The sequence below is a fragment of the Amia ocellicauda genome, chromosome 3 (assembly GCF_036373705.1).
Source record: "Amia ocellicauda isolate fAmiCal2 chromosome 3, fAmiCal2.hap1, whole genome shotgun sequence".
NCBI lineage: Eukaryota > Metazoa > Chordata > Actinopteri > Amiiformes > Amiidae > Amia > Amia ocellicauda.
The window spans coordinates 38868911-39012325 of NC_089852.1; the positions used below are offsets into that span (position 1 = coordinate 38868911).

At 38.0% G+C, this 143415-nt stretch overlaps 13 protein-coding genes and 1 non-coding gene across 18 annotated transcripts; 6 read left to right on the plus strand and 8 right to left on the minus strand.

The window, feature by feature from the left end:
• The first annotated feature begins 22157 nt into the window (after positions 1-22157).
• On the plus strand, positions 22158-26681 carry LOC136747134 (collagen alpha-1(I) chain). Its single transcript, XM_066700087.1, has 16 exons — positions 22158-22356; positions 22661-22780; positions 22908-23027; positions 23152-23271; positions 23397-23516; positions 23642-23761; positions 23919-24038; positions 24166-24285; positions 24443-24562; positions 24688-24807; positions 24965-25084; positions 25212-25331; positions 25474-25593; positions 25679-25815; positions 26011-26077; positions 26285-26681. The coding sequence occupies exons 1-16, from the start codon at positions 22158-22160 to the stop codon at positions 26341-26343; spliced, it is 1902 nt and encodes a 633-aa protein (XP_066556184.1). The 3' UTR covers positions 26344-26681.
• Positions 26682-34175: 7494 nt separating this feature from the next.
• On the minus strand, positions 34176-35129 carry LOC136747135 (odorant receptor 131-2-like). Its single transcript, XM_066700088.1, has one exon. It carries the CDS (start codon positions 35127-35129, stop codon positions 34176-34178), a length of 954 nt encoding a protein of 317 aa, XP_066556185.1.
• A 10674-nt stretch (positions 35130-45803) lies between these two features.
• On the plus strand, positions 45804-46707 carry thrsp (thyroid hormone responsive). The gene has a single exon (XM_066699384.1). It carries the CDS (start codon positions 45900-45902, stop codon positions 46317-46319), a length of 420 nt encoding a protein of 139 aa, XP_066555481.1. The 5' UTR covers positions 45804-45899; the 3' UTR covers positions 46320-46707.
• Positions 46708-47178: 471 nt separating this feature from the next.
• On the minus strand, positions 47179-48429 carry ndufc2 (NADH:ubiquinone oxidoreductase subunit C2). Its single transcript, XM_066699385.1, has 3 exons — positions 48147-48429; positions 47722-47865; positions 47179-47336 (listed from the first exon to the last, which is right to left on the minus strand). Exons 1-3 carry the CDS (start codon positions 48283-48285, stop codon positions 47287-47289), a joined length of 333 nt encoding a protein of 110 aa, XP_066555482.1. The 5' UTR covers positions 48286-48429; the 3' UTR covers positions 47179-47286.
• A 577-nt stretch (positions 48430-49006) lies between these two features.
• Positions 49007-54066, minus strand: alg8 (ALG8 alpha-1,3-glucosyltransferase). Of its 2 annotated transcripts, XM_066699373.1 has the most exons (13): positions 53948-54066; positions 53524-53602; positions 53010-53203; positions 52770-52879; positions 52469-52536; positions 52145-52271; positions 51731-51834; positions 51088-51208; positions 50862-51001; positions 50528-50667; positions 50335-50432; positions 49968-50040; positions 49007-49405 (listed from the first exon to the last, which is right to left on the minus strand). In XM_066699373.1, the coding sequence occupies exons 1-13, from the start codon at positions 54034-54036 to the stop codon at positions 49171-49173; spliced, it is 1578 nt and encodes a 525-aa protein (XP_066555470.1). In that variant the 5' UTR covers positions 54037-54066; the 3' UTR covers positions 49007-49170. The 2 variants fall into 2 exon arrangements, with proteins under 2 accessions (XP_066555470.1, XP_066555471.1); XM_066699374.1 differs by lacking the exon at positions 53524-53602 and having other exon boundaries at positions 53948-54050.
• Positions 54067-56322: 2256 nt separating this feature from the next.
• On the minus strand, positions 56323-56464 carry LOC136747386 (U4 spliceosomal RNA). Its single transcript, XR_010816487.1, has one exon. It is a non-coding gene; the product is annotated as a U4 spliceosomal RNA (small nuclear RNA).
• Positions 56465-58017: 1553 nt separating this feature from the next.
• On the plus strand, positions 58018-62018 carry ccdc90b (coiled-coil domain containing 90B). 3 transcript variants are annotated; one of them, XM_066699379.1, is made up of 9 exons: positions 58019-58322; positions 58845-58964; positions 59147-59250; positions 59795-59896; positions 60164-60205; positions 60374-60445; positions 60789-60842; positions 61115-61229; positions 61462-62018. In XM_066699379.1, the coding sequence occupies exons 1-9, from the start codon at positions 58208-58210 to the stop codon at positions 61515-61517; spliced, it is 780 nt and encodes a 259-aa protein (XP_066555476.1). In that variant the 5' UTR covers positions 58019-58207; the 3' UTR covers positions 61518-62018. The 3 variants fall into 3 exon arrangements, with proteins under 3 accessions (XP_066555477.1, XP_066555476.1, XP_066555478.1); XM_066699380.1 differs by lacking the exon at positions 60789-60842 and having other exon boundaries at positions 58018-58322; XM_066699381.1 differs by lacking the exons at positions 60374-60445; positions 60789-60842.
• On the minus strand, positions 62017-67843 carry LOC136746710 (ankyrin repeat domain-containing protein 42-like). Its single transcript, XM_066699375.1, has 12 exons — positions 67712-67843; positions 67169-67329; positions 66755-66862; positions 66537-66656; positions 65827-65962; positions 65368-65568; positions 65091-65216; positions 64166-64271; positions 63712-63884; positions 63437-63563; positions 62454-62586; positions 62017-62135 (listed from the first exon to the last, which is right to left on the minus strand). Exons 1-12 carry the CDS (start codon positions 67734-67736, stop codon positions 62034-62036), a joined length of 1518 nt encoding a protein of 505 aa, XP_066555472.1. The 5' UTR covers positions 67737-67843; the 3' UTR covers positions 62017-62033.
• Positions 67844-71968: 4125 nt separating this feature from the next.
• On the minus strand, positions 71969-86795 carry pcf11 (PCF11 cleavage and polyadenylation factor subunit). 2 transcript variants are annotated; one of them, XM_066699369.1, is made up of 16 exons: positions 86428-86795; positions 83479-83604; positions 82269-82454; positions 81792-81977; positions 80433-81427; positions 80144-80330; positions 79520-79778; positions 77348-79047; positions 77075-77180; positions 76656-76772; positions 76137-76251; positions 74235-74418; positions 73828-73983; positions 73441-73533; positions 73079-73114; positions 71969-72925 (listed from the first exon to the last, which is right to left on the minus strand). In XM_066699369.1, the coding sequence occupies exons 1-16, from the start codon at positions 86593-86595 to the stop codon at positions 72707-72709; spliced, it is 4833 nt and encodes a 1610-aa protein (XP_066555466.1). In that variant the 5' UTR covers positions 86596-86795; the 3' UTR covers positions 71969-72706. The 2 variants fall into 2 exon arrangements, with proteins under 2 accessions (XP_066555466.1, XP_066555465.1); XM_066699368.1 differs by having other exon boundaries at positions 79136-79778.
• A 1183-nt stretch (positions 86796-87978) lies between these two features.
• On the plus strand, positions 87979-98018 carry rab30 (RAB30, member RAS oncogene family). Its single transcript, XM_066699382.1, has 5 exons — positions 87979-88155; positions 91873-91973; positions 93107-93190; positions 93810-93993; positions 94457-98018. The coding sequence occupies exons 2-5, from the start codon at positions 91881-91883 to the stop codon at positions 94705-94707; spliced, it is 612 nt and encodes a 203-aa protein (XP_066555479.1). The 5' UTR covers positions 87979-88155; positions 91873-91880; the 3' UTR covers positions 94708-98018.
• Positions 98019-98112: 94 nt separating this feature from the next.
• Positions 98113-103478, minus strand: ddias (DNA damage-induced apoptosis suppressor). Its single transcript, XM_066699370.1, has 4 exons — positions 102931-103478; positions 102465-102626; positions 102073-102178; positions 98113-101488 (listed from the first exon to the last, which is right to left on the minus strand). The coding sequence occupies exons 1-4, from the start codon at positions 103041-103043 to the stop codon at positions 99089-99091; spliced, it is 2781 nt and encodes a 926-aa protein (XP_066555467.1). The 5' UTR covers positions 103044-103478; the 3' UTR covers positions 98113-99088.
• A 320-nt stretch (positions 103479-103798) lies between these two features.
• prcp (prolylcarboxypeptidase (angiotensinase C)) lies at positions 103799-115354 on the plus strand. Its single transcript, XM_066699376.1, has 9 exons — positions 103799-104166; positions 107847-107987; positions 108251-108352; positions 108866-109047; positions 109284-109441; positions 109881-110053; positions 111301-111465; positions 111879-112066; positions 113402-115354. The coding sequence occupies exons 1-9, from the start codon at positions 103999-104001 to the stop codon at positions 113628-113630; spliced, it is 1506 nt and encodes a 501-aa protein (XP_066555473.1). The 5' UTR covers positions 103799-103998; the 3' UTR covers positions 113631-115354.
• Positions 115355-123997: 8643 nt separating this feature from the next.
• fam181b (family with sequence similarity 181 member B) lies at positions 123998-127717 on the plus strand. The gene has a single exon (XM_066699377.1). It carries the CDS (start codon positions 124166-124168, stop codon positions 125150-125152), a length of 987 nt encoding a protein of 328 aa, XP_066555474.1. The 5' UTR covers positions 123998-124165; the 3' UTR covers positions 125153-127717.
• An 844-nt stretch (positions 127718-128561) lies between these two features.
• Positions 128562-139239, minus strand: cmah (cytidine monophospho-N-acetylneuraminic acid hydroxylase). Its single transcript, XM_066699372.1, has 13 exons — positions 138968-139239; positions 138232-138323; positions 137426-137535; positions 136488-136678; positions 135945-136092; positions 134190-134271; positions 133721-133858; positions 132967-133102; positions 132726-132869; positions 132280-132454; positions 131758-131874; positions 130497-130612; positions 128562-129749 (listed from the first exon to the last, which is right to left on the minus strand). The coding sequence occupies exons 1-13, from the start codon at positions 139168-139170 to the stop codon at positions 129659-129661; spliced, it is 1743 nt and encodes a 580-aa protein (XP_066555469.1). The 5' UTR covers positions 139171-139239; the 3' UTR covers positions 128562-129658.
• Between the last annotated feature and the right edge of the window lie 4176 nt (positions 139240-143415).

The following is a 143415-nucleotide window of genomic DNA, read 5'->3' on the forward strand; positions in this document are numbered from 1 at the left end:
GAATATATCCGGTCCACCAAAAGACTGAACCCAGGATAGGCATGATGGTCATTATTCTTCACCAGGTTTCAGTTCGCCATTACTTAAATACAGCTCCAACAAAATGTCCAACATCCCGGACCTTTGTTCATAACTCTGTGTGTCCCCAGCTTCTCAGGTGGATACACTCTATCCCTGCTTCTGGATATTCAGGTAACCAACGGACATTGTCCCTGGAAAATGTGGTGGCCTACATTTGCTTCAGACGACACTAGGTTCGTCAATGCATGCCACTCCTGTACCCAGACCAAACCTTCAAAGCAGATCCCAGCAGGTCTCTTAGAAATTCTTCCCATCCTACACTGACCCTGGTCACACACGTTCATAGATTTCATCACAGATCTTCAAAAGATGCAAACAAAACATGCAATCCTTTTGTAAGAGAATCATGTGAAATAATGTTTCAACACATCATACATATCGTATGATAAAACTAAGATTTTAAAATAACAGGAACAACTTTAAAGTGGATTCAGCTCAATGGAGTTCATTCAGTGTTTTCATTTTTGTTTTATTCTTGGTGAATATAATACAGCCATTTTGAGTCACATTTGATTGTGCTTGCATGATCACACTATTAATGTTTTAAAATCATCAAAATTAATGTTTCCAATATCCATTCAAACTATGTAATTTAAAGGGGAACTCCATGTTTTCTCTGGTTATTCTGTAAATAGAAACATATTCTGTGGAGTGAGTTTTTCATGTACAGCTCATTCAATGTACCAGAATCAAACATTGTAAAATATGCCATGATGTCACTGGGGTGCTAACTCTGGAGCTGCTTTGCTGGAAGTCATAAAAAATCATTAAATCACAAAAATCATTAAAAAAATTACATATGGTAGCGAACCTGGCAGGTGTCTGCAGGGCGAGTGTGTGTGTGTGTGTGTGTGTGTGTGTGTGTGTGTCTATGCCGGTAGGGCAACCCAAAGATGGGGGGGAGGTGTAAAAGTGTGTATGCAGGGTGAGTGGGTCAGTTCAGGGACCCTGTCTATCTGTATGTGTGTGCATAAGTGTGAATGTGTGTTATATGTTGGGTGTTATTGTGTTGGGTTGGGATGTTTTTTGGTTAATGTGTCTGTGTGGCTCCCCCAGTCTACAGCCAGAGGTCGGTGATTGGGTGGGAGGGAGTCACCAGATGGGGGGATATATAAAGGCATGGTGATGCGTCTGTGTGCTGAAATTGAGAACCAGCATGACAAAGGTAGAAAGTGGATATACCTCTTGTGCTGATCAATAAAGCCCAAGTTTTGTTTTGGAAATCCTTGTTTATTTTTGTATTATTTCAACCACAACCTCAACAGTAGAGGTCATTACATTTGGTGTCCAACATGGGATCCGAACTACACGTGTGGGAGAAAAGAAGAATGGCTGCGCCATTGACCAGGAAGGAGCAGTTGCTAGGAGTCACACTGAGAAGGCGCACACAGGGTGATAGCATGAGGAGAATATTGGAGGAGATCCAACGAGAAGAGGGGAAGAAAAGAGAGGTGCAGCGACACACAGTGCAACATTGGAGAGAGGAGACTGACCAGGAGGCGCAGAATAGGCCTGGGCCAACCACATTGCTGCCAGTGGAAGTGGTAGACCTGAAGGCCAGCCATCTTGGGCCACAGCATGAGCAGCAAGACAACGTGGTCTGCGCGGAGGATGTGTCAGCCGGTAAGCCCATGTGGGAATGCTTTTTGGCAGAAGCAAAACAGAGCGCATGGACTGCCGATATACAGCGCTTACAATTGGTCAAGAGACTAAGCCTAACTGAGTTTGCGTTGATACAACCGCTGTTAGAAACCGAGCCTGTGAGCAGTTTAACTGTACAGCAATGTTTATGTGTGTTAGCAGGGGGGTAGATAAGCCTCGACATAGACAACACTCCGATAGAGGCAGGGAAACCACCCAGGCCCCGGGTGCAAGAGACACTGCTGAAACTCCGGCACTGCGGCCTACACTGCAGGCCCCATCCACGGGTTACACTACACTGGCTGGAAGGAGCTGAAAGCAGGGTGTTATGATGGGAAAGTCTCCTGGGAGGCCTACAATGTCAAATTTGAAATGGTGGCGTGGGCCAATGGCTGGAGTCCGGCAGAAATATCTGTAGAAATATCCGTGGCATACAGATGGCAACATAGCGTTCCAGACACATTGCAGATATTACTGGACATTGGCAATGACGAACACCTTGACTATGAGACAGTCAGTCAGGCTTTAACTTACCGCTTTGGGGGGAGGCTGATCCCGCTGTTCTCCTGCACCAACGCCTGTCTACATGCTCATGCAGCCAATACACCACCGACATCCTCCATTTAACCCACCGGGGATACAAGTTCCCTCCGGCAGTCGCCCCACACCACTGCTGCTGTGCCACCTATCCGCCACAACGCTCACCGCATCCAGGCCCCCGCAACCCGGCAACCACCGCCAGTGATGGAGGACACCACACCACTGAAGAAACCCGACACATGCATCTGTTGGCAGTGCGGACGGTGAGGACACATCCTCCATGACTGCTGCACAGCCCCACCTGCGCTGCCGCACCCAGCTGGGAAACGTGCTGGGGCCGGTGTAAGAAGGAAGCCACCAGCCCAGAAGTACATCTCAAATCTTCTTCTTCCTTTCCGATCGACTTTTCTCATCCTCGCAATGTCCAGTCACACCCTGAGATAACAATCTCTGCCCCCCGGAAAGGCCCTGCTCAGCTGCCTGGTGAGTCACTTGGATGTAATGATTGTTATGTCATGCTTCATGTCAACGGTGTCCCCTGCTGCGCTCTGATGCGCCCTGCTGGACAGTGGTTCCACTGTCACCCTCATCAACCCAGGCCTACTGAGAGAAAGTAAGCGACCACAACCAATGTGGGCTGCCCTCACCACTGCCAGCGGCGAACAGCCCATCAATCATGGTTAGGCCCGGATGTGCCCAGACATAGTGGGCCGCACCTTTCACCATGTATCAGGGGTCACCGCCATCCAAAAGTCTTTTATTCTGGGGTTGAATTTTCTGCAGCTAGCTGGAAGCCTGCTTGATCTCTGGGCCTGCACCGTCCGCTTTGGAGAGGGACTGGTCCTCCCTCTCCAGGCTGGGGGCCTGCACCTCGAGCACGCCGGGATGCACGCCCAGAGGGTTCAGGCCGCCGCCATGATGCCCCTTCCGGGACTCCCACCTATGGACAAAGTCATTGCCACTGTGGTCACGAGACAGGCGTGGTCCACAAACCAAGCAGGCCTGCAGGCGGGGCAAAGTGAACAGTTGTGGGCCCTGCTGCATGAGTTTCACCACAGTTTTGACCCTTGCCCATTGATACAGGGGATGCCCGCCCCATCAAGTAACGGCCCCGCCGGATCCCCGCCGCCCATCAAGCCACCGATGACCAGGCCCTAGAGGAGATGGAGGCCACCGGCAACATTGAGCCCTCGGACAGCATCTGGACCTCCCAAGTAGTCCTGGTCCCAAAGAAGGACGGAACCTGGAGGTTCTGTGTCAATTATCAACAGCTGAATGAGCCGATCCTGGCGGGTGTCTGCAGGGTGAGAGTGTGTGTGTGTCTATGGGTTATTGTGTCTGTGTGGCTCTTCCCGTTTCAGCGTGGTACAGCCGGACAGTGGTAATTGGGTGGGAGGGAGTCACCAGATGGGGGGATATATAAGGGCATGGTATGTGCTCAGGGGATAGGCATAGGAACAGGAGTAGTAACAGTAAAATGTTAAAAGTGCAGGGAAAAAAGTAATCAGGAGCTTAGTTAGTGAAACAGAAGCATAGTTTAATCACTTTAAAAAATGCATACAAGCAAGAGTGCTGAGCAGCCCAGGAGATTAGGCTGCTGTGTTACAGGTGCCGTCTGAACTGGTGTGTCTTGAGCAGATGCCAGAGGTTTGTCAAGGACTGTGCAGTCCAGACTTTGGTGGGTTTATTTTAGTTACAGGCCTTATATCATTATTACAGCAGGTTTTACATGTTGAGCTTTTAAGTAGTTGACAATGTACTTTACAGTATTTCACCATACAATCTGAAACCTCTCACAGGATCACTTTCTGTTTCACAGAGACTGTATTTAAAAGTTCAACCAGCTGTCTTGTTGAGTATACACTCACATGTAAAACAGGAATGTGACGCATATCAGATTAAAGAGGAATTAATTGCTTTAATTGCCTTACATACTATACTCCAGCAACGACAACAATGAAATATGAAAGTTGTCCCAGATGGTTCATAAAGAATTATATTCAAAATTCTAAAAATAACTTTGTTGCAAAATATATCCCACAATTCAGTGTTTGTCAATTTGATGTTCGATTTTAAACTGAATTACATTTGCTAGTGAATCATTCTTATAATTTGTAATAATAAACACTTAATAGTTTATATCCCTAATCTTACATTTCATCTACACTTTGGAGAGAATGTTTTATTTAATATTACTAAAACTTCATAATATTTAAATGTAAGGCTTCCAGTGCATCAGTATATTATATCTGAGGGTTCAGACAAACTATATATTTTAAATTGTGATATGAAGATGCAGATGGAGTTCCTGAATACATTGTTTCAATGTGTAAATACTTTTATATTCTTGATAAAATCATTTTCAAAAGCTTTATATTTTAGGAATTAGAGATGATTTACATAATAATGTAATTAGAGCCAATTTACAGAAACTATTATACACTAGATTTGCTGTACATACATTTTTTTATGAGAAGTATCCCTGTGACCCTGCCACTAGGTTTCCACACAGACTGGGGAGATGGGTTTATTTAGTTGAAAACTGGCATAATATTTCAGAGCAACTGAGAATTTTCCATCCCTTAAACCATAAACAAGTGGACTTAGACACCTGGAAGCTAATGTAAAAGCAATGAAATTGAAATATCTTACAGATATGAACATTTGCAAGTTTATGTGCAGAACAGACATTTCTATAAATGGGCACCACAATTCAATTAAACAGAGGAGCAACTGCAGTGAATGTAAAAGCAATGTTTTGGTGCCTTTGGATGACGATTTCTTGTTATCCACTGAAGCAGATTTAGCTGCTTTCATTATTTGTATATAACAGAATACAAGGATCACCCCCATGATCAGGAAATCCACCTGGCAATGTATTATCCTCATTTGGGTTTGCCATTCCTTCTGAAGTATTATATCATAACTGCACTTAGTTTTTTCTGTATAAAAACTTGCAGATGTAAATGCAACAAGAATGCAGAGATCGATAAAGGCATAAAAGGAACCCAGAGCCCAAATAATAAGAATTCCTTTTATCAGCCTGCTTGTTGTAGAAATATCTGCGTGTCTCAGTGGCATACAGATGGCAATGTAGCGTTCCAGACACATTGCAGTGATGCTCATTGGTGTGGTATTTGTAAGAATTTCTATAAACACGCACAATAAAATGCAAAGTCCTACAGGAACTAGGTCATAGAAATAAGTCAACAGAATGACAATATCTATCAGCACAAGAAAGAAAGAGTCCACAAGTAGTGTTTGTGCAAACAAAATGTACCGCGTGGTTGTCCGGAAAGCTTCCTTCTTGAAGAAGGTGAATAGCATGAGACAGTTCACATAGAGGAAAAACACAACCAGTACCTGTACAATCCACATCTTCACATTCAACACTGGTAGAGTGGAAGTCACAATGCTGACATTGTTATTGTCCGTGGTGTTTTGAATCATATCTCATGACTTGCACAAAGAAAAGATGGAAGGATTACACCAACTGTAGATATAATGCTGAGAAACGTGCTGCATCTGAATAAAGGTGCAGCAAAAAGGTGCTGCTGGACGGACAAGTGTTTCTTGTTTCTTGTTTCTTGTTTCTTGTTTCTTGTTTCTTGATTTCTTGTTTTAAACAGTTATTTCCCCTTCGAAGAAAACAGCATGATAAGGAATGCAAATCTATTATGTTTAACAAGTGAGATACACAGATTTTTGCCTTCTCATTTTCCATATACAGTTATATATATAATTAGTTAATATTACCTTAAGTAAATCTTCTGATCATTTTCACAAAATATTAGCAAAAGCTGAATATGTTGTTCTTATATACTGTATCAAGCTTATTTGCATAGTGATTTCTCAAAGGGATGTTACTTTTAATATTAGTGAATACTGACGTAACTGAGCTTTGGAAACACACCTTGAGGCCATCTTGTAAAGCCAGCCATATGGCACAGTTTTAATCAGGCTACAGAAGTCTGTTTAGGCTAATGCAGGAAACTGTTTGGTTGGGAAAGTGATCTACAAGATGCCTGGCTTTTTCAATTCATATTCAATTCAGTGTATGTAATTCCTTTTCTCTCTACATTGCAGTATGTGGCACTCTGTTTCTCTAATGAGAGTGTATTTTACTTTTGTTTAAAGCAAACATGGCTTCCTTTTTTGTTTGTTTTGGCCTGTCCCATTTACATCTTTGAAGCTTACTATGTTGTTTCTTTTGGGACCAAACCATGAAACAAGATCTACATTACTATCACAGGTTCACAGGTTCTGTTCCGTTTCACAGAATTTATTTGATGACCCAAACACTTCAGAGAGAGAGACACTTGGATTAATAAATCCTGTTGTATCCCTGGAAAAATCCAAAAGACAAACCTGAAAATGGCTGTTTTTTTATATGTAATTGTTTTTCATTAATTTCTTATACCATTTTTAAAGTATTGATTTATTAAAAGATCACACTTTAACCAGTGCTTTTTAGAACTATGCTACCACTTTCTCTGAAAAATGTGGAGTTGCATTGCAAAAAAAAAAAAAAACCTTCAGTAACTTGGTAGCTGAAGAGTAATAATACAGTTGCATTTAAGGTGATACTTGTGTTTTAACAAACTGTATATACGTTTGTGTATTAAAAGACAGGAATCCAGACACACTGTGGTTCAGTAAGAGCAGACTGTAGGAGGTGAGGGGCTAGTGGCACAATACTGCTCTATTGTTCACATCTCTGCTTTAGAGAGGAGGTCTGAATACTGAACACAAGTGTATGCTTAATACATGATAGAAATATATGATCATTAAATTTCTCATGTGCCAATATTGCTGATTCTTGCAATGTTTTAAATATACTGAAAGTAATCTGAAACCCATATATATATTTATTATGTTGAAAAAGATTTTTTTTTAATTATCCTCAGCATTTGTTATCAACCTCTAAAATATATATATGGATATACTTAAATATATTTTAAATGTATCCCATATAATATATATATACACCGATCAGCCATAACATTATGACCACCTGTCTAATATTGTGTAGGTCCCCCTTTAGCCACCAAAACAGCCCTGACCCGTCGAGGCATGGACTCCACTAGACCTCTGAAGGTGTGCTGTGGTATCTGGCACCAAGACTTTAGCAGCAGATCCTTTAAGTCCTGTAAGTTGTGAGGTGGGGCCTCCATGGATCGGACTTGTTTGTCCAGCACATCCCACAGATGCTCGATTGGATTGAGATCTGGGGAATTTGGAGGCCAAGTCAACACCTTGAACTCGTGATTCTTCAGACCAGGTCACCTTCTTCCATTGCTCTGTGGTCCAGTTCTGATGCTCACGTGCCCATTGTAGGCGCTTTCGGCAGTGGACAGGGGTCAGCATGGGCACCCTGACTGGTCTGCAGCTACGCAGCCCCATAAGCAACAAACTGCTCCCCACATGCATCAGTGAGCGTTGGCTGCCGGTTCACTGCTTTTCCTTCCTTGGACCACTTTTGATAGGTACCGACCACTGCAGACCGGGAACACCCCACAAGAGCTGCAGTTTTGGAGATGCTCTGACCCAGTCGTCCATCCATCACAATTTGGCCCTTGTCAAAGTCGCTCAGATCCTTACGCTTGCCCATTTTTCCTGCTTCTAACACATCAACTTTGAGGACAAAATGTTCACTCACCCACTGACAGGTGCCATGATATCGAGATTATCAGTGTTATTCACTTCACCTGTCAGTGGTCATAATGTTATGGCTGATATATATATATATATATATATATATATATATATATATATATATATAACAGTTAACACATCTAAAACATATTTAACAGTTTTTAACACTTAATTAGAATAATTATGGCTAGATAGCAGTGTTAAGAAGACCAGTTTTGTAAACAACACAAGAGAGTAGACTACAATTGTAAAGAACTGTTCTATGCTGCCAGTTTTACCAATAGTTATTTTATTTATTTCTTAGGTTACATTATATTTTAAATTTACTTTTAGTCTTTTTTTTTATCAGACTTGTTGAGTAGCACACTGGTATTTGTGGAGTTGTTACTGGACTCTAATCCTTCAGTCTCATGGTTGAAAGTTTAACACACTCTGACATCTCTATTGGTGCAGGTGTAACCATTCTTCTCAGTTCATTGGAAAATAATGCAGCAGACACGGCCTCGCTTGAGCTCAAAGGTTTACTGGGTAAAAGACACAATAATAAACCATCAGAGGGATGTGATGACTTCAGTCATCTCCATATACAAAACTCTCTCTTCTGTTCATATAATGGGACTCAAGTTACAAATGTTTAACTCCAGTATGTTAAAATAATAAGTACAAAATGTTAAACAAAAACACAGTATAAAATAATAGTGATTGTATAGTGAAATGTACTTTGTTTCCTGTAAACATCCACAAAATGAGCTCAATTATTATACATACAAAACATAAAATTACGAACATACATCTATAAAATACACTTCACATACCTGGAGACACAATAATAAACCATCATCAGAGGGATACCATGACTTCCATCCAACTCCATATACAAAACTATAATTTAAAATATGAAAATAAACTATTTTTGGAGAGACTGTTTTATGTAATCGAAGGAAAGTGGCATAATGTTTAGAGCACTAAAGAATTTTTCATCTCTTAAACCATAAATAAGTGGACTTAGACACCCGGAGGCTATTGTAAATGTAATGAAGTTGAAATATCTTAGACTTAGATATATCTCAAAATCTAATTTCATAATAACACTCTCCAGATATGGACACACTTTTTCACTTAAGCAGAGGCCCAGCTGTGCTGAATGTAGCCGCAATGTCTTGATACCTTTGGATGAGGATTCCTTATTATGTCCTGAAGCTGCTCTGGCTGCAGCCATTATTTTAATGTAACAAAATAAAAGGACGATGGCTATAGCCAGGAAATGGAACAGGATATGGAACACTGACCTCATTAATGAGTTAATTCTGATATTAAAATGAATTCATAATAGCAAAATATCTTTTTTGTATAATACCCTGGAGGTGATAATGCAATAACAATGAAGAGATCAACAAATATATTGATTGAACTAAGAGCCCAAATTATGACAATTCCGATTAGCGACCTTCTTATTGTTGAAACGTCTGCGTGTCTCAGTGGCATACAGATGGCCACATAGCGCTCCAGACACATCGCTGTGATTGTAAATGGAGTGGTGTTACTGAGAAGTTCCATCATCAGACACAGCAAAATGCAAATTTCAATAGGAAGAAAGATATATAAGTAGGTAATGAAAACAACTAAGTCTGTCAATACCAGCAAAGTTGTGTCAACAAGCAGTGACTGTGCAAACAAAATGTAGCGAGTACTTGTGCGAAAAGCTTCTTTTTTGAAGAATGTGAAGATCATGAGACAGTTCACATAGAGGAAAACTGCAACCAAGACTTGAACAATTGCAATTCTAAATTTGAACTAAGTTCAAATTTTGCAGAGCTGCTGGCATTTATTTATCTTTATTATCATTATTTATTTATGACTATAAATAATAGGGGTTGGAGACAGGGCTTTTATACACCATACTGCTAATTTGCCACGTGCTTCCTACAACAAATGTTGTTTTGAGTATCTGTGTTTGTGTAGCTGAGAGCAGTAGTTACTACCCAATAAAATAATATGCTGTACCTTTAATGAGGAAGCTGCTTGTTTATACTTGACACCATTACATTTTAAGTGCAAGTAAAACCTACTGGCAGCAAACTATATATTAAATATATATATTAAAAAATATATATATATATATTAAATTGCATTTTCTATTTTCTGTATTCCCCTTGAGACTTAACATGTCAGTTGCCTTTACTGGTTTTGGCTTGTGCTGTCAGGGACCAATCAGAGAGTCATAATTTGCAGGTATCTATCTAAACAATCAGTCAGTATGTAAGCTTATCTTTGTTGAAATCACTTATGTCACTCACTGGAACGTGGAGATTAGACACGTTTCTATTCTGTCACTATTCACTTTCTATCAAACATGATGGCAGTCTGGATCCAGTCCTCATCTCTACAAGGAAGGGCTGAGATTCTGGGGAGTCTCCTAGAATAAATGAAGTATGAAATGCAATGTGCTGGGTGGAGCAGGTCCAGTCTTCATGACCTAGTGCAGCTTAATTATGTTGATCAACAATCTTCTGTCTCCTGAAAATTAATTCTGTATAGGCTACCTTGGGTCCTTGGCATTCTATTCAAAATATTAATCTGAGTAATGCCAATGCATTTATCTTGAAAACCTTTGAGTTTTAATCCACCAGTAGTAGACAGAAGCGTTGTGTCCAGTCCAACATGGAGGATGTCAGTGGAAATACCTCTGTGTTGGGGTGGGTTACTAACTGAACTTGGTGTTTTTACCAGCGGGTCTCTGAATTGTAGGTCTCTCTAACACTAGAAACAGGGTAAGACATATTATGTTAGCAATTGCTGTAAATTAATATATAGATATCAATTTGGCCTCACAGCCCTAGAATATGTCTGTGATATCAGTCCATGTGATTTCCAGAAAACAGGTCATGACTCAAGAACAGATTCAGCTGTCCTCCTGGTCTGAGCACATCCTTCCTCTTACACAGTGTTGTGGCACATTAGCAGGGCCTCAGAGAAACTCAGAGAAACTCAAAGAATCACATTCTTTATATCCTTCACAGATCCAGTTTTCTTTCCATTATTATTAATGGAATACATACAATATTACATTTGTTTAGTGGAAAATAGTATGCATTTATTTTTTTCACTGAATATGACCTGAATGTTGAATAAAATGTATGTCCACTAAATATACAGAATTTCAGCTTGTTAAACTTCCATGATTGTAAGACCCTGCTGTGACTCTCAAGTGTTTAATTTACTCTAATGGAAAGACAGTCAAATGCTCATTAATTATTAACCACAGACCTGACTCAGCACAAGTCTTTTGGATGTTTTGCTAACAAGCGTCTCTGCTGAGACTCATTACCATTGAATATGATATCATTAGCAGTTAGTGGAAATCAACCCCCACAAAGAAAACACTTGTGTACAGAGAAGTTTCTTTAAACCAGAAAGGCCCTGAACTCAAACATAAGTAAAATACAAACAAGTATTAATATGTATCTAAATAGATCTCTGCTATTGTTTTATGAATACACTGAATGTAAGTTAATTTTTTATTAATGAGTTTACTTCATTCACTGTTACTTATACTTTGATGAGTCCACATACTGATTTGATCACGTCAAAACACAAAGCATATTTAAGTGTCTGATATTTCCAGCCCACGACTTACAGAAAATGTTTATTTATAGTTTTTAATTTGATAAATAAACTACTGACACATTTAAGCAATTTTAAATGGTTTATTTATGTATGTACTGTTGGCTGTAAATACATTTGACAATCCATGGATGATACCATATTTTCTGCCTTACAATTCTTTTTTGTTCACTTGAATTTGAATTAGATACCCTATTACTTATTTGCCAACAGACATCCTCAGCAGACACTGTGTTGTGTAGAAAAATAGAAAGCAATCCATAAAATCCATACAGAATCCATAAATGTATCAGGTGATCGACTGAAAGATATAGGTGAATAACCTCAGAGCTGCAGACACAGCACAGTGTCTCTGGGAACACAGAGCATGTGAGGGGCTAGTGGGCCGAATTGCTTTATGATTTGCACGTGTGGTTTATTATTTTCCTTATTACCCAGCCAATCACTTGCCCTCCATTGGGACATACCACACACTTTTCCTGGAACTCTACACGCCCCGACCCCTAGGTAGATAAAGGCTGGTTGGCCCAGCAGGGTGGTAGCTCTCTCTGGGCAATAGATGGAGCTGGGCAGTGCATGAGGAGAGGAGAGGAGAGGAGAGGAGAGGAGAGGAGAGGAGAGGAGAGGAGAGGGACCAGGTGCCCCGCCCGGGGGCCGAGTAGATGGAAGACGGGAGAGCAAAGGTGGGTGCCTGTCCTGACCGCCCGCATTGGAGCTTACGCAGCACGGGGCGGAAGATGGGCAGCCCCAGGGCTCGGGAATCCCTGACCATCCAATTGGGGGGGCCCCGGGACAGGCAGGGGAAGTGGTCACAGACCCCGGGGTCGCATTGCCTCTGCCCTCTGCGTTTGTAGACCCCCAGCCGAGAGAGCGCCACCTCCAAAGGGCAGCAAGGTTGCGCCAAAGATCAAACTGAGCCAGGGGAGGGCAGCGGAGCACAGGGTACAGAACTTGGAAGGGACAGGATGTGACGGTGGTGGCAGAGATGGCTCTCGAAAACATATATTTTTTCACAACCGAAGCATTGAAAATAAAAATACAATTATATATTTTTGCTAACATAAAATAACATGCTATTTGTGTTAGTTTAACAATATTTTATTTATAAGCAGTAGGGGAGTGTGCTCTTATCTGCTCCACTGATGTGAAGGCTGTTTGTCTGCCCCCCATCTAAAACACGCCGCCGCAGTGCATGCCAGAACTTGAGCCCGAGCGTTTACACTGCCAGGATCAAGTGCTACTGATGTATTTGATTCGGATCTTTAGCATCTCCCTGAGAGGTACATTTGATCTGATCACCAAGTGTTTACACTGCCATTTCTGATCCTGATCAAATGCTACCGATGCATTTAATCCGGATCAGAAATGGTATTGTAGATGCACCTAATGGTCACCTCTCACCAGGCCCGCCGTCAGGGGGGGTCAAAGGGTACAGATGACCCTTGGCCCAAGGCCCAGGGGGGCCCATGCAAAGGTCTATGGTTGACCCTTAAATGGGATCAAGTACGACAATTTACTTATTGACTTATATCACTGAAAATACACTCACCTAAAGGATTATTAGGAACACCTGTTCAATTTCTCATTAATGCAATTATCTAATCAACAAATCACATGCCAGTTGCTTCAATGCATTTAGGGGTGTGGTCCTGGTCAAGACAATCTCCTGAACTCCAAACTGAATGTCTGAATGGGAAAGAAAGGTGATTTAAGCAATTTTGAGCGTGGCATGGTTGTTGGTGCCAGACGGGCCGGTCTGAGTATTTCACAATCTGCTCAATTACTGGGATTTTCACACACAACCATTTCTAGGGTTTACAAAGAATGGTGTGAAAAGGGAAAAACATCCAGTATGCGGCAGTCCTGTGGGCGAAAATGCCTTGTTGATGCTAGAGGTCAGAGGAGAATGGGCCGAATGATTCAAGCTGATAGAAGAGCAACTTTGACTGAAATAACCACTCGTTACAACCGAGGTATACAGCAAAGCATTTGTGAAGCCACAACACGTACAACCTTGAGGCGGATGGGCTACAACAGCAGAAGACCCCACCGGGTACCACTCATCTCCACTACAAATAGGAAAAAGAGGCTACAATTTGCACAAGCTCACCAAAATTGGACAGTTGAAGACTGGAAAAATGTTGCCTGGTCTGATGAGTCTCAATTTCTGTTGAGACATTCAGATGGTAGAGTCAGAATTTGGCGTAAACAGAATGAGAACATGGATCCATCATGCCTTGTTACCACTGTGCAGGCTGGTGGTGGTGGTGTAATGGTGTGGGGGATGTTTTTCTTGGCACACTTTAGGCCCCTTAGTGCCAATTGGGCATCGTTTAAATGCCACGGCCTACCTGAGCATTGTTTCTGACCATGTCCATCCCTTTATGACCACCATGTACCCATCCACTGATGGCTACTTCCAGCAGGATAATGCACCATGTCACAAAGGTCGAATCATTTCAAATTGGTTTCTTGAACATGACAATGAGTTCACTGTACTAAACTGGCCCCCACAGTCAACAGATCTCAACCCAATAGAGCATCTTTGGGATGTGGTGGAACGGGAGCTTCGTGCCCTGGATGTGCATCCCACAAATCTCCATCAACTGCAAGATGCTATCCTATCAATATGGGCCAACATTTCTAAAGAATGCTTTCAGCACCTTGTTGAATCAATGCCACGTAGAATTAAGGCAGTTCTGAAGGCGAAAGGGGGTCAAACACAGTATTAGTATGGTGTTCCTAATAATCCTTTAGGTGAGTGTATAATGTATATGTATTTACATGATAAATAAATGTATTGTTTTCATTAAAAAACATTTCAACTTGTCATCTGATACCCCATCCCCCCGCTGTTATTGTGAAAATGGTGCAGTCGAAACACTTGGCCAGTCAGATGTGCGGAATACATGCGATGTGCATCGTGCAGCTCATGTGAAGCGGGAACTGACTAGCGAGTCAAAATGCCTCACCAAAGGCAAAAATCAGGGGCTCAAAAAAGAAAAGCCAGGGGACAGAGAGGAAAAGTAAACAAAAGAAGCACAGAGGCAATGGATACATTTCTTGCCAAGCATGAAGCACCAGGTATGACAGGCGAAGCTGAATGTGGCAAATGTGAGGAGCTAGGTAGACCAGCAAATAAAACTTCAGCTCACTAGCTTAACCTTAAAGTAACATTAGCACATACACTTAGCTAGATAAAAAAAAAAACACTGCTTCACTGTCCTTAGAAGTAGGGATGGGTACCAAAATATGGGCTCAAATTAGTGCCATAAGTAACGAATTCAAAAAAAATATATATTGTAAACAACAACAAAAGTTGAGAAAAAATAGATGTTGAGATCAAAAGTAAAACAATCGAAAGCAAAATGTATAGAATTGTAAACAAAACAAAAATTATATTGAAAGCAAAAAAAAAAACAAAAAAAAAACTTTGAGAGCAAAACTCTGCCGCGCTCGCCTGCAGTCCCTGTCTGTGGCTGCGGTGTCAGAACACACAGTGCATCGTAGTTTGTCTCGTATGGGGCTGCATAGCTGCAGACCAGTCAGGGTGCCCATGCTGACCCCTGTCCACTGCCGAAAGCGCCTACAATGGGCACGTGAGCATCAGAACTGGACCACGGAGCAATGGAAGAAGGTGGTCTGGTCTGATGAATCACGAGTTCAAGGTGTTGACTTGGCCTCCAAATTCTCCAGATCTCAATCCAATCGAGCATCTGTGGGATGTGCTGGAGAAACAAGTCAGATCCATGGACGCCCCACCTCGCAAACTTACAGGACATAAATAAAGGATCTGCTGCTAATGTCTTGGTGCCAGATACCACAGCACACCTTCAGAGGTCCACAGAATAAGTGCATCATACAATGACTACATCATTTAAATGTTGCAGTATTGCTACAGTGCAGTCAAATGCATGAATCACATTTCATCATGCATTAAATTTGAGGATTATAATGTTAAAGTACATTTAAAAACCCAATTAAAACGACAATCTACCCCCTGCCGTTACAAGAAGTAGAAGTTTGTTCATTTGGCTGCATTAGTAACCTTTCCATATTGTTTTGTTTGCACTTGCACTCAATCATTACCAATGCAGCTTATATTTACTGATTTTACATTTTGTAAAATAACTAAAACTGGTAGATTAATATACATTATGTGGCACAAAAATAATGCAGTGCTATCAATTTACCCTGAGTATGAGTGTGCACAAATGTATTCTACACATCAAACGCATAATTTACTTATTTTTGAGAATTGACACCTTTCTTTTGACAACTTTATTAAGTTTTTTAAATATGAATGACTGTGGCCATATCTCCGTGTGATACAGGAAATACCGGAAAACAAAATGCTCTCCCCCCGCGTGTTCAACAGACACGTCCATTGCGGAGCACAATTCATCACAGCAGCATATGGTTACAGTTTCTGTTATCTTCCTCCTGCTCCTAGAGCATCCTCAACAACACCATAACATTAACATCTCGTTTGTGAAGTGCAGCTTTTCGCAGTTTCTGCGTGGATCTGCGCAGCTGCACCAATGGGAGCGGAGGATTCTACAGTTCTGCGCATAACTGCGAAAATCTACGCACAAGAACCCGACCTAAAATATGAATATTGAGAAAATAACGTGAGCGCTGCTCAATTACTTGAGGCCGGTGCCGTCACTGCCGACTGGTTTTCTGAAGTGCCAATCTGTTTAGACAATTGAGGGGCGGGCTGGCAAAAACAAACCAACAAAACAAAACGCAGATAGTCGCTCACTTGGCGCAGCACAGGTTCGCCCTCCCCGCACCAGAGCCCAACAAACCAAATGTGGGACAAAGAGTATGTTTGTGTGTAGTCTAAAATTTTGAGATGACGTTTATCTAACTTAAAAAATAAACATCGCAATTTTCCCTGGCGCTGCGTAGGCAGCAAAGACGGTGACAGGCAAGGAAATCTGCATCGTGCAGAGTTTAAGCTCAGTTCACAATTATTGTTGATTACTTGTGGCTTTTTTTACTTCACTTATTTAGTAGCATAAAACAAACCAAAGACTTAACCGGATGCAACACGATATTGTCTAGACTGCTAGTGTTTCTCATAGTCACCCAATCACTCACGTATATACATTTCAATTTACCTCCAAAGTCATGTAAAGCATCACCTAGATCAAAATCTGAAAAAAGGAGAGTAAAATCATGATGTGTTTATATTATTCAAGAAAACAATCCACACCCCGGATGTGTGACGGTGAGAAACTCTAATGGATTTCACATTACAGTTTGAATCTTGGACCATCCTCTCTCTACAGCCTGAATATCTGGATTCTTCGCATCATAATCTGGCCCACGTTTCAGAAAACATACGCAAGTTTCTTCGATGTCACGTTCCCTAGGAAAATTTGCTTTAATCTGCTTTATGCAAGAAGACCTAATTGTCAAATCTCTCTGAACACATGTTGTGGCAGTTTCCAAATCTATTTCACCTCATATTTTTTAAATCTATTAATAAATTATGAAAGTGTATACAGTTAGGTCGATAAATATTTGGACAGTGACACAACTGTCATCAGTTTGGCTCTGTACGCCCCCACAATGGATTTGAAAGGAAACAATGGAGTGGAAGAAGTGGACTGTTCTGCAATGGCCAAGTCAATCACTGACCTCAATCCAATTGAGCAGCATTTCACTTGCTGAAGGCAAACCTGAAGGCAAAACGCCCCAAGAACAAGCAGGAACTAAGGACAGCTGCAGTCCAGGCCTGGCAGAGCATCACCAGGGAAGAAACCCAGCATCTGGTGATGTCTATGGGTTCCAGACTTCAGGCAGTCATTGTGTTGAAACTCACAATTTAATTCATAATTATGCTAGTGTAACCCCTATTTGAGTGTATAATATATTCAGGGTATCTTAGGTTAGATAGGAGACTGGTTGTGCAAGGTGTGGCATAGGGCAACAGTAACTCCTGAATAAAAAGATACCAGTGTTATTACTTTCCTGAAGGGTACTTGGCTTTGTTGTTTTTTTTTTTTTTTTAGAAATGATTTGCAATCAGCTAATTCCCATACCAATAAAAAATGAACAAAGAGAAAGACAAAACAGCAGATAGACTAAATGCACACCACAGATCTGTGTCACTGGGTTCTCTGTCAGTGTGTATGTGCTGCTGCTCTTGCAGGTCAGAGGCAGCGCACATGCGCAGTGTGGATACACGCAGAGCGGCGCAGCGTGTCCTAATGGCTGCGAGTTCAATTCCAGCTGTAACGAGCTTTCCACAAGACAACAAAACAGCACACAAAACAACAACCTGCACACAGGAATCACTATCACAATGCAGTCTAAATAACTTACATTACAATTTAACATTTGCTTTCCCTATTCCTTTTCAATTTTACATTTTAACACGTTGCACAGCGATTGACATTGCTTTTTACAGATCTATCCACCCCTTTGCAAAACCATAAAACACTGCACCTTGTCTCCCTTTCAGAACATAAAATAAACGTCTGTTAATCTAATTACCTGTAATCAAAAACTATTTTCCTTTCTCCCATTCAAAAGATCCCTCTTAACTCTAGACTCGCTTGTCAACATCTGTATATACAGAGATCATAGCATGGGTTTTCTTCACACACATTGAATCACCACAAAATGGCGGATTCTCTACCTTTGTTCAAAGCACATGCAAACTTAACCAAACGATGAATCAAATCTTCTACAATTTCTGTCTGCTTCTATAATAACTCAATCCTCAATACTTTTAATTAATTCTGGTTGTCTTTTTACAACAGTAAACACATATTACAACTGATTTAGTTTCAATATTATTCCTTTAAACAACAACAAAAAATAACATACCTCGCCAGGAAATCGTTTCACAGGATCAATCGCCTCGTTCCCCAGTTGCTTCAAAATGATCTGTAACTTTATTTATAGTTATTTATATATTTCTTTAAAGCTAAGTATTTTAGCTCTAGTTTCTGCATCTTACTCTCTTCTGTGCTAGGTGTGCTCTGGAAGCTTCTCTTGTTTTTCTGTTTTTAATAAAAAGATTTGTGTGCTGGGCACAACTGTTTTACACATTAGTATTATTATTATTATTAGCTTATTTAAAACAAGTTCTACATTAGTTTGTCCAAATACTATTGAGACCCTAAAATTGGGGGGACCACCTATAAAAATGGGTGTAATTCCTACAACGTTCACCCAATTTGGATGTAACTACCCTCAAATTAAAGATGAAACTCTACACTTTAAGCACACATTTATTTTCCTTTCAAATCCATTGTGGAGGCATACAGAGACAAATTGATGACAATTGTGTCACTGACAGTTGAGTCCAAGTTTAAGCTAGATTGAAATTCGCTCACCTTTTTTCAAAGTAATTGGAAAGTCTTTGTCGTTGTTTTAATGAACTGTTCTAAAGTATCCTTCTGCATTTCTCTTTTCTGCCAGAGCCAAGTGTGTTTTGCAAATTAAACCTTAATCGTCTGGTGTGATTTAATCCATACAATTTATATATAACATACAATACAATATATTGCTTGTGAAGAATGAGACTCTCTGGCAAAAAGCAAGATTTTCTCCTTTATTTTCCACATTTATTATGGAAGTTCAGCCTGTGTACTGGCTCCGTTTAAACTGAATGAGGTAAAACTCCAATTTGAGTTGTTTTCTGAAACATACAGCCAAAACGATGTTCCCATTTTCTTTTAAACCGGCAGGAAGGGCCCACAGCATTCCTGAGCAGCCACTGTAGCGTCCTGAACAGCTGCCCGGCAGCCCTGCATGGTACTGCTGTGAGCATTTAAACAGCTCTCACGTTACACCGGATATCTCTGTCACACAAACAGATAGTCTTTTTATGCTGGAACAGAGAAGATTACATGGAAACTTGATTCAGGTCTTCAAAATCAAGACAGGCCTTGACCATACTGTCCAGGATGTTTTATATAAATTGAATTTGTAATGTTTGATGCCTTTACTTAACTGTATTTTTCACTTTGTATTGCACTTATGTTGTAAGTCACCCTGGATAAGGGCATCTGCCAAGAAATAATAATAATAATAATAATAATAATAATAATAATAATAATAATAATAATAATAATAATAATAATAAGAGTTCAGAGCATCACTTCAACGTGAACAGTGGCACGAGGACAGAGGAACGTAAGGAGAGACCGGGTTTCAAGGAAGTGAGGACAGGAAACAGGAAGCACTTATTCACACAGATTGAGGTGGACTGACACAGACTGGCCAAGCACCATGCTGAAGACGACTCCTTGGGGTCATTTAAACACGGACTGGCCATGATTCTAGAACGATTTAGTTACTGCAGCTTCCAAGACGAGTAAAACGGGTCAAATGCCTTCCTTCCTCTCGTTTCTAGTGCTAGTCTAGCTGTTTGCAGTTTTTAAAAGTCATACCAGTTCAAGCCAGTCTTAAACTTTACAATCTAATTCTGTATTATTTTCAAATTCCATCCAAATACGCTATTAAAAATGAACAAACTGAAACCATTTTAAGTGTTTTTCACAGAATGTGTTTGAGATTCAGGTGATCTGAAACACATGTTTGTGGTGTGACAGTTTGAAGTTGATATTGTAGCAGCAATTAAGACAACTGAAGTTTTGTTGATGGGGTCTTTACCAATAAACTAAATTATTCAAAGTGACACATGTGACACCTACTATAAAATATAACCAACTGCAAAATTAATTTGTGAATCAATTGCTTTCATTGTCCTTGCATAATACTGACAATTAGAAAACAAACAATGGCTAAACTTGAAGTCTAAAAGTAAAAAAAAATCACGTATATTTTTAAATACCTTAACACACTGCAGAACCCTGAATGCTTCATACAGGACATGAATATATATATATATATATAAATATATATATATATATATATATATATATATATATATATATATATATATAAATCATATCTTGTTCAAAAGTTTAACCCACAAAGATTCTGTTCCATTACTGGGATGTAATTTGAGTTCTTCTGCCTCAATGTCGTTTCTGACATATAATGCTACCGCACCACCTCTTCGATTTTGCCTGTCTCTCCTATGTGTACCTGTGTGTATCTTTTCAACTTGTATGCATCCCCATCATTTTCTGTAAGCCATGTTTCTGTCACTCCCACAACATCATAGCCACCCGCCAGCACTGTGGCTTCTAGGTCTAACATCTTGTTCCTTATACTCCTGGCACTGAGGTAAAAACATTTCAGGACTTTCTTGCTAGCAGTTTCCCTTTGTTTTCTTTCCTTAGAGGAACATCTCCCATTGTCAGAGCTCCCTGCCCCCCTGGTCCCTAGATTAAAAGATTCTTAATTACTATGCACATACGCTCTCCCAGTCAGACTGAATGTGTGTCTTAACAGATACCACACTGTAATAAAGAAATTAATAGATCAGTGGTTCTCAACCCAGGTCCTGGGGGACCCCCTACCCTGCTCTTTGAACTGAGCTCTCAATTACTAAATTGAATGCTTAATTGAACTAACAATTTCCTAAATCAGAGCCTTTTATTTATTTGTAACAGTAGGGGGTTTACGTTAAGTTCAAGGAAATTATTATCTTATTAAGGAACTATTTACACAATGTAAAGATTCAAATTTAATCAAATTAATTAAATTAAGGGTTCAATTAAGTAATTGAGAGCTCAGTTGGAACAAAACCCAGCAGGGTAGGGGATCTCCAGGACCAGGGTTGGGAACCCCTGAAACAGATCAATCACACACAGAGAAAGCCAAAGGACATTTGTGTGATTTGGTATTTCAATCAATCAATGAATCAAGCGATGTTTATCGTATAGCGCCCTTCAGATTAGTCACGTGTTCCGACACGTGTTGTGACGGTTGCCAGGGCGGTGACGTCGGTCACTACGGACGCTGCCGCGTTCTATGTGGCTACGTCACAATGGAGCGCAGTTCGCTCGCCCGGGCGTCACCGCCGCCGCCTCATTCGGCCAGAGCTTTGAGTATATCATGTAGGATAAAAACCGCTAGAGAATTCTGGAAAGCTAAAGATATCGTAAGTAACCGTTTCCCTTCATCGATGTATTGAAAACGAGGTTCAAAAGTATTAAACCCGCAGCACTGAGATCTAGTCAACTCTGGACTGCAGTGTTGTAGCGATTTCTAACACGGATTGTCACCCTGTTGTATATTTGCATGTATTTATCCAAAATAATATAAAAACCTCATTGTACGTTTTGGTTTGATAAAGCAAATTGGCAACACGTTGTAATACGTGTCTGTCATATAACAGTGACTAGTAATCTGTTCATGCTGAAGAACAGATTACTAAAGTCCGTAACTAATGCATCAACAATGACTGGGAAGTATGTGTTAATGTTAGCTAATTAACTAAAAGAAAAAAGAGGCTTAATCAATGCACGAATTAGCTTGCTGTAAATTGTGAGATAAGCGATATCATTATTATTTAGTTTTTTATTATTTTTCCATCTCTCTACCTGAATAGTTTAAGCTCACTGGCTTTTTACGGGACTGGAGAAACGTTACAAACGTATTTCTGTACAGAGCCCCTACCCTGCTGGTACCAACCGGGATCTCAGTTACTTAATTGAATTGAATTGAGAAGAGATGGGGGGATGGGAGGGGGGGACAGGAGAGAAGGGGAGAGGAGAGAGGATGGGAAGGAGGGAGAGAGAGGGGCGACAGGAGAGAGGGGGGAGAGGAGAGAGGGCGCCACAGAGGCAGTGACCCCAGCCCCCCGGGGGCCTGTGAGAGTCCCCCCTGCAGTCCCCCAGAAGCCAAGAGAGGGAGAGAGAAGGAGAGAGGGGGAGGAGAGTAGGGGAGAGGAGAGCTGTGTACTGAGTGCTCATTTGCTTTGTGTTTGTGTTTTTATCCGCTGTGGCAGGAGACTGGAGAAACGTCTGTGGCCGGAGTTTCAGGCCAGGTGATCAAGCTGATCCTGGCTGCAGAGGCAAGGATTCATGACACCGCAGAGGCAGTGACCCCAGCAGTCCACCTGAAGCCGGTGAGAGGGGAAGGGGAGAGAGAAGGAGAGAGGGGGAGAGGAGAGAAGGGGAGAGGATTGCTGTGTACTGAGTGCTCATTTGCTTTGTGTTTGTGTTTTTATCCACTGTGCCAGGACACTGTGAAGTCGGCTGTTGCCGCAGTTTCGGGCCAGGTGGCAAAGCTGATCCTGGCTGCAGAGGCAAGGGATCAGGAGGCCGCAGAGGCAGTGACCCCAGCAGTCCACCTGAAGCCGGTGAGAGAGGAAGGGGAAAGAGAAGGAGAGAGGGGGAGGAGAAAGGGGAAGAGGAGAGAAGGGGAGAGGATAGCTGTGTACTGAGTGCTCATTTGCTTTGTGTTTGTGTTTTTATCCACTGTGGCAGGACACTGTGAAGTCAGCTGTGGCCGCAGTTTCGGGCCAGGTGGCAAAGCTGATCCTGGCTGCAGAGGCAAGGGATCAGGAGGCCGCAGAGGCATTGACCCCAGCAGTCCACCTGAAGCCGGTGAGAGGGAAGGGGGAGAGAGGGAAAGAGAGGGGGAGAAGGGGCGAGAGGAGAGAAGGGGAGAGGATAGCTGTGTACTGAGTGCTCATTTGCTTTGTGTTTGTGTTTTTATCCACTGTGGCAGGACACTGTGAAGTCGGCTATGACCACAGTTTCGGGCCGGGTGGCAAAGCTGATCCTGGCTGCAGAGGCAAGGGATCAGGAGGCCGCAGAGGCAGTGACCCCAGCATTCCACCTGAAGCCGGTGAGAGGGGAGGGGGAGAGAGGGAAAGAGAGGGAGAGGAGAGGGGGAGAGGAGAGAAGGGGAGAGGATAGCTGTGTACTGAGTGCTCATTTGCTTTGTGTTTGTGTTTTTATCCACTGTGGCAGGACACTGTGAAGTCGGCTATGACCACAGTTTCGGGCCGGGTGGCAAAGCTGATCCTGGCTGCAGAGGCAAGGGATCAGGAGGCCGCAGAGGCAGTGACCCCAGCATTCCACCTGAAGCCGGTGAGAGGGGAGGGGGAGAGAGGGAAAGAGAGGGAGAGGAGAGGGGGAGAGGAGAGAAGGGGAGAGGATAGCTGTGTACTGAGTGCTCATTTGCTTTGTGTTTGTGTTTTTATCCACTGTGCCAGGACACTGTGAAGTCGGCTGTGGCCGCAGTTTCGGGCCGGGTGGCAAAGCTGATCCTGGCTGCAGAGGCAAGGGATCAGGAGGCCGCAGAGGCAATGACCCCAGCATTCCACCTGAAGCCGGTGAGAGTGACCCCAGCAGTCCCCCAGAAGCTGAGAGAGGGGAAGGGGAGAGAGGGAAAGAGAGGGAGAGGAGAGGGGGAGAGGAGAGAAGGGGAGAGGATAGCTGTGTACTGAGTGCTTATTTGCTTTGTGTTTGTGTTTTTATCCACTGTGGCAGGACACTGTGAAGTCGGCTGTGGCCGCAGTTTCGGGCCGGGTGGCAAAGCTGATCCTGGCTGCAGAGGCAAGGGATCAGGAGGCCGCAGAGGCAATGACCCCAGCAGTCCACCTGAAGCCGGTGAGAGAGGAAGGGGAAAGAGAAGGAGAGAGGGGGAGGAGAAAGGGGGAGAGGAGAGAAGGGGAGAGGATAGCTGTGTACTGAGTGCTCATTTGCTTTGTGTTTGTGTTTTTATCCACTGTGCCAGGACACTGTGAAGTCGGCTGTGGCCGCAGTTTCGGGCCGGGTGGCAAAGCTGATCCTGGCTGCAGAGGCAAGGGATCAGGAGGCCGCAGAGGCAGTGACCCCAGCAGTCCACCTGAAGCCGGTGAGAGTGACCCCAGCAGTCCCCCAGAAGCTGAGAGAGGGGAAGGGGAGAGAGGGAAAGAGAGGGAGAGGAGAGGGGGAGAGGAGAGAAGGGGAGAGGATAGCTGTGTACTGAGTGCTCATTTGCTTTGTGTTTGTGTTTTTATCCACTGTGGCAGGACACTGTGAAGTCGGCTATGACCACAGTTTCGGGCCGGGTGGCAAAGCTGATCCTGGCTGCAGAGGCAAGGGATCAGGAGGCCGCAGAGGCAGTGACCCCAGCATTCCACCTGAAGCCGGTGAGAGGGGAGGGGGAGAGAGGGAAAGAGAGGGAGAGGAGAGGGGGAGAGGAGAGAAGGGGAGAGGATAGCTGTGTACTGAGTGCTCATTTGCTTTGTGTTTGTGTTTTTATCCACTGTGGCAGGACACTGGGAAGTCGGCTGTTGCCGCAGTTTCGGGCCGGGTGGCAAAGCTGATCCTGGCTGCAGAGGCAAGGGATCAGGAGGCCGCAGAGGCAATGACCCCAGCATTCCACCTGAAGCCGGTGAGAGTGACCCCAGCAGTCCCCCAGAAGCTGAGAGAGGGGAAGGGGAGAGAGGGAAAGAGAGGGAGAGGAGAGGGGGAGAGGAGAGAAGGGGAGAGGATAGCTGTGTACTGAGTGCTTATTTGCTTTGTGTTTGTGTTTTTATCCACTGTGGCAGGACACTGTGAAGTCGGCTGTGGCCGCAGTTTCGGGCCGGGTGGCAAAGCTGATCCTGGCTGCAGAGGCAAGGGATCAGGAGGCCGCAGAGGCAATGACCCCAGCAGTCCACCTGAAGCCGGTGAGAGAGGAAGGGGAAAGAGAAGGAGAGAGGGGGAGGAGAAAGGGGGAGAGGAGAGAAGGGGAGAGGATAGCTGTGTACTGAGTGCTCATTTGCTTTGTGTTTGTGTTTTTATCCACTGTGGCAGGACACTGTGAAGTCGGCTGTGGCCGCAGTTTCGGGCCGGGTGGCAAAGCTGATCCTGGCTGCAGAGGCAAGGGATCAGGAGGCCGCAGAGGCAGTGACCCCAGCAGTCCACCTGAAGCCGGTGAGAGTGACCCCAGCAGTCCCCCAGAAGCTGAGAGAGGGGAAGGGGAGAGAGGGAAAGAGGGGGAGAGGAGAGAAGGGGAGAGGATAGCTGTGTACTGAGTGCTCATTTGCTTTGTGTTTGTTTTTATCCACTCTGGCAGGACACTGGGAAGTCGGCTGTGGCCGCAGTTTCGGGCCGGGTGGCAAAGCTGATCCTGGCTGCAGAGGCAAGGGATCAGGAGGCCACAGAGGCAGTGACCCCAGCAGTCCACCTGAAGCCGGTGAGAGGGGAGGGGGAGAGAGGGGGAGAGGATAGCTGTGTACTGAGTGCTAATTTGCTTTGTGTTTGTGTTTTTATCCACTAAGCCTCAGCCTCATGGAAGCACTCTGCAGTGACTGCCGCCACCTGGAAGCCTTTTGAGGTGTTGGCGGGCCCGCCATCCCAAGTGTCCCCGGACGAGGACCATCCATCCCAGCGGCAGAACCAGTCTGATGCTGCTGCGGTGAGTACAATGTGGGCTAAACAACTGATCGATTTCTGTCTTGCTGTGAGCGTTGTGTGTCAGTACTGCTGCAGCCCTGTGTTTAAGCCTCTCGTGCTGAGTGTCACATGGCCACACGTGACTCTGACCTCATCAGTGGAGCTGTGTGTGTCTGTCCGTTTGTACTGAGAGATGCTTTGCCCTATCTGCACACAGGAGCCTGAGACAGAGACCGGAGAAGCAACCCAGGCCGGAGACGAGGACCCTGAGGTTGCCCCAGCAGGTATGTTGCGGTGAGACGAGCCTCTCGGTGGGAAGTCTGACGTTTCTCTCCAGTGAGTCATGTGACTTTACATCAGGGCCGCTTGAAAGTGTGTTTCACGGCTGTAGAAATTGTCGTTCCCTGCCACAATCTGACCCAAACCCAGAATCCAAGGCGGCAGGACGGTTACGCGACTCTCTCTCTCTCTGCGTTTCAAACACTGCCGAGGTGCCAGAGCAGGCCAGACTGTCCGTGTGGAAGCACTTCTGCTAGACGTGCAGGAGTAATCCTAGAGGTGGCCAGAGGATCAACTGAGCGACATCTCACAGTACCGGTAATCTCAGCGGATGCTCTATAGTGCATAGACACACAGAGTATATATACAGACGCTATGAACTGAAACACACACAGTATATATATATATATATATATATGCACACACTATATACTGAGACACACACAGGATATTTACACACACTATATACTGAGACGCTATAGTGAGACGCACAGTATATATATACACACACTATATACTGAGACACAGTATATACACACACGCTATATACTGAGACACACTATATATACACACACTATATACTGAGACACACAGTGTGTATGTGTGTATATATATATATATATATATATATATATATATATATACACACACTCACCTAAAGGATTATTAGGAACACCATACTAATACTGTGTTTGACCCCCTTTCACCTTCAGAACTGCCTTAATTCTACGTGGCATTGATTCAACAAGGTGCTGAAAGCATTCTTTAGAAATGTTGGCCCATATTGATAGGATAGCATCTTGCAGTTGATGGAGATTTGTGGGATGCACATCCAGGGCACGAAGCTCCCGTTCCACCACATCCCAAAGATGCTCTATTGGGTTGAGATCTGGTGACTGTGGGGGCCAGTTTAGTACAGTGAACTCATTGTCATGTTCAAGAAACCAATTTGAAATGATTCGACCTTTGTGACATGGTGCATTATCCTGCTGGAAGTAGCCATCAGAGGATGGGTACATGGTGGTCATAAAGGGATGGACATGGTCAGAAACAATGCTCAGGTAGGCCGTGGCATTTAAACGATGCCCAGTTGGCACTAAGGGGCCTAAAGTGTGCCAAGAAAACATCCCCTACACCATTACACCACCACCACCAGCCTGCACAGTGGTAACAAGGCATGATGGATCCATGTTCTCATTCTGTTTACGCCAAATTCTGACTCTACCATCTGAATGTCTCAACAGAAATTGAGACTCATCAGACCAGGCAACATTTTTCCAGTCTTCAACTGTCCAATTTTGGTGAGCTTGTGCAAATTGTAGCCTCTTTTTCCTATTTGTAGTGGAGATGAGTGGTACCCGGTGGGGTCTTCTGCTGTTGTAGCCCATCCGCCTCAAGGTTGTACGTGTTGTGGCTTCACAAATGCTTTGCTGCATACCTCGGTTGTAACGAGTGGTTATTTCAGTCAAAGTTGCTCTTCTATCAGCTTGAATCAGTCGGCCCATTCTCCTCTGACCTCTAGCATCAACAAGGCATTTTCGCCCACAGGACTGCCGCATACTGGATGTTTTTCCCTTTTCACACCATTCTTTGTAAACCCTAGAAATGGTTGTGCGTGAAAATCCCAGTAACTGAGCAGATTGTGAAATACTCAGACCGGCCCGTCTGGCACCAACAACCATGCCACGCTCAAAATTGCTTAAATCACCTTTCTTTCCCATTCAGACATTCAGTTTGGAGTTCAGGAGATTGTCTTGACCAGGACCACACCCCTAAATGCATTGAAGCAACTGCCATGTGATTGGTTGGTTAGATAATTGCATTAATGAGAAATTGAACAGGTGTTCCTAATAATCCTTTAGGTGAGTGTGTATATATATATATATATATATATATATATATATATATATATATATATATATATATATATATATATATATATATATATATAATGTGTGTGTGCATCTCAGTATATAGCGTCTCAGCATATAGTGTGTCTCAGTATATAGAGTCTCAGCATATAGTGTGTCAGTACATAGTGTGTGTGTGTATATATACACTCACCTAAAGGATTATTAGGAACACCTGTTCAATTTCTCATTAATGCAATTATCTAACCAACCAATCACATGGCAGTTGCTTCAATGCATTTAGGGGTGTGGTCCTGGTCAAGACAATCTCCTGAACTCCAAACTGAATGTCTGAATGGGAAAGAAAGGTGATTTAAGCAATTTTGAGCGTGGCATGGTTGTTGGTGCCAGACGGGCCGGTCTGAGTATTTCACAATCTGCTCAGTTACTGGGATTTTCACGCACAACCATTTCTAGGGTTTACAAAGAATGGTGTGAAAAGGGAAAAACATCCAGTATGCAGCAGTCCTGTGGGCAAAAATGCCTTATTGATGCTAGAGGTCAGAGGAGAATGGGCCGACTGATTCAAGCTGATAGAAGAGCAACTTTGACTGAAATAACCACTCGTTACAACCGAGGTATACAGCAAAGCATTTGTGAAGCCACAACACGTACAACCTTGAGGCGGATGGGCTACAACAGCAGAAGACCCCACCGGGTACCACTCATCTCCACTACAAATAGGAAAAAGAGGCTACAATTTGCACAAGCTCACCAAAATTGGACAGTTGAAGACTGGAAAAATGTTGCCTGGTCTGATGAGTCTCGATTTCTGTTGAGACATTCAGATGGTAGAGTCAGAATTTGGCGTAAACAGAATGAGAACATGGATCCATCATGCCTTGTTACCACTGTGCAGGCTGGTGGTGGTGGTGTAATGGTGTAGGGGATGTTTTCTTGGCACACTTTAGGCCCCTTAGTGCCAACTGGGCATCGTTTAAATGCCACGGCATACCTGAGCATTGTTTCTGACCATGTCCATCCCTTTATGACCACCATGTACCCATCCTCTGATGGCTACTTCCAGCAGGATAATGCACCATGTCACAAAGGTCGAATCATTTCAAATTGGTTTCTTGAACATGACAATGAGTTCACTGTACTAAACTGGCCCCCACAGTCACCAGATCTCAACCCAATAGAGCATCTTTGGGATGTGGTGGAACGGGAGCTTCGTGCCCTGGATGTGCATCCCACAAATCTCCATCAACTGCAAGATGCTATCCTATCAATATGGGCCAACATTTCTAAAGAATGCTTTCAGCACCTTGTTGAATCAATGCCACGTAGAATTAAGGCAGTTCTGAAGGCGAAAGGGGGTCAAACACAGTATTAGTATGGTGTTCCTAATAATCCTTTAGGTGAGTGTGTATATACACACACACTATGTACTGAGACACTATATATAAACACACCATATACCGAGATGCTATATACTGAGACGCACACAGTATATACTGAGACACGCAATACACTGAGACACACACACTATATACTGAGATGCTATACTGTGTGTCTCAGTTTGTACTGTGTCTCAGTGTATTGTATGTATTGTCTCAGTATATACTGTATGTGTCTCAGTTTATTGTGTGTCTCAGTATGTATTGTGTGTCACTATATAGTGTATCATTGTGCGTCTCAGTACAGATTATGAATGTGTCCCATTTGAAGTGCATCAGTAAAGTGTGTAGACAGTGAGAGCTGGTCTAGGTGCTTTTGAGATGTTGCTCAGTTGTTGCTCGCCGTGTGAGATTGTCGCCGTCCTGAGCTGATCCTCTGCTGCTGACGGAGGGAGACGCGGAGCCACACCGGCCGAGAGGCGCCAGGCGGAGACGGAGGTCACCCAAGCGGCTGGAACCAGTGTTTCTCAAGTGAAATGATTAATAAATGTTTCAAATCTATCCTTGTTTTCACTAATTTCAACACTTGCGTGTGGCAGGTAATTCTGTCAATCTTACCAGACACTTTGGCGGGTGGCCAACAAGTGTACAGGAACTCAACTTTTAGTTTCTAATAGAGTATTCGTCGGTATGTTTCAAAATACGAATACATTTGGTGACGTACTGTTGGTATGTTAAGTTGATTTGGCAAACCGCAATATCATGTTTTTTTTTAATATATGGCATCTGAAAAGGAAAAGGAAAGAGAAGCAACAAACGCATGAATACACACACAGCCAGCTATTGCTATTTATTTTGTATTCGCTGGAGCTCAAACCCACAGTTATGTTTCCGAACGCAGAGCGGCAGCCTGCGTGGTTTGGAGAGGAAAAGTAAAACGTTTAGTCAAGTAGATTGTATAAATTAGATTGCTACATAGGTCTATTTCGCTGTTGTGAACAGAAAACATTGCCACAAGGACGCTAATGTTAAGACATTTTCATTGCAGCTCACATTGCTAAACTGGCAATTGAATGAAAAAATGAAAAAGAAAAACATATTGGTCAGTCAATTATAGCTGTAATTGTAAAATATTCCTTTATAAAACAAACAGTCACAACCTTTATAGTTAATTTGAAATTGTGACATTAAAAAGTTGTGCTAATGTCGGGACAATAATACAAGAGTCTGACACAAGATGCGTGAGAGTTGACAGGTCTGCTGCCATTTCCATACGTCTTCTAATGTATTATTACATAGATATTTAATTAACAAAGTTGTTGTGTTAGATAAGTATTCATCAATTGCATCAATTACAATGTATTAATTTATGTTGAAATGATTTGTGATAGAGACGTGCGGTTTGTTTACATTGCGTCTTTGCTGGCGTGCGGTATTGACCAATGGAAACAACGTCACTGTCTGTCATCATTCCTAGTGACTCTATGAATATCTAGCCAATCCAATGAAATCCTTTTAATGACGTGCAGAGACCCAGAGAAGGGAGTAGCAGTGAAGAGGAAGAGGAGTATGAAGAGCAATAATGTGTCACCATATAACACCCCTTCTCATGTGTTAGTTTAGTGTGTTTATACAGATCCCCATTAGCTGCCATGTTATTGCATATGTGATTGATTAATTTGATAAAGATGCTCCCACACTGTCTCTATTAGCAAGTGTTATAATTCAATAGAATGCAATGTTTTGATCAAAGACCTTATAACACTTGCAAGTAGAAAGTGTGTGGGAGCATGTTTTTTCAATCCAGATCCTTTTCACTCATACACACCTGTCTAGTCTATACAGGTGTGCAATTAGCTTTTGTTATGGTGATTAATTACCTGAATAAATGCCACGTTTTAACATGTTCACCACACATTTACACACCCTCGTGTATTTTTGGCGATGTTTGCCTTTTTACCAAGTGGCTGGTAAGTTTTTTCCTTCTACCAGACACTGTGGCTAGTGGCCAAAAAAGTAAATTTTATCCCGATTGGCTTGGCATCATCGCATAAACTTCTGTCTCCCCCTCTTCCAAATCGCCGTCATAACTGTGTACAATACTAATCAATATGCCAAATTAAAAGTTTACAATACTAAAAAGTTTATTGTATTTAGTTTTACCAGTCTCAGACGCTGTAAAATGTTCAAAACATCCCCCATTTGACAGCAATTTCAGGGCGCCGCCATCTTTTCCCATCTTCTCTAAGAGATGTTTTTTTTTAACCAATACAAAACCTCTTTGTTTTAAAAGCTTTTTGAATGGTTCATTCTCTCAATAAACATATCTGCTATTGGTTTAAACAATTTGTTGCTATGCAAATTTGTCCAATAAAAATAATTTTCAGACAGTACCTGTAATATTATTCCTTTAATCCCCTGTAAGATAGCAATTCACAACATTTTACCATGCTGCTTGCGTTACTAATACTTGTATTATTAATTTCCCCCTTACTCCCTGTCCCGTAGCCCTTGACTGTCACCGAACATCTTGACAGCACTTAGCTTTTACTGTCCAGGATGTATGACCTCATTTACTGTACTTACCTGTGTAAATTGGAATTCATAAAATGTTTTATGCTTTGAATTGCTCTGTTTAATGTAAACTTGAATTTCTAATGTTTGATGCCTTGTACTTAACTGTATTCTTGCACTTTGTATCGCACTTATGTTGTAAGTCGCCCTGGATAAGGGCATATGCCAAGAAATAATAATAATTATAATAATATAATAATAATCATAATAATAATAATAATAATAATAAAAAGGGGGCGGAATTTTGGGCCGAAGATCGGCCACCTCGTCCTCTAGCTACACCCCTGGGTGGGCCGAAACTGAGGGATACACCTGCACTTGACCCAGGTGTGCGCAGTTTGATTGATGACAGCCTTCCCTGCTTTCTTCACAGCCATTGGATACCATTATTTTATTGACATTTTAGATTTGTTCCAGTGAGATATTATTGAGTTTATATAGTGACTTTGCTTTTGTAAACATTACTGTTGCTGCTCTAGAAACATGCTTTAAAAAAATTATATATATTTTTTAAAGCAATTATTTAGTAATTGATAAAAAAACAAACCGATAGGGAGTATCGATAAGAATAATAGTATTGATAAAATCCTAACGATACCCATCCCTACTTATAAGGCAATTATATTGCAACCTGCTGGTATTACTAAAGCTTGCAATTAGCGAATTGTTAGGCCTAAAGTCAGCAAGAAAATAATCAGACTCTTCCAATGATATCACCCTCATTCGGAAACTGAGGGAGAGACGAGCATTCCCACTGCTGGAGTGGGTGTGGATAAGGACAGTGCCATGGGAAGTAGGAGTTGCTGTTTTTTTTTGGCCAAAAATAAATAAATAAATAAATAAATAAATAAAATAAAAATCATTAAGAATAAGACAATGATCTTTATTAGAATATTAGTTTCTTTTAAGTTTTTTTATATACAGGTTTGCAATGAGTACCACAGACAGTATGCAAGCACTCCACATAGTCAAAGTCTGTTGCATATATATACATATATATAGTGCGTTTCAGCTATTAATACATATCTTGTGATACAAATTTAAGCAAACAGCAATTTAACAATTTAACAATTGCATTCAGCTCAATTGAGTTCAGTTCCAATAGGTAGAAGGTTGTGTGTTTTCCTTTTTGCATAAGTCTTAGTGAATATAATATAGGCCCTAACCACATGGGGTCACATTTGATTGTGTTTGCATAATCACACTATGTTAATGATATTAATGTATTGTCAAAATGTATTAATTTCACCCAGTATTGTTTCAAATTAATAAACTGTCATTTCTTTAATCACACCATGAAGGTCAAATGTAAATTTCAGAAAATGAATGCTTCTGTTCTGAAACATTAGAGATTACAGCCTCAGTTCTAACAAGGACACCTGGACTAGAGGATGAGAAACACATCCAAAGCAAATTGGATCCACCTCCGTGTTTCAGAGTGGGGATGACTTTATTCATGACATAAACTTCACTAATTATGCCGCTGGTCTGCTTGTCCAAAAAGTTAGATTTTTATCTCACCTGACCAAACTTTTCTCTTTTGACATCATAATAATTCAGATGTTTTTGACAAATTCTAACCTCCTTTTATGGACACAGTGTCCACTTATATACATGGCAGAAAAAAAGGGAAATACAGAAAACAGTGTAAAATTGGCCTAAAGCAGAAATGTTGAATACACTGTATATATTATATATTTGTTATGCACCTCAACTCGTTTATTGCCCCCACATTGGACTCTAATTATGTACTGGGGCCCATGAGCAAAAGTATGTCTGGGGTCTGTTTGCTGACATTGACATTGTTTTTCTGTACATGTTTGTGATCTATAAACTTCCAGTAGAGTGTTTATACTCTGGCATGTTTGACTGCATTATTGATCTATTTTCACCATAGTAATACGTATTCATATTTCTGTTTTGCTCTGTATAATATTCTGGTCACCTTTAAGTAATATTGAAACCCATTTAGAGAAAAATAAAACATGAAAGACAGAGGTGTAAATACTTCAGAAACTGAAAACTCCAAACAGTCTAAAATTGATGATATGTTGGATCTTACAGTAAATATATTTTTAATAATCTCACAAATGTTTGACAACTGATAATGTGCAAGCCTAATTTCTTCTTGTATTATAAATTATAATGTTATTCCTTGCACATCTAAAGTGCTCTATTTTACAATTTGTAATTGTGTGTAAAATGTTATTAAGCAAAACATTTAGCTTAATTTAAACATTTCTTTCAAAAAATTACAAAAAAATCTGATACAAAATGTCTTATACAATTGGAGAGATTTTTTTATTTAATCCACAAATGGCATAGTATTTTAATACAAGGAAGAATTTCTCATCCCGTAAACCATAAATAAGGGGACTAAGACATCGAGGAGCTATAGTAAAGGCAACAAAATCTAAATACCTTAGGTTTATATAGGCTCTCAAGTCAATTTCGAAGATAGAATTCTCTACAAAGGGGCAAATTAATGGAATTAAGGAGAGCAGCAGCTGACACGCATGCAGAATGATTGTTTTTCGAGCTTTATATGTGGAGGATTTATTATTTGCTGAAGCAGCTGTAGCTGCAGACACGATTTGAATGTAGACAAACCCAATGATGAAGGCGATCACAAGAAAGTAGAACTGGGACAGGGCAGATCTCAGATAGCTTTGCCACTGTTTCTGGAATAGCATCTCATAACTGCACATTTGCTTTTCTGTATAAAAACGTTGTGCTTTTGATGAAAGGAGAATAAAGAAATCAATCAAAGGAGGGATGGATCCCAGGGCCCAGATAATAAGAATTACACCCAGCCTGGTCCTAGCTGTGGAAATGTCTGCGTGTCTCAGTGGCATACATATGGCAACATAACGCTCCAGGCACATTGCAGTGAGAGTCAGTGGAGTGGTGTAGGTGAGGATTTCCATGAGCATGCACAGTACAATACACGCTGCTGCAGGCAGGGGGATATAGAAATAGAAGAGAAGAAAGGCAAAGTCAGTCAACACCAGCATGACGGAGTCCATGCAGAGAGCCTGAGCGAACAGAATGTATCGTGTGTTGGTCCGAAAAGCCTCTTTCCTGAAGAACGTGAAGACTAGCAGACAGTTCACAGAGAGGCAAACCCCAGCCATGACCTGCACAGTCACCATCATTATATTGATCTCAGCTACACTGACTCGCACTACTTCAGTGTTGTCGCTGACATTTCCTTGTGTAACATTTGTCAACATTTTTCGAAACCTAGAATAAGCACAAGAAAAGAAGATTAGAGAGGCCAGCCTAGTTTTAAACAATTAAAATAAATGAATACATTCAAAAGAGTTATGAAAATAGGAACACTTTAACTTATAAAATAAAATATAAACTACAGATTTCAAGAACATTTTTCAAAGCAGAGGCAGAGGCATAAACATTGAAAAATAAAAATATGAACATCATCATAATATATATTGCAATGATCATATGATTTGTAAGTTGTAAAAGCATATTACTTTTCAAATTGATTTAAATGTTTCTACATTATTATTTTCTCTTCCTCTTATTTTTTCTCCTTATTTTTGTACTATTGAAATCAATCAATATTGCAATAATCTTTAATCACTGTATGTAATCTTACCTTTAATAGATCTTTTGTGACCTGAAGAACAGATGAACCTGGTGTGTATATAGATTTGTAGCCCAGTCTCACTAGGGAATACAGCTTCAAAGATTTAAGAACCGTTTGAGTTCTGGGAATAAATTAAGCTAGAGTCTCTTATGTTTGAAACAGGTAGGGCTCACTGCACACCTGGTCCAAAGGAAGAGGCACAGACAACAAATGCCTTGTGGAATTGTAAAAATGTACTTGAACATACTCTTGAAAGCTCATACTCAATAAAAAAAGTCAATCTTTCTTTAACTTTAAATATTCAGTTGAATATCAGACTTGTTGAGTATGCTTGTTTGTCTTCTAATTATACCTGTATGTTGACTTCTTCAAAATAGGAAAGGAAATTTGATCTTATAGCAAATACAAAATAAGTATTCTAAAGCAATGTAAACTAGTAGAAGTAGTAGTGGTAATAACAACCATAACAACAATGCAAAAAAAAAAACGTTCTAATCTAACTAAATAACCCTGATAAAGTGAATGTTACACTCTTAGAACAAATGTGTTAAAAACAACACATGATGTGTTAACACATTATTGAGTGTGATTAAGGACAACACATTTTGTGTTCAACTTTACACAGGTTGTGTGTAGGAATATTAGCACAAATAATGTTTTCTTTCATTAACACAATTAAGGGTTCATGTTACTCAGAACATGTGTTGGAATATTAGCACAAATAAAGTGTTGTTTCAGGAACACTGTAATGTGTTAGTTTTACTAAACATGTTGGCCTATTAAAGCTAAACAACATATTAATTTAACAAAGGGAAAAAAAGGCTACATGTTAGTTGTTCAGTGTAATCAGAGAAACCTTAATATACATTTAAAATAAATTATTACTATTGCAAACATGTAGCAGATGCCCTAATCCAATTAACTAAGTACACAACAAAATTACAGTATATAAAAAATGCAATCATTTGAATTAACTTTACTTATTCACCCTTTCTGATTTTTATCTCTTTTTTTTACAATATCTTGAGCATTTTATACATTAAACATCTGTGGAATAATCCACTTTAAAAAATTAAGTTAAAATCTGTTAACATCTAAATCTGATCATTTTAAATATGTAATTTACATAGGAATAGTTACAAATAATAATACAAAAACACTAATTATGTTATACAATACATGTTGGCAAGTTGAACAACTCCACATACATTCTCAATATAGTGCAGGCAAGACTCAATGCCATAGCTGTGTGATGAATTCTATGTTGTGGGCCTTGGGCTAGCTGGCCAGCCATCAGGAGTTGCTACAGGCTGATGTGTGGCGACAATATTTCCTTGCGCAATAAACCTTTAGGTGAAATCAGCGATGGAAACACTCAACATTTCCCATATTTTATTCGACAATACAGAATGCAAGCTACAAAGTGCTTTTGCAGGCAATGATGTCAAAATGTCCATATTTTTACATATTTTCAGGGGTGTAAAGTAATTAAAGAAATAAATTAGTTTGGAATATCACTATAATCCAGTTATTTCATATCTTTTCTAAGGGGTACCAACAAATGTGTCCAGGTCATTTTAGAATATCTTTGTAGAATGAACAATAATTAATCTCTTTTCACAGCTCACAGCTTCTTTGCTTTATTCTATGACATACGAAAGGCATCCAAGTATACATGATGCAATAGCTTTTAATTTAATCACTTTTCAGGAGGAATTAAGCATTATTTCATTGAGCTGTAAGGGTACCAACAAATTTGAGCACGTCTGTATATATTACAAGTTACTGCCTCTTTTTTTTAATCTCCAAAAGTGTACATGTAAATGAACATGAACATAAAAATGATTATGAACATGATTATGTCCATTAGATTAGCCAATAAATGCACTGGATAATGCCCACTAGCTGTAATTGACAGAAGGGGTTTTGTCACATTGAAAAAGAAAAAGAAATACAATAGACGCTATGAAATTTACAAGCGTACTGAGAAATGCAAATAGTAAAGAGGTAAACAGGAAATAAATATATTGTAGCAATCTTAAGCCTCACTAACAAGATCTCTGCATTGTGGCGCAGGAGACCGGGGTCCGAGTCCCCATCCTGCCGTGGCCCGAAAACCCCCAAAGTGTTCAATATATTATATATGTTGAAATGAATAAATGAATAAATAGATTAATAAATAAATGTTGAATTAAAAATAAAGGCCTAAATATCCATGTATTTATTTATTTCATAATGTATTTATTTATTTATTTTTTATTTTCTCTGTGTATTTATTTTTAATTTTAGTATGGATAGTACCCTGAAACCATTTAACTCCAGGAAATTATATATATATATGTAAAATATATATACACAAAAAAAACATCATCCATAAAACAGGATTCAAACTCACAATGCCATGATCACAGTTACACACCACAACCACTATGTAAGCTGAGATATAATCTTTATATGAGGTCTGTTTAACAGACAATACAGTTGTGACTCTTCTCCACTTAAATGTATGTTGGCAATTTCTTACTGGAATTCACAAAATAAATGTAACATAGACAAACAATACCCATTAATACAAATAAAAAACTTGACAATTGTATTAAAGTTGATAGTCTGAACAAGCTGAACCTGGTTTTATTATTATTATTGCTTTGATTTCTCCACCAGGACAGTGCCTGCCAGCATGTTGAGGTCACTGTCAGTGGTGTTTGTCCCTCGCTGGGTGCAGCTTGTGGGCGTTTACCCAGCATTGTAATGGGTATATGTGCAGGCCCAGGGGGAGAACATTCAAGGTGGCCACCATCAGCCCCAACAGTTTTTTAAATTTGACCAGTTGGAGAGTCGATGCCCTTCTGAACGATGCAAGGCATTTCTCCAATGACTCAATTCTGTCTCTGGACAGGTAGGCAAACATGTCCCGAGAGTCCAGCTTCATTCCCAAGAAGCCCATTGTCTTTGCAGGTTCGAAGGAGCTTTTCTCTATGTCAACTGCGAGACCCAGTGCAGTCACGTGACGTATGACCTCTGCTGTATGTTCCTCCGCCTGAAGCCTGGAGTCTGCGCACACCAGCCAGTTATCCAGGTAATTTAGGATCCTTATCCCCTTCATCCTGAGGGGGAGCCAAGGCTGTGTCCATGCATTTTGAGAACATGCGGGGTGCCAGTGAGAGGTCAAACGGCAGCACATTGAACTCATATGCCTGGCCCAGGAAGGCAAAGCTCAGGTATTTCCTGTGTGCCGGGAGGATGGGGACGTAGAAGTAAGCGTCCCAGAGGTCTATTGATGTGAACCAGTCACCTGGCTGGATGGACTGGAGGATACGCTGCACAGTCAAGATATGGAAGTTTATTTTCTTCAGAATCATGTTAAGGCACCTCAGATCAAGAATGGGTCTGAAGCCTCTGTCCATCTTCGGCACCAGGAAGTATCCCAAGTAGAAACCTGTTCGAGAGTCCTCCTCGGCCAGTAGTCATATCGTGGTGTCTGAAACAATTATAGGGTAGTGTCACTGAAAAGCAATGCACAGTACAGCCCTAGAGACATTAAAATGTGTTCTTATGAGTTACAGTGTCAATTAACATAAAAAAAAGCTTTTCAACCATCTTATAAATCTGAATCATGAATCAAGTCTAAATTCTCTAACAACAAAATCCCATAAACTTTAATTTCCCAAAAGACACAACGTAGCAATTACAGAGATGGAGGCTAGGCTGCAGGCTTAGCAGAGCCCAGAAAATTGTGTTTTTCTAAGAATCTCAAATAACATAATTTTAGGCAGAACTGAGACATTCTTTGAGAATGTTTGGTTAAACTATTAGATGTTAATCCTCAAGAACAAACATATTAATTATAATCTATATACACCAATCAGCCATAACATTATGACCACTGATAATCTTGTTATCATGGCACCTGTCAGTGGGTGGGATATATTAGGCAGCAAGTGAACATTTTGTCCTCAAAGTTGATGTGTTAAAAGCAGGAAAAATGGGCAAGCGTAAGGATCTGAGCGACTTTGACAAGGGCCAGATTGTGATGGCTAGACGACTGGGTCAGAGCATCTCCAAAACTGCAGCTCTTGTGGGGTGTTCCCGGTCTGCAGTGGTCAGTACCTATCAAAAGTGGTCCAAGGAAGGAAAAGCGGTGAACCGGCGGCCAAGGCTGTCCACTGCCGAAAGCGCCTACAATGGGCACGTGAGCATCAGAACTGGACCACGGAGCAATGGAAGAAGGTGGCCTGGTCTGATGAATCACGAGCTGAAGGTGTTGACTTGGCCTCCAAATTCCCCAGATCTCAATCCAATCGAGCATCTGTGGGATGTGCTGGACAAACAAGTCCGATCCATGGAGGCCCCACCTCGCAGCTTACAGGACTTAAAGGATCTGCTGCTAACGTCTTGGTACCAGATACCACAGCACACCTTCAGAGGTCTAGTGGAGTCCATGCCTCGACGGGTCAGGGCTGTTTTGGCGGCAAAAGGGGGACCTACACATTATTAGACTGGTGGTCATGATGTTATGGCTGATCGGTGTAGTTTATGTATTTATTTTCAATAGAATTGACACTACTTTTACTTCCCCATACACATTTTTTTTCTTATTGGTAAAAACAAAAATTAATTAGTGGAAGTCAGTTTATGTGTAGTAATGTTTTCCACAGCAGTTTAGAACAGTGTTGGAAAGAGGAGCATGTGCAATTAATATTTTTAGAACACATGTTGCCATGCAAATCAGTGTTTATATCATTTATCTGACATGCTGCAATTAAATGCATTAAATTACCTATCTGTGAACATAACTCTGCCTAATGAATAAATACAGTCTGGTACTCGTTTATGTTTCTAGTTAAATAGGGAAGATAACTGTTTCTCTACAACATTAGTATTCTCAGTTGAACACTATCTCCCTCTGGTGGATTTAGAACAAATATAATATTTTAATGTTTGAGTTTTATCCGATACCCAGGCCTAGGCCAGGATATTCCGTGTACATCAGATTTTATAGGTTTCTTTGGTCAGTGAGGAAGCATCACATTAATCTTGACTAATAAGGCTGTGAATTCTTTCAATTAAATTATTGAGATACACAATGTTCTAATTATACAATAATATAAAAAGCAATACTGCATAGTTTACAATAATCCCCAACAAACAGTCAATGTGTACTTTGTCCAAGTTTGCTCCAGCAGTATAAATGAAATGATAACATGAAACTAAATAAAAGTTGTCATCCTGTCCCCATAAAGAAGATAGTCACTTGCTTAGTCCAGTAATAAGCCTTCAGTGACTATATTATACCTCTTAATTTAAGTCTCTGCTTTTACAGATCAATTATACTAGGAAAAATAAACAGGTTCAAAAATAAATAAATAATCAAATCTTTAAAAAGCTATCAAAGCTACAAGCACAATCACTAAGAAATGGATCTGACTTAGAATTTGCCTAAATAATAAAAACATTAAACTGGAAAAAATATGGAATTCACCTTATCACCTTATTCACCTTAATTCTTATCAGCAGAATACAGACATAAGACACACAGTGTGTCAAAGTGTCTTTACACACAGTGTACACAGCGTGATTTCAACTTTAAATATTTATTGCTTCTGAGGCCTTCAGTGCAAGGTCATGACTGATATTACAAAACTTTTTTTGGCATGTACTATTGGGGCAATGCACCAGACATAAAGATACGTTTCTCAGTGCAGATTACAGTAGGAGCAAAAAGGAAAATACAAATTGTAACATTTCATGTTTCCCTTACATACATAGCTTCTATAGTTCAGAGGGTAATACAATTCCAGTTCTGTCACAGTAACTTAAGGACGGTATTTTTCAGTTTGACCACTTTAGCACCATACGTTCTTGATTTTTAAACTTTCTGCCTGATGAAGAGCACTTAATTGACCCTTAGGGCCCCACAAAGACTGAATCTCTTGTTCTTTCTCTTAAAAGTGAAGGAAAAGTGCACAGTTTAAACAATTAAAACATTTTTATAATTATTTTTTTATTTCACAAAAGGCCTCAAATGTAATGTTGATGTCTATAAAACATTATACATGATTAAAGACCAGTGCATACTTGTTTTCATCAGAATTTGTCTAGTTTATATATTATATCCAATGTATTCCAAAACTTCATGTACATGTGATCAGTTATTAAACAAACAGACTAAAACAAGAACGTGTCTAAAAGCATAACCATCCTCATAATCATGAATTAAGTCCTTTGCAAATTTAAAAATACAAATATAATTATAGCATGATTTTCAAGTAACAAACAAAATACATTAATGAGGAAACATTAAGTCTTATAGTGCATTTGTCATTTTTGTAACCTTTTCACTGGAACCTTTTTGTAAATAAATAAAAATAGGCAAGCAGTGAATTACAATTTTATCACAGTATATCATGTAATATCAGATTATATATTTATTTATTAAGGTGAGGGAGATCATTATTATTTTATTTCTTAGCAGACACCCTTTTATTGTAGTTACAATACATCACATTATTTTTGTATAAAATTACCCATTTATATAGTTAAGTTTTTTTTCTGGCACAATCTAGGTAGTTTGTTGAAAGGTACAACAGCATTGTTTTAATTTTGTTTATGACATTACAGCACAAATATTTAGTTATTTGGAATTATACATCTTAACTAAATATGTTTGAGGGAGATTAAAAAATGCATTGGATTATTAAATGTATTAAAATAATCTCCATTTAAAAGTTTACAAATTATTTAATATTCCATTACAAATTCTAAGAATACTTGACATTTAAAGATTACATTTTTAATGTAAAGATGATTATCTTTCAGTTTATCTTTCAGATGATCTTCTGTGACTGAGCAAGGAGAAATCCTGGTCATGTACCCTGTGGATATAATTTTATAAGCCAGAAAAGTCATATGGTTTTGTACCTCAATGTAGGGTTGGCAATGCTCCAGGTTTGCTGGGGAAAAAGTGCAAATTAGGATGGGATAATTAATGATAATTTATTTATATGTATTTTTTATATGTAAGTTGTGTTGCATTGCTTACATTTTCCAAAATGATTAAAAGAGATAAGAATATAGAAATCTAGCTTGAAAGTATCAGTGTTTTATTTACTCTTTGAATTTTTAAAAAAAAGTATAAATAACTCTAAAAGAAAACCAACATATGTATTACAATCATCTGTTTAACCATTAAAACACAAACCAGTTGAACAAAGTACAATAAAGATATATGTGGCAATCCAGGCACAGGGGGCCCATGACTCCAGCATGTGACCATAACTCCCTGGCAAAAATCTTTTGGCCAATCAAAAGTCAGGACATTTCAGATTACAGATGGCTATAAAATGAGGTGAATTTGTGCAGATAAAGAAATAGTTAAAAGTGTGAAAGTAGTGAAAATATATTTTTTGTGCCCTGAGATTATAAAACCACTTCTTCAACTGAGAAAGTGAAGGTGTCATAGAATTACAATTAATTAAAAATAATGTATTATGTACCAAGAGCTGGAGTGAGAACTGATTTTATTTTATAAACCCCAACACATGACAATACCTATAAAGTTATGTATTTTGTTAATTCAAGATCACTGGGCTTAATAAGACCTTTTTTTTTTGCATTACTAGTACTCATATTATTTATTTTGATTTCCCCTATGCCCGCTTTCCCTTAGCTCTTAACTGTGACTTAACATCTTGTCAGCACTTATCAGCTTTTACAATCTAGGATGTAAGTCTTCAACAAGAGACCACTTAACATTGATTTCTGAACTTGGAGTGGTCTCTTAATTTTTTCAAAGAGCTGTATATTGTTTACTGTATATCTCGTATACACTTGTGTAAATTGGAATTTATGAATTGCATTATGCCTTGACCTGCACTGTATTATTGCACTTTGCATTGCTCTTATATTTTGCAAGTCACCCTGGACAAGGGTGTCTGCTAAGAAATAAATAATAATAATAATAATAATAATAATAATAATAATAATAATAATAATAATAATAATAATATATGGTAGAGTTTATGGGGGGGGGGGTTTAGATTGGCTCCGCTCCAGCTGCTGAAACTGGCTCTGGGCTCCGGAGCCTCTGCACGGCCAACCCTACTACCCTCTCTCTCCTTTCACTTTATATCAGATGTTGGAGGAGCAGACTGAGATTAGATAAGAGGATTTATTTGAATTACAGTTACATGATCTTTAGTGACCTCTGCCAGTCAATACAGGTGTAGATGGACCTGGAGTGATCTTTGCAATAAAATAATGCTTTGATTAACTGGTTGAAGCAGTTGTTCATTTGCGAGATGCCCGTGGAAAATAAATCCCATAATGCGCAAGTATCAAAGGAGAATTTTTTTTTTTTTTTTGTAGTGTTCAGTTCCTTATAAATCTGTGAAAACCATCTAATACCAGCAAGCCTTTCCCAAAGCTAGGTATCATACTGAATAAAGACAAATAAATTAAAATTATTGTGTGGCATGAGGAGAAAATGTGTGAGTAAACCAGCTACAGTGAGGGAAAAAAGTATTTGATCCCCTGCTGATTTTGTACGTTTGCCCACTGACAAAGAAATGATCAGTCTATAATTTTAATGGTAGGTGTATTTTAACAGCGAGAGACAGAATAACAGCAAAAAAATCCAGAAAATGCATTTCCAAAAAGTTATACATTGATTTGCATGTTAATGAGGGAAATAAGTATTTGATCCCCTATCAATCAGCAAGATTTCTGGCTCCCAGGTGTCTTTTATACAGGTAACGAGCTGAGATTAGGAGCACTCTCTTAAAGGGAGTGCTCCTAATCTCAGCTCGTTACCTGTATAAAAGACACCTGTCCACAGAAGCAATCAATCAATCAGATTCCAAACTCTCCACCATGGCCAAGACCAAAGAGCTGTCCAAGGATGTCAGGGACAAGATTGTAGACCTACACAAGGCTGGAATGGGCTACAAGACCATCGCCAAGCAGCTTGGTGAGAAGGTGACAACAGTTGGTGCGATTATTCGCAAATGGAGAAAACACAAAATAACTGTCAGTCTCCCTCGGTCTGGGTTTCCATGGAAGATCTCACCTCGTGGAGTTTCAATGATCATGAGAACGGTGAGGAATCAGCCCAGAACTACACGGGAGGATCTTGTTAATGATCTCAAGGCAGCTGGGACCATAGTCACCAAGAAAACTATTGGTAACACACTACGCCGTGAAGGACTGAAATCCTGCAGTGCCCGCAAGGTCCCCCTGCTCAAGAAAGCACATGTACAGGCCCATCTGAAGTTTGCCAATGAACATCTGAATGATTCAGAGGAGAACTGGGTGGAAGTGTTGTGGTCAGATGAGACCAAAATCGAGCTCTTTGGCATCAACTCAACTCGCCGTGTTTGGAGGAGGAGGAATGACCCCAAGAACACCATCCCCACCGTCAAACATGGAGGTGGAAACATTATGCTTTGGGGGTGTTTTTCTGCTAAGGGGACAGGACAACTGCACTGCATCAAAGGGACGATGGACGGGGCCATGTACCGTCAAATCTTGGGTGAGAACCTCCTTCTCTCAGCCAGGGCATTGAAAATGGGTCGTGGATGGGGATTCCAGCATGACAATGACCCAAAACACACAGCCAAGGCAACAAAGGAGTGGCTCAAGAAGAAGCACATTAAGGTCCTGGAGTGGCCTAGCCAGTCTCCAGACCTTAATCCCATAGAAAATCTGTGGAGGGAGCTGAAGGTTCGAGTTGCCAAACGTCAGCCTCGAAACCTTAATGACTTGGAGAGGATCTGCAAAGAGGAGTAGGACAAAATCCCTCCTGAGATGTGTGCAAACCTGGTGGCCAACTACAAGAAACGTCTGACCTCTGGATTTTTTTGTTGTTATTCTGTCTCTCACTGTTAAAATACACCTACCATTAAAATTATAGACTGATCATTTCTTTGTCAGTGGGCAAACATACAAAATCAGCAGGGGATCAAATACTTTTTTCCCCCACTGTACCTAAGGATGATAATAAAATGTCAATTGGTCAAAGGTAAATTATTAATGATGGTAGGGAGGGTAAAATATCAAGTCTGTTTGAGGACTGTGTGTGTCAATCAGCTGATCACAGAGTATACATATGGTGTTAGGGACTTCTGCTTCGCCAGGGGCCGGTCACCTGTCTCGGTTCCACAACAGCAGACGGCTAAAGATCAGGAAAATCAAACGAACACAATATTGCATCACTATTGCATTCGAGAAATTTCCCAGCCAGAGACGGAACTCTAATTGTGCAACTGTGTCTGGTGCTGGACCTAGGCTCACTGTCCTATAAAGTCTTCTGCATTCTCTCATTGAGCCTCACACTGCACAGAGCCTTCCTGCAGAGGGACGCCTCACGCCCAGCACCACAGCACGGGAAGAGACCATGGAGTCCGCCGAGGTGAAGCTCACCAAAAGCTGCCTACTTGTTGCACTGAGATGCTACAGCACTGCCATCCGCAACATGGAGCAAACCATCATGTTACCGAGCTCACTGCGGGACGTGCTGTCGGAGGAGCCCGATGACAACGGGGCTGCCCAGGGAGACGGAAAAGACCTGTACGAGTACTATCTCATGCTGAAGTCCATCAGGAACATTATGGAGAGTGGCCTGTTGCCCCTCGACGACCGCAAAGGCAAGAGCCAGCCCCCCTTCAGCGGCCACCTGGAGCCCCTCCAGGACACAGACCCCGAGACGCTCTGCCACTACCACCTGAGAGGGCTGTTCTCTGTGCTGGGACACCTCACCAAGAAGTCTCAAACCCTCACCAGGAGGTACAAGGAAATCCTTGGCCTTTCTAACTAGAACAGCCTGAGAAAAGAAAATAAACATGCTAAAAAAGAAAAAAAAATGGAAAGAAAACCTACTCACAATTACCACTAACCTGCAACATGTAATCTGAGGTCTCTAAAGGGAAGGAAAACACAATAATATTCATTTACAGCTAATGTTTAGTAGTTTACACACAAATGTGATCCTTTGCAAGGTGCCTGATTTTGAAACATGGAATAAAGATACGCTGTATAAACCAAATTCTCTATCTGCATGTTTTTTGTAAACTTTTTTTCTCCAGTATGTAGAATATTGCATATGTCCTCTACAGAAATGTCATATGTATTACTTGGCTATAAATCGAGATTAACCAGTCAGAGTTATTGGCTTGTTTTGAAATAAAAGCATTGATGAATACTAACTGGAAGCAGAAAGAAATAACATTGTCTATATTGAATTGTAACTCTAAGATCACAAACATAAAATTGTACTTTGAACACTTTATTTTGTTTTGGCCAATTACATAACAAACACGTACAGAATTCGCTTTTATTTTTAAATTAAACTGCAAGAAAATACTAATTGTTAGGTTTAGCTTCAGTATTACTAAGCGACAGAATGGATTTTAACTATGTAGGTTTAACCTGTACAAATACTTGATTTATGTTACACTGATTAATAACTGTGCTAAATAAATGTAGCAATAACTAAAATAAATAAATAACTACCAAGTGTATCTAACACCTCTTATTAATTGTGGATGATTAAACCTTAAATATCACATTTTAAACTAAACCACTCAACCCCACATCAGCTCCCTAAGATCCTGCCTCTAGAACTGCTTACAAAGGAAAGAAATAGCACACAAAAATTATGAAGGGGGAAAAAAAGGCAGTTTTTATAATTTATTGTATGTTCAAAAGTTTTATACAGATCTGTCCGAGCCGTGGACAGGAGGAGGCTCTCACAGCAGACATGCTCCAGGTTATCCAAGGGGGATTTAGCGAATGGGGTGGAAATCCTCCAGAATTTCAGCATAGGTCTTCTTCTCTGTATTGGGGGGGGGGGGGTGAAAGGTTATCCATGGTATATTTATATTTTTAAAGTTGGTTGAAGCTACTGGATTCTAGTGTTCTTTAGAGTCTGTACAAATACTCGATAGCTCTACCCGATCTTATACTATCCATCAGAGAGCAAATCACACTGGTGTTGATCGCATTAAACTGGGTACAGGGTTGGCATTTCACTTCTTTAGATCATTTACTGAGCAAACAAACACTCCCAAATGATCCTTATAGTGGTGAAACTGATCCTGACGATACAATTTCATAAAATAATTGTACTTCTTTGTTATCGTATAATATATAAGAAATGCTCATGGAAAATACAAGTATGCTTATTAAATATGTTACAGTATGTAGCTGCAAACACACACCTTGTGGGTGGAATTCCTCAGGGTGCAATCTCATGTACTGGGTCATGTCTCGGTCACGCCTGGCATTAGTGTAATTCTCCCATTTGGTGAGGTGATACCCTACAAACCAACCAATGCTTGTCATGAGGACCTGACGATGAACTCCTGCAAATGGAAGAAAAAGAGGGGAAACTAAATTCAGCAAGACATTATACTGTATCAAAACACAGATTTAAAACGCAATATACATAAATATATTAAGACTGCAGTGATTCCAAGTCTCACAACTGCATAAATAAATAATCTGCATTATGCAACAGTAAACATCTACTTGCCTTATGTCTTGGGGTGCTACGAAACTAAGATTTAACAACTATGTACTTTTAATCTTTTACTCAAAGCGAGTTAAGTGTTTGCACACGTTATGAACACATAAGAGACCTGACCTGATTTCAGAGCCGGCCTCCGGTTCAAACAGTTGTGGATCATCGCTGTGCACCAGCCCATGAACCCGAACCACACCGAGTTTCTGTTCACGATGCCCGGCGGAGGGAGACTTTTAGCCTCGTCCGGTATGAGTCCCATGCTGTCCGATAGAAAATAAGAAAATCCCTCCTCTGCTTAATACACGCAGGTAATAAACATATGATTGTGTCTAAACCACCCTTAAACAAACACGTCTCATCTCACCTCAGTGAAGAGGAAACCAAGGGCAACACAGGGACCGGAAATGGGTGTAATGTCCGTCATAAACACCCCTCTGTCACAAAGGTTCCGCTTTTCTTTTCTTTTTTAACATTTTAAGTTTTATACATTTCCTTCATGTTTCTATATACTTATAATGAGTATAGACATTATTTATGTATATATATATATATTACAGATTGTTTAAGTTGAGCAGTATTTTAAAATGCTATGTATTTCAAGTGAAACATGGTCATTCATAATCAACTACAATTCCACTAACCTGTTTGTCTGTGTTTAGCAAGCTTTAAATTATACCACTGATAACTCTTTATTATTATGCTTATAAAAGTGTATTTGAAATGTGACATGCTTGTTGAATTGGTACAAACAACCTCTGGATTTCAGATTCAATGTACATACATTTAATTTGGGCAGTTCAGAAAAATACATCAGTTACCTTAATATTTGTGAACTCACTTTATTTCTATGGCACAGGTTAGCTGGTACTTAAAAACAGTTGAACTGGATTAAAAAAAGATGTAAAAAGTAAAACAACAACAATAAAAAGTCTGCATAAAAAAGCATGTATTTCATACAACAAAACAAAAGAACACATGCATCCATTAATAATATTCCTGATTTTATTTTATAAAAATATACATTTTGTGTGCACATACAGATAGCATTCATACCACTGTGTCTGGGATTATAAAGCAGTCTCGTGCCCACACAGTATGTAGTGGGCACTCGCTTGCTTGGACCCTGAGTTGCATCTTTGTCTCTTCACTGACGTTTATTCTTGTCTGACTCCTTTGGCCTTGTGAACATTGAGACATAGAGCTTAATGAAGGAATAAGTAACTCCCAATGAACAGTACACAGAGGTCAGCAGCAGAGGAATGAAGGGCAAGGTTTGCTGCCAGTGGGTCAGAGGGTAGACAAGCTCACAGAAGATCTCCAGTGGGACCAGTCCAGTGAGGTAGGCTACCTCCACACAATTAATCAGGCAGCCTTCTTTTCTGGGGAGAAACAAAGGCCAGACCAATGTCATTATAAAGTGGTTCAGTCATTCTTACTCTGCCTGTTGCTGAAAGCACTATTGGTAATTATTTCCCCCAAAATTTGAACCCTTCTGTAGGGACTCATGCTTTTTACTGCCTTTAGATAGTTCTCCAAAACATGCACAGAATCCAAATCACATATGTCCAATAGTGCCTGAAAGTACATATTACCCCCCAACTTCCAATGGTATGTTACCATGCAGGCCTATTCATTTGTGTAGATCATATGCAGGTATATTAAACAAGACATTCTTGTAAATTCAGTTTAAAAAAAAAAACTTGAAAATGTTATAAATTCATAACGACAGTAATAACATGAATTAAATTATTCTGTTTAAAAAAAAAAACAGGCAAACGAGGCAACGGACTAGAAATTAGGATTAAGACTTGACAACCTATTTAGAATCTCATATTACCTTAAAGTAAATGCCTTAAGAAAAGAAGAGGGAATTTTAGAATGAAACCTGGAATAATACATTTGAAATGGAAATGTCAAAGAGTCTCCTCCACAGTCACTTACCGGAACAACATATTTAGTGAGGTCAAACTGTACACTGTAAACATTAACATGAGAAGGATTTTGATTGGTAGCTCTGCAAAAAAAAAAAAAAAAGTTTTACAGATTAATTTAAATGTTGGAAAGTTCCAATTCCATTCATGTAAATAATGTGAAGTGATTCTGATGTTATTTTTGAAACAATGACATGCTGTGCTCTACTCTATTGCTGCACTTTTCGTGTATTCAAGCTTCTTCATAAATGCAACAAATATATGCAACAATATTTAATTGTATTTACAAAAAACGAAATACACATTTTAATATTTATTGTGTTCATTTCCCAGATAAATATAGTAATACAGAATTATGTAAAAGGGACAGGCTGTACCTGGAGCAGTGAAGAGAAGGGGAAAGAGGGAGAAATGGCCTGTGGTTGCCAATATCACAAATATTCCAGCATCTCTTCGGCTTTCCACAGCCAAGATACTGCAATACAACAATTGCAACAGAAATGAGAACTGGGGATTTCAGTGAAATTATCAGGGTGACTTTGTTGTTGAAATGGTAATTCAATCAATTACCTCAATGGAAGGATGGCCATTAGAATAGCCTTTTCATGTACATGCCATCCAAACATGAAAGATCCCAAAGCACAGATAATCACACACCGAAGAAAGCCTCGGGGTCCCTGAGGGTTACGCCAAATACAGACAACTGCAGGCTAGTGAGAAAGGAGAGAGAAAAAAAGTGCAATGTTTTACTTTGTTCTCTTTCATAAGTGAAATATGTAATGTTTTTTTAGGAATTGACCAAATGTAACTAAGTTGCAGCTCAACCTGAAGGACTATGTTACTAAAACATACCATAATCAACCCTGTGGAAGAACAACACTTTCAGAGTAGGAGGCATACTCACAAGGACTGAAGTGATGGTGCAAACCAGGGTCACTAACGGAGTCACAGAGGGAAGGACAGAGTGCTGAAATTCCTGGACTAACCCCCCAGTCATTGAGGCCTTGGGCAGCTTGTCCATTTCAATCCATTGTAGCTTCACCCCTAAAGCAATTGTTTTAAGAAAGTGAGTATTCCTATAAATTCCTACCAACAATGTACAATGGAATTTGGTGAAAATAAAAGGATACCTAAGACGGACAGAGTTTTGTCTGCCACATTATACAATGCCCAGAAGTTGGGTGCCCAGTAGGCATGGCACAGTCCTCTCTTGAAGGGAAAGAGTCTGGACAGCACCTGAGGAAGGTGACCCTTCAAAACAAAGACACCTGATGTTATCAACCATGAATTCAACTGAAGCAAATGCCATTTACACAGCGTCTATCAGAACACCATGATCCATCTTTTATTTAACAAAACATTAAAACTCAATGACAACATTCAATCACAAAATAAGTATGTCTTTTTCATGTAATGTCTCATCTAGAGGAACATTAACAAGTCATTTAAAACAATACATTGAATCTGCAAGACTACTTGTACTTTCCTTGACTGGTTGAAAATAAATTTCTTCATATTCACTGTGCAGCCGTCCCCCTCTAGTGGTCAATATATAGCACTGCTTCCAAACTACAGTAAATACAGTACTAATGTTTTCTTATATGTCTTAAAGACTTATGATTAGGCATATTAAATATATATATATATATATATATATTGATTACTTTTTTGTTAAATGAAATATACAGATGCATTTGAAAATGTATGTTGAATGAAAGCTTTTTTCTCATTGCCTCACGGCTGAGCTCAACAGAAGGCAACATGTATAATTACCATAGCAATGAATGGCCCAAAGGACAGAGCAAAGACGGAGCACACAATTGTTCCCAAAACCACAAAACGAGTGAAACTTAAACTCCTCCACTTTATTGATCCATCTATTAAAAAAAGTAAGAATTAAGCAAATATACCACAAAAACACTGCACTTATATTCAGTTTCCATTAAAGGGCAAACCCAGATATTTAATTTAGGCATTAAACAGCACAAACAAGTTTACAGACCTCTGTAAATGATAGCCCAAGTTCACCTGATTTTGGACAGGATGTATCATTGGTGCTACTCAGCTGAGGGTTAGCCTTGCTGTTAATTTAACTTATTTTCCAATAATATAATTGAATTGTGTGGCCTACATGATAGTCTTAACCATCCATGGCCTGCTATAAAAATGAGTTAAATTTCAGATTACCTGGATTGTTCTGGGTGAAGCAGAAAGAACGCAGGAGGTAGATTCCATATGCAGGAGCTATGTACAGGTAAATATGTTTAAAATTCAGCAGCAACGCAAACAGTAGAGCTCCTTCAAGGTGTCTGTTCTGTGAAAAACACAAGGTTGGAAACAATGAGGATGCAGAAAGTTCTTTCCAGTATTTGTACTTCTATAAATTTAAAGTTAAAAATAAATATTACATTTCTATCTGAATATCTAATGTTACTTATGCTATATAGCTAAATTAGAGTACTAAGACTAAAACAATAGGTTAAATTGCTGAACTAGTGTTGTTTCCTGTACCTGGAAGTGCCTGGCAACTGAGAGAAGCAGCAGGCCAAACAAGAAGCCATTGTATTGGAAATGGATGTCTGGATAGGAGTTAAAAATGTAACACAAAGTGCCTTTGAAACTAATACCTTAACCATAAAAAAAAAAAATAATAACTAGCAGTAAAATCTCCTTCTATCTCCAATGACTGCGGTATGCTGTTCCCCAACATATTGCAATATATACTGTTGGTCATTATATATATTATTAGTAATACTGTTCAGTGCAACCTTCTTGCATCAAGCTGTATTGAATGTTCACTTGTGAAGGATACGATCAATGATGAGGAGCCCAAAGTTGCACAGCAGCAGCACAGCCAACACAAACACTGGCTTCTCCAGGAGATCCTTGGGTTCTTTATTTCTTCTCACACATTTTAAACACCTATACAGTAAGGTGGTTTTAGTTAGGTTTAGTGTAGTTTAGCCAATCAAAAGAGTACAATTAAACCGTTTATAATGAAGTTCCTTATTTATTTATTTTTTAAATCACACCACAAGGTGAACATACTTACTCTTTAACGGCATAAATGAAGAGAAGGTCAGTAAAGATGACCGAGAGCCGCTGAAAGATGACAGTGGCAGGACTGGCATAATTCAAATTGGTCACAACCAGCATTTCTTTGTCAAAATACTTCGCAATGTGGGACAGGCCATATTCAAACCAAGCAAACAATGGAGGATAATCTAAAGTCCATTCAGAGGTGTCCTTAAAACAAAAGAAAGAAATTGATTATCTGACAATCTGCATTGATTTCTATATAAGGACGTGCTTATAAATTAGATGCACTTCTTTCAGCTTTACCTTTATGCTTTTTAACAAGAGGTTGATGCTAGGATCTCCCACATAATAAACTAAATTCACACTCTTAGTTTTATATTAAAAAGCTTTATTTAAATGCAAAACCATATTACTTTGATTATAGCCTAGTTAAATATGTGTTGGTTAATGTTCATTCGGCAAATTACTACCCGTATCCAAGACGACCATACCATAAAAATAACTTGTAGTAAATAATAATTACTTACTTCATAGTACCATTTGGAGACTGCTAAACTGTGTGTAATTGCAAGCCAGTTTCTGTGTACCTCAAAATCCGTAGAATGGCTATAAAAATGCATTACACAAAAGATACATTACAACGTCTACAAAGTTTATAGTGTAATTTATAGTTGTTTCACGATTTTACAAAATAAACATTTGATTTAACAAATACAATTGTGGTCAGTAAAAAGTTGATCTGTACATTTTAATAACTTAATGCACGTTTAATTAGTTTTTCAGAGCATATATCTAATTCGTATGAACTATATTGATAACCAGTGCTGGATGTGATGAACTCTCAAACCAACAATATATAACTATAGCAGCAACATGCCTAGTATTTCAGATTAAACTTTGAGTTACCAGGTCTAAGTAAGATCTGAATGATGAATAAGGTGTTTGACTTACTAAGTGTTTATAAGAAGGCATTTTAAAAGAGAAATCCCGATTGCCAGCGTCGGGAACCAGCTCCAACTGTTCACTGTGGGCGCCGCCATGACAGCTTCTTCAATCAACTTTATTTACAACACAGACACTCGGACAAAGCGCTAAATGAATGAACCTGGGTGTTTTTAAACTGTCTGCAATAACAATACATACAAATAATTTAGTGTAAACGTTTTTTTCTTTCACTTTGCATGAATCCACAAGGCTGGTGACCACAAGGCTTGTAGTGATAAATATCTGGACTATTTGGTCTGGGAACTGAAATAAACACTAACACTAAAATCTTGCAACGGAAAATGAGGTGCCAGGGTAAAACCTTGCGACCCGGCGGCTGTGATCTGTGACCACACACACACACACACACACACACACACACACACACACACACACACACACACACACATATACATACACACACATATACATACACACATATACATACACACACATATACATACACACATATACATACACACACATATACATACACACACATATACATACACACACACACACATATACATACACACACACATACTTACACACACACATACATACACACACACATATACACACACACACACATATACACACACATACATACACACACATATACATACACACACACACACATATACATACACACACACACACATATACACACACACACACACACACATATACATACACACACACACACACATATACACACACATACACACACACACATATACATACACACACACACACATACATACACACACATATACATACACACACACACATATACATACACACATATATACACACATATATATATACACACACATATATATACAAACATATACACACACACATATATATATACACACATATATATACACACACACACACACACACATATATATACACACACACATATACATACACACACACACATATATATATACACACACATATATATACACTCACCTAAAGGATTATTAGGAACACCATACTAATACTGTGTTTGACCCCCTTTCGCCTTCAGAACTGCCTTAATTCTACGAGGCATTGATTCAACAAGGTGCTGAAAGCATTCTTTAGAAATGTTGGCCCATATTGATAGGATAACATCTTGCAGTTGATGGAGATTTGTGGGATGCACATCCAGGGCACGAAGCTCCCGTTCCACCACATCCCAAAGATGCTCTATTGGGTTGAGATCTGGTGACTGTGGGGGCCAGTTTAGTACAGTGAACTCATTGTCATGTTCAAGAAACCAATTTGAAATGATTCGACCTTTGTGACATGGTGCATTATCCTGCTTGAAGTAGCCATCAGAGGATGGGTACATGGTGGTCATAAAGGGATGGACATGGTCAGAAACAATGCTCAGGTAGGCCGTGGCATTTAAACGATGCCCAATTGGCACTAAGGGGCCTAAAGTGTGCCAAGAAAACATCCCCCACACCATTACACCACCACCACCACCAGCCTGCACAGTGGTAACAAGGCATGATGGATCCATGTTCTCATTCTGTTTACACCAAATTCTGACTCTACCATCTGAATGTCTCAACAGAAATCGAGACTCATCAGACCAGGCAACATTTTTCCAGTCTTCAACTGTCCAATTTTGGTGAGCTTGTGCAAATTGTAGCCTCTTTTTCCTATTTGTAGTGGAGATGAGTGGTACCCGGTGGGGTCTTCTGCTGTTGAAGCCCATCCGCCTCAAAGTTGTACGTGTTGTGGCTTCACAAATGCTTTGCTGCATACCTCGGTTGTAACGAGTGCTTATTTCAGTCAAAGTTGCTCTTCTATCAGCTTGAATCAGTCAGCCCATTCTCCTCTGACCTTTAGCATCAACAAGGCATTTTCGCCCACAGGACTGCCGCATACTGGATGTTTTTCCCTTTTCACACCATTCTTTGTAAACCCTAGAAATGGTTGTGCGTGAAAATCCCAGTAACTGAGCAGATTGTGAAATACTCAGACCGGCCCGTCTGGCACCAACAACCATGCCACGCTCAAAATTGCTTAAATCACCTTTCTTTCCCATTCAGACATTCAGTTTGGAGTTCAGGAGATTGTCTTGACCAGGACCACACCCCTAAATGCATTGAAGCAACTGCCATGTGATTGGTTGGTTAGATAATTGCATTAATGAGAAATTGAACAGGTGTTCCTAATAATCCTTTAGGTGAGTGTATATATATATACACACACACACACACATATATATATATATACACACACATATACATACACACACACATATATATATATATATACACACATATACACGAGCGGTTTCCACTCAAGAAAGAAGTTTCTATTTTTCACCAGAAAATCAGTCTCCTTGGAGACTGTCAAAAATTGCCGGCACCAGCTATATTTCAAGCCGGCGCAAGCGGGGTATTGGGTAAAGTTTTCAACTAGCAATAATCGCGCCTCGGATAAACCTCATAGGCTACGATACTGCCACTGCGCAAAGCTAACGAGTCTGCGGAAAGCAAGCCGCCCGACTTCGCGCAGAGAGCCAGCGCCACAGGGAGGGGTCTCTGATAGAAACCTGGTCTTTATATTGTCAATTCATTTATACCGATGTCATCAGTGTGCATATACTGGAGTCATCAACACAGCACATGGTAGGTATGAGTATACAATTAAATCCTAAGGTAAAGCTGTTTATAAAGCGCTAATTTTCACTGGGGCATCATGGGATAACATCATATGCAAATAAGTAGGATGGCAGGCGGGGCCACTCGGTGTAGTTCTCGTGGAAACCACGTGGAAATGAGGCCCATTATTACGATCGTGTTCATGCATAGAGCAGCACTGGTTTCATAACACAAAGACTGCACCCAACCAGTACACGCGAATGGCTCCAACATCGTCTAAATGATGTAGATCAGCTGATTTTTGTACCGGCTACATATAGTTGTTTTATAACGTTTTTCTGCTCGACATAAAACATACAAAAACAGCTGCACACAGATTTAGCAGTCAATCGCAATGGCACTTATTAAGATCATTTCGGATAATTTAATTATTATTAATAATGTCCAAAATCCTCCTTTGTTTCAAACTTAATACATTAATATATACGGCCGCAGTCCAGGTTTACACGTCATGTGCGGCCATGGAGGGACACATCCCCAGCACAAGCAGCTTCTTCAATTAGAAATAAAGTGAACATACACAAAACAGACTCTGTTCTTCGACTATAAGCTTCATCAAAACTAGTATTTCTGTTATGTAATTAACCTTAGGCCTAGAATGTGTAGACGTCTCGGCGTGCACGATAGTGCAGCACACCGGTGTGGAACCAGGCGTGGAGCAGTGTGGGACTTGTAGTCCTGGAATCAACATGTTACGTTGACTTTAGTTTAAATATTTAATGGAAAGACTACACAGTGTAATACATCACGTTGAATGTCCGTATCATTAATAAGTTACCCACTAGAGGGTGGCGAGGCCACTAAAACGGCGTCTCAATGCACATTTACTGTAGCGATGTCTGACACATCAGCATGTGATTCAGTTAGGTGGTGCCTTTTCAGGGTCGACTCCCATTGCATCCCCAAACGATATACATTGCAGTTTAGATACCGACGCTGACGTACCGCAGGATATGCACACCTATACAAATATAATTCATATACATGTGTATAGATAAAAACGTTTAAAAGCCATCACGACCATTTACAAAATGCACAATGTTTTACCATACTGCATGACTGCTGTAATTAGAATAGGTTTAGTGCATTTGATCAGTTATGGGTGTGTCAACTTCATTGTATTCATAACATTATAAAGTTCTACAGTCAAATCTCTATTAATAATGTGTCCCCGACATGACACACTCAGTATGTATGCATTTGATTTTCATCCTCACACTACGCGGAACTGCTTGATCGCACGCTTTGCTATTTGATACGGATACCAGTGACGCACCGCGGTGATTCCAAAATGCCCGGATTATCACTCAAAGCCTCGCTCGCGTAGGAGTAGCGCGCATTTCCGCAGATCTGCGCGGCTCCGCCAATGGGCTGCGTGCGATTCTGCAGAACTGCGGAAATCTGCGCTACAAGAAACGACCTGAGCAGTAGGGCATAAAACATATGTAAAAGATACAGTGGTAACAGTGGAACTTTATAAACCACAACAATACTATTTATAATTGCAACGTATCTGTTTAATTTTAAATATAAAGAGAGGTAGTCGCTACTCAAAACCATGCATTGCAGATACTGTAAGACTTTAGTTAATTCTGTTTGTAAAAACCGATTCCAATTACAACATCCAATCCAAGCCGCATATTATTACCAGCGCCGTGTGCAGAATGGGAAAGGTATGTTATGCATATAAAACCATTATCGTCAATTCTGAGCTTAACATAAAAAACGTGTTTATCACCATTGCTACAGCACACAAGTGAGTTGCTGTGTTTTATTTCAATACCCTTTTCTTTCTTTCTTTCTTTAAAAATGAGCAGGCACAGAACTTACAACTTATTTGTTACAAAATTTAAAGTGACTTTATAACCACCCGACCAAAACGCCTTGATATATTTGAATATAGAAACGAGAAACGTACTTTGAAAACAGAAACAACATGAAGGTATGTCGGGCTCCTGGTGTTATCACATGACCCTCATATCATATAATTAGTATCTCCATACAGAGCCATGTGAAGTTCATCAGACATTAGTATTCAGTATTAGTATTCAGCTATGCATTGATTCGATGTAATTATGTAATAACAACTTCATCCACTTTCTCTCCTTGGTAAAGAAAGCACATAGATTCGGTTTGATTTTTTAAAAGTGTTTAATGATGTATTTTGCCATGTGAATTGCCATTGTGTGTTGTAGAGCTGCACACTGCAACAGCTCTCAGATCATATGACATGAGACGAGTGGAACTGACACCCCTTGAGCAAAGGAAATTAACATTTGATACCCATGCACTTGTGAGAGATCTGCAGGCCAACGGTAACATTTTAAATACTTTAATTCTCAAATTGTATATTGCATTGTATCTGTGGGCTCAGATGTTTAGTTTAAATATGCTGTATTATTATTGTATGGTGGTGGTGTTGATTTATCTTCACTGAGTCTACATGTGATGCATCTATAAATGTGTTATTATCTTGTAAATGTTGTTCTTGTTTAAGGTTTTGCAAAAGAACAAGCAGAACTAATTGTCACAGCACTCGTGACACTGACCACTGCCAATATGGATATAGTGTACAGAGACATGGTGACTGGAGCACATCAGGTACTAAACAGCATAACTTGGCTGCAACTACGAGCATTGTGTGCTTTCCAGTATTCTGACACAAAACATCTGGAAAGCTAATTTCCCACTCCACCCAGAATCTTTCTTCCCCCAATAATAGAACATCCTTTTTCATTTACATTTCCAAAATGAGTGGACCAGGCCATATAGACAGTTATAGTTATAGTTTATCAACAAGAGTAATATTTGACATTGTTCAGCAGAAATTAAAATTAAAATTGTATATAATTTCCAAAACAATGGCATGAACAAGAAATTGAGTTGTAAAAGAGTGAGGATATACTTGAATAACTGGAATATTTATGTAGGAGAAGGAGATTAATAATTCTGTGATTTCCATTATGAACTTTTTTGGTTTAGGACCTGCAAGTGTTGCTTGTAAGTTACAGTTACTGAGCGATTGGTAGATGCTTTTAAAAACAATCAAGCAGCTGATTAAAGAAAATGCTGGATTCGGTAATGAAAACCACGACTGTATAAGGTTGTTTGGTTTCTTCACGGGTGCTCTCCCCACTCTCTATAGGAAATAGCTCTTCAGCAAATAATGTCTCACCTGGATTCAATAAGGAAGGACATGGTGATTTTGGAGAAAAGCGAGTTTTCAAACCTGCGGGCTGAGAATGAGGTACTCTGGAAAAAAATAAGTAAAATTGACTTTTTCTGTTGGCTTTAAAACAACAGAAATATTTCCCTACCCTTTGTTAAGATTAATTGTTTTTAACTCAATTTGGCTGTGGTTAAAAAAGCCATTCAACTAGCACCACCATCTTAGAGAGAAGTGCTAACACTAATATTTGAGTGTATATGTTTTTGGACGCTAATTCTTCTTTTTATTTGTATTTATTACAATTAACTGATTTTAAGATTCAGTAAATCACCCCCTGTTTTACAGAAAATGAAAACTGAGCTGCAACAGGTTAAACAACAACTAATCGTAAGTGGATATATACATTCAAATTCCCAAGAATGTTTGTTGCCTTCTTAAATATTGATTCTTATTGAGAATGGAGTCATAAATCACAAGTGTAGAAATGTACAAAGAACATACTTTTTCATATGTTTTGGGATATATATACTTCTATTCATGCATTTCTCTTTTAAGGAAGAAAGTCGTAAAGTCAGAGCCGAAGCCAAACTGGATATTAATTTGGAAAGGAGCAGAGTGAATGACATGGTAATGTTTGTATATACATATACAAATTATAACCCTGTCCTAGAATGTTTTATGCAGTCACTCGTATATTCTAATACAAAAGTCTTGAACAGTGTAAGATATTGTCACACGTTTCTGTGCCGAAGCTTCGTTCAGTAAAGTGGGTCAAAGGGATATCTCCTGTGTTATCTGCTCAGGTCATGTTACACAAACTAAAAACGGACAGAGGCTGTCAAGGCTATGTAATGCAATAGTGCATCTGAACAAAGACGTATGATAATATGTTGTTTTTGAGTAGGCACCAGTAAGTATGGATATTTTGCCATGCTTTCAGACTTACATTCCCCCCCCCCTGCATTCTCAGTTTACAGAACAGGAGAAGAAGCTTTTGGAAGTCAGTACAGAATTTCACAAAAAGGTCTGACTTTTAATCTTTGCCATTCACTCTGTGTATCTCAATATTGACCCAAATGTTAGTTGGCATTATTGTTTTTAAATGTAAAAATATGATCTCCTTGCATCACAGTTCACATATTTGCATTGTTTTATATATTACTAGAGTTATAGTTTTCATGTTTTTATATTGTGTAAAGCCTGTAATACCAAGAAAATACTTACTCTTATATTCCAATAACGGAATTATTAAACAACATACTAACAAGATCTATTTTATTTTTCAAAATGATGTAGAATACCGATGTAGAGCGGAGCACATTGGAAGCAACAAAAAAAATTGACACAGAAGTGGCTTCGCTTAAAACTCTCCTAGAATCTCTCAAGCTTGACACCATACGGTACCTTGCAGGTAAGATAAGAATATAATTCAGTATCTAATAATCTAATATAAACCATATATACCCATAATTTCTCTGTTTTACAATTGTGTGGCTCTATTTTTTTATGCATACATAAATGCTATCTGGATGAGGACATCTGGGAAAGTAATTTTTATTTTTATTTATGTTTTACAAAGTTTAAATTGATAATTTTAAATTCAATTTTAATGTTTTTTTATTCTTTCTGCTGTTATTTTGTAGCATCTGTTTTCTCCTGCCTGGCGATAGCATTGGGATTTTACCGTCTCTGGAAGTAACGATTCTGGCAAGAAATTAAAGCATTATATAGCTCAGTTGGTTTCAAAAGTATGGACGATCTATGATTCAGAAAGTGCATCTGTCTACGGAGTTTTGCTTAAGGAAGCATTTACTGCAGCTCATGTATTGTGTTTATTGAGCATTTGCAGATATAACAAGTTTTTGACAGTGCTGTGAGAAGCAATGTTAATGTTAAAATAAATATTTACACTTATTTCAGAAACAAAAAGGACACTTATGATGACCATTATTTAGACAGAATGGCTCTGTGAGCATTTTCTACACACCACTGCAATGCACATTGATTCAAGTCAATTTTAACATGGGATACCGAGATAAGACTGTTATAGTATTCTCTGTTGGAAATGTTGCTGTAATGTTGTGATTGAACATTGATCCAAGATTGTGTATTTTCTTTTTTTAAACATGAAAAACCTGTGTATTAATGTTGATTTAATACAATTCCATATTGCTGCCAATAAAGATGATATAAAATGATACATTTGGCCAAGTGTTTACTTCTCTGAGATTCTTCTCACAAACACACCCCCAACATCATTCTTTCTAGTTTTCTTTGATTTCTTTTTCTCCTTGATCTGTTCTTGAGGTTTTGCTTCCTGTCATGAAGAGAATAATTGGCTTTATTGATGATATTTAAAATTTATATTTAATCAATATACATGTTAAGTTTTCTAATTTTGTTTAGTTAATCAAGTATGATTTGAAAATACATTCAGGAATGAAATACACTCAAATATAAGACCCAAGTACAATGTGTCTTGTAAGTGCCAGGTTTAATCCAATGAATAATGAGCCTGCATTTGTTAGTTATCACAGCTATGTATGTGCTTAAGAGCTTTCCCTAGATTTCAGAGAATCACAATATGGAAGCAGCTCTGTACCATCCACAGGGAATTGAACACAATTAAACTCACGGCTGCTGCTTGTAGATTCTGCAGGCACTTATTGAGGTGCCCAATCTCTGCCCTGTAGTCATCCAGCTGGCATTCCAGCTTCTCTCTGCGCACTCTCTCATACTCGAGCTGGGCCTGAAGCTCTTTGATGGTTCTGGAAACGGCAAAAAAAAATAAACGCACCCGTGTTGAAGATTCATCTACGATTAGAATTATGTCAGTTAATTGGCAATATAATTATCTGCACATTTCTGCCAGGTTGGTTTACAAAAATACTGCACACATTGGGTTGAAAGGACCCCACTTCAAAAGCAAAATTTGGTTATTTATTTAAGCTTTTTCAGCAGAGTTATTCCAAATGACACAAGGAGTGGAACATGTTTTGCATTCAAGAGGAAGCAGTAAGTTATAGCAGGCTGTTTTTCTCTTTTAGCTGAATGAAAAAGAAACACAAGAGCAACAGTTTTCACAGCAGCCGAAAGGATAATGAATGTGCAGTGTGTACAAAGGCAGAAAGAAACAGCACAAGTATTCATTCGAAACTGCCCAGCATACTAAAGAGCCAACTAATTAACACCGGCAACATTAAAGGGTGAAAGCAAAACAGAAAATATCTAAAGTCTGCAAACAAAGCAGTACCTTCCTAGGATCCTTTTTTATACTTCATACTAATATGGTGGTGATAAAAACAATTGATCAATTGAAAGTTGGAAACATTTATTAATATATTTGAATAATATAAAGTGCATATTCTGTTTTATATTATTTAGACAAACTACTCAACTGCCAATTGTATAGGGTTACACAAATTATAAGATTATAAAAACAAAATCCACAGACATATTACATTTTATGTGATTTTTGGAGATGTATCAATGTGTTTCTTAAGAGTACAGTAACCACATCAATAGTCTGTTTTTCATTAATACAAAGTTTTACCCCTGTGGCTTTCCTTTCATAATTTTTCATCAATTCAAGTCACAGACCAGGTCCTACATTTTTACCTTGCGGCTTCTCTTTGTTCTTTCCTTTCCTTTCGGTCTTCCTCGAGGATCCCTCCCAGCTGCCTGTAGTTACTTTTTGCAATCTCTAGCAGACGTTCAATTTCCTCAATCTTTTTGTACGCTCGCACTGAAAAAATGCACCAAAGAGCAACACACAATGAGAGCCTCTCCTGAGAAGGCCATGATTGATCAACAATTCTGAAATGTTTAGCTTGTTAAAAATCTCAAAGTAACGAGATTAGAAATGTTAAATTCTAATCAGATCCTGGACTTACTTCTACCCTCCTTTTTCTGAGTGACACTTAGATTGACATCTTCAAAGCTGTCTGTGCTTCCTTCCACACCATGTCTTTCGAAAAAAGATGGCTCTGTGCAATCCAGTTCCTCGTCAGAGTCTTCCTCCGGACCCCCTCCTCCGAGAAGCTTCACTGCAGCCAGCTGAGCAAACCTGTCAGACCGTGCAAGAACAACATGAGGTTTTGTTTAAACAAGATGTATAGTGATACCTTCTCTCAACATTTTTTTGAAAGCTGACAGTTGCTAGGAATCTACAATATATACAGGATACAGAAACATACACTGTGTGCCAATTCAACTGTTTCCAGTGAATGTCTACTACAACAGTTTGAGGTTAGCTACCAAAGCTAAAGGTTCCTCCCATGCAGTTAAATGTACATCATTGGGATTTTTAAATCACACATTACAGAGAGTAGAAGAAGACGAAAACACCTCTTTGCAATATCCTTTGGTGTCTCCCCAGCATCGTTTGTGATGTTTTGATCAGCACCCATGTCCAGAAGCCACTGTAAGCAGTTCAGATGGCCCTGTCCAGCCGCTGAAGAATAAGAGGGAAAAACACAGGTGAAAACAATATCATCAGTGTAATTAATGTACACAGTGCAACCCCACTTCCCTTTTTCATGGACTGTAGTATTGTAGTATTGCAGCTGTTTCACTACCACTAATACACATTCAGACATATTAATTATGCGGTTTAATCAGTTATGCTTTATATTCTATATTTTCATCTAAAGGACCATTGTTCCATACAGGGGCTCCCACGTGTGCCAGTAATTATGAACTGTCTGAGTATGTCCTGTGCAATAGAAAAGGTTTCTCAATAACACAATCTTTCCATACAATACAGCATGCTCCACTGCATACTAATTAAAAAAGTGAGACCAATTACAATGCTGCCAGCATACTGCTCTGGTTATTACAATAGCAGTCAAAAGTGTTACAGAAGACACAGAAGCAAACTAAATCACAGCAAGGCACTTTCTTCTCTTTTATAAACACTGCATCAGTTATTTTTCCTTGTTTACTGATCACTTCGATTTTTACCTATGTAAGATGTAAAAGCTGCTAAGAAGTGACTTTTTCCATTTTGCTCTACAAGAGTTAGAACAGCATACAGGGAAAGACATCTGCTTAACAGATGTGCTCTGGCTCACAGCGTGTTAAAAACTGGGTGGGACACAATTGAGAAAAGTTTATTTCCTTTGACTCAGCTGGGAAGAAACTGAAACTGTTGAATTTGTAACCATGTCCTCATGGTATTGGTGATTAAGATTCCAGGTTTCCAGTTTTGACTTTGAGACAACTAAGAAGCAGATCAATCTGTTCTTCTGGGTTCGCAGTAACTCTTTCAGACCTTTATGGATAGGAGTGGCACCCTTGTCATCTCGCTCATTGATGTTTATGATGCCACATTCAACCAGTTTCCGCAGCATGTCCAGGTCCCCTTTGAGTGCAGCCACATGTGCTGGGAATGCCAGGTCTAAAGGGTAATGAGAAAAACATCAGAGGCACTCCAAATTAACATTTTAAAGGGTGATTAAATTAGTTGGCCTGATCAACACAAACTGAATGCATCTGAAAGAATGCACATGGTTTTGTTTATTGAGCACCGATCTAGAAATACCACATACTTTCTTGCTCATCACGGAAGTCACTCTGGTTTTCCACAGCTTCGATGTATTGTACAATCGGCTGCTTGTAAAACCTCTGGGCCAGATCTCTGGGCAATTCTCCCTGGTCGTTCCTGGCTCCCAGTGTGTGGGCTACACTCACTCCCTGAGAAACCAGGAATTTAAAACAATGCAGATGTCCTTCGGCTGCTGCTAAATGAGCTTAAAAAATAAAGGTAATAAAAATGCATGTTAATGTTTTCTAGATAAAACAAAGAATATATATTTTGTATTTATTTTACCTGAGGCTTTCCTGACAACACAAACAGTTTTGGCATTGGCATTTATGTATTTTTTTTATCAACATTTCCCCTTGGTTATAAAGCCATAATGAGCCATAGGAAGTTCATATGGTGGCACTTAACCTATGCACTAGACATGTAGCAGGTGGTGTACATTGTTTAAAATCTTTATCAATACCTGGCGTATTCCCATTTTTATCAACATCATCCACATTGGCTCCCCACTTAAGAAGAAACTGTAAACAGCCAAGTCTCCCATGGAAGGCAGCATAGTGTGCCGGCCTCCAGTCATTCTTATCAGCACTGTTGGAGTCCTACAACATGAACAAGCACTTTATTATATACCATTATGTATAAATATACAGTTGTAGTTGTAAGTATTTACACACTTAATTTTAAACTTTGCACTGACACTGCATAGAAATCAATCGAGTTGCAGTTCAAAGTTTACAAGCCATCTGTCTTGACTCAAGTTCAATCAATTGCAATCTTTACAGCTTTCTCTAGGCAGACTCAGTGTTCAGTGAACTCTGAAAATATACAGTTGAATTAACAATATATATTAAACTAATCAGTAACACTATTTCAAATTTTAATTTTGATTACATCTATGTCTAAACCTTACCTAGATACTAGTTTATGTCTATTTTACTAATGTAAATCCCTAGCATGTTTTTCTAGCCACAACTGCAACAAGCCTAGATGACCAGCTGAATTTGAAAGGAAGAATGCACAAAGAACACATTGCCTTTTCAAGGGCACCATCATATCTTATTAAAAATGTTTGCTTGCACAGCTAAAGTGTCAGGAGGAACATGCTGACGATGCTGAAGTAGGTTCTCTAAAACATTTAATCATTGAATGATCAGGTGAAGAGAACAGACTGACCACTCCAATGCGCAGGACTGTCTGCAGTGTGTACGAGTGTCCATGAGCGGCTGCCAGGTGTGCTGGAGTGCAACCCCTGTTGTCTTGGGCGGTCAGGTTGGCACCATTCATAACCAGAGCCTAAATGTGAGGAGACACCAGAAGCACAGACACTTTTTTTTGTGTTTCTTTCTCCCTGGTGCAGCTATGATGCAATTACACTGACACAAATACTTTACCTGCATACACGAATCCTGGCCCCTTATAGCAGCTAAATGGGCAGGTGTCCAGCCTTGGGGAGTTGTGTATGTAGTATCAGCGCCATGCCACAGGAGCCAGTGCAGGCACTTTGCAAGGGAACAAAAGGCACAGTGAAAAAAAAACAGTGTCTTCCTAATCAAATTAGTATGCATGAGCTGAAATGGAGACATTACTTAAAAGAGATGCCAGCCCGGAGACCTGAGAAGCAGAGGGCATGACCTGGGGCAATTGTTCCACAAGTCCTGGATTTCACTTGCAGTCTCTATGTAGAATAGCCATGCCTTCAACAGTTACTTAAGAGAGCAGTAATGGGGTACGGGGGGTAAAACCACATTCAAGTCTCCCTGTTCAACATGTTATCCTAAAATCTCTCAGTTTAAAATACACCCAACCTCCAGGCTCCCAGCATGTGCAGCCCAGTGCAGAGGGGTGAATTTGTGCTCTGGGTCAACTTCATTTAAACTGGCTCCTTTCTTCACCATCATGGCCAGCTCTTCCACGTCGGCTGCCCTCACCGCTTCGTGTACGGTGGCCAGGGCTTTCTTCTTGCGGACTGTAAATTGCAGAACGAAACAGGCAGGCTACCATCTATGGAGGGCGAGGTCATTTTCTTACAAGCAAATAAATCAATTCAGATAAAAACAGGGTCGACTACCTATGTCTTGAGCAGTAACACTCACGCAAAAGAGCAACATACCAAAATATAGTGTTACACTTCACAATAATATTAAGATTCCCAAAAGCAAACCAAAATGTTTTATTGTTGTTCATCTCTTAGTGCATTGCCACACTAAATACACAGACCTGCTTTCTGCTCAACGTTTTGAGACATGCTGTGAATGCAAAATATCACCCATAGTAAATGTGCCCAATGAAAACGTTTCAGCTCTTAAAAGATCGTATTTTTGGTATTATTCTTTTTTAACACAGCTTACCTAATGGCATCGATGCGGTGGGCATGTCGGACGCGCCAATATTGCATGAATTGAGTGAAGGACACAGAGCGCATGTGTTACACTGTGTCGTTATACAGCCGATCCCTTTGAAATGTATCTCCTGGTCGCTAAGGGAATGGCTGTGGCAACAGCAGCTTCCTGTCTTGCGTGTCTGTGTATCTGAGGGCCTGCGACCTTACGATTTGTTATTCAATCGTGCTGGTCTTTTCAAGAACTATTGAAACTATTTAACCAATATCAATGATTCATGATTAAATATCACACGGACTATAAATCATATAGCAATAATAGCGAATAACAACTCATCGAGAGAGTGTATTATACTAAACACACTTCCAGTCGCACCAGAATGAAAACAGCTGACAAACATTCACACTCTTCATTTGAAACAATGTGAGACGGCGATTCGTCAAACTAATATTGATTAAACTATACTTATTTATCAATTACATATTTTTAGAGTTTGTGTAACACCGACTCAGTCTAAATAATATAACTCACAGTTTACACATCACCCGTGTTAACTCGGTTCAATCAACCAGAGCCTTTAGTTTGCTCTTGGCACCTTCTAAATAGACTCAGATCTATTTGAGGTTGAGGTTTCCAAACTGTTCCAGGAAGTGCCTGCATGGTTTCCCAAAACTGTTCAGGGTGTTCATAAAAAACATTTAATCAAGTATGAAAAAGCAACTGTTTAACACTCGATGCCATCATATATATTGTGAAGCAATAATAATAAGTATTACTTTCATTTTGCTATCTCTGTTGTCCAGATACAATTAATTTCAGTAATAAGTTAAATAGGTTGTAACCCAACATTTGTTCAGCAGCTGAATTAACTATCCATTTTCAATAACTGCTTCATTCAGTACAGAGTCCCAAAGAACCAGACCCTAACCCAGCAGCCACTCTGCACAGCCAACACTCACAATGACAGGGCAATTTAGTGTATCCATTCAACCTAAGCAGCATCTTTTTGTGATAAAACCAAAGCACCTGGTGAAAACCCCACACAGCCATGTGGCAAACATACAGATTCCACACAGCTGGAATCAAGTTGGGGTCCCAGGAGCTGTGAGTGCACCAGGGCAGTGCACAGTCATTTTGGGGAGCAGGAGTGCGGTCCTGGAGGCCAGGGGACCAAGAGGGCACTTGTGTCTGTGGGGAAAAAGGACAGGTGTTCAACCCCCCACCCTGGGGTTTATCTGTGTACGTGCCTGGAGTGCAACACCAAATTAATCAATCTATACTAAACTATAAACACAACATGCAACAATTTCAAAGGTTTTATTGAGTTACAGTTCTTACAAGAAAATCCATCACTTAGTAATAAATTAGGCATAATCTGTGTATTTCAAGTCTCAAGTTTTGAGGGAGCGTTCAATTGGCCTGCTGACTGAAGGAATGTCCACCAGAGCTGCAGTCATGTCAAGACCCTGGTGAGGACCACAAGCTGCAGATGAGATTCCCTTAGATGCTTTCTGACAGCTTGTGTAGAAATTCTTTGGTTGCGCAAACCCACAGATTCATCAGCCGTTCAGATGCCTGGTCTCAGACGCTGGAGGCAGCTTAAGGTAGAAAAAGTAACATTAAATTCCTATGGGCGGCATGCCAATTGTACACTCCCTCAAAACTTGAGACATTTGTGGCATTGTATAGTATAACAAAATGCCCACTATAGAGTGGCTTTTTATTGTCCCAAGCACACGGTGCACTTGCGTAACGATCATGCTGTTTAATCAGCTTCTTGGTATGCCACACCTGGCAGGTGGATGGATAATCTGGGCAAAAGAGAAAGGCTAATTAACAAGGATATAAACAAATTTGTACACAAACTTTTAGAGAAATAAGATTTTTGTGCATATGGAACATTTCTGGGATCTTTCATTTCAGCTGATTGGAAATATGGGACCAACACTTTACATGTTGTGATTATATTTGTGTTCAGTATAGACCCAAAATGTTTCGACCCTCAATAGATAGGCAGACTCAGGGCCAAATTTAATTAGAGAAAAAAAACAATCATAATTTACTTAGCCATACCGGAGCGCTCCAGAGACAGCCAGTCATAAAAACACATCTAATGTTATACTAAATAACCAAAAGTATTGGTACCCTTCCACTTAAAAAAAAAAAACTCACAATTTTCTCTGGTCAATTAAATTCAATTCAATTTCACATTCAATAGAACAGAAACTTTGCTTTTGATTTATGACATATTACTTGGCACGGACAAAAATATTGGGACCCTTAATCTAATATTTTAGTTCTAAACCTAAACCAGTTCTCTCAGGTTTGATGGGTGCCTGCGAGTTACAGCTCTTTCCATAGATGTTTGATGGGATTTAGATCAGGACTCATAGAAGACCACTTTGGAATGGTCCAATGTTTTCTTGTCAACCATTCTTGAGTGCTTTTTGAGGTATGTTTTGCGTCATTTTCCTGCTGAGGGACCCATTACCTGCGACTGAGACACAGCTTTCTGACACTGGGCTGTAAGTTTCACTCAAAAAACCCTTGATAGTCTTTTGATATCATCGTACCCTGCACAGATTAAAGGCACCCAGTGCCAGAGACAGCAAAGCAACCACAAAACATCACTGAGCCTCCTCCGTGTTTCACAATAGGGATGGTGTTCTCTTCATTTTTTTTCCTGTAAACATGGAGTTGTTGTGATTTACCAAAAAGCTCTACTTTTGTTTCGTCTGTCCAAAGGACATTCTCCCAGAAGGACTGTGGCTTGTTCACATGCATTTTGGCAAATTCCAGTAAGGCTTTTTTGTGATTCTTTCTTAGAGAGAGAGGGTCTTCTACCATGGACCCCATTTTCATTCAGACAACGACGGATGGTGCGACTTGAAACTGTTGTACCTTGAGCTTGAACATCAGCTTGGATCTGTTTTGAGGTTTTCCTTGGTTCTTTCTCCACCATTCGAACAATCCTTCTCTTCATTTTTGGGTCAATTTTCCTCTTGCGGCCACGTCCAGGGAGTCCCATAGGCCTTAAACTTCTTAATGTACTCACAGGAACATCAAGCTCTTTAGAGATGGTCTTGTAGGAACATGCTTGGCTATTACTTTCTTTCTAACCTCCTCAGACAACTCTTTGGTTTTCCTTCTTTCCATGTTGTGTGATACACAGAGATACAAAACAGCAGTCAGTACTTTTCTCCATTTAAACTGGCTGAATGAGTGATAATGCGATTGAAGACACCTGTGATATTGATTAAAATAGAATGGCCTGGCTTGAGGTATCACTACAATTATTTCATATAACTTCTAAAGGGTATCAATAATATTGTCCAGGCCATTTTAGAATGTCTTTATAGAATAATCAAGAATTCAGTGATTTTTTTTTTTTTGCTTTGTTCCACTGCAAAACAGACATGCATGTATGGATGACAAAATATCTTGTAATTACAACTTTTTAGGGCAAATGGTGCATTATTTGAATAAAATGCAAGGGTACCAATACTTTCGGCCACATCTTTAGAAGATTACTGTCTTTGGTTGCGGGGCAACTACGTGACATCAGTGAGGTACTCAAAACTTTAACACAGACTTATGGCCTTGGATGAGTTTTTCTAAAAATCAGCTACACAAAACTACTTCACCTGGCCTCTCTGGAGCAATATACAAAGGTTAAATTCTTACATGGGTTACAAAATCTTGCTGCAACAATGGTGCAAATGTATTTGTGGCATCTAGAAAAAGCACTATCCCCCATCAGTAGAATTTAGAGTGCTTATTAAACTAGTGCTTGTAGAAAATGAATTCCCCATTCACTATTTCCACTGTTGAAAGTTAAGCATATCTATATCTATATATAAAAAAACTTCTAGCTCATAAAAATACTAATTTTGACACTAAACTTACATTGTTTGCACTAGCCTAGCATTGCCACTTTTGAATCTTTTTAAAACCCAGTTTTTCTATGGAGATTGTTTTAATACTGCAGAACTGAATAATTAACTCAACTTATCTTTGAAAAGCATTTAAATGTCCCTCATTTATAGGAAATATAAGTTGTGAAGGTAAAAGGAACCGTTATATATATATATTAATACACCAACTTGGTTTTGTTCACATACAAAAAAATAGACACGTATTGACTTTATTCAATTTTATTGTATATTTTGCCAATGACAAACTAAAAGAACAAACAAAAGAAGTTATGGGGGAAAAAAAGTAGGAAGCCACACCATATATACATTTAAAACACACAAGAGTCCAAACAATCTTTCATATTTATTTTATTGAATGTCCAATTAAATTGAGCAGATGCTTATTCATCAACCCTTCCCAAAGACCTGAAAATAAATAACGTTTAGAATTCTCAAATTAACACTTTACGCCGAAGAAACCAGAACCACAGACGGATTCACAAATGATTCTAGTCAATGTGTGAAAGTCCCCATCAAATGAAACTTAATTTACACTTCAAAGTAAAAAGAAAAAAACAAGGATGTTATTAGCTTACCTTTTGTACACTCATCCAGAAACAAATAAATGAAAAATCCCCATTTCATATGATCTAGATTCTCAAACCAATTTCTTTCCAACCTTCAATATTTCCCAAAATGACATTACTGCTGAACACTACCTTAAAACAAATCTTAAATGATCTCTAGTAGTATTTACAAATTTGTTGAACCTCAAAAAAAAAAAATCTGAAATGCTAATAGTATATTGTGTATATCAGTATTACACCAAGGATAGCAAAAATAGCTTTATTTATAAATTAAATCTTATACATTTTTTTTCCCCAAGGTACATGTTCACAGAGCATTCACACAGCAAAACAAAAAACACCTGCAGGTTGCAGGCAATTCAAAATACAAAAATGTATTTAATGTATGCATAGCTGAGGACCCTGCCTCAGGGCGTATTAGTATAAAAATATTTTCTTTACAAAACAAAAATACAGTACTATGCAGTCTCGCCAATAAAAAAAGGGGAGAGGGAGCAGCATTCTTAAAAAATAATTGCACTGGCGTCTTGAGTTTCAGTCTCCAATTTTACGTCCGTTTCTTCCTTAATATTGCCTTCTGTGCAGCTGCTCTGCAAATCCGGTTCTTGTTTATCACACTGATATGTCGACACATCTTCAGATTCTTGCTTTATTAAAGTACTTAAAGGATTTTCCACTGGTGCCTTACTAGGAGATGGACTGCATTCCACAAACGAAGATGTCTTTGGAGAAGGAAGTGGGCAACAAAAAAAAAAACATGACAAATGTTAAAGATTAAGCACAACATCAAATAATGAAAAAGGTTACAATTAAATAAAACAGATTTGATGTACATGTGATTTGTTGTACCAAAAAAAAAAAAAAAAGATACTTACATTTTTGTAATCTTCATAACATGATGGGTGGTATGTCTGCAGAGGTGATTAAAAAGTACAGATTATCAATAGACATTCATGATGGCTACAAACAGGACAGTTATAAATACAACAGAATTAATGGAATACATTCTATGATTCCATTTAAATAAATATATAAAATGAAACCCCACTTGTGCCACACCAGACTTTGTTCCAATGAACTGTCTGGCTCTTCCTATATCTTCAGCCAACCTCCCCTCACCATATGTACTTAAGACATTATTATTAAGCATTATTACAAGAAAGAGATTAATCAAGTGAGAGCCTTTTTCTGCTTATGACCTATTTTTAGATTTCCGATTGCTCAGTATCTCACATACCTTTTCATCGACACGGATGGCATTTTTAAGGTGCCATTCCTCCTCTTCCTCTTCCCAGTACATCTCAAACTGCTCCTGACAAATTTCACAGGACTTCACAGAAGGAAACGGGAGAAGGAAAAGAAAAGCATGTCAATAATGTGGACACAAACTGGTACAGCTGTACTGTTTAAAAGCAAAACATCTTCCATCCTTGTCTCATGAATTTCTTTGCAAATCATGGAAGCATTTTAAACCTGTCCAAGCCATGCCCCTTCAATGTCAGCTACTGATTGTGCTTAAGAGAAGGTATTGTGCAAGCTAAAATCATCCTAAACTAACCTACTCGCTCCACATTTATTTCTGAGGTAAGGACAATGTGGAGAAATTATCAAAGCCAGGACCCACCTCGTGCACCACATCTGGAGCTGCTTTTACACTCTGGAATTCCTTCTCTTTCGCAGCCTCCTGGGTTTTTTGCACTACTTCCTCGTGAACCTTCTCGAAGAACTGACTCTTTGCTCGCTCCTCAAGATCGGCTATTTCTTCAAATTCTATCCAATCCTGTTGGGAAAGATGAAAGAACAATTAGACAGTGAATGAGAACCCTTGATTATATACACCTTTAAAAGCATGGATTACAAACAAAACAGTATTAATCAAGACAAAGCAGTAACTGGAACTGATATTTTCTTTCTTGCCATTAACATAGATTACGTTTAATGTGATAAGTGTAAAAAGTTACACAGCTTTATTTGTTTTAGCTAGATTTATTTTAATAACCAGCTGCTTTTCAACTGCAAAACCAGGCTTACCGTCAGACTGTAGTACCACCTCCTATGAGTAACCTTCTTGCTGATATCCTTCTCAGACCTGTTTTGACGATAATGCCAGTCCAAGTGGTCTGCATACACATCAGTCTGTGATGCTGTAAACCTCATCCCACAAGAATAGCACTGGATCCCAGTGTAAAGTCTATTAATAACACTGTCGTATCTCCTGTTGGACAAACCCAGGAACATTGAGAAATCGGTAAGAGGCACTTGGTTAGCAAATTCCCCCTTATGACTGTTACTTTAACAATCTAGTTCAATTAATGTCAAGAATAAACCAGTTTGCTGAAGATATATATACATATATTTTTTAAAACCTTTTAAATAAAACACTATATATATATATTTTTTAACAAACCTTTTAAACACACACACACACACACATTATATATATATATATATATATATATATATATATATATATATATATATATACACACACTCACCTAAAGGATTATTAGGAACACCATACTAATACTGTGTTTGACCCCCTTTCGCATTCAGAACTGCCTTAATTCTACGTGGCATTGATTCAACAAGGTGCTGAAAGCATTCTTTAGAAATGTTGGCCCATATTGATAGGATAGCATCTTGCAGTTGATGGAGATTTGTGGGATGCACATCCAGGGCAAGAAGCTCCCGTTCCACCACATCCCAAAGATGCTCTATTGGGTTGAGATCTGGTGACTGTGGGGGCCAGTTTAGTACAGTGAACTCATTGTCATGTTCAAGAAACCAATTTGAAATGATTCGACCTTTGTGACATGGTGCATTATCCTGCTGGAAGTAGCCATCAGAGGATGGGTACATGGTGGTCATAAAGGGATGGACATGGTCAGAAACAATGCTCAGGTAGGCCGTGGCATTTAAACGATGCCCAATTGGCACTAAGGGGCCTAAAGTGTGCCAAGAAAACATCCCCCACACCATTACACCACCACCACCAGCCTGCACAGTGGTAACAAGGCATGATGGATCCATGTTCTCATTCTGTTTACGCCAAATTCTGACTCAACAGAAAATCGAGACTCATCAGACCAGGCAACAGTTTTCCAGTCTTCAACTGTCCAATGTTGGTGAGCTTGTGCAAATTGTAGCCTCTTTTTCCTATTTGTAGTGGACATGAGTGGTACCCGGTGGGGTCTTCTGCTGTTGTAGCCCATCCGCCTCAAGGTTGTACGTGTTGTGGCTTCACAAATTCTTTGCTGCATACCTCGGTTGTAACGAGTGGTTATTTCAGTCAAAGTTGCTCTTCTATCAGCTTGAATCAGTCGGCCCATTCTCCTCTGACCTCTAGCATCAACAAGGCATTTTCGCCCACAGGACTGCCGCATACTGGATGTTTTTCCCTTTTCACACCATTCTTTGTAAACCCTAGAAATGGTTGTGCGTGAAAATCCCAGTAACTGAGCAGATTGTGAAATACTCAGACCGGCCCGTCTGGCACCAACAACCGTGCCACGCTCAAAATTGCTTAAATCACCTTTCTTTCCCATTCAGACATTCATTTTGGAGTTCAGGAGATTGTCTTGACCAGGACCACACCCCTAAATGCATTGAAGCAACTGCCATGTGATTGGTTGGTTAGATAATTGCATTAATGAGAAATTGAACAGGTGTTCCTAATAATCCTTTAGGTGAGTGTATATAATTATATATATATATATATATATATATATATATATATATATATATATATACACACACACACACACACACACACACACACATACTTTATATATATATATATTTATTACACACATATATACATATACATATTCTACCCAATCTCTCTGGAAGTATATCAAGGAAAATGTTTGGTGTTGTGAACACTGAAAATGAAATATAAAATCAAATTCAAAGAGGAATTGGCAGGGTACTCACTGTTTCATGTCTTCTATCACAAAGCCAGTAAGATCAGGTACGTCTTGATCATCATCTTGTTCCTCCTCCTCCTCCTCCTCTATCACTGGCTGAGACTGAGCAGGTACTGTTTTTTCTAAAAGGTAATGAAGTATTATAAGACATATGGATATAGTTAACATTTTCATAGCAGTTAATTACATATACAGCTCTGGAAAACCACTGCAATTTTTTCTTAAATCAGCATCTCTACATGTATGGCAGCCATTACATTCCATTCATATTTTTATTTGGGAGAAATGTTATCAGTAGTTTATAAAATAAAACAAAAATGTTCATTTTACAAAAACATACTTATAAAGAGTAAAACCAGAGAAACTGATCATTTTGTAGTGGTCTCAATTTTTTGCAGAGCTGTATACACACAAACATATTAAATTAAAGAATATATGACACAAAAATCATTCATAAGCAAATTAATACAAATCAAAATTACTTTGTGAAAAAGCATCAACAGTAAAACAAAGAAAGTGGTCTTACCACTTGGTGGAGCCTCTGTCTGTGCAGGTTTAATTATTCCAGTAGATATAAGCTTTGTTAACAGATCATTGACATCCACCTGCCCAAAATGACTTTCAGGAGTTGTGAACTGTGATCCTAACAAAATAAAATAATTGTTATAGAAAGCTGTCAAAACAAATAATAAATGCATCATATCAAGCACAAATGTAATACCACAAACAAACTGATAAATGTAGTACAGAAAAGGTGCAACAGACAATATTACACACAGAAGAGCCTTTTGAAAGGGGACATTTCAAATATGGTGCTTCATAGGGGGAAGACCATGTTCGATGAACATAAAAACCTTAAATTAACCCTGGATAAAATAGTAAGTTTGGAAGAACTTATTTGATAAAACAATAACTAATCGCCTACTACTTGTAAAATATCCATACCTGGCTGATTAAAAGGCACAGTGTTCTGAGACTGCGGTATAAATGGCTGCCCTTGGCTGTAAGGAGCTTGAGGTTGGTTTTTATTCAGTGTAGGCAGCATGTTCATCTAAAGAAAAGGGAAAACCACACAACTTTTACTTGTGTTTGTGTGACAAGTTATACAAGTAACAATGAAGTAATGAAGATGAACAGTATAGAAACACAGGACAAAAAGGTTTATTTTTCTAGCTATAATTCAGCAAAGCATGGTGCTAATGAAAGATAAATACTTACAGTTTGTTGTGGAATGAGGTTTCCAACTGGCACAGAGGTGTTCAGGTTTCCCACTGCTGAAACTGGAGCACTGGGATTATAAAAGGGTGTAACTGGTCTGCAATATGAATTAGGAAATCCTGATGGTCCAGCAGCTGGTGGCCCATTAAAACCAGATCCTTGAGCCATATTCTGCTGTCCTTGAAATGGCTGAGGTGTGCCACTGAACACATTTAAAGGCTCCCCAAATCCAAGATTAGACATGTTGAAATTTGATGGCTGTTGACTACCCTGCCCCTCAAATGGCAAAACAGAATGTTCATTAACCCTCAGTCCCTGACCCTGTGGTCCCAATTGGTTTTGAAGGTTTGGAGGCACACAGAACCTGGGAGGACCTGGCTGACCTGTTGGACACTCAAACCGTGTGATGGTTGGCTGCATTGGCTGTCCCTCAAACCTGAGAGGGCCTTCAAACCGTACTGGGCCTTGCTGACGTAATGGGCCCTCAAACCTCATGGAACCCTGCTGACTAGGAGGCACATCGAATCTCCCTGGGCCTTGTTGTGGACCACCAAATCTCATCATCCCATCAAATCTGCCAGGACCTTGTGGTACATGGGGAGTGTCAAACCTCATAGGCCCATCAAATCTTCCAGGTCCTTGCTGTATTTGAGGACTATCAAATCTACCTGGACCCTGGCCTTCAAATCTCACTGAAGCCTGCTGTGCAAGTGAACCATCAAATCTGCCAACGCCCTGAAGATGCGGCCCATCAAATCTGCCGGGACCCTGTTGACCCTGAGGTTCTTCAAATCTGGCAGGACCAGGTTGCATAGATGGACCATCAAATCTACTTGGGCCATCATACCTTACTGGTCCTTGTTGTACTGGTGGACCTTCAAATCTCCCTGGTCCTTGTGGGCCATCAAACCTTCCTGGACCCTGCTGATGTTGTCCATCAAACCTAGACGGACCAAGATGCCCTTGTGGTCCATCAAATCTTCCAGGTCCATGCTGTCCTACATTAATATCAAACCTCCCTTGTGCGTGTGGTCTTGCTGGCCCATCAAATCTGGGCTGACCCAAGTTACCAGTTGGCCCATCAAATGTCATTAAAGGCTGTGGGCCTTGTGGTCCATCAAACCTACGAGGGGGAATTGATCCTTCAAATCTTGATGGACCTGGTTGGGAAAGGGAACCATCCGAAACATGTGGTGGGGTCTGTCCAGGAGATTCACAAAGTATCTGGCCTTGTGGTGCAATTCTTCCTTGACCTGGAGCTACATCAAGTCTGGGGGTAAGTTCTCGGTTTAGAGTACCCTCATCTTCAGGCAGTGTAAGAGATAGGTCACCACTGGATGGGACTTCAAATCTTTGGCTAGGGCTGGCTTCATGCCTTGGCAATTGGTGACTTATGTCTGAGCTGAGTGGTCCATCAAGTGAAACAGGGGACTTTATAGAAGGTACATCAAAGCTGACCAACTGGTCTGAGTGATCTGGTGACTTTTTAAAAGTGGGACCTGAATTTATGGGCGTTCCATCAGTTTTACTTGGTTCATCAGTCCTAGAACAAGATTGAGGTGCTGGATCTTCAAGTTTAATTCTCTCAGCTGTTCCAACAAATCTCCTCTGCACTGCAGTACCCACTGTACCCTTTTCTTTTTCACTTGCTTCATAAGATGGCCTTTGAGTTTGCAATCTATCACATGGTTCTCTGCCACCTGCAAATAAATAATTGAATATTAATTCACCATTTCTTTGTGAAAAATAAAAATAATTGAGTAACATTTAACATTTAGTTGCACTTGCCTTCAGTCTTAAACTTTAGCCTTTCATCAGTACCACTATATTGACGAGGATCATCTCTTGTTCTGTATTCCTGTCCAGGCTGACATTTGTGCCTGGTCATTTCTCTTTTCTTACTAGTTAAATCTTTTGTAACTCCTAAAGTAGCATGCTCTTCACACTTGTCTTTACTGTTTTGAGACAACTGCTTATTAACTCCATGGGATCCTCTACCCTTTAAGGGAGAAGGGCGCCTAGACCCTTCAGTACTGGGTTCCCGTTTCATAACCTTGCCAACCCCAGTCCTTGTTCCAGGGCGCTCTGTGGATGACTCACTTTCTGATAAAAGGGTTTCATCATTTGAGAAGCTTTCGTCCTGACTCTCATTTGCATCCCAAACATCATTACCTTGATGCTGAACCTGTGTTCTTCTTAACTTAGCTTTATGCTCAAAATAAGTAATTTCTGCATCTGACAAGTTTGATTGCGAGGGTGGAGTTGATAATAAAGGTTTCTTTTTTGGTCCAAATTGTCCATCTTCACTTGTTCCATCCCAAGAATCAGATCTCTGTTTCTCCTCTTGGTACTGAAACAACTGTTTAATTTGGTGGGCCACAACAAGAAACTCTTCCTGTGTAATTTCTCCATCTGCATGCCTTTTGCTAGCCTGAGGAAAAACAAAATGGAACTCTTATTAGAAAAACACAACACAGTATCACTTATCTTACACCTTCAACATTAAATAGAAAAGGCAACATGTTAAAGGCCATTAAAATGTAATTCACAGGCTGTTCAAATGCTCATATGTACATTTAAATAGATATTTAGGTTGCTAAGTATTTGTCAATATAGTATGAAGCCAGGCTAAACATTTTAAATTTAAAGCTTTAGCCACTGGTTTCAGAATCTGCCTTGAAAGTAACATTTCAAACGGAACAAAACAAGTGTTTAATAATCAGTGTCAAGTAAGCTTTTGATGAAACTGGATTTACAAAACCAGTGCAATTAATTTCAAAGTCAGTGTAAACGTACTTTTTTAAGCAGATCTCTTTTGCTTGCAGAGTTTAACACTTCGGGTATTTGCAGATTAGCATCTACACTTAAACGGTGCGGTTTTGGGGTACGAGGAGCACAAATTCTTTGACTTCCAGTCCACTGTGTTTTATGCCTCTGTGGAGTGGGCTTCCCATGCGGCAAACTCTCTTCAACCTGTTTCACGCTTTGGGGGGGGGGGGTTTGGAAAAAAGAACAAAGTTTACTTTATTCCATTCTGCAAAACTTAAATATTTTCTTAAGTAAACAAATCTGTTGAAAGACTTACTATTTGTTTTCCTCCCAACCACTCCTCCACCTCTTTGCATTTTCCTTTAACTCTGAAGGTAGTCGGGGTGAATGTGAATCCCTGCATTCTGACCCTCTTTCTTCTAGTGATCTTTTTGGTCTCCTTGGATCACTGATGTTCTTTTTTGGAGTATTTCTTTCTTCTCTTGCATTTGTATGCTGCATGAACTCCTCTGTGTGTGCATGTCTACCTCCAGATAACCTCCCCTTCCCAGACTTGGGTGGAGAAGAGGATATACTTCTTGGCCGTCTCTTAGGTGATCGCCTGTCTTTTCTCTTTGGAGAATGCAGCAGGGGTGAACGAGAACGGGACCGCGACCTTTTCCTTACATTTGACTTGCTCAGTTTTGAATCCTGTTTTTCAGAGCTCTCGTGTTTGTTTACAGCACCATTGGAAAGCTTACTTCTTGCATTAGAAAATCTGTGCTCAGATGCTTTGCTCATGTCATCCCTCTCCTTTTTGTCAATAAATCTTTTCTTTTCTTTAATCTCATCTTCTTTCACATCTGTCTTATCATGAAGATGTTTACGTAACCTTGGGTCTCTTTTGTTTAATTCAGGGACTTTGATGTTCTCCAAATCAGAACTTTTACTTTTGCCTTGCAGAGACTTATTTAATGGAGAGGGTGATTTGGATTTTGGCTTTTCCTCTACTATGCTCTCTCTTTTCATTGACTTTTTTTCTTGCTTGCTTTGCTTTTCAGATGAAGCATTTGCCTTTCTCTCAGCAGTGTTTAATACGCTTCCTGAGCTATGGCTGTCCTTTTTATTTGGCACTTGCTCCTTCACTTGTGTAGGCTGCTGACCAGTTCTATTCAAACGAGGATCTCTTGTCAAAATCTTAACATCCTGCTGCTGTGGAAAACAGGGTTTGTCAACTTGCACTGTAGTCTGATGAATTACTTTGCCGACTGGAGCAGGTTTACTTGTACCACTGACTGGTGTTTTGATTGTAGAACCCAACTGGTTGGCAGCCTTAAAAACATAACAAAAAAATAATATTTAACATCCATAGTTTATAATATAATACATACATACAGAAACATCGAAAAGATTTAAAAAATATAGATCTAGACATCTCTCCAATTTTTCACTGGCTTTAATGTTCTACAAAATGTTACTATTCAAAGTACTTAAAAACGGGACAAAGCAACTGTACATATCCACTTAATGAAAAGGGTAATTTCACAAAACTGAAACCACCCTCCTCCCAATTACCCAAACCAGTCATTTTAACAAATTGACTTTTAAAATGGACTTTCTATTAAAGTGCCAGTCTAAACAGGATTGAAAATGGCACTTAATAAAGCACTCACAAAAACAATTAAATAAAACTTACCAGTTGGGCTTTAGTCTGTTCAAGCTCTAGTTCTAATTTCTTCTGTTGAAGCTCAATCAATTGCTTTTGTTTTGCAAGCAGCTGTTGCCTTATGATTTGCTCCTGTGTCAAATTCTTCTCAGGTACAACTGATGTATTTGATGTAATTTGTGGGGTACTGGGTCTGGGAGGTGCTATTTCCTCAGTCTATGCAACAAAAAGAAAAAAACATGTTTCAAAATCCATCTTTTTGTATTACTGGGAGTAAATAGTGTATGTACGTGGAGAAAATTTGAAACATTGTGTCCTCAACATTAAAGTAATACAGTATTTATTTTTAAAGCGATAGAAACCAACTTGAAAAGTATGTACTTCTCTCTTTATATTTTGAACACACAACCTTAATCAAAACAGGGATTACTGTAGATCTGGGACAAACAAGGGGGAGAGGAACAATACATTTTTCATAATTTAGTATCAGCTATTTTCTATACTTACCGGTTTTAAAAATTTGGGATTGACATGAATGCTCGAGCTATTCACATTTGGTGGCAAAGGTCTGATTGGCCAAGCAGGATCTATGGCATTCACCGTCCGGTCTAACCCATAAAGTATCTTCAATGGGAAAATGTTCTCCCAAGTGGAGCGCAATTTGAACAGACTTTTTCTAGTGTTCTCATCCACCTAAAATAAAAACATACTAAAACTTGGTGCAAAGTTGGATTTTCCCCAATTCACATTTTGAAATCAAATGCTTAAGCAGAACACTAAACATTGCCATTTACAAACCTTTACAGAGTTAAATTCAAAGCTGTGTGTTTTATACAACATATCAAATTCCCTTCTTCTCTAAAAGGCTGGATTTGAACTGTAAACAGTATGTAGATCCAAATAGGTTTTACGAGGGGATTTTTTATATATATATTATATACACACACACACACATACTGTAAAGACAAGTTTCTTTAAATCCAACAGACGAATTCTCAAAAACCAATTCCTTCAACTACAGATTTAAAAACACTAACCGGAGTTTAACAGCACAAGCACTGCCCTGTAAGTTTAGTTTCCAGAAATAAAAGGTTTTCACTCTATGAATAGTATACATTCAAAGCTAATTATGCAAGTTAGATTGCATGTGCTTAGTGAGTATTTATAATAAAATAAGTGTGACTAGCTTTGGAAATGACAATTAACCACAAACAAAACAGAGTTTAGAACTTTTACATTTCAGTTTTGAACAGTTTAGAAAAAGATCAAATTTAAGGTTAAAACAAATGTACAAAGCATCACTAAAGGCTAATGTTAAAAAAAGTTTACAGCCATGTAAATTAACAATCATGTTACAAACTATAGAACATTAAATGAATATATAGCAAAAACATTAATGTATACAATGAAAACTGAGCAGATGATAAATCAGAAAACTGTAGGACATTCAGACATTTAGAGTTTTGCCTAAAAAAAAAAAAAAAAGTTGAATGCAAATATAAATAAATACAATAGTTGAGCTTAGCACTTTATTTAGTCTGGTTAGCTTCCTCAAATAAGTTAAACAAGTTAACTGCAGGAAAGCAGAACCCAAAAATTAAAATCCTTTCAAGCTACATTAAGTGTAGTACATTGCTAAATATTTGGTCTCAAATTCAAGACATAAGAACAAACAAAATGCTAATTAAAAACAAACAAAACCAAAAAAATCATATACCTTTTCAAAAACACAAATAAATGTAGTGACTAGGTTTTTAGTGAATGCTCCAAGATATTCCCGCCCGACATTCTTCACAATGGAATCCACTAAGTATAAAACTGGAAGCTTCTCAGTAGCAGGAGCCTAGAGTAATAGAAAACTTAACAGTTTAGAACACAGAAAAACATACAAAATAAATCAATCTCCTCATAGGAAATTCTCATTCAATCTTTAACTCTGAAAACCTGCATTAAAACTTGATTCATCAGGTTATAAAGAATATGTTTTTAGTTGCGACAAGTCAATTATATCAAGTAAGGTAAAAATGAAGACCAACCAAAGTAACTTCCATCAAGCATACTAAGAGTCCAGGTGTAGAACTTTCAACACATTACCTTTTTTCCTCTCTCAAGTAATCACTTGTAACTTTAGGTTTAAAGTTTCCCTGTTTTACGGAAATTTGTTTTTGGATGATCATTGAAATGGTAATTGTTTCTAATATAAGCAAATAAGTGTTTAAAAAAAAAAAAAAAAAAAAAAAGTTATTCTTCAGCTGGCATCTTGGAGGGGAAAAAAACAACTCTTCAGTCCTCGGTCTTGAACAGATTTCAAGCAATGCAGTTCCTGCTCAGCAGAACATGATGGGTTCCTTTACACTATTTAGCTATTGAGGAATATGAATGCACATGAGAAGAGAGGAGGAGGAGGAGGAGGAGGAAAGGAAGAAAAAAAAAAAAAAATCTTCCATCAATTCTTCAGACTTTACAGTCCAAAAAAGATCTTCACTTAACAGCATTTCCAAGCATTTGACTGTTCAATTTTTAAAAAATTGAGATAAAAAGAACTGTAATCCATGCCATCAGTGATTTGTTACAAAATAAATACTTTAACCATAATGAAAGGTTCAAGTATCTGAAACCACACTTAAAACAGAAGTGTTTTTGAGTTTTTTGCTTTCCATTCAAAATTAGCCATTCAATTCGCATTTTGCTTAACAACCACAACACCACTTAAGTAATGGCAACATCTAATTGAAATTCAACTCCCAAAATGTATACTTTGCACTTAAACAAAATAAGTATAGGATGGAATGCACCTGGAAGGAAGCTGTAAGCCTACTGTCAAATTAAATCATTAAATTCTCCTTTGGCACAGAACAAATATCAGCTATGGAAGGTACTGATGAGTATAATGAAATTAGTACTGACCACTCATAGAGCAATTTCCCCAAACAAAGGTGCCCACATTCTATAGCAAATAACTGAACTGATGGCCACCCAATTAGATTGTTACTAAAAACTGGGGGAAAAAGTAAATCACTTCTCTAACCAAAAACACAATGAGGATCTGCAGGAAATGTTACATTTACTGCAATCCATGTACCTTGACATTCTATACAGATTAATAATAATAATACAAAATCTACTTATTAATTTTAAATCCTAAATGACACCTGTATTTTAAAACGAGATGCACATTTAGACAAGGGGAATCCTAGGCTATTATGTACGTTTGATATTACGATGCCAATTAATGCACAGTAACAACTGGAAGAACTGTTCTACATTTTCCCATCTTCAACAATGAAGACAGATCAGGAAAAATCTGGAACTAGGCAGTGCTTCTACATGAAAGGTGATAGTTTACTATATGACCTTAAAAAAGGGATTTAAAGTATAAATGCCTATAAATAAGTCAACTCAATTAAAAGGAAATGTGTACCATGATAAGCTGATAAGACATTTCAAAATTAGAACAGGACACGTTTCTCACCCATTAGTTGCCATCTAAAGTACATTTTAAGGATCACATTTGAGACCTTAGACACTGAGAGGACTAATACAACACAAGCAATGCGATTGTTTTACCAATAATTTACACCGGGAAATAAAAAAAGACAAAACCATATTTAATATTTTTTATTGTCACATTTAAAATACCATTCATTCACATTTCAAAATGCAGGTTTTAAGACGAGTAATCACCACTCGACAATCTACTCTTAGCTCACTATTAACCCATCATTGACCCGCAGGAAACATCTGTAGCTCGCCATCAATTTCTGCATTTTAATAATTGAGTGATGCTACTTCTGATTAAACTGAAGGATTGCATTTTCAACCAGTAATTTCGAGAAAAGTTTACGGATTAGTTCTTGCATACGTCTCCGTATGATTAATACAACAGAGTTTATTTAGCGCTATTTTGAATAAGCTTTAATCACACTAGAGGCAGGATTAAGCATGAAAATGATCCAATTCCCTGCAATACTCGTGCGAGACCGACATGACAGGCCCAACACAGCGGCGCACAGGATTAAACTCGTCAACTTGATCAAGTTCGGTACGTTTCTAGTTTAAGACCAACGTTACATGTAAATAGTCTGGTTGAAAATGCAGAAAGCTGAGTATAACCCCATGTCTCAAATTTGAGCAAGAAGGCACTGGATAAGCAAAGCCTCACATGCGTGATCTGCTCGTGACAGGACTAACGCACTGCCGTAGTCAGGCCCAGACCACGTGCTTTCACAGGGTGACGTCACCTTCTTTAAATGGCCGACAGTCTTTCGCCGTCGCCATGTTGAATGAATGTCTACAATTAAAATAAGCGCAAAATGTCCCTGCCACCTTAAATAAACTTTACGATGACAAACAAACATTGCGAGAGGTGTTAATATTCGATAACATACTCGACTGATTTCTGTAGATATTATTAAGTCGGTTAATCAAATTGTCTACGTTGATATAAATTTGCCTTAAAATAAGTTAATTATTCAAATTTCAACTGAATATCTACGGTTTCAGAGCCTGTTACGACGTTACAAATACAAAAACATAGGCGGCTGTAACTAGGCAGGGCGAGTTGCACAATGAGGAGGTGGCCATGTTTGGACTATCTAGGCTACCCTTCGTGTCGAAAATTAAATGGCTGAAATAAGTTAAAGTAAAATTCTATTTTCATAAAAACCTTGGCGATTTGTGCTTCGATAATTGCGACGATATCCTTGGCGAAATTCAGGTTCTCCTCGGCCAGAATGGTCAGCATGTTGATGTGAGGCTTGCTGTTGAAAGTCAAATCTTCCAGGGACGACTGGTACTCTCGGCAGGCATCTTCCCTCGCTGCGTCGTCCGACATCTTTTGTCGTGTACTTCCTTATACTCTACTCCAATCTTAATTTTAAACCAAATTAAATTACCAAAGAGTCCTTTTAAACATTATTAGACATCTTTATTCATTTTTTCCCCGTCGGCTTTCCGAGCGGAACCGTTTTCTCCTTTCTCTTCTCCACAAGCTTTCAATTCTGAGATACAAGATGGCGGCTGTGTCTCAACAAACCACAGCGTCATTCAAAATTATTTATATGCACACTGACGTCAGTGGCTTGCAATTGGTCGGTTTGTGTAACTGGTCTTGTGACGCAGCCTTTGCTCTATAATAAATATTCGAATCCGCAGCTCCAGCTCGTTTTCATTGGCTGTGACGTTGCGGTGGGTGTTGCTTCATTGATCTATGGTCACGTTCATGTAGCGCAGATGTCCGCAGTTTTGGGCGGGTCTGCGCAGATCCACCAATGGGATCGGTGGGTTTCTGCAGATCTGCGCAGAACTGCGGACATCTGCGCTACAAGAACGCGACCTGTGTAATCAGTGGTGAGTGGAATGTCCACCTCTCAATCTGGAATCTGTGTGCAATTCAGAGCATGACTGGGAGGGCCTTAGGACTGTAATTTAGGTTTCAGATGAATACTTTGGGCCCGCGATGATATTATAACATTTTGGTTAATCGGTTAAGTATTACACTTATGATAATTAGCGTATACAAAAAATAACACGACAGAGAATAAACCCGCTTAATTAATGGTTTGTAAATTAAGCAATACATTAATCTTTATTTACTCTGCCGGTTCAACCCTAGGTACTAGCTAAAAAAACAAACATGTTATTAAGTCTGTCTCTTAATTGGATTGGATAATGTAACCAATAAACTATTATTTTAATAATCTGAATATTATGTTTCTTACGTGTCACTTTATTTTTTACTGTAACAATCACACAAATACACGGTGGAAATTAAATATTAGAGCTACTTCTTGACTAGTATCGATGTCCCTTTCTACCCAAGGGTCTCATTATAATATAGACGTAGTCATATATTCAGAATGAATCAATGTGTACAGTACTACATTAATGCTAACATAAACAGCACATGCATTCACTTTTAATTAACTTTATACAATTATAAAGGTGTGATAGACCAGAAAACCACGAAACACATTTTAATCCAATATATCACATATTTGTTTTCTATTTTCGGTCATTGTTATTTGTTTCCAAAATCAATGCAACTGGATGTGCACCGTTATTTTCTGTCGATAACGCTAGTGGGAAACGTAGTGCTTCTGTAGTAGGTCGCTCTTGGCTCAAGCGGTGTGTGACACAGTGCAGACTACAAATCCCACAATCCCCAGCAATGCGCTTTCCTGAGCATGGCAGTTGTCCTCCCATGGAAAAGGAATGATGTCATTGTTAAAAAGCAAAGGAAACTCCACTGCAATCATTGTGCAACATTGGAACTAACCTCTGAACGCTGATTGTGGTGAACTGCAGGACGGGGAGACAAGTTAAAGAATCATTCGTGTTACAGGCCTATTTCATGAATAATAAATAGTTTATATCTGGGGAAATCCCCATTTTGGTAAGTGCAAACATGTTTTTAAAGCAAGAACCTCAGCATTTCAATAATGGTTAAAAAAAAATTCTAGAAAAAAGTGAAAAGAAGGGTGGAACCATAATTTTTTATTTTTAAGAAGTAACAGAATATGCATTATGTATACATGAATAGAAATAGCTCCGCTAAATATTTGTATACGTTTTTTTTTTTAGTAGCATTATTGCGATGGCTGTTTCTTTATATATTTTGCATGAATTGTTGTTGACCAACTACACATTTAACAACGTTTATGGGGGAAACATATAGCTAGAAATATGAATGTTCAAAATGGATACATTATTGTTTTAGTTAATATTTTATATAGTTTTATGCAGTTAGCACGATTCGTTAAAAAGGAACATGTACACATTATTGTGGTAAACAATACAACATTGCTATTGATTATATACTCAATTCAACTTTACAAAGGCAGTTATTACAAGCATTATTTATGAAGGAAACAAACATGTATATTTTGGCATTAAAGTTATCAACTTGTTATCATAGCGTGTTTTGCTAATTATTTAATGGGAACTGAAAAACAAACTAGTCTGCATTTGTAGTAGTGGTAATACTAATAATTATGATAATATTAATAATAAGTATTAGCAGATGTTGTAATTAATATTAATAATTTAGCTGGGGTACATATTGTTGTATTTAGATACAATAAAATGCATGTTTGTATTAATAAACAGTACTTTTAAGAGACTAACCATAACAGCTTCTTACTTTGAAGTCAAGGGTTAGGAAGTGATTGATGGAATTTGATTATATATATATATATATATATATATATATATATATATATATATATATATATATATCAGATTGAGGTCTACTTATTTGTAAGGTATATGGTATGGCCAGTCTTTATGTCAGTATTTTGCTTTAGCTTTCATGTGACTGTACTTTTGATCTGACCACTCTTAGATCTTTCCACTGTTAGATCACTGACCTTTACTTCCCTTCCGTGTAGTACAAAGACTTAGGTGAAAAATGTAGGTTGTAGCTACCAGAAATACTGGACGTTTTATTCTTGGTATGTGTATCTGTGAAGTGTTGTTACAGGAGTTATAATTACAAACCGTTCAGGAATTGGGTGGGTTTACATCCCACCCTAGTGACATGTGAACTGAATTTGGTGATGACACTTTACCATCTTCTGCTGGGTAGTGCACTTCACTGAAACTGTTGGGAAATTTGGCTTAATTTATTAATATCTCCTGATAGTGTTGAGGTCCGAATTGACATGTGCTTGTAAAGCTTAGGAGACTGCAGAAAGAGGTCTGAGTTGATATACCTGCACATTCAGAGAACTTTTTAAAACAAATTTCCTCTCAAGCAGCGTAAGCTGGAGTCAATTTTATGTTTCTTACCAATCTGGCATCTCAGCAGCAGCTTATTTGATCAATGAACTTGTGTTTCTTTAGTCCTGAATATTTGTTTATATCACTGTATAAATTAAATTACAGCCTGATGAGCTATTCAATGCAGCCTATAGTGCAATGATGTTCTAATGCTTTGAATAAAAATGTATAGCATTTAAAGGAACTTATATTCAGTTCCTGTACCGCTGCTTGTTTTCCTTCTTTGTTTTATATTGTTCCTTTGGTAGCTGCCAGAAATCCTGTCTAATGGAATGTGTTAAGTTTCTTTATGGCAGTCCCTTCAGCATCTTACCATATAGCCTTGACAACGTGGAGACTCACAAAGAGAGCTCTGCCATAGCAACACATTGGATCTACTGTCAAATTAACAAAACCTTTGACTTTGTACCAATGAAATACCATGGGGTTGTTGCTTTTGAACCTACAGATAAAGAAAAGCATTGAAAACTAGCCCTTCCCCCCCATCACACAGCTACTTCTGTATTCAGAAGATTTGTGGTTTTGTTTACATATTGTTTGATATTTTGCTTGGATTATTTCCTAAAATTCTGCAGTATTGAAAAACAGACTGAGGTTCTTCAAACAATGCCACTTTGACTTTCCATCTTGCAGAACATTTGAATAAAATGTTATCCATATTAATTAGGCTATATGATAAATAAACTAGCTTGGGTTCCTCCCACAAGCTTGTATTACATTTAACGTAAAGGAGATGTCAGCTCAAATGTGCTAATTCTAGCAGTTGGTGCTACAAATGAGTCAGTAAAGAAGATATAATTCACGGAAAACAATTACATCATGACTAACAGGCATAATGTAAGTTACAGTTTACAGTACAATAATGATGTAGTTATGACATCAACATCTCTGGTCCTGGAGAACCACAGTGCCTTCTGGTTTTTGTTTTATCCATTGTTAACTAAGTAGTTGAGCTAACTATTGGGCTTAATTAGTCAAACCTCCCATGTGTTCAAGGTATCCAGTGATTGATGATTTAGAGAGACATGTCAAATCTGCAGGATTGTGGCTGTCCAGGAAGAGGGTTGGCCACCCCTGCCCTATAAATATACTAGTTTGTTTTCAAGCACATGATTTGTTGAGTGAGTTGCAGAAATCATTTTAAAACCAAGTTTTTCACAGTGAATATCTTCTAAAGTATCTGTTTGTGTTGCTGTTTGTTTTATTAAGTATTTAGGCTGATAACAGACTCAAGACCAAGACTGTTGATCAAATGTTGATCATAATATTATGTGATTTTAATTTTAACTTGATATTTTATCCAATTTCATTTTGAATTACAAATGTTGATATGTAACTTATATTTCTGTTTGGAAGCAGGTTTCTGAGCTTTTGTTATATTTTCCTTCATCTTTTTTGTATATTTCAAATATTGTGGTGAAGTTGAAAATGAATAATTTGAATTCAGTTTTTGTTTTTGTTTTGAAATAGAGCAGGGTTAAATCATGTGTGTACAGCTGATTTTATTTACATACTCTAGTATTTTTATTTAGAATAACTTTCTACTTCTGTAGAAGGATGCTTCAGGCTCTCACATGCTATTTATTACTTGCCTACACCATTTCATAATTCCCATATTGCTTTCCTTCTAGTCTGTTTTCATTCAGTAGGCTATATGTATTTACATCAGCTTTACTACTATGAAATTGCTTGAATTATCTTACTCAAAAAACAACAGGATTTTATTCCAGCAGGCAACTAGGTCAGGGTTAGCTTGACCGAAGTTATTATTGTGGCAGGATAGGTAATTATTAATATTATCTGAATTTTGGCCTTTTTGTAATCCAGCCCTGTTTTCTAGCAGCTGTATATAATTCTTGATTTCAAACTTTATTTCACACTTTTAGTTTTCAAACTTCTTAGTTTCAGCTTCATGTTTCTTATTAAAACTTGTCTGCATATGTTGGGTTTGCTATTTACCAGATTTGAATGTTTCAATGTATTATTTTGTGTGGTGGGTGTACTGTTTGAATTATATTTAGAATCATTTGGCTGCTTATGGCATTTACAGTAAATAGGTGGGCCATGCATGTATCTGTTGAATTGTCTATTTAATTTTACTTAGGATTGGAATTAGTCTTTACAGTGTCAACAAGAAGAGCATAGTTTGTTTTCCCTTTATCAAGCACATTTATTGCTGCTACGTTTTCAGATTTAATAAATAATTGCGGTATATTTGAAGTACATGCAAGATGCAAGTAGGTTAATGGTAAACTTATATTCAGTATAATTCTCAACATCCCATGAAAAATTAGTTACTATCAATACCCTGTTTCTTGCCCTTTCTCCACAGCTGTTTAAATGAGCATGGAAGATTATGACTACCTGTTTAAAATCGTTTTAATAGGAAATGCTGGTGTGGGAAAGACCTGCTTAGTGCGCCGGTTTACTCAGGTTGGTAAACCTTTTCAAACTTGGCCTTCACAGATTTGTTAAGCTATTTTTAGTAATTTGTGTTGCTCATTAGGGGGTTAATTATGCAGTTAAGAGAGTTATAATATTCCCTTTTTTGAGAGAAAGTGTTAACATGAACAATTCACAAAAATGTTGTTTAATAATTGTTAACAGCTTCTAATCATCATTGTAATGATGATTAGTGACAGTGACATATAACAGAATACAGAGCAGGCTTTGATTTACAAAGGGAGGTAACACATTTTTAACTGAATCCCCTTTTCTTTTTCATTTTTCTTTTTCTTTCACAATTTCATGATTGTTTTTTGTTATACAACATATTTGTTAGATTCCCCTTCTTTGTTATGGGCAGCAATAATGATTTTTTTTTAATATAATGATCTTGTGCAAGATTAGTAGACTGAAAAAGTTCACTGACTCGGTCACCGCAGACCAGTTTAACATTTAACATCTGTTGCTAATCTCCATCATATTCATTATGTTTTTATTTTTGAATCAACCAGTTTTCTCTCTCCACATCAGAATGAAATGTTTATTCAATGTTTTTTGTACACATTTTGTATAATTGTATTAATATGATTCAGATACAAATCCGTGCATGGAGAACTTGGCAGGACATCTTTAATATCATATGGTATTTTATCTAGGAAAACAATCTTCATGTAATACTCTAGTTGTGTTGATCATTAAGGTTCTTCAAGATTCAGAGAATGTAACATTTCTTATCACTGTTGAGCAAACTGATCCAGACAGATATTGCAGTTATAAAGAAGTTATATACATATTTTTATGTTTACTCTGGCTTGGGCTAATGAAATCGCATTTTTCAACTATAATAGAATCCCTTTACTGTCACGTACCATAGAACAGAGGCTCAGAGGACAAAAGCCAAACCTAAGACCTAGTCAGGTTCAATACCTTCTCACTTAATGGAATTCAAAGTAATATACCTTGTGTGAGATTAAGGGCAGGCAAAATTAAACATTCCTTAGAACAAAACATTCCTGTTGTCTTTCATGTACTGGTTGGTTCTCTTTTTCTTAATTTACTTACTTGGGATCACATATTTGATCATGTTTTTATTTTTCCTTAATTTCTCTGCTGACTTAAAGGGCCTATTCCCACCAGGACAAGGGGCAACAATAGGTGTTGACTTTATGATTAAAACAGTTGAAATCAAAGGAGAAAAAGTAAAGGTGAGTGTGGCATTGTCCTTGTTTTTCTAAAGACTTTACTTAAGTGACTTTCCTCATTCTTCAGTTTTTGTTTCTCCAAATCTCTCCATTGCTTAATTGCAGAAATTGATATTAGCAACATAGTGAAACATAATAATGTACAGCTTTTATTTGTGTGTATGAATACAGATGGTTATAGCTGAAGTACATTTTTGCTTAACATTACAATAAAAAGGCTGACTATTCTTTAAAAAAAATGATTGACTCCTGGAATTCATTCAGCACATGTCTGGTTATGTGTGTTGTGTTCCGAATAGGTTATTTTCTGTATTTCAGAGCTATGCGGTTGTGTGGGTTTACTTAGCTTTAGTGAAAGTACCTATAATCCTGCACACACTATTACTTGTCTCCCACAAATACTTTAATCGGTTATTTTCAATAGAAAAGAACAAAACAACATTCCAGTCCGAGTCACAGATACTAGATTTTCCCAGCACGGTGATATCATTGTCAATAGAGTGTGTGTGTGTGTACATTTTATATTGATTCTCATTTGAAAAAAACAACAACTATTGTTTACAGAAGTCAGTTTTAACATGAGGGTTACTATTAATGTGATTGACACTGAAATGTCACACAGCTCCAGATCTGGGACACGGCAGGGCAGGAGAGATTCCGGTCCATCACTCAGAGTTACTACCGCAGCGCTAATGCCCTCATCCTGACCTATGACATCACCTGCGAGGAGTCCTTCCGATGTCTCCCCGAGTGGCTGAGAGAGATCGAGCAGTATGCCAGCAACAAAGTTGTGACCATCTTAGTAGGTAAGATGTTTTGTTGTTTTCACGAATAGTACTGTAATAGACATTGTGTTAGATTGTCTTTCAGTGGTTCAGGTTAAGCTCACACACTCACAGACTGCAGCCACTTGATTAGAGATGATAAGCTTTGGGCCCAATTATGAGTGTATTATGACTTGGGCACCTTTCATAATAGAGTTGTAAAATCTGATTGGTATTGAAATGGGAGGGAAACAATGGAAACATTATGAAAAAAATGTAATAGTGTAATATTGACACAGAAAATGCCTGAATGGATCTTTTGTTGCCCGCGTATTACTTTAAATGCACAGTAATGCAGTACAGAAGTAGAGAACAGCAAGCAGCTAGTAATCAGTAACAAGTGTTCTTAGTTTTATGAACAAGGATAACACAAGTTACCAATTAGTATCTTGGAATGATCATGAGAAAATATCCTTTTTTAATATCCATCTTATTTTTTGTCCAGGGAATAAAATTGACTTGGCAGAGAAGAGGGAAGTTCCCCGGCAAAGGGCAGAAGAATTTGCAGAATCCCAAAACATGCATTACCTGGAGACATCAGCCAAGGAATCCGATAACGTGGAGAAACTCTTCTTGGACCTTGCCTGCGAACTAATCCGTGAGGCCAAACAAAACACACTGGTCAATAATGTAGCCTCTCCAATGCCTGGGGAAGGCAAGAGTATAAACTACTTGAACTGCTGCAGCTTCAATTAAGAGTCAGTGTGGCACAAAACAGCTGTTAATGTCAAAATCCCACCGGGAAGTGAAGATGGAAAAGAATATCTGTCACTCTCTTCTGTTGAAGCATAAAGGTGATTTCTGTTGCTTCAGTGTGGAAGACCAATTCCTTGCCTCTCCAGTGAACCGTGGTGTACTGTTAATGGGGATTTGGAACAGCCTGACATGAATCTGTTTAATCCTCCCAGTGCTTAACATCAGGAAGATTCCATGTCTTTTTGAAACCATGGAAGGAAGCATAGTCAGTCAACATGAGAATTTAATTTGTGTTGGAGGATTCTTACAAAGAGCAATATGTTTGCTGTTTCTGGAGGTCATTGAATGATACTTCATTAAAACTCGGCTATTGCAGCGAATGGAATTTGCAATACTTCCCCCAAACTCTGCAAGCAGACAAACATTCCTGACTTTTTTGTGGGGTCAAGCTGAGAGGTAAACAGTCTTTGTGGACATCTAACATTTAATTCAAGCTGCTGTGAAGATGCTTTTCTAGCAGTATTATTATTATTATTTTTGTTGATAGGAAACAGAAATAGTTTGATAATGTAACTATATAGTGTTAATTAAAAATGATAAATAACCACATGGGACAATACATTAGCACACATATGTAATATGTAGTTCATGTCATCCATTCTATACAGCAGAGTTCTCCTGGAGTACTTGAGTAGATTTTATGTCAAGACTAGCATGGTATATTCTGTTATTATGGAAGGAGAGTGCATGTACTGAAAACTTACATTTTTCATTTTACAAGTACTGTTTTCTGTATGAAAGTAAGAGTATCACCATTAATTAAATCAAACCGAATCAAGGACCTTTATGTTTTATCTTTAGATGTTTAATAGGTAATGTGATATGAAGATGAAGCCAGGTTCATTTACAAAAGTCAGTAGGCTGAATTTCTAAAAATGTGCTTACTGTAAAAGTGAATCTGAGCTTTGCTAGTAGAACTGACTCTTACTATTCACGAACCTGGGCTACTATTACTTTGGGCTGATTATATGAATTTGGTTCAAAGTGATACTGCTTAGTGACATAAACCTGTGATTGTCGCATTGTCATCTATTCCATTTGACATAGTGAACCCAAACTTTACACAAAACATATTTTTACCAACACATCTTTTACATATGTATCCCTGCAAATGCAAAAGTGCTGTCTACTTTAATACTCTGACACATAATGAGCAATCTGAAATTAAGGTAAATCAGAAGGAAAGGTAATGTTTTGTGGGATGCAAAATACAATTGTTTCCAGTGTTTCGAAAGGGAGACCGTTGGATGGATTAATTACAATAAGGTTGAATCTTAGAGATGGAAAAGTGGAAAAACAAAAAAACATTCCTTGTCTGGACCAACATAGGGGCTAATGCTAATCAGACTAAGCATTGTCTATTTTGACAGGCAGTTATATAGATGATATAGATGGGTTATATATTATATATGGAATAAGGTTGTCTTGGCAGAATCTCAGGATATAATTTCTGACCCTGATTTTAGGTTTTCTGATTCAGACACTGAACAGTTACCTTCATTGTTCTATAAAATCCACCAACCCAATTTTTTGAAATCCCCTAATCCAGGAATGCCCCAGTGCTTTCCCAGGCCTGGTCACTGCAAAACAAGCCAAACATCCCCAAGGCCTGTTAACTTCCAAAGAAGCATGTGACTTATTTACGCTGTTTAGGACATCAGGCACAACTGATTAGGAACAAAGAGTCTTTGAAGATCAAAATGTATTCAATATTTAAAAAATTAAGTTAAAGGCTATGACGGCATAAGCATATGTCTGACAGGAACAAAACATGATCTGTTTATTTTTTATAGATTCAATTTCACAGTCAGTAATTCAGTAATGTGTAGGATACTAGTTGTTTTGAAGCAGTACATCTGAAAAATAGATGAGTGTTTAAGCTTTAAGAGAAGACTGTTCTCATAAATCTGTTTCCATAAATGTTTGCTGTCTCCCTTCTAAATTAATGTCACTTTCTGTACAAATTACAAGAATCAAAATACTGCTGGTTACTCATCTAATTTATATGGAATCCTGTTTATGTGCTGAACAAAACCTTTCATTTGCTTTTAAATGTATATTTCATATGCCTAATCTCGGTTAATTATTCATTATTTTATTAACTAAAATGGAGGCTTTTGGATGGATTTATTTACAGTGGTCAAAGGTATATATGATTGGCTTGCTTTTTTTAAATGCTAGTTTCTCTTTGGTACAATTATTTTAACACAGCTGTATTCACATGGATGTTATTGTGCACCTTGAATATCTGATCAAATAGTAATAATGAATGAAGAATAAACCTCAAACTCAATGCAGTTCAAGTTCTAAATGAAAGTCTGATTTATTTTGCTGTCTTGCACTCAATTGATTGATTTTCAGTCCTTTCTGTATAGCAACTATAACATTTATCTTAACCTAAATGTTTACAACTGTACTCTATTGCATTAATGCCAAGCTAGCCGTGGAATTGGTTAGCCATAACTGTGGTCTTTATTTAAAATGCAGTCAATTACTATTTTAGTAATCAAATGTATTACAGTAAATAAGAGAGGACTAGCATTGATCATTTGTACAGTCTTGCTTTATGCTTTTAAACAGTATTTAGAGAGTAAACATTTCAATTTTAAAGTCACATGCTGTTTAAATGTTTATTTTGTACCTCAGTTACATATTATGTATTCAGCTGCTTAATTTAAGTGCACTGCATGCACTGTTCCATATCTGTTGAATGTCAAGCTTTACTTTAATGGCATTTGTAATTTGTTTACTTGCCATATCATACAGTATTTTAAGTTGTGTTGATGTTCTTCCAAGCTAGTTTAATATACTACAATTACTCATTAAGTTTCAGCATGTAACAGTGCTGCTCAGTTTTAATTATATTTGTGTTATTACTTTTTTAGCACCATGGTGGAAGGACTATTTACTGATTCTGACCTTTTTAGGGTCATTTTTATATAAAACAAAAATACCTAAAGGACAAAAGCTGTCCTTTTCAGAAGAAGGATATTCGTCCATTATGTTCATTGTGTATTTTGAAACATTAAAGAATGTGAATAGTACTCATTATTATTTTAGTTCAGTAATTTCATGTTTTGTCTAAATGATTTAAGGTATGTTTGTCAAAGTTAAAACTAAATCCCAGAATGTACTTTGTCTGTGGAAGAGTGAATGTAAAATGTACATTTTTTATTTGTATCTGTAATTTTACTAAATGGAGAACTGCTTACCAAGTGTATAAATAAATGTGATAACCCATTATGAACTGACACCTGCTGTGACCACTACTCTGTTCATGTAACCAGACCACAAAAGATGACAATACCAGTTTGCGTTTGGTTCTGGGGTTGTCCTTCTTCCAAAACAGATCTTTAATCTAGTTTACAAAACATGCAGGCTGAGACTACACAATAAGTGAAAACTATTAAACTAATTCACATTGTGTACTGTTGCTTTCGACTCTTTAGGAAAAAACGATGTACAATGCACCAAAGATGTGATAGTTGAGAACAGAATATGCAGTTTTATAGATTTTCAAAGCTTTAATGCCGTATAAAACTATTTGTTTTGTAAGTGACAATCCATTGCCAGATTTATTTAAATGTGTTTCACAGAAGAATGAGTTAAGTAAGATCTGCTATTGATATACTTCTAAAAAAGCAGTTCTTTAAGTATTTAATACCTTTGATAAATAACTCTCTTTAATCTGTTTTACTTTTGTTTCGATACATGGGTTGCCTTGTGCATTATAAGAGCTTGTAATTTAAAGCAGGCAATTCTTGCTTTTAGTCTTGGCTTCCTTCCAACAATGCAGAAAAGAACCACTCCTGAGCCAGGGCCACTCGACTTGGTCATCACTTTAAAGCTTTGGCACAGTGTCTCTCCCCAAGCTGGGCTCAAGACATCGATACATAAACAGTAACTCCTTGTTCAGTGAAGCTGCTCTACATTGAAGCCCTAGCGTTACTTCTCCCTTTCATTTTCTGTTTGATTTATTTGGCAAATGTGAAGACGCGGGTTTCAGGTGTCTCTTTCTTGACAACATTTAACACATTTATCCATCTAGCTTTTAAGTTGCATTTAGATGCATCAAGGCACTTAGATAAATTATGATAACTAGTTATATTTACCCATAATTGTTTTTATTAAAAAAAAAAAAGACAAAGGACAAGTATGTGCAAAGATTGCATGATTATGACGTTTGAATCAATCTTCAAAATGTTCAAATGTAATAGTGACATTCCATCATATGAGGTATATTTTGAAGCAGCACAAGGAAATGCATTTATGCTAACAAATAAATAGGTTACAGTTACATTCAACTTTGCTGGTCTGGGCCTTAACTCAAAGAATTATGTAAGGAATCAGCAAAGAGATCCACTGAGCAGTTAACAGTTATATTATTGGCCTTAGCAGATGGTGTGGAGGGGCTAGAGATACTAAAAGAAATCCTCTCTTTGATCTCAGAATCATTGCTTTTCTTGAATCCTTCCACTGTGGCTGAAGCCTTTCGTTTACTTAAGTCCATGTAATAATCTTTTGGCTTTGGTGCAAAAAGAACAGATTGCCTTTTCGTGAATTGATCTGCTTCTCCTTTCCCTTTAATTTTGCAATAATTGTACCGAATGTTTCTAGATCTTTTGGTCAGTCTCTGTAGTTTTGATATACAAGCATTTTTGGTTACAGAGGATGGGATCACTTCCTCAAAGTCACTTTCAAATTTACTTGAAACACCGTTGTTACTTTTACATTGTTTTACACAATTCCTTTGAACAGTATGTTGTTGATGCTGCTTGTGCAGGGTCAATAAGTTACTTCTAGATGCACAAAGATTTAATCTCCCTTTCCTGTTATTAACTCCAACTGGAAATGTCTGCAAAGGGATACAGTGTTTTGAAACGGGTGTTGACTGGGAATTGGGTATAAAATCCTGAGAATCTGAAAATTCTGAATCTGAGTCATCAAGTCCACGATTGTGTATTTTGTGAGAGCACCTTACAGGGGTTCCCTTTATAACCGGAAGAGAAAGAGCCAGCAGTTGCTGGGGAACAGGGTAACCCCTTGATTGATCATGCTCTTGAACACAAAGAGGTGATTGCAATGGCAATGATATGTTTCCACCCTCTACAACATTGCTGCCATGACGACTGCTGTTAAACAGATCAGCAGAAGCATTGTATACATCTTCTGCACCACTACAGTTGTTTTGCAGCGGATGCTCTTTGCTTACATGGCCTGAATCACACTGCTCATGGTCAGCTGTACAATCTTTCTTGCAATACAATTTGATTTGCCCATTAACTACATCATGCAGGCTGTTTAATTCTGTGGATTCATCCTCAGCACATTTGGTATAATTATTCCTTGAAAAAGCATCAGAATTTGCAGCATCTGAGCATTCTTCCCACTGTTTCTGCTCATGAGACTCCCACACAATGACAGATTTTGGCATTCTGCAGCCTGTTTTACAAAACTGTACACCAGTCTCTTTCTTTTGGACTCCAGATGCACTGGAAACCTGTACATTAAGCACAGAATCAGATTCTCCTCCAGGAGAATGAAATTGGTTTAGTGTTTCATTTTCTGTTCCATTCAATGCATTTGCATATAAACTACCATCGTCTTTATTGAGCATCTCAGCACCTTTTCCAAAAGATCCTGATGAACAATCCAGATTAACTCCCATTGTGATAGCTGTTCCATGCAGACCAGATTCTTTAAAATATTTGTTTAAGTTATTGGATGATTCTGGGGTGCTGCTGTCATGAACATGAGGCAAATTTGTAAACTTGGACGTGCCAAATCCTGGGCTGTTGTTTGTATCCTCTTGCACAGTATTACATATATTGTCATCAGTGGACCATTCAGTATTGTTTTCTACTTTCCTAATAAATTCACTTAGGCTTTCCGAGAATGGGAGTTCTTCCCACGCTAAGGAATTATAGGTCTCGGTCTTTTTAGCAAAACATGCTTCCCCTTGAGAAAAAGAGATCTCATCATTCCTTCCAGAAAACACATGTCCCCAATAATCTGCACTTTGATCATTGTCTCCCTGCATGCTTGACCTACTTTTGTTCAGGTAGTGCAATGGCAGTTTCACCAGCGACAATCTGGATATGTCCGACATAGAAGAGAAGCTACTCTGAACAACATTTTCAAAAGGGTTCTCACTATTTTCCCTTTTGCTTGAATCATTGCGCTTCCTCTTTTCACCCTTGTTCATTGTGTTGTAATTGGAAGGCAGAGACTGAAGGGATGCACGATAGGAAGAGTTCAAAATGCAATGATTTTTCTGAGACCTTGGAGACTTCTTTTCCCATTGTGAATAAATGGTTGTTTCTTGGTTCTGTTGAAAGCTATAATATTCTTCTGCGGATGAAGTGATTATTCCAGGTGAGTGTTCCCAAGGCCGTATACATTGATCTTCTTTACTCTCTTGTGTGAATGATTGTCCACTGTGTGCCAATGAGCTGTGAAAGCAGGTCAACCCTGTAGAACTATCTTGCTCTGCTACATCTGGAAAGCTTCCAAGTTGCTCTGAAATGCTGTGAAGGCTTGCAGCAGGAACTGCCTGTAACAGTTTCTTAAAGTAGCTGATCACAGTGCAGTGTACAACAGCAGTATTCGGCAAAGCAATCTGGCAGGCAACAAACTGTCCTGTGTATCGGTTGCTGTTGAGTGAGGTCTGAATCTTTCTTTCAGCAAACCAGGGGTATTCTCTCATTTGGTTTCTGGACAACTGTTAAAAGTAAGCAAAATAAATAAGTACTTTAAATCTGTTACTAAATATATCAGTGGTGGGCTTCTGTATTCCAATAGAAGTATGCTTATGCAGGTTGTATAGCATATATATACATATACAAATACACAAGTCACTTTGTATTGCACTTGTATTTTTAAGTCTGACAATAAATAAATAAATAAATATTATTATTATTATTAACAATAATAATAATAATAATAATAGTATACATCTCAAACACATGTTAATTTATGTACCAAAAAAGTTATTCATTTTAGTAGCCAACAAAAACAGGAAGAAATGGTGGTGCAGGACCAGGGTTGACAAGCCCTAGCAGCCTATAATTTACTGCACATTAGAAGTAATATTAAATCTAGTACATAATCCCTGAATTAATGAAAACATGATAGTCCTTTACCAGAAAATAGTAGCAATAAAGATTAATATAGTTTAATTTGTTTAGACAGGAATTGGTTTTGATTATTTTTTGCAGAACAAAAATGTAATTAAAGCCTAGAGCAAGTATGTGATTGGTTAAAATTACTTATCTATTTTAAAAAAATCAATACATTTTAACTTACCCTCAGTCCAAATATGAAACTTCTTCCAACAAAGCAATCTTCTACGGCCTGGATTAAAATCTTTTGCACATGATCACCCACTTCTTGCTTTACTTCCTCCACAAATCTAAACACACCCAAAAATCAGGTTAATATTTCCAATTGGCAAGTGTTTAGCATTAACTATCGTTTCAATACATCTTTCTGAAGCACTGTATAATGTATCCGGCACTTTTCATCATACTTAAAATCAACAGCTGCAGTATTTTATGTATCAGTCATAGATCAGGAAGACCAGAAATAACATAATTGTACTAGCGTAACCTTGAATGAATGGAGTAAACTTGGCATCTTTCTTTATTTTGCAATGCTGCTTCTTGCCTAATTAAAAGAAATAGGAAACTGATTTCTACCTTTGAAGAAATCCAGCAGAAACACCAAAGTAAGGATCCAAACAGCTCCCAAAAACTGATAATCTTAATATGTCACTGTCTTTGGCCACACTGAAGGACAGCCTATATCTGTAACTAATATTATGAACTTCACAGGTGAAACCACACTTTTTACAACTGTATCTGTAAATAAAAAATAAAAACAAGTTACTTCAGTATTTGCCACTTTAATAATTTCACTTAAGAGCTCAGCCATAACTTATGTTCCTGCAAAAACAAAAACTGTTTATAGTTTAAGAGCCATAAAACATATATTAGTATGAGGTGACAAGAACTTCCATATACAAAACGTTTTTATGAATTTAAATGATTAATTATATGATAACTATTGGATTGTCATGTTTTGCATTTGTATTTTAATCCTTACAATGTATCTATTAAAAGAAATACGTTTATAAGTATTACTTGTAACAATCAGTATCCTTACCTAGAATCTCTCATGAACAACCTGGACACGCAGTTCTTACAGCAGGGATAGAGAATACAGGTATCTTGGAGAGACAAAACTGAAGCATTGATCAGTGTTCTCCCATTAGACATTTGGTCACAACAAAAGTATCACCAACCTTCACCTCACTTGGTGGATTTCTTGCAACTTGTGCTGCTTTTTGTTTTTCGCATTATGCTGTACAATATACAATCCTTAAAGTATGTATCAGTCATATATTAATTATATTTAACACAGCTCTGTATAAACATGTATAATGCAGCTGTGCATTCTAATGAGCTACTTTGGATAAATACGTCGGCTAAACCAAATAGTTTAGGATCTATAAAGACTGAAACATATGTACAGATTTACAAAACTACCGTGTAAAACAAAACAAACTTGAAAAACAAGTCTGGCTACTATCTCTTTCAAATTTTCCGAAAAATGCAAACAGCCAATCAAGTCTTTCACATACAAGCCTCCCAAACCAATTCACGGCAGTGGCGCGAACCAATCAAAATCAACTGTGAGGAAAGGGGGCGGGGTTTAAGCCTTGGCAACCAGGCGACCACCTTAACGATATTGGTGTGCGACAGCAGTAAAGTACTGATTAGAGTCGTGAACTGTTCCTCTGTTCATTAGGTGTATACAACCCGGTCACGAAACGTGCGAAGATGTTCATTGCGTTTTGTAGGAAATGGTGTTTGTTTAGATGTATAAATCCATATTGAAGGTCCATGTCCATTCTAGTTTTAGACTCATATCTGAAAGTGGAAAATGGTTTTGGTTCTTCAATAGCCAATCGAGAAACGTCTTACTACGTTCAAATATGGGAGTTTATTGAATTACAAAGAAAACGACAACATTGTAGTCACACATACAATTGAAATAAACACCAGTATCTGTTATAACTCGTTCAACCAACCCTCCCCCTTTCCCTAGTTAACCATCTACGTTACTTTCGTAAGATGTGCCTTCCTCTTTTTCAGAGCAGCTCTTCCCTGTGTCGGATAGTTCAGTCAGGAAGTCGTGTGTGTTCAGTTCACTCAGGGGTGTCTGCGGATCATGGCTGCCGGCTTTAGACCCGACAGTGTCGTGATCTGTGTGGCTTTACTACGTTGTTTTCACGTGCTTTCTGCTTTTAATTCTCCCAATTTAGCCAGACAAGTGGCTGTTTCCAGTAATGCAGTTGTAAACACGGTTAACTACAACACCTACTACTTTAAGCAGAAGGTGAGTACTTGTGATCTTTCTTATATCATTATTCAACCATTATCTTGGCACTTCAGTATTTCCTATTGTACTACTTAGCGGGTTGTGTTTGTATTGTTCTTGCTGACGACTTTCATTTTAGCAATGCTTACCTTGTTGGGTTTCAAATTAAATTTTTGTAGTTTTTTTTCTGCACCTAAAGTTAAGCACTAGGTGGGGTTGTAGACCTGTAGCTTGGTTGCAAGTCTAAAATGACTTACCTGGTTGGAGGGAAAGGTGCAAGGCTGGTGTTATAAATATCCCTTTTTATCCTTGGGGAGAGTGTACAATTACTACACTGTACGATGATATAAGATGGCTGGTGTTATTTAGACACTGGACATATTCAAGATTGAATGGCTTTAAAGTAATTTCTCAATATCATTTTTTATTCTAGGAATGATTTGCTAAATAAGTGGGCATTGTCTGCATTTATAATAGCTCTCATTTAAATGCACATTCATAGTTAATTAAGTGCTTACAGTACCCAACATGCAAACAGTCCATTAACACATTACATGGAAGCACTTTGATCATATATGATGGTGAAAAGAGAAATGACTAGGAGCACTATAAACAAGCTCACATTGTACACTGTGTTTACAGATTATTTTATCTTTGTATGTTTGAACTTCAGTTGAAATAGTGCTACATGCTTGACAGACATTTGCAATGCTAGGTATCTGGGTAAATAGAATTGTGATTGTAATAAGTACATTGTAGTTCATATTGCTTATGCTGAATGTTTAAATAAAAGCCTGCTTTGTTTACTTTTCTGTTCTCTGCTCATTAGCAAAGTGCTGACTTTGAAAGGATTTCCTTTAGATTTCTATCTACTTCTGAATAAACAGAAGCAGTTCTGACTATATGGTCACACAGACAATTGGTGTTTCCGTCTCGCCTTCACTGTGTGGAACCGGGGAAACTATTAAACAACTACTGGCTGAGTTCCTGCTTACAGAATAAAATCACAGCTGGTACTTTGAAGAAGGAAGACATTTTAATGGTTTTGCCTACATATCATGCTGTTTCCCATTTTGTGTTTCAGTCACTACCTGACAAACACTCTGTTGTTACCAGAGCATTAAATAAAATCAAAAAATCAAAATTAAAACATTTATGGAGGTCGATATTGAACAAAGTCTGGTAATTGTTTTCGAAATGGCTGCAATGAGGGAAAGCAAAAATCAGATCTGGTTCCTGACAAATACAAGGCCTTTGCTCGTCACAAGACATGGATTCCAAGTGTCAGTTCTGGTTTAGCAAAACAAGTCTACAGCTAGTTATGATTTAATGCTACAGGAAGTCTATAGTCCTCTTTTAATCCATCAAATGCTGACTTCAGCACCAGTTTGCTAATATTTAAGTATAGCATTTTCAGCTGTTATTGACAACTTACTTCACTGCAAATAAATGAATGAATGAATGAAACACTGAGATAATTTTTTTCAGCAAAATGGAGGACATTTTCTCTAAAATCAAAGGCTACACAACACAAATTGCATTTATACAGGGTTTAAAAGCATGGGAAAAGCAATGCAAAATATTCTACATTGTAAAAGTAATAGTTTTGCACCACATAGATAATGTAAATAATGGTCTTCTGTTTTAATATTTCTAACTACTACTACTACGACTACTACTAATAATAAACTATTAATAATAATTAGTAGAAGTAGTAGTATGAACACTCCCATGCTCAATTAAGAAGACGGGTTTGTTGTGGAGAGTACAACATCAGTCTTCTCTTACTCATACCGATATTGTCCCGTGTTACATTAGCACATTAAATGTCTGAAATTATATTCTGCTAAAGCTGTTCCTGTCATGGTGCTGGGTGCTGTGGAGCCTGTTGAAAGAGTAAATGATGTAGCAGAGTGTGCACAGGAAATCCTGAGGGCTGCTTCTTTATCTGCAAGGAAGAAAAATAATGAACGACAGGAAGTTCTTTTTATAGCATCCAATCTAAAGACAATTGCAGTGGCTTCCTACAGTCAAGTAAAATGTAAGCCCACCGTTTAACCTTTTTTGTCTCCGTTTTGAAAATCAATTATAAGTGTTATGTCATATGTTCTGGATTTCTGTTAGTTAATTAATTGAATGTTTCTTACATCTGGCCTTTGTTATATTTTCATCAGGGCCTTTTGGTATACATATTTTCCCCTTAAACTATATGTAATATGTAGACATTTAGGCAAACTTAATATACTTATTTTTACCCCTTCCTCTGTATTGAACTGTATACATTGCATTTTAAGGTAGACTTTAGTCTATCTCCTGTGTGTATTTAAAGGCCTCTTGTGAAATTAGTAAATGCACAGCTCTGCTACACTCATAACCACAAGGGGGTATTCTTCAGTTCTTTCTATTCTTAATCTATACAGTAATGAAAATAAGGAAGATGGTCATACCATATGTAAAGTAACTTTTAGTGGAAGGTCTTCCCCTTTAAACTGTTTATACAGAAGTATCCCTCGACCTGCCCTGGTGCATTGGGCATGCAGACAAGCTTTCAGGACTATAGATTGATCACTCCCTTTCTGACTCAATTATGGTGCTCCAGTTTGACAACAGGTGGCGCCATCTCCCTTTTACTTTAATTTTTCTCCATGAAGCAAAAACGTAATAGGATATGTTTTTAAAATTCTACAGCTGTACAGATTTAAAATTTAGCAACTCTCCTAAAATATATTTGCTCAGGACAAACATATTGTATTAGCTTCTGAGTCTGAGATTATTTTTTGTTATTTGAATTTAAAACTATGATTATGTTCTAGTTGGTTTCTAGAAACTTTGTGGGAATGTTTGTATAGAATTATTTTGCAAAAGAGAATGGAAAAGAAAAAAAAAGGACAGCGACATGGATAATAACAAAACATGGAACAGAACTGCTGTATTTTAAATAGGTTAATTTTATTGTTTCCCTCATCTTTAAATTGACTCAATAATCTAATGAGCTTCAAAGGCTTTGGATAGAATGAACACTTTCAACTCTGAGATTTTTTTTTCCTCTCTCATATGGATAATAAAAATGCTGGGTTTTCTGTAAGCAACAGAAGAAGGAGGAGAAAAACATTCATTGGAGATTGTTGGGTGGATTTCAAGTAGGGAACATCTCCTTTGTGGCACACAGCGGTGGCATTTCGCTCACTCCTCTGTGAAGTTATCTGCCGCTTTAAATCCAAATGGGGAAAGTGCAGAAAAAAGGAAGGGTACTCAATAAGCACTGATGTTTAATGAAAGGATATCACAGAGCTCTGCTAAACTGGAACTAATTTGGCATTCCTGAAACTGGCTCTGGATTTTAATACAAATTGAGCCTAATTATCCTTACACACAACCACAGGGTCGTCTTTTCAGAATGGGGAGATGGCAGCAGGCCAGATTACGTTTATATATATATATTGAAGACACCCCAGATTCACACCATATCTCTTGCAGGTGGTCAAACGTAGTCGGTGTCGGTACCTTTTACTTTGAATCCTTTGGAAAATTCACCTGAAAGACAAATTGGCTAAAAGGGAAATAAATGTTCAAAACATGTTTTTGACCGAAAAATTAAGCAGGCGCACTGGTTACCCTTTTACGTTAATAAACAAACAAACATGGGATCTCTGGTGCATTATTGCCCATTTTTCAAATCACTGTTATCTGTTCTACAGATTGATCACTTTGGCTTTGCTGAAGATGCAACATTCAAGCAGAGATACCTGGTGGCTGACCAGCATTGGCACAAAGATGGAGGGCCAATCCTGTTTTACACTGGCAATGAAGGCGACATCACCTGGTTCTGCAATAACACAGTAATGTCACCCATTTCATTTGAGAAATATCTGATTTGCCAGATCCCCTCCTTTCTGAATTTACTAACGAGGAAACTATTTTCAGACTTCACACTTCATTTTCAGATATAGATTTTTAAAAAGCCTTTTGTGTCCCTATACTGAACTGGAATCTTAAAATGCTTTAACATCAAGAGACCCGCCTGTTAGTGTGGTTAAGCTAGCTGAAGAAGGGTTGAAGCCTACATCACACAGCAAACTGTTAAAGTGTGTTTTATCCACAGGGTTTCATGTGGGATGTGGCGGAGGAGCTTGGTGCAATGTTAGTTTTTGCAGAACACAGGTATTACGGAGAGTCCCTGCCATTTGGGGATAAGTCCTACAGTGTAAGTATAAAGCAGGTCAGATTAGTGTGAATCGCTCAGATTCAATATCCAGTGTTCGACCTAGACATTGTGTTTGGAAAGATATCTGTTTACTCCTTCACAGCTCCACACAAAGTAATGAAGAGAAGGGTAATCTGACTGAGCTCTCTTTATCCCTGCAGATGTAAAGAAAGATGTCGCTGCCATTTTGCAGTGCTTAGTGTATCTGTAGTTTAACTGAAAGAACCCCAACCAAGATGTGCTTTAAAAAGGATTCAGATTCTTAAAAAAAAGTGTAAGCTTTTTGTAGATTGATAGATTTGAATCCCAGTTAAGTCCTGGCAGAGCAACCACCACCTACTCTGTGTTCCTCATCACATGCAGTATTACCTAGATTATGTTTTTATAGAGAAAATATTTGAAAGAATTTCAGCACACACATATTTTACCTCATTGTTTGTCTATGTACTTTATTTCCATATTATTTATCTCCATCAAAGTTATTTTATCTTTACTTCTCATTTCTGTTTATAGGATGCAAAACATCTGAATTTCCTGAGCTCAGAGCAGGCTCTTGCAGACTTCGCCGTGCTGATCGAGGGGTTGAAGCGCACAGTTCCAGGGGCCCAACACAGCCCTGTCATCGCCATTGGAGGATCCTATGGGGGAATGCTGGCCGCCTGGTTAAGAATGAAGTATCCACACGTCGTTGTGGGGTGAGTCTCTCTTGAATGTCTCTGAGTATATATATATTTTCTGAGTTTTAAAAATAATAACAATAATATCTAGAAAAAAAAAAAGATCACATGAAAGACCAGACAATTATTCCCATTTGTTAAAAAAAACAAGTTAAAAAAATTAAAAATGGACCTGTAGCCGCCCGTAGGATCAAATCTTGAACATGCGAGTGAGTTACAGGAGGCGCAGTAAGAACTGTAACTCTATGTTTCAGTGCCCTGGCTTCCTCTGCTCCGATATGGCAGTTCACAGACCTGGTACCCTGTGGTGATTTCTACAAGATTGTGACTCAGGATTTCTCCATGAGTGGGATGGGCTGCTCTGAGAGCATTAGCAAGTCATGGAAGGCGATTGACAACATCTCCTCAACAGGTAGGGTCTGCCCTCTTTGACTGCCGTTCAATGAGCTGTACAATTCACACTGCGTTCCTACCTGACCTCTCGATAAAGGGGTTGGGGGGCAGAGTCTGACCTCCAGGGCAGAGGGACCCTTGACTGAACCGGCCTTCAGTGCAGTGTCACAGAGGACATGCTTTGTTAACCTCTTGAATTTTTGAAGTTACTCATGAAATATAGTTGGCTTTTTATTATTATTATTTTATTTGTCCTGTCATTTAAGCAGCTAAGCCTTAATATTTCTATTCACTGTTAATTTCCATTGCTTTCATTAAACATATTCAAGACCTATATCATTAAAAAATGTGTGTTTTTGACTTATAACCTTGGTTACCCTGGTTGGTTCTCCTACCATATTCAGATTTCCATTACAAACTCTTGAGAAGAATAATCCAGTGTTCTTCTTTCTGCTCAGACGATGGACTGCAGTGGCTCTCCAGTGCGTTTAAGCTCTGCTCTCCACTCAGAAAGAAGGAGGACGCTGTTGCTTTCAAAGCATGGCTTCAAGAGACCTGGGTCAATTTGGCAATGGTCGACTACCCTTATGAAGCCAACTTCCTGCAGCCCCTGCCAGCTTGGCCAATTAAGGTAACGGGAAAAAAAAAAAAGAAAACTCTTAATTTAATTTTCATTTTGATGTGGCTTAGTAGGTGTATTATAGTAACATACTAAGGCAGTTAGATTCAGTCCGAATATTTTATTATCCATTGGAAATTTGCCTGATTTTACAGTGTCTGTGATGGGCAGTGTAACAGGTTAACTGGTTTCCTATTCAATTCTGTCTATTCTAAAAAAAACAAAAACAAAAAAAACTTCCATCTGTATTATTTAATTATTTTTTTCAAAATATTTCAACAATCTTTCACCTACTTCCCCAGCCCCACAATGATAATGAAAAGCTTCAGGAAAGACAAATGCAGAATGGTAATTTTCAGCTGTTTGGCTTGGTGCCTGTAATGTATGCGACCCCTATGGGTGGTTTAAGCGGTTTAGGCAGCAGCCGTAAAGAGGAGCTTTTTAATGACAAAGCTAATGTGATTATCTTAGTGACTGTGAGAGGGGGTATTGAGGGCTTAGGGGGGAGAAATCTGTTGGCAGAGCTGAATGTATCAGCCTAATCCCATCTGAAAAGTAGGTGGAAGATGCTTCGGAGGGCAATTGCATTTTTTTTATGGTGTAAATTGCTGGTCTCCAGAGGTAGGGCATGTTTGCAGCTTTCCTCACCCATTGGCCTCCTCCTTCAATCCTATACAAAAGCACTGGAGAGAGAACCTGTGCTGATAAAGTGCCTCTCTGTGCCTTGCCAACTTCAGGAATCCCCTTGAGATCTCAAAGCAGAAAAACTGAATTACTCCTCCCCCCCCTTTTTTTTTGCAGAGCACAGTGATGCACAGCTAATACTGTGTTCAAACCCATTCATATCCTTCTTTAAGTGCACCGAACCTGCCACATTGTTGTCAGATATTAACAAATAAATACAGTGCGTCAGAAGTGTGATTCCTGTACTGCAAGTTAAAAGAAATCACTAAGCAAAGTGTTTAGCAGATGTAGTTGATGAAAGTACAGTCTTTCTATTATTTTAATTGCCGTAATATAAAGTCCTAGAAATGGCAAATCCTTCCAAAAAAGAGCACAAGTGGCAAGTATTCTATTTTTAAAAATGTATGTTTTAGTTTTTTTTATTAAGTGTAGTAGTAAATATTAATACTATTTCTTAAATATGAGGTCAAACCAAATTCCCAGTCATGATATAAATATCATAAATATATATTTGTTTTTTCTTACTGATGTCCTTTAAGAAGTATTTTTTTGCATTTTGTCCAATTTCATTATAGGTGGTATGTCAGTTTCTGAAAAATCCATATCGGCCAGAGAAAGATTTGCTGAACGGTATTTTCCTGGCAGTGAATGTTTACTACAACCACACAGGAAACGCACCATGCCTCAATATTTCACAAACTGCAACTGGAAACCTGGGCTATATTGGCTGGTACTATCAGGTAAAGTCTTAATTAAACGTGGGCTTACACCCACTTAACATTTTTTTTTTATGGTAAATCTGGTAATCTTAGAATAAAAAAAATGTGTGAAAGTAAAAGTGTCAAAGCAAGAACAACCGATACTGACTTTACATCAGATTACATTTTTCATTATACTAGTAACATATAATGCATAATTTTCTGAATTTGTTGCTAAATCTTCTAAGATTACAGTTATGTTTGCTTGTTGTGTATAAATACTCTCATGGTGATGAAGCAGCAGGAATTTGTTTTTTGTTGATTTTTGTAGTTTACGTATAGTTCTATATTTGGCCTCATGGCAGCTTTCAGCGTTCTTGAGGAGTTTGGCTTTAATCAGCTCGAGTGCTGATTAACTAGAAGAAATGTTAAGCTTTTGTGTAAACGTTTCTCAGGCCTGTACAGAAATGGTGATGCCCATGTGCACAGATGGCAGCAGTGACATGTTTGAGCTGCAGTCGTGGGATTTCAAGGCGTTCTCTGACGAATGTTACAGCCTGTTTGGCGTGCGGCCCCGTGCAGACTGGGCCACTACTGTTTATGGAGGGAAGAACATCAGCTCTCACAGCAACATCGTCTTCAGGTGATCTTGGGGTGGCCAACCCCTCTGCTTGCTTTTTATGTATTATTTAATTTGTCTTACAAGCCATGATGCTTCATCTGCTTTGATCTTTTCCCAGAGTCAGAGTGTGTGCTCATTATTTAGAGTGGAGGCAAGTCGGTGGATAAAGTTGTGAATTATGCAGTGGTCTGTGTACTTCTGTCTCCCAAGCAAGGCTGCCCAAACTGGTCCTGGAGGGTTGAATTATAGAGATTTTATAGATCTCTTTAATATTTTCCAGAGACCTTTGAAAGGTGGTAATTCGCCAGACTGTGGAGATTGCTGGTTTAACAGCATTTACTGTGCAGATGTAGTAGGCAGTGTTTAACTGTTTTGCTGGTTATGCATATCAATAACTAAATGCTACTTTTAAATTATTCCAGTCCTGGGAAGCTGGGAATATAAATCTAGCTTTCAAGTCTGTTCCTGGAAACCTTGTCCTTTATAGATTTTGTCAATGCTCTCGTACTCCTCTAAATAAAACACAGCAGTTGGCAAAATTAAGACCAACTAGAAAAAAAAACTATCTTTGAACAATGAAAGCATCAAAACTAATAATAAAAAAGTGCATTGAAAAGCTGAGGCTTTCTTTTGTGAATTGGGAAGATTTAACGGGAGTTTCTTGGCCTGGCATACTCTTTGATTGGCTCAAAGCCCATCACATTCATGTACTGCTGTTTGTTGTTCTGCTCTTTTGGACCCAGCAGGATAGAGGCTTAATGTTAACAGTTCTAAATCATAGTGGGCTGAAGTATTCACTTTTGTCTCTTAGTTTCCAGTACGCTGCACATTTTGCTTTCTCAAACATGAGGAGTTAAAAAAAAAAAGAATTAAGAGATTAAAAAACAAATAAATACTTAGAAATTAAATTTTAGATGGACAAATGTTAACCTCGGACTTCTCTACAACAACGGTGGCTTCAGTTATTAGCACTATGTAATAAAGATACATTTCCAATTAATTAATTAACCAAATAATAATCTTAAAATTACCAATCCGACAAATAGGAGTAACCTAATGGTTTAACACGGTGACAACACAGTTCATAATACATTTCAATGAAGTGTTCTGATAATTTGCAGTACTTTATTTTTCATACAAAGTTAAACAAACCATATAAAAGTGTGACCTTGCATAAGAAATTAATCCTATTTTTTAATTTGATCTTCTCTATTGCATAAATTGAAAGACTCAAAATTAATATGAATATCCCAACTGAAGCCAGATGCCTGTAGTATCTTTAGTGCTTTGTCAGAGTTTGGTGTATAAATCCTCTGTGGTATTTCCCTTCACCTTCATTCGTGTTTGATTTTCCAGCAATGGAGGCCTGGATCCCTGGTCAGGTGGTGGGGTGACTCGGAACATCTCAAAGTCAGTTGTTGCCATCATGATCCCGGAAGGGGCTCATCACTTGGATCTGCGCTACAACAATGCCTACGACCCAAAATCTGTGCTCCAAGCCCGGGCCTTGGAGGTGAAGTACATGACCGAGTGGATTAAAGAGGCTTCAGAAAATCCCAAATGTCCACATAATCAAGTGTGCTAAGGTCATTAACACTTATTAGTGAAGTCTCAGGTTACTGTGGTGCCCTCTTGCCACTGGAGATTTTTCTTTCAGACAAAATTCAGTTTTCTATTAGATATGAAAGCACTGGATCTGACACCAAAGAAAAAAACGCATGTATTGTGCTACCACCCAAAAATGTGCTTTAATTTCACAGATTAACAAATCATAGTATAAATATTTGATCAAGTCAACATCTAACAGGGAACAGTCTTAAAACTGTCCGCAGTCAAATTGAATGTGATTTCTTTCTACTACTTATTAAATGTTAATACATGTATTTTTTAAATTGCTGCCTTTTTGAGATTGTGTGCATTTAATTAGGATCCTCTTCTTTGCACATTTTGTAATTGCACTATTTTTCTGCTGGCTTTTAAAGACAAAACTGTGGCACATCTAAGGTAGTGTGGAAATGTACTGATAGTCTTGATAGTTTTTTTGTTTTCTGTATGTGTTTCTGTATGAGTTTCTAAAGTTATGTTTTAGTGATAATGCATTGAACATTTTACATTGTTTGCTACTAACAATTCAGAGTCCTGTGAGATCTCCAATTTATTGAAATTTTAAAATCCATTATATTCCATGCTGTTCTGTTTTTGAGTTCACATGCAGATTTGCAAAAAGGCTACACCTTAACCTTCTTAGTGAGTCGTATCGATACTTGCTTTTGTATGGACACTGATATGTTATCTTTGATACTAATTTTAGCCTTTCTAAACCAGTATTATTTGTTCTAGTACATCTGGAAGAAGAATCGTGTAAAAAGACTAATTAAACAACACTAATCTAAATGTAGATTCTAGCTCTCTTTTCAGACATTTTGGTTTGCACTATGGTAAATTCTTAGTTAAATCCATGAGCTCATCATTCATATACTGCATTTTGAAAACGTGTAACATAGAACAAAGATGAAAAAATTATTAATTATATTGCACATAGGGACCAGTCATCCAGTGGCGCATGAGATACACACAGGAGCTGTGGTTTAAACTTTGCACTGACATAGCTTCATAATAAATGCATAGCTTATCTGTCATAAGACTGACACAATCCACACACTGTAAATACTTCATGAGAAACAGGAATTTAAGAGTGTTTTTTTAAATATCCTACTTTCTAAGGTTTTTATACACACAGACAGTTTACAAGGGCTGGACCCAATCACTTTTCTCTTTCACAGAGTCGCTGATGAAAATGTCAACACTGACATCTGTTTAAATCTAAAAATAAATAAGTTGTGTTATTATAACTATGAACTGTTTTGTTATATGAAATACTGAAGTGGTTGTTTTCCACAGTAGTTTAGCCTATGGAGAATGAAACATCCTTAAAGTATTCATACTATCTAAATATAGAGTGATGTAAATTGTGGTTAATGTAATTTAAATGATTATACATTTTTTTTAAATCGGAGATATATGCCAGTCCATCTGCTTATGTGCAAATATTTGTGAATACGGTACAAATATTGTAACATACTTTTTCTTAAATATCCTTAAATGACAGAATACTTGACGTATGGCAAACTAACTCAAATGTCTTCACATGAGTTACTTGTGTATTGACTGTGCTCTATTCTGTAATGTATTTTGTCAGCTGTGTGAAATTCTCTCTTTCTGGTGTTTCTGAAATGTTCAACTATATTGTTTTTTTCAACCAAAAATAAAATTTTGTTCACAACATAGATTGTGGGTATGGTAAAGTCACATCGTGCATTAAGTTGTCCTTTGACCACTTGCTTTTTGGGCTGTGATAGAAAGCACAAGCGGAGTATTAATATGAATGGGTTTTTTGCTGCAGAGGAAATCCCCAAAGGGGGTATGCTGAAAATGGTCTCCATGGTAATTATTTTGGTCAAAGTCACTGGCAGATACTAAAATAGGAACTAGGTAACCATACTGATAAGAGTAGATTAGGGAATGGAAATAGGAGAATCTGCTAATCATGCTAAATGCATTGTGAGCCAATTGCAGCTCAAACAAAGAAAAATCGTTTTCTCGTGGGAATAACATTTGACTGGTTTGGATCCCTCTATTGTGCATTACATAATGATTTAGCACAAAGCAAACAAAAATGGCAGACAAGACCCTTTCATACACACGGATTGCTTTAAATACATCTGTTTTCTTTTTTTCTCCATTCCATAAAGACACTATAAATTAGCAGGAATAAGTACTGTTATTTATGAGTAAAGCATGTAGGAAATTTGTAAATGGCACAGTTAAAGAGTCATTTTATGAGTGTATGCTATTGCAGATACTGAACATTTGTTTTCTGTAATCGTGCCACATTTAAAGACATTAAGAATACTAGTCAGGAATGCTATTCAGTAGTCTTCTAGTTACCGTATCATTGTGGATGTGTCACACACAGTGTCCATTATTGGAGACTGTTAAAGATGTACGGTTGGAATCGGACTCCTAAATGGAGTAATTATCGTTATTTATTCATTTTTGCAGTCTATGCTTCGTAGATGTAATCAAAAGTTCTATAAGCGGGGAGAAATTGATGTCGGTGCACTAAATGGTGTATAGTAAAGAACGTCAAGCCCTTCATGTTATTTTAGACGCTTTATTTATCGCTTGCCAAGTTCTTCGAAAAGAAAATTGTCCTGCTCCTGGCACATTTTTACAGAGTTGTCAGGCCTCTAATCTTGGAGGTAAGTGTTTGTCTTTGAGAGGGAGGAAAAGAAAAACCACAACATCAGCAACCAAAAAACTGGCTTCTCTGGACTTGTGTTGAGTAGCAACTAGTTACGTTTTGGAAGGTTCAGCAGTGGAAGTGTTTTCAATGAGATTGTATGAATGCGTGTTTATTTGTATGTATTTTAATTTTAATTATTATTATACTGATGCTAATCGATTAGTTGGCTTGTTTATTCACATATACCCAAATGATGTCCAAGATGGCTGTAAATGTTAAGTGCTTTATTTATTCCTCGTTGTTTTAAGGGTGAACTCATTGTAACTGGAATGTGTGAGAGATTTTCCTCCACATACTTCACTTCATACTTTATAACAGAAAAGGGTGTATAACAGGCAAATAGATTTTTTTCTGAAAATCAGTCATATTTGGTATTATTTACTTCTTGTTAAGTCTTGTGTGTGAATCTGTTATTTTCTTGACTGAATATCATTCGTCGAGCATAAAAATGGACTTCATAAAAGAACCTGAAACTAAATGAAAGTGAAGATGATGTACATGAGGTGTGTGACTTAGACTTCATGCCTGTTTGTGGATTTGCCTTGTTCACACTGTTAGACCCCACTTAAAAAAAAAAGGTTGCATACGCTAGTGGTTTAATAAAAATAATCTGAGCGGAGTAATAAAGGGACTGGTGGGAGGTGAATGCAATAAAGTGTGAAAACCTGAGTCATGGTGGTAACCTGCGGGATTCTTAGGTCACAAAGTAATTTACTGGGGAGCCTTGATGTCATTAAATTGTTATATCCAGACAGACCATGCCCTTCGGTTTATGGCCCCCTGCTAAGAGCATTATTAATACTATAGACAGCCAGCATGGGAGAGACAGAGGCAAGTGAGGGGGGGGGGGCAGGACAGATGAGATTTGGGGGAGTGATGTACAATGTCCAATAGTCTTTACACTGCACTGCATGACCAGTTCCTTCGTTTCTTATCAGCACATTTCTGAAGCAGACCTTTGGGATGCAAGCGCTTGAGAAACTACCACATACAAAGAGTTAACAGTTGATGAATACTCATTGGCTTTTTGATTAATGGCTTGAAGGGTTCTCTGGCTTTTTAACGTGTAGCCTGTATTATGAACAGCCTGAAAGCTGCTTCGTTGTTTTGACTAAGTTCGTGATACACAATCAGTTATGTTTTTTAGTACCGTTACTAGATTTTTCTTTCTCTAAAAGTTCTAAGTATTTATGCTTTGCTAAACAAGCAACAGGTAGAACACTACAGAAACTCGTCATTCATGCCTTTGAAGTTGTCCTCTTTCAGATTACAGATTTCAGATTACAAGGGTGTCTTCATAAAAACAGGATGGGCAGGGAGAAGCCCAGCCTACGGTCTTTTAAAAACTTTGTACAGGACTTGCAAAAGTCATTAATTTACTCAGCCTTTCTTTCGCCTGACACTCCCATCAATCAGATTTCTTATTAGTATTCTACTGACCCCTTGACCTCTGAGCTCATTCCTGTCTGTGTCAGAGCACAGACAGAGACCACACACTGGAAGGAAGAGATTACGCCTCAGTGTGTCACGTCATATTGGCCCCGGACTTGGAGACAGGCAACTTGTGAGTTTAGAAGGACATTCCTTCTCTGAAGCATGAAGATAATACCAAGAGATGTGTTTGATGGGCTATGCAAGAAATATCTATCATGGTGCATAGGAGGGACTTGAACATAGAATTATGGATTGATGGAAAGAAACAAGGAACACTATATAACTCAAACCTGCTATGAATGAGTTAAAAACTCGATAAAAATAAAACCTTAGCCTTCTCTCTAACAAAGGCTAGTTTCATTCCTTTCTTGAGTGAAAACAAAATATATAAAATTGTTTAAGAAAATACAAAAAATTTGTAGCTAACTTATGCAAAGAACATGTTCTGTTTTTTTTGAGAATATTTTTTATCTGATTTTAACACTCTTCTGTCAGGTAAATTTACAGTCATGAAAAAAGATCAGGCCCCTTATATTGCAAAATTCTATTCATAGACCCCCTCCCCTGAACCCCACACCCATGAATCCATTCTGCGACTATAGAGGTTTGTTTCCGGAATCTGAACGTCAAGGTTTTTAATGCGAGTGACCAAACAGTACAATGGCGAGAATGAATGTGAAGCAGCGAAAATGTCAGATATTTCTCTGATGATGTAATTTTTTTTGTTCAGCAAGATTAGACTGATGGGAAACCAGCAGACTAGTTTATATAAAAAGGTTAAGATCTGTGGAACATAGTAAACACTGCCCAGTAAAGCCAAGCAGCCAGCGGGAGAGTAGGGGTCATTATTAAAATAAGAATAGAAACTTGTGCAATGCTTAGAAATGTAAAACCAAGTTTGTTCTGTGCATGAATATTTATATGTATAATTTAATTTCTAAAGAATATGCTATCCTATTAGGCAAAAGTTCTCATTGAAAACTCAAGAAGGAGAAGTTGGGTTTAATTGCTTGTATCAAAACTAAGGATCTCAAAGTAATGTGAAATAATATCTCAACAAAACCAATAAGCATGCAAAGCATAGCTTCAACCTTTGAGGACGAATACACATAATAAAGATTGTCTTAATGTGTAAAGAATATTTGTATTAACTCACTTTAATGTGGATGCATTAGCAATTTCAAATTTTCAAAGTGAATGTATTTTACATAACATAAAAAGTACTGTAAACAAAATTATTGTTAAAGGGTTTCTATTTTTGTGTTGTATGATTGTCTGTTTTAAAATTCTAGTTATCATTAGAGGCTTTGAATTAATTAAAAAGAAAAGAGAAGCAATCAATAGTTCTTTAAGTCTCCCTCTCTGCTTTTTTGTGTAAAAAAATGCTCATAAAAGTGTTCTTTGTGGGCTGAGAAAAGCTTGTTTTTGCACTGTTGCTACGTTTCGTATTGTTGTGTGGCTGTTTATTGTGTGCCGATGGCAGCCTTTCTGTGAGTCTCTTTCAGACAGAGGCTTGTATTGGGCAGCAGATAATTAGATCAGTGCTATCAGTTTCACTGTCCCCTTTCTCTCAGGGGATTTACATGATAATAACAGTTTGTGCTGTTCACTCTATCCCTTTAAAACGCCTCCACTTTTTCCCAACACTGAATGATTCACTGCATCACCTTGAAATGCACTTTTTAAAAAGAAGAACAAGAATCCTCGGGAAAACTGTTTTAGAGAATTTTAAGAAAATACAGCCTTGTTTCAGTCACCATGTGTAAAAACTAAACTTGGTGTTTTGTTATTTGCACTCTTTGAGAAACACCATCAAAGCCATCGACTCAAAAGTCCTCACATGAGCACAATCAGGAGCTTCCCTTAGTCCTTCCCTGTAAAATTATTATAGAGATACGTTTTTTTTTTGTCTTTTTGCATTAAGCTCATCTGATTCGTACCACACTTGTTTGTTGTGTTTTTCATGCCCCATAACATACTTTTTCTACATCTCTTTAGCATGATTGATACCTATGTTTTAATTACATTATGTCACATTGCTGCTATAATCCAAATTGTACAATCATTAAGCACATTAAGCCATCAAGAGTGGTTTGTCTTTTGTATATATTGTTGTTTCAATTATTAATTCAGTGTGTACATGGCATATATATATATATATATATATATATATATATATATATATATATATATATATATATATGTATATATATATGGCAGAAATAGTATGATCAGATTTCCATAGCTTCACACCAAATTGTTTAAGTATTTGTGATTAATATACTTTTAACTCTTGATCTTACACCAAATGGTTGGTTTCTAAAGAAAATGTAACATGAAAGCCAAAACAAAGACATTAGACTTCCCTCCCTCCCTTGCTTTAAAACATTCTCTAGTGATTTGGCACCTGGCCTTCTTTTTTCTCTCTTAAGAGAAATATCCTTTCTCCTGATTATTTTACAGCAAAAACAACTGATAGATAGCCCTTTTCAAACGATCACGCTTTGTGCTTTCTTCATCTATCGCAGTGATTAGGCGGCCAATTAGTACAGGCTACTCTGTTTGTAATTAGTGGGAAAAGCCTAAGAAATTGCTTTATTGTAGAAATACGTTTGTCATAAAAAACAGACCTTAGATTCCAATTACCGGCAATACTGTTTCTATAGCAATGCAAGTGGTGAGTCAAAGCATTTAACCTCTTAAAATGGCAGAGACATTTTAAAGTACAGTAATACAAAGGCTGCTGTGTGTTTTTGTGTGTATTTGTAAAATGAACACAGTTTCAAATTTCAAATGGCGTATTCCCTAAAGATTCCTTCAGGACTCCAGCAGAAAACTGTTCTGTTTGCAGATCAGCACCAAGGTGTACAGAATCCAGTTTTGCTTGCATCTGAGAGTAGAAGCTCCTCAAGGAAGCAGTCATTTCAACATTAATAATAATAATAATAATAATAATAATAATAATAATAATAATAATAATAACAAAAGCATTGCAAAACAGTCACATCAAGCTTTATATAAGCCTGAGTTTAAAAGGATTATAGGAATGCTGTGCTCAGATCTGTTGATGTGTGCAATTACACTGCAATCTCACCACTGTTAGGAAGATGTATGTGCTACTCTAATAAAAATGCAACACCTTCATCGTCTCTCTTGCCCACCAAGAGCTATCAGCCCCTGGAGGGATGAGGTACTTTATCCTGGGAAATATCTGCATTGCTATTGAGGTCTGGCACACTGCTTTATGTTTTGATCAGAACTGTTGAATTGTTTCTTCTCACATTAAATGCTTATTTGGCTGGAGGGTGTGTGTTAACAGTACAATAAACAGAACTACCATAGTACCATGGCTTGTATCATCACCCATTCTATTACTGCTCAGTCATTTTTTTCATCAACTTGATGCAACATTGCTAGAAGTATCAGTAAAGCTTTAGATTGCATTGCCCAATTTCATATTAAATAGCTATTCAGTTGATAAGTAACCTTCAACTACTTGATCATTAAAGTTTAATATACTGTTCATGTATTATCTATCTACACTGTTTATCTGCCCATAAAAGTATCAAGTCTGACAGGTATCATAATGATATTCCTTTTTTGTATACATTTTATACAAGGCACGCAAAAGCAGAAATTTCACATTTCTATGCTAGATGTAGTGATGCCTTCTAAGAACTGAGTTGTTTCTAGATCATTCTTTAGTGTCGAATGGTTCTGAAACACACAGGAACACATAGATCTTCCCGGTTCTCAGCTATTCCTGTGCTTGCAAATAAACTTCCTGTAAATGCATCATTGTTTACTAAGTAGTTTCAGTCATACCCAGGATTTCTTAAGGTCAACATTTCTTCTGGCACACTGAGCTTGAACTGCACTTTATTCCCCTTTAATTTAACAGCTCCGGCAGCTTTTCCAGTTAAATCGACTGTTCATTATTGAGCCCCATTTTACGAAGGGCTGTGAGGTGCAGTTTAATGAATCTCTGGCACAAAGCTCCCTTTCACTGCTGGGGAAGAATAGGAGCTATTTAGAGCTGTAGGGCTGTACGTCAAAGGCAGACCATAATAGTTGTCAGGCTAGGGCAGAAATTCCCACTGATATGGGAATGCACAAGAAATCAACTTGCACTATGAGCAGATTAAGACACAATCAGGAAATGGGCGAAGATGTTCTGAAACAGTGGCACCTGTTGGAGTACAGAGATTTTCCCATAGAAACTGCGTCTCCCACATGATTTTACAAAGCCCATCCATTGATGTCAGGGTTTGTTGTGAAGAAGAGGAGGAGGAAGATGCAGATTACCACTTCCTTTTCAGTCTATGATAGAATAATACTAACTATGAAGAAGTCATTTCCAAGCAGGCTGTAGAAATGTAAGAGCTCTGAAATATTTTAATATATATACTTTTTTTTTAAATAAACAAACAAACAAACAAAATCATTAAAAAGCATTCATGTGAGCACAATGAAAGACATTGTAAACTCTTATAGGCTATATATGTTCAGTCTTTGTTGTATTATGTATGCATTGTTTGGATTTTACTTATTATATAAATCTATTATTACTTATAAACTTATGTCTTTTGGCATGCCTACACCCCCCCTAAAAAGTATATATCTATATATATTGTTTACTTACAAATTTGTTGAAACGTCTTCTAAGCAGAAAGTGCAATGTCCAAATCAAATACATTTTGCCCAGATTTGGAGCTAGGATGTCATGTTTGTTGGACAAGCTAAGAAAGAGATTACATTGAATATTGGAAAATAATATAAATGAAAAAAGTGTAACAACACTTAGACAAGGAATGATTTCATGCACATACATTTTAACCACAGATACAATTGTTGTGTTTGTGTGAGACTTTATTTACTTTTGAATAGTAGTTCTCAGAAATTTTCTATTCATAAAGCAGTGCAGTACTAGCAATAACCCTGACATATTAATTCTATACTGTTCATATTGACATATTGATATTGTTCTCTACTTCTTACAGGCAGATTAACTGCTGTCCACTAAGGCTGAATTCACTCTTCTTCAATATTAAATGATATTTTACTTTTTATTGTTGTGGATAATAAATACATACATTTCAGTATTTTTAAAACTGTTCATTTTTTTGTTACATATTTTATACTTGAATGTTGTTCTTCAAAATATGCTGAGGAATTCTATATCTTCTAAAGTGGAGCTACTGCTGGAAAAGGGAATGTAAACTAAAATAAATTATGCAAACTACATTTATCTCCCAACTGCTAAGAGTTTTAGGATGTGATAAAGTGCTCCACCAAACCGTATCTGAGCTTCTTAAGCCATTTAATGGCATGAATTCAGGGCAGCATAATAGGGTCTGGATCTTTTAACCCCTCACTTAAATTCACCGGATATTCAGTTACTGCAAGTCCAACGCAGTGCTCAGTCATTAAACCTCCATTCAAGATGGACAGGATGGAGGATGGACAGGGAATTCCAGCTTTGATATATTGCACAGCTGCTTGAATCAAAGAGCCCAGGAAATCCAGAGATAAGGGTTCCCACATTCACGCTACATATGACATGAAAGGGCACATATAATGTATTTATAGAAACCTTCAGAAAACCTTTACAGTTTCAGAGATACATGCAGAACATGTATGATTCTCCCACTGTATTTGTGATTCACGTGAGATGTAACATACATTTGAAACATTGGTGTAAAATCTGTTAAGAAATATTAGAAATGTATCTTCCATTTTTTAACATGTTCTTATTACCTTATAAAAATTCTCTTGAGAGGCTAAACTAAACCTATAATAAACAAATTATATATATATATAATTTATCTTTAATATATGGGTAAAATGTTAATACAGAAAGCATTAAGCTAAGTAATATTAGGAATATAAAAATAATCTAACAAGATATAAACTTATCTTTGAAACCTCTATAGTGTAAATGTACAAGTTCTATTTTTTATTTTAGCTAATCAGGTAATCTTTAAACTTCCACATTTGACAATTATATAAAAATAAAAAGGGCACCATTCCAAATAGCTATTGTTTCTTGTCATAGCAGGGTACCTCTGCAAATCCTTCTTAGATGCAGGTGGTCAAGCACAAGCAAAGAGTTAAGTCCCGGGGACCTTCAGCCACTCCCATTTGATGTCCTGACATCATCAGCCCAGCCCCCTAAAAAATTCTCAAAGCTTCCCCACACACTGTCACTCAGACTTCAGCTTGAGAGAGTTTCAAAGTGCTGCACAACAAGCGGAAAGACCAAGGGTTTACAAGCAACCCTGGAGAAAGAAAACTGAAAACCAAAAATGCCTGCTTAAATCCCATCTTATTTTAACAATGTACTAGACGCCGTGTGAGGAACTACTAAACGATTCAAAGAAATGGCTGTTCAGGCTGCAATCATGAACCCCCACTTCATGCATTTTTGCTTCCCTGGGTCTGTCATGGAATACGAAATGGACAAAAGTTTTGAGGGGGGCCTCCTGGGTGAAATGGAGTGTGAGGGGGACTTCAAGGAGACCACCAGAGACCTCCTGAGCTTCATCGACTCGGCCTCCAGCAACATCAAGTTGGCTCTTGACAAACCGGTGAAGTCCAAAAGAAAAGTGAACCACAGAAAATACTTACAGAAGCAGATTAAGAGGTGCACTGGCATCATAACACCTGGCAACGCCGGGCAGGAAGCTGTCAAGAGGCAAGGCTCACCCCCATCCAACCCCAACAGCAGCTTCCAGTGTAAGCCCCCGCCGAAGCGAGAGGGGATCCAGTCCAACCTGCAAAGCAAGAGCCTGGCAGCCCTCTTTGACTCAGCGAAGGAGATCAGGGGGGAGAAAGGGAAGAAACTGCCTCTGCGACACCGCAACCTCCCCCCCTCTTTCTTCACAGAGCCTGCCAACACCTCCAAAGTGACCTCCACCTCTGGTATGACTCTAAAGGACCTGGAACGGGGCAACCCTGAAGCAGCTGAGTTTTTCGAACTCCTGGGTCCAGACTACAGCAACATGATCACTGATCAAGATATCATCCAAGGCATGCCTGTGAGGATCCAGCAAGAGGTGGCTTTGGAGCCTGGGTCGTATGATCCTCATCAGCTGGTGGGGGGTTTCCTATACACAGAGCCCTGGACTACTTGTAGCAGTTTTGGTAAAAAAACTGGGATCTGCAGCTTGAATTTAAACGAGAATGTGAGGACAATCCCCATCCAGCCCCCTGTGTACTGTCATTCGGACTCCACTGTAGCATCGCCCCTGGAGGAAAATGCTCCAAGCGTGTCGGTGTTCCCACATTTCTTCACAGAGTGCTCTCTTCCACAGGTCACTTACGATTACAGCAGTGGATACAACAGAACCAATTTCTCTTCACTTTGAGATGGTTTATTGCATCATTGTGGACTATGCTGTGTACATTGAAACTGGGTCAGTCAAACAGAAGCTGAGATGCTCCAAAACAACATGGAAATATAATTTCAACTTCATGATGTATTTGTTTGTATGCACTTCTAAATTCACTCTGATGTGTCATGCAACATACTGCTTATTTAAAAAAAGGTGTAGTTGGACTGTTGTTTGGTTACCGTTTCCCTTATTTTGTTTTAAAAATGTCATACAAAAGCTAAACTGTTCTGAAAATCTGACTGCAGTCCGATAGTCTCTAATTTAAATCTCTATTTCTAGAGATTTTCTAGAGGTTTATTTTCTGCTGTCATTACAAAAATATATTGTAGACTATTATATAAAATCAGAAAGCAAATGTGACATTTTTCTCATGGCCAAAATTTTCTTGTAATTTCCTTCAAGGGACATTAGAATGAATATTTGGGTGAGAAAATACAGGCGTAAATAACTCAGTGAATACCTTAACAAAAATCTATACATGTTATCCTCTTAGTACTCACTATATAAACCAACATACAGCAGAATAAACTTGCAAACAGGTTGTACAGCCATGTCATTCTTCCTCAGGGTTTGCAGTGGTAATGTAAACATTTTAAATTGTTTTTCTTTATTACCTGTCCCACAACCAGACTTTATTAATCTGGCTTAATTTATATATACATATATATGTGTATGTATATGATTGAAATACATGTGGCTTAGTAGGAACATTTAATTCCATATCCTACATATTTAAGTACTTGCTACATTTTCCTCAGATCTTTTTAATATTGTTCTATATTACTTATTCCGTTGAAGTGTTACAATGGCACCTGCTTGCCTTTTTTATAGTATTAAGTTTAAAAGAGTAAAGAAACTTGATACATTTCACATATTTAATTTGAATGAATCTATAAGTAATTGAAAGGAGATGTTTCTCTTTTCAAGGAAAGAAAATGAAGCTGCTGGCAGTAAAAACTTTAACAGATACATAAAACAAAATGGACATTTAAAAGTACATCTTCCAAAATGTAAACACAAAGCTTCAATGTCTGGTGCACGGAGCCACAGTGACCAAGCTTCTTTCTGCCATGTTGATTTTTGGTGAAAAATAACTGTTACGCTGTGTGAATTACATTACAATGACAAAAGAATGAAGGAAGTAAACAATTTATTTGTAGCTCACATAGTGTCCTACTTTAAAAACACACAAACAAACAAACACGTATTCAATGTTGTGTTTGCAACACTATTCAATACAGATTATGTTAGATGAAACAGAAAATATAACAAGGAAAATAAATATATATAGAAAAAATAAGCATCTGACAAAGCATAAAATGTTGATTAATGTTGCCTATTTAATGTCTGTAACCTATGTGAAAAAAGAGAAAAAGACCTGATCCAAACAATGTAACGTGTGAATACTACAATTCAGTCAAAGTAAGGGTCTGTTCTATTTGTTTTTTAACTTTGGGAAATAAATCTTGTAATAAAGCACATATTTTTAAATAACATAGATTAACCCAATAAATACATGGATAAATACATAAATAAATAAAACAAACAGATTTGAGTAAATAGATATGAAGTATAAAAATGTGGAAAGGATCAAATCAAGGACATTCACAATTGACTAAACATGTCTGTGTGAAATTCAGGGTCTAAATTAAAGTAAAATATTACAATAAGTCTGTATTAGTTAATTAATTGACAGGGATTGTCTTCACTGTATTCTTAATCCATGGATGGCAATCTAACTTTAGTTTTTCTTAACATGACTGAAACTTGTTACTCTTTGTGAATCACAATAACGTGACAAACATGAAATCTTATCCTTTTTTTAATTTACTTGGTTTATGAAAACTCTGACGACTTGAACAGAACTGTAAAATAAGATCATCCTGATAAAAGGGATTGAGGGAACAGAATCCCCCCAGGAAAACCAGCTTCACTTGCCAGTTTGTAAGAGGCATTCTCCATTCAATAATGATTAGTCTTTTCTGGTAAATTTAGAAGGTTATCTTTCCCTTTCAGAAACAAAACCATGCTATAAACAAACATATAAGAGTTGGTACTATTATCAGAAATCTTACAAAGCAGTATTTTTCCAATATCTTAGAGTGTTAGAAAGTCTTGTAAAATATTGTCATTTAATATGGTATAATGTTTCACTTAGTAGGTTTCTGGTATTTCCGGAGCACTTTGAGACAGGTATCTTCCATTATTTAATATAAGACCAGCAAAAACAAAAGGAATAATAAAACACTTTTATATGAGCTTGACATTTTAGATGTTAATGAACTGATAATTATTCATACATTTTGCAAAGGCTTAATACTTGCTCAAATGTTGTGTACATTTGATTTTGAAATGTCCTGTCTCAAAATGTCCAGGGATATTGGTTTCAAGTACTGAGCCCAGTTGAATGACATTTTGCACTGCAGTTGTGCTTTTTTGTTGATATCCAACATTTATAATATCCTCAAAACAGAAATGTGTGTCGCTGTGAATTGATCATACAAAAAGTCAAAATAAAGCTGGTCTTTATTTCTATCACCCACTGCTGTACTGTTGTATCTGCTATTTACACTACTATAAAAATCATTATTAATTACATTAAAATGTGCAACCATGAAATCTCAATTTTATTTAGAAAATGTATAATTTAACATTATCACAATAAATATTAGATCATATTTAATATTATGGAATACAGGCAATTTAAAAGCATTTAATGTATTCATCATCCACGTTTTAATACAGTAATTTAAATTAACTTCAATACACACTTTTTTCTCTCTCATAAATACATTAAACAGAGAAGTGGAATGCAAATCAGTTTTCAGTTCATCAAATCTCTCATACCCATTATTTTACATTACTCCATAGAGAAGGTGAATCAAGTAGTAAACTTACAATCCATTACTTTGATGCAAACCTATGGATTAACCTATAACTGAATAGAAAACAAGTAATTCAATCTGTCTGTTTTACCTACTTTGGGCTGCCTATCAATCCACAGCCGGCTTTGAAGTTTGTGGCTTTCGGTTACAAAAGCCAATCTCTGTGGTAAAGACCAAGCTACACCATTTTTCACGGATTTTTTCTGTGCCAAGATTGTTATTAACATATATCCACACTGTAACTTTTACGTCATTATAATGTTTTAGGATTATAGAATGAGTTAATGTCTCCATCTAGTGGTGTTTAATTGTACACACTGCTAGCAAGAATGCATCCAATCACAAACACAAGCTTTTCTTCCTGTCAAGGTACAACCACTTCACAAGAAGTAAACCCTTCAGGTTCCCTGGACTAGGATAACCCAGCGCCGTCAGTGCTGGATGGTGGATCCTCCGCAGGAGACGAGCTCGGGAAGAAAAAAGTCACCGACACAATGCCAGATCTTGTCTTCAGTTTATTTTTGCAACAGCACACAGTTTTATACATGTCAGAAGTCAGTACAATACATAGGGGGCAATTTTACCCCAACAGTTGCCCTCTTTAATGAAACATGAACATGTTACATTAATTCCGTAAAATTGCGTTAGATATAAAAAGACATTTTGGACATGTTAATCACAAAGTAAGCCCTGTTGATCAGATTCTGTAAACACAGCAGTTTCCACCACCTCTGAGGCTTTATTTCCTTGTCATACGTTTGATCTTTTAGAGGCACAGTTCTCATTCCATGGTCCCAGTAGGTAATTTGAAGAAACTACTTCTTCTTGAAGTAGTATTGTCTCTGGTGATTGTTCTTTCATTGTGGTCCATCGGCGCTCATCAAGTGGCCGGCAAGACCGAGACGATTTCCAGTGTTCATTACGTGTTATTTCGTCGTTGTTTCAGCAGTTGAGCCCGGTGGGCATCGAAGCAATTAGGTTTCAGAGCGTCCATGGATGAAGACACCAAGCGAGCCAAACATTTTTGTAAACACGCACATATAGAGGGACCAAGGCACAATAAGAGCAAATTTATAATTAACGCAGGATACAGCAACACTTGATCAACACAAAACAAACAGAGAAAAATGAATATTCCAAGAATAAAAGCAGTCCTCGGGCCTATAAGAGCACCAAGGTTTCCTAAGGAGCCACTTATCCAGCTCCACAGAGACCACTCTGGGGTCTGGTGAATTTTAGTTACTTAGTTACTCCTCTACGAAGTAAACACTGCAGTAATTTACATCAAGTAAATTCCATATTTTCCTTCGTATTCTCTTTCAGTTACCTTCAGAACCTCGTGTGCTGAAAACAGCAGCACATTATTATTACTTTTCAGACCAAACTCCTCTTCCAGCTTCTCAAGCCCTATCACCTCTCAATCCCTCGTCAACTTACTCAAACCCTGAATTAAAGCAGTTGTAAGTACAGTAAAACACCCTGTATTCAACATTCTGTTTAATCCTATGCACAATATTATTATTATTTATATTTAGTGACAAACTTCAATAGAACTTGAATGAGTAGATTTAGAGTTGTGAACATCACATTAGTGCTACTTCTCAGGGTCCACATTCATCTGGTCCAGGAATAAGTCCCAATCTGGTGAGGTCAGTGGCAAATTAGTTTGGAAATGATTCCAGAACCTGAAACCACAAAGAATTCACTATGTAACCCTTATAGAAAAACTCAAATTTGTACAATTATTATTATTATTATAGTTTCTTCTGAGTGAATGGTAAAGACTGACTTAGCTTATCTGATTGACACAGGAAACTGCAGAGTGGTTATTTCCACAGGTTTATACTACAATAACATCTAATCTGACAGTACCAGGAGGTTCTACTGAAAAGTCAGTCAGTTAACACTTCTTTACTTATCTGATACAAATGTAGTAAGGCTAATATCAAGAGTGTGGTAAATGAATCTGACAATCAGTGCAGAAGTTTACTGAGGGTAGACTATAGCTATTCGTTTAAACTACTCTGGTACATTTCAAAGAATCAGGATGTTCGCCACTTAACATTGTTGTGTTCGTGTCTTTCATTTTACCACACCAGTAAAGCAACTAATTGTAGTTTTACTATGATTAATTAATTTAATAGTAAATAGTTGATGTTGCTGTCACACCTGTGTTCATATAACTTGTAACTGTAAATATTTAACAAGTGACAACCTTAACACTGGTGGTAAATACTGTGTGACTGCAGTTAAAGAATGAAGGCAAATAAATTACGTAAAATGATATACAGCATTATGTAGGGATATTCTGCACCAGAAGCAAAAAGCACAACATCCTGTGTTAAGTTTCAGGTGTTTGCCATTTCTATGGACAAACTGAAGACTTTAATAATGTGAATTCAAAGTGATTTAAGCGCTAGATTTATACATACTGGTGGTGGTAAATGTCTGGGTCTCTGCTTAGTCGGTTCTGGAAGCCAATGTAAAGATCATCCCACAAGATGCCATGTTTCACCACGTGGCGTATCACCCCAACTCTGTTCTTAATCTAAAAGAGATTTCAGAGCAATTTTAGTTGTTAGCAAATGCCATTAGAATGAGTATGGGAGGTGTAAAATTACATCTAAAGAGTTTCTGTAAGCACACATATTGGTTCATACATTTATCCTAGATATCTCATTCAATGCATGTCTGATAGTCTAGCCTTTTTTATGTGTGCTTTAGTGTGAGTTCTCTTGATGAGTTTCTATGACTTTTGAAGCCTAGCACAATGCACATTGTTTGTCATGGACTCTGCTGGTTAGCTGCTTTGTTTTGGAAAGTATGTGACTAATCCAGCAATCTAACAAATTGCATCACAAATCATCTGGGTTTCATATTTTTGTGGTCATAGAGAGGGAAAGGAAGGAAGTAAGGTAGGCCTGAACAAGGCTAGGCATTTTATTTATTTTTGTCAAGTTGAGTGTGTATTACATTTTGGTTTGCATTAAACTTACCTGAGCAGAATAGTCCTTCCCACAAAGCCCTTGTCTGGATGGCTCATTCTTAACACACCCACTTACCGGTCTGTCACAATACTCACACACACACACTCACACACACACAAACAAATTGAAAAGAAGCCTCTTTGGCAAATGTTAGAGGGAGGACTGCTTTGCAACCAATTTCACAATCTTTAAATCTAAAGAGTGATATAAATATGGTTTCAGCAGACTTTTTTGATGCAATACATTGTTCTGGGTACTATGCAATTGTTTTCAATTGTCTACACACTGTGACTGAAACTACAGACACAATATTCAAATATTGAAGATGTATCAACACCCTAAGCCACCAATGCAGACAACAATGCACTGTACTCACATTGCAATTCCAGTTCAGTCCAGTTTATTTTGAAAAAAAATCACTCACAACTCTACATTTTTCATAATGAAATCTCCAGTGTTCATATGGAAAACATACAACTGAACATGCCAAACATTCACACTCATCTCATCCCATCCCAAGACAGAGAGCAAGATGGGCCAAAGCAGACCATGCATGTTGTGATTTGGGACAATTTGAGTTTCCAACATGCTGCAGTAAGTGGGGTAATTGGAAAAAATAATTTACATGCCTGAAACTCTGAGGCACTGACATAGCAAACTGTGATATAAGTTCAAAGAGGTGCAGTCTTTCTATAGGCATGCTTACCTCTTCATATGAGTGCTCTCGGGCAGGTCGTTCATGGGGGAAAGACAGGTCCAGGAAATCAACATAGTAATCATATCCACCAGGCCAAGGATCAAAATTGTCATCTGTTTCAATCATCTGCAACACAAATGATTGAGGGAAATAAGTACAATTGGAGACATAGTTGTCATTGTGTGACTAACATAACAGCCACAGATCTGGGGTAATGCAAGGTATTCATTATTGTTCATTTTGTATATGTTTATCAAGGGTGGCCATCCAAAAAAGTAGATATTTATATTTTCTGTATATTATTATTGATGTGAGTGGGGATGTTTCTGTAATCTTGAACTCCCTGCTGGGAGAGATACCAGCTCAAGTCCTCTAGGTTTTGACTGGAGTACTTCCTTACTAGAGACTGATCTGTGAGATGTTAATATGTCTTATGTTGGAGCACTATTGCACTTTTGCCTTGGAAAGGTAAAGACTCTTTAGCACTTCAACTTTGAAAGGATATGAGACCAAAACATTTTGCATATTTACCCTTATGACTAGATTGTATTCTCTAAACCCGGCCCAATTATAGTAAAAAATAATCCACTCTTTGTGTTGGAATATCTGTGAATCGATCGCAGAGTTGATCTCAGCCAGATAAAGATCAAACTCCCAGCTGTCTTTGTAGAGTTTTGTCGAAGGTGGGGGATTGATGATGGCCTTACTGCAATAAAAAAACCAAAAAACAATTAAATATAAAACAACACACCACATGCTCAACCCTAAACACTTAAGAGCCTACATGTGCAGTTACATGTTTATAAATAAGTAAGCTAAGCTCTAAGGTTATTGAAATAGCTACACGTGCAATAGACCACATGAAAGAAATAATACTGCTTCCTATTCAAGTCTGCTGAAAGAGGCGGAACATGTTTTTTTCCCGGTGTAGTTAAATATAATTTACATCATTAGGCCATGAAAGGCTATGCACCCACCTATCTGCAGGGTCTTTCAGGATTCGGGCGAGGTCTAGGACTGCTCCTGGTTTCGGTGTCCATGTAGTAATAGAAGGCTCTAGCTTATTGATCAGCTTGTTGAGCTCCTCAGGGTTGTTTTTTAGGTTTGTTTCCATTATATACCTACAATTGTATAAAATATTAACTTATTATTATTATTATTATTATTAACAAATGATTTTATGCTGGTTTTGTATATCATTACAGTTTATAGAAATACCTGTCAGATGGATGAGCCTCTACAAAATACCCTGCAAATGGACAGTATACTCTGGGTTGTAGGGATTTCACCAGCTGTGCCTTGTAGTTGAGCAGTTTTCTTCTTTCAGTCTTTATAAAGTTTGCTTTCCATTCCTCTGTGTAAGCATGGTGAATATACAGCTGAATTAACTGCAAACTGGAATCTGAGTCATGTAGGAAGTCATCTCAGACTGTGCCTGAGCATGAGCTCAATGAGTGATACACATGTCAATACAAAATGCTTATTTGTGAATAATGGCAATACTAAACAAACAGTACAAGTACAAAATATGTATGTACATTTCCAAACATTAAATATTAAAATGTGCACAAATACCTAATATTAAGCCAGGCAAGCACTTAAATTTAAATAAAATGCATACAATATTTAATGTAAAGTATTAATTAATTTACCTATTTAAATTAATTGTAATTAATTGTATGTACATTTTACACACATTTTGAATTACTCGCTTCCTGTTTGAACAACTTATTTAAACTACATACATTTAACCACAATTTTCTGATCACATGTTAAAGAAAAAAGAAACACCTCATTTCATTAGAACCTCTTAACGAAGCATGTTATGAAGAGGTTTCATCACCACAAGGCTGGATTTGTAAATTTAAACATTCTAAAACTTTTGTTCCTTTTCTGATATTCTTGGTTTGACCAAGAAAATCTCACTTCCCAGTTTTTGCCCAATAACAGTAAAATAAGTCATGAAGCTTACCAGTGTACTTCCCTCCTGTGAAAGTCATGGGGAATCCAGCAGCCCCTCCTGCAAAGTCACTCATCATTACATCCACATTGCGGGGCAGGATCCCTCCATTTGGTTGTGTGCAGTCTACAGTGTTCAGAATCATGTGACCTAGTATTTAAAAGAACAAAGCCATTTCTAAATAAAATCAGTAATTTCTTATTTATTTTCCAGTACAGGATGTCTGATATATTTTATTACAGATCAGCTAATTATGGAATGGGTGTGAATAACTCTTAGAATATTTGCACAGGTCATTTTATGGAATGTGTAGAATCACAATATATGCTGCTCATTTATGTTGGTTACCAATGAAATATAATACTGCTAACCTTTAACTGTTTACTGTTACTAGCCTTTAAAAAAAAAAAACTTCGTAATTAAAAAAGTGATGTGATGATAAACTGTTTTAACAATATATTAGCATATAAAAAGTAAATACCTTTATAATCCACAATGATGCACGTGTCCATTTCAGGATGCACACCATCCATCAAAATCATGAATCTTAAATGTTCATCAACCTAACATTTGAATGTGAAAAATAAATAAATATATATATTATATACACTCACCTAAAGGATTATTAGGAACACCATACTAATACTGTGTTTGACCCCCTTTCGCCTTCAGAACTGCCTTAATTCTACGTGGCATTGATTCAACAAGGTGCTGAAAGCATTCTTTAGAAATGTTGGCCCATATTGATAGGATAGCATCTTGCAGTTGATGGAGATTTGTGGGATGCACATCCAGGGCACGAAGCTCCCGTTCCACCACATCCCAAAGATGCTCTATTGGGTTGAGATCTGGTGACTGTGGGGGCCAGTTTAGTACAGTGAACTCATTGTCATGTTCAAGAAACCAATTTGAAATGATTCGACCTTTGTGACATGGTGCATTATCCTGCTGGAAGTAGCCATTAGAGAATGGGTACATGGTGGTCATAAAGGGATGGACATGGTCAGAAACAATGCTCAGGTAGGCCGTGGGATTTAAACGATGCCCAATTGGCACTAAGGGGCCTAAAGTGTGCCAAGAAAACATCCCCCACACCATTACACCACCACCACCAGCCTGCACAGTGGTAACAAGGCATGATGGATCCATGTTCTCATTCTGTTTACGCCAAATTCTGACTACCATCTGAATGTCTCATCAGAAATCGAGACTCATCAGACCAGGCAACATTTTTCCAGTCTTCAACTGTCCAATTTTGGTGAGCTTGTGCAAATTGTAGCCTCTTTTTCCTATTTGTAGTGGAGATGAGTGGTACCCGGTGGGGTCTTCTGCTGTTGTAGCCCATCCGCCTCAAGGTTGTACGTGTTGTGGCTTCACAAATGCTTTGCTGCATACCTCGGTTGTAACGAGTGGTTATTTCAGTCAAAGTTGCTCTTCTATCAGCTTGAATCAGTCGGCCCATTCTCCTCTGACCTCTAGCATCAACAAGGCATTTTCGCCCACAGGACTGCCGCATACTGGATGTTTTTCCCTTTTCACACCATTCTTTGTAAACCCTAGAAATGGTTGTGCGTGAAAATCCTAGTAACTGAGCAGATTGTGAAATACTCAGACCGGCCCGTCTGGCACCAACAACCATGCCACGCTCAAAATTGCTTAAATCACCTTTCTTTCCCATTCAGACATTCAGTTTGGAGTTCAGGAGATTGTCTTGACCAGGACCACACCCCTAAATGCATTGAAGCAACTGCCATGTGATTGGTTGGTTAGATAATTGCATTAATGAGAAATTGAACAGGTGTTCCTAATAATCCTTTAGGTGAGTGTAAATTAAAACATTGATTTGGTAGCCACATTCTCACTTGTCAAGTATTTAGACAGGACTATTACTTAAAAAGTTTAATTTTATTGAGTAATAAAAACAACGTGTTTCAACACCACTGCAAAGACATAGTAGTGTCAAAACACATTGTTTTTGTTACTTGAAGGTAACTTGAAGTAACTTGAAGGTAACAGCAGTATCCAATAATAAAGGTGTATTAATGAGGACTTTGGATAGGCTTATAATTGTTTTCTGGTATTTTAATTGTGTACCCTACATGGTAATTCTGAAACATATTTTGTATGATATGTATATATATTTTAATGCTATTTGTTTTAAACATTTTGGGGTTTAGTTTAGTTGCACAGATGTTGCACTAGTTTGAATAGAAGAACAGTGTACCCCACTGCTTACCTCTTGCCACACTCCAAAAGGGACCACATTGATGTTAGTTAAATTTACTCCACTTCTGTCCAGATACCAAAACACTGGCCTTGAGGTATTGCCAACAAATACTGGGATGTCAGGACGCTTTTCTGAAAGTATTTTTAAAGTGGGATAGCTAAAATAAAATAAAAATAAATCTTTGCAATTATGATTGACAACATCAACGATATACACTTTGTAACTTGTTAAACAACCAATATGTTTAGCATTTATTCACATTAGAATAATTCATCAGTTGTTTCCCGAAAATGAAGCATGTTCCAGTATTGTCATTCAACGTGTTATTTTAATTTAAAATCTTATACTAACAGAGGATATTTTGCAAACTTCAGTTGACTGAGTATAATTGATAAATAATAATATTAAATAATACAGATTAACTAAAATAAAATAGTATTAGGATAAAAACATTCACATGAATTAGCATGCCCAAAATTTTAGGTACAATAACAAAAAAGACATTGGTGGTTCCAAATAATTTCAAAAGCAAGCATTGTTGTACTAGTATACCTGAGATGGTCAGCATGCAAGTGACTTATGTATATTAAATCAGCACGGCACAATGTTTCCAGACAGTTTTCTGGGGGCTCATGCAGCAGCCACCAGCCTCTTGAAAATGCGGGGCCTGTAAGCCAGGGGTCGAACAGCATCCTCTTACTGCCTAGTTTGAGCTCCGTGCATGCATGTGTAAGATAGTTAATCTGAAAGAAAGCAACCACATTTCATCAACATCTGCTACATTCAACTGTGTAGTATTTCCGTCGGTGTAGGTTTAGGCGGGGTGGGGAGAACTTGTCCCATTATATAGAGAGTGTAATTTTGTCCCCTCAATCAAAGGGTTCCCTCCACTTTATGAAAGATGTGATCTGTAATAGACATTATTTACCCCCGCTCAATAATTTGACAGCACCCCAACACTCACTGACCCATCCCTGAAACTAAAGTTATGCCTCTGAGTATTTCCTGAAAGGATTATGAACAAAAAAAAAAACCTACTTCCATTACTACTCCTATGTTTATGTATTGTTAATTTGCTTTTACACATTCTGCACCTCTACTTCTAATGATTAAAAGTGATGATTCATGATTAAAAGTAGATGACCAAGTTCAATAACACCTCTCCAGGTTTTCAACATTTAAAACAAATGTATTAATTATTAAAACAAATGGTACATCATCCAGTTAATCCATTTAACCTTTCTCCACTGAGCTTTGAATGCTTCTGTTCTAATATTTTTTTCCAAATGTGAAATTCATAATAAAAATGCTGGCACAATTCTATCAGGACTAAGAACTAGATTAAAAAGTTTTGATTAACAACATACAATATGTAACATTTAAAATATATATATTTTGACCTGCGGAATCATTTAAAATATTTATATAATATTATAATAATCAATATACTCATGTGTTGTAAATTCAATGTATGTCAATACAACACATACCTGCACTTCTCCAAATTGAAGCTCTTCAGGAGTCCTAGGGTCAGAAAGCCAAGGATCAGGGGGGCTCAGTTCTATAAGTTGAATCCCCCCACTTTCATCCATTTCAACAACTGTACAAGAAGAGCATGACATTAGGAGAACATAAGAAAGCCTCTGCATTGAGGTTGACCTTGAGTCCCTCAGCTCCAAGTGATCAATATAGTTCCTCAATAAGACACCTATTGTGCAATAATGACAGTGATTTTCCAATAGCTTTACTTTAATATCAATTAATAATTCAAAGTTGCCTGAGGAGTGGGTGTGCATGATTGTTGAGCGGGGTATTGCGCAACTTGCAGCGTTTATTTGAAATGCATGAGATTTTTCCAAGGGGGTGCTTTTATAATTACATTTAGGCGTGTAACATAGATTATTCATTTTCTCAGTTCTTTTAATTTACCAATTCAAATAAAAGTTGTAAAACATGATTTCAAGTTATTTGTCATTACAGGTAAACCTCATGTAATGTATATGTTTGCTTTTGTTGAACAAGACAATTTACTCAATGGGAAGGACTCATTGTTCTTATTTGCATTTCAGTTAAGCCTTAATTGCTGTGAGTCATATGGTTCACATAGATTGGTAATTTGTCTACTTAAACAATACAACATAAATTGGTAATTTGTCTACTTAAACAATACAATTTTTAAAATATTTTCCTCACAGGTTCTCTGCAAACTATATAAAAAAAGAAAAGGCAAATAATAATAATAATAATAATAATAATAATAATAATAATAATAATAATAATAATCCAAAAAAGTTACCAAGCTCTTCTTGATGAAAACTGTCAGGTGGATTTACATATTTCATAGTAGCAACATCCAGTTTCCAGTAATGTTTGGTACAGCGGACTGTTCTGTTAACAATTAACAGAATACCAAATAATAACTAGACACTTTTATTCTGTGTATTGCACAACAACAACAACAATAATAATAATAATAATAATAATAATAATAATAATAATAATAATAATAATAATAATAATAATGTAAGCCAGGAGTACTAAGCGATTTAAAGAACCAAAGCAAACAAATAAAGCGTATTAATGTGGCAGATCAGTTTGATAAAAGAAAGCAATGCACTATAAAGGGAAAGTAAATCATCATCATCATAAATACAGAACAAATAGAAGCATTGTGCAACATCAGAACAGATGGGTCTCAGAGCAAATTATCGAATTTCCTTTTATTTGCCAACATTTATCTGAATTACCTATTAAGATATAAACATGAGGTTACTAAAAGACTTGCATAGGCTATGTTTGAGATTTTATTAAATCCCATTTTGTGGGAGTAATAATTGTTCATGTACAGTATTAAAAAGACATTATTTTGAGCTTAGTTTTAAGTGACATTGCTGAAAATATGAACATAAAATACAGATTTGTAAAGTGAAAGGCTGGTACAAAATTGAAAACAAGAAGAACAACCCGCACCAAAAATAATAAATAAATAAATAATAAAATAGAATAAAACATTGAATAACAAAAAGCTTTACCGTCTGTTTATGTCCTCAATGTCTTTAATAAACAGTCCTCCTTGATGTTTGCACTGATTCTTGCATGCTCGCAACATTTCCTTGTCTTTGTAGATAATGTAACATTTGCCATCTTCTTTATTTCTCTTCAGGTTGATGCCGTCCTTAAGCTCAGATGCTTCCTTAAAAGTTAAAGTGAAAATAACTTTTGCTTCTTGGGCCATGAGAACCTGTCAGGCAACTTTTATATTTTTAAAAAAATGAATACTATAATACTAACAATAATACTATATATTTTAAAATAAATATTTGAGTTGAGTTGAAACATGGAATCAGTAAGGAATGAAAGTAGCCACACACCCTTATAAGTAATTTTAAAACAAGTCTGTTAAATATTCTATGCTGATTGGGCAAGATGGGTTACATAGGAATATGCATATAACAGTAGTTCCTATGGGCTGGAACATACTGAATACATTTTTAATATTGATACTGAGCTTTGAGAAAAACAAACAAAGTTAAACTTGTAAGTTTAAATTAATCTTTAACTCATATATAATATTGCAATGAAGATGGCTGAGACAATTTGTGTCAATTGAGATTTGTGGGGAAACTAGATTTTAGATTACATATTTTAGATTAGTCTTAACAAAAGTAGTGTTTGGCATCTTTAATTTACTGAAGTGTAACTTCTGGACAAAGCAATCTATAAAGAGTTCCTCTACTTTTAAATTAATTGAATGTTCTATATATTTATTGAAGAAACCTTTGAAGAGCAATGCTTCCCGTTTTCAACTCAGACTTTGTAGACAAAATGATCGGTTCTTATTTTCAGGCTGTACTTCCAGATACTTCCATAGTCTTAAAATAAATTGTGCAACATAGTCTGAAGGAGGAGATGCAGCCCTGACAGCCCCATAAAACAGAAAATATGAGACAGACAGCCTGATGTAAAATCCAGGCCGGAGAATGCAAACAGATTAGTGACATATTATAGTCTTACTTTCAGAAATGTTTGGTTATTGGTGCTTAGCATAAACTACCTAAAATAAAGGATAAATTAGACATTGGATTTAAGATGAGTGAAGTAGGAAAAGTGTAAGAATTTTAAGGTTGCTATAGACGTATAAAATTAAGCACTGAATAAGTGAGCTAAATTAATATTGAATAATTTAAAGGAGAAAAGGAAAAAGGATGAAACAATACTATTAGAGTAGGTTTTACAAACAAGAAATAAAGATAACATGTTGAAAATTGAATTAGAGCAAATATAGAATTAAGAATCTGAGCAAATTGTAATAATTTGCCGAAGGTTTTCTAGATATGGATAAATAGATAATTAGGTGCTTCAGAACATGAAAAATGTGGTCATACCTGTCAGACAGCAAACTCAGAGAAGAAAAACAAGTAATTAAAATAAATAGTGCAACATAGTGTGAAGGGCGGTGGGGGGGCAGAATGAACACAGGAAGCTATTCTTTTGTAAAACTAATGTGAAATAAAACTAAATCTAAATGCATATTCTAATCGTCAAAAAAAAAAAAAGAAACCCTATACTAACTGAAACCACCTCGGTAAAGTTAACTTGACACAGCCGAGAGCAGCCGAGCAGCCCAGCCTGCGCAGAGGAGCTGCAGGTTTCAGACCGCGAAAAGGGTATCTGGTGTGAAGCTGGTGAGCACTTCATTTCCTGTGATTATTCTGAAAGTGCCCTACGTATTCAAATAACAATTAGCCTACATTGCTTTTTAGCCATAATCTACGGTGATCTGTACATATCTGCTTATTATGTTTATTTATATTTATATTCCATTATATATTTAATATATAAATATAGGGAAAATACAAGTTTTCACTGCTGGCTGGTGTATTTGAGCAATTACAGAAAAAAACATGGATTGTAACTCAGACAAAGGGGGGTGAAATGCAATGTACAGACCCATATTGAATAGCTCAAGGCGATAGATGCATCAGATTTATGTCATTGCAATTGTTGCTGTGCATCTAACGGTGGCTCGTTGAGGACATGAAAAAAAGCCCATGTGGTTACCTCGTGATCGTTACCTCTCGCTAGCAGAGAACGCGGAAGTGATGTCATTTTCATGAGACAGTGCTGAGAGTGGGGCGCTGCTGTCGACACATTCGGGTTGATTTTCAACAAGGCTAATGCAGACACGTTGGTTTATGCCTGTCAATGATTGAAGTGATCCTGAAACTGTAGCGAGCTTCTTTCCTAAGTGTTTTGTGGTTTCCTCCCATTTCCAGCCAGTGCAAAGACATGCGGTTCAGGTTCATTGTCTCTCAGAAGTGCCCGCTGCGAGGGTGTCCGCGGCGCCAGAGCGGTTCGGCCGAGTGGGACACCGCGCACTGCTCTTATTACAGCAAACTGAATGCGCTGCATTGGTTTTAGTTTTTTGACACAACTCCTAAAAACTATCCAAACTACAATTATAATACTCATACTCATGTTCATATTAGCATATTTTACGTACGCCTATTCGTAAACACACGCAGTGGAGGTGAAGACGCACATGAATGGGTTTGAGTGGGGCGCCGGTCATATGCGTATTTATTGTTATTACTATAATACCTATGCTTTTCCTGTTATTATTCCGTACAATAGTGGGGTTAAGTCTGTTAACCATTGAGTATAGTTATGCCTGCTTGAAATGATATATTTTAAGTCTTCATCTGTGTACACTTGCTGAGGTCCGGACCACATGGACCGAGTGGTCTGAATCACCGCCCAGTGGTCCCCTCTGATAAGCATGACATTGTTAGTGTTTGGTTTTATACCGTTTTAACTGTTGCATGTGTAGCAGTCTCAGTCCACTGTACGTTTTTCACTTTGATTACTTTGATTAAATGCACCTATATCACATTGGCACGCTTTGTGTTCTCCCCCTCCAGTGCCCGTGCAGATCGATGTTTAATTGAATAATTGAATAGAGTATTTAAAGCCCCTGTGTCGCCAGTTAAGGGGTGGCCACTGCTTTGATGTTTAGTCCTTCAATAAACCCGAATGTGTTGACTGCACTGCCCCCGTCTCAGCGCTTTCTCTGATAGCGAGCGGTAACGTTAACTCGTGATCACGACATAACGGCCCGTTATGTCGTGATCACGAGATAACCAGAGGGGCTTTTTTTTTCATGTCCTCAACGAGCCACCGTACATCCAAGACTGGCCCTATCACTTCACACGCTTCCCCCAACCATCTTGCCAACTGCATTATTTTCATCCTGTTGCTCCAGCCACTTATGCCTAGTTTCCACTGGCTTAAGTGTCCGTGCCGGCTGGATGCGTCCAGTGGCGTCCATCCTCGGACATGTTCGTTTTAAAAACCACAACAGAAAACAACACTATGAGTGATAGAGCATGATGTGGAAAGGACTTTTGTAGATATTTTAATATTTCTGCTTTACCTGATTGTAAACAGTGTAATAAATACACGTTTCTCTCTCTGTATAGACAACATTTTATTCAGACAAGCATTACGTTACTGTAAGAAAACTTTTCCATGTGGAACAATATCAATACATATTTGCCTTTTTATTATTATTATTATTATTATTATTATTATTATTATTATTATTATTATTATTATTATTATTATCATCAAGATATGTTCTAGTAGATATGCTTTTAAACGGCACAACTTGACTACCTTAACGTATTACTCTTACTACAGACATGTTTTTCTGTATTATTTTGTATTTTCTTAGCAGATGCCCTTAACCAAGGTTAGTTACAGTTGAAACAAAATACACACGTTTCATGATTAATCGTACAGTAACAGCAGCTACAATATAGCAGGTTATAATTTATAATTTAAGTGTGTATGTTTTAGTCATGGCGTTCATGGACTCATTTATTAAACCAGTCCTTAATGTTTTAGAGGGAAACCCAGATCTGCTGAATTTATTTATTAATTAATTTAACTTGTAAATGGGCACATGCTAGCTAAATTGTGTTCGCTTTCACTCTGGTTGTCTCTGTGGAGATGTTGTACAACAGACCTGCACACCATTCACAGGACGACAGCTTGAAACATTGTCCAGTTATTCATAAAATATTAATAAAATCAGCTGCTACCACTCCGATTATTGTCCTTCAGTTTATTTTTTGAACTTGTCATGGCAATGCACTGGGGTCCTGTAAAATCCGTGTTTGGCAAGTGTACGTGTTCGGATGCTTAAGCCAGTGGAAACACCAATTTAAGTGTCCGGGGCCAGTGGAAATAGGGCATTATCTGTGCTATCTGCTCAAAGTCCTTCTTGAAGCTCCCCTAGCTTGACTCTTCTGCCTTCCATGACTGTGACTGTGCGCCACTGCCATCCTGTGGCTTCTGGGCCTCTCTTGCCAGTGTGGTAGCTGCCTGTCTCAGGAGCTCATCACTGCCATTTTCTGGAGCTCATTTACCGGCTCTGCAGATCTCCCAGGAGAACTCGGGATTTTGCAGGCTTCTTGTA

Bases quoted from the DNA above. Each gene is read 5' to 3' on its own strand.
- LOC136747134 (XM_066700087.1), top strand. From the start codon at position 22,158: ATGGGAGGGGGGGACAGGAGAGAAGGGGAGAGGAGAGAGGATGGGAAG. The intron at 22,781-22,907 runs GTGAGAGAGGAA...CCACTGTGGCAG, and splicing joins CAGCAGTCCACCTGAAGCCG to GACACTGTGAAGTCAGCTGT. The intron at 26,078-26,284 runs GTATGTTGCGGT...AACACTGCCGAG, and splicing joins CCCTGAGGTTGCCCCAGCAG to GTGCCAGAGCAGGCCAGACT.
- ccdc90b (XM_066699379.1), top strand. From the start codon at position 58,208: ATGCATTGCAGATACTGTAAGACTTTAGTTAATTCTGTTTGTAAAAAC. The intron at 59,251-59,794 runs GTACTAAACAGC...CACTCTCTATAG, and splicing joins TGGTGACTGGAGCACATCAG to GAAATAGCTCTTCAGCAAAT. The intron at 60,206-60,373 runs GTAAGTGGATAT...TTCTCTTTTAAG, and splicing joins AGGTTAAACAACAACTAATC to GAAGAAAGTCGTAAAGTCAG.
- pcf11 (XM_066699368.1), bottom strand. From the start codon at position 86,595: ATGTCGGACGACGCAGCGAGGGAAGATGCCTGCCGAGAGTACCAGTCG. The intron at 82,455-83,478 runs GTATATGATTTT...TTTTTATTTTAG, and splicing joins TTATTTGTGTTTTTGAAAAG to GTGGATGAGAACACTAGAAA. The intron at 77,181-77,347 runs GTAAGTATTTAT...CCTTTTCTTTAG, and splicing joins ACCTCATTCCACAACAAACT to ATGAACATGCTGCCTACACT.
- prcp (XM_066699376.1), top strand. From the start codon at position 103,999: ATGGCTGCCGGCTTTAGACCCGACAGTGTCGTGATCTGTGTGGCTTTA. The intron at 111,466-111,878 runs GTAAAGTCTTAA...AACGTTTCTCAG, and splicing joins ATATTGGCTGGTACTATCAG to GCCTGTACAGAAATGGTGAT. The intron at 112,067-113,401 runs GTGATCTTGGGG...TTGATTTTCCAG, and splicing joins CACAGCAACATCGTCTTCAG to CAATGGAGGCCTGGATCCCT.
- ddias (XM_066699370.1), bottom strand. From the start codon at position 103,043: ATGTCTAATGGGAGAACACTGATCAATGCTTCAGTTTTGTCTCTCCAA. The intron at 102,179-102,464 runs GTAGAAATCAGT...GGGTGTGTTTAG, and splicing joins TCTGCTGGATTTCTTCAAAG to ATTTGTGGAGGAAGTAAAGC. The intron at 101,489-102,072 runs GTAAGTTAAAAT...TACTTTTAACAG, and splicing joins GTTTCATATTTGGACTGAGG to TTGTCCAGAAACCAAATGAG.
- fam181b (XM_066699377.1), top strand. From the start codon at position 124,166: ATGGCTGTTCAGGCTGCAATCATGAACCCCCACTTCATGCATTTTTGC.
- LOC136747135 (XM_066700088.1), bottom strand. From the start codon at position 35,129: ATGTTGACAAATGTTACACAAGGAAATGTCAGCGACAACACTGAAGTA.
- thrsp (XM_066699384.1), top strand. From the start codon at position 45,900: ATGGAGTCCGCCGAGGTGAAGCTCACCAAAAGCTGCCTACTTGTTGCA.
- alg8 (XM_066699373.1), bottom strand. From the start codon at position 54,036: ATGGCGGCGCCCACAGTGAACAGTTGGAGCTGGTTCCCGACGCTGGCA. The intron at 53,603-53,947 runs GTAAGTCAAACA...GCATTTTTATAG, and splicing joins TGCCTTCTTATAAACACTTA to CCATTCTACGGATTTTGAGG. The intron at 52,880-53,009 runs GTAAGTATGTTC...CTTACTGTATAG, and splicing joins TTCATTTATGCCGTTAAAGA to GTGTTTAAAATGTGTGAGAA.
- rab30 (XM_066699382.1), top strand. From the start codon at position 91,881: ATGAGCATGGAAGATTATGACTACCTGTTTAAAATCGTTTTAATAGGA. The intron at 93,191-93,809 runs GTGAGTGTGGCA...AATGTCACACAG, and splicing joins TCAAAGGAGAAAAAGTAAAG to CTCCAGATCTGGGACACGGC. The intron at 93,994-94,456 runs GTAAGATGTTTT...TTTTTTGTCCAG, and splicing joins AGTTGTGACCATCTTAGTAG to GGAATAAAATTGACTTGGCA.
- cmah (XM_066699372.1), bottom strand. From the start codon at position 139,170: ATGGCCCAAGAAGCAAAAGTTATTTTCACTTTAACTTTTAAGGAAGCA. The intron at 133,859-134,189 runs GTATTTACTTTT...TTTAAATACTAG, and splicing joins CATCATTGTGGATTATAAAG to GTCACATGATTCTGAACACT. The intron at 132,455-132,725 runs GTGGGTGCATAG...TTTTTATTGCAG, and splicing joins CTGAAAGACCCTGCAGATAG to TAAGGCCATCATCAATCCCC.
- LOC136746710 (XM_066699375.1), bottom strand. From the start codon at position 67,736: ATGCCCACCGCATCGATGCCATTAG. The intron at 65,963-66,536 runs GTCAGTCTGTTC...TTCATGTTGTAG, and splicing joins CAGTCCTGCGCATTGGAGTG to GACTCCAACAGTGCTGATAA. The intron at 65,217-65,367 runs GTATGTGGTATT...ATTACCCTTTAG, and splicing joins CTTCCGTGATGAGCAAGAAA to ACCTGGCATTCCCAGCACAT.
- ndufc2 (XM_066699385.1), bottom strand. From the start codon at position 48,285: ATGGGACTCATACCGGACGAGGCTAAAAGTCTCCCTCCGCCGGGCATC. The intron at 47,866-48,146 runs GTCAGGTCTCTT...TTCCATTTGCAG, and splicing joins GAGGCCGGCTCTGAAATCAG to GAGTTCATCGTCAGGTCCTC. The intron at 47,337-47,721 runs GTGTGTGTTTGC...CCCCCAATACAG, and splicing joins TGAGGAATTCCACCCACAAG to AGAAGAAGACCTATGCTGAA.